At 46.4% G+C, this 141652-nt stretch overlaps 3 protein-coding genes and 1 long non-coding RNA gene across 33 annotated transcripts; 3 read left to right on the forward strand and 1 right to left on the reverse strand.

The window, feature by feature from the left end:
• Window positions 1-4871: 4871 nt before the first annotated feature.
• Window positions 4872-17498, reverse strand: MFSD2A (major facilitator superfamily domain containing 2A). 3 transcript variants are annotated; one of them, XM_025419789.3, is made up of 14 exons: window positions 17314-17498; window positions 15784-15912; window positions 14143-14267; window positions 9493-9616; window positions 9282-9360; window positions 8790-8947; window positions 8272-8362; window positions 8032-8153; window positions 7728-7811; window positions 7226-7309; window positions 7016-7128; window positions 6418-6561; window positions 6147-6323; window positions 4872-5339 (listed from the first exon to the last, which is right to left on the reverse strand). In XM_025419789.3, exons 1-14 carry the CDS (start codon window positions 17404-17406, stop codon window positions 5276-5278), a joined length of 1587 nt encoding a protein of 528 aa, XP_025275574.1. In that variant the 5' UTR covers window positions 17407-17498; the 3' UTR covers window positions 4872-5275. The 3 variants fall into 3 exon arrangements, with proteins under 3 accessions (XP_025275574.1, XP_025275573.1, XP_035554912.1); XM_025419788.3 differs by having other exon boundaries at window positions 15784-15915; window positions 17314-17497; XM_035699019.2 differs by lacking the exons at window positions 14143-14267; window positions 15784-15912; window positions 17314-17498 and adding an exon at window positions 10055-11684.
• On the forward strand, window positions 14191-52863 carry MYCL (MYCL proto-oncogene, bHLH transcription factor). 23 transcript variants are annotated; one of them, XM_049094338.1, is made up of 10 exons: window positions 17617-17824; window positions 18728-21728; window positions 24821-24978; window positions 25608-25857; window positions 26357-26514; window positions 27077-27178; window positions 44646-45083; window positions 45681-45794; window positions 46789-47293; window positions 50292-52863. In XM_049094338.1, the coding sequence occupies exons 7-10, from the start codon at window positions 45039-45041 to the stop codon at window positions 50885-50887; spliced, it is 1260 nt and encodes a 419-aa protein (XP_048950295.1). In that variant the 5' UTR covers window positions 17617-17824; window positions 18728-21728; window positions 24821-24978; window positions 25608-25857; window positions 26357-26514; window positions 27077-27178; window positions 44646-45038; the 3' UTR covers window positions 50888-52863. The 23 variants fall into 23 exon arrangements, with proteins under 23 accessions (XP_035554931.1, XP_025275587.1, XP_025275588.1 ...); XM_049094333.1 differs by lacking the exons at window positions 17617-17824; window positions 18728-21728 and adding an exon at window positions 15911-16076; XM_049094335.1 differs by lacking the exons at window positions 17617-17824; window positions 18728-21728 and adding an exon at window positions 15911-16076 and having other exon boundaries at window positions 27081-27178.
• TRIT1 (tRNA isopentenyltransferase 1) lies at window positions 51888-109708 on the forward strand. 6 transcript variants are annotated; one of them, XM_025419800.3, is made up of 13 exons: window positions 51888-51905; window positions 52439-52550; window positions 90118-90258; window positions 96466-96564; window positions 97272-97417; window positions 99790-99932; window positions 101589-101700; window positions 102079-102191; window positions 102437-102514; window positions 105279-105388; window positions 105710-105827; window positions 108867-109064; window positions 109416-109708. In XM_025419800.3, the coding sequence occupies exons 2-12, from the start codon at window positions 52503-52505 to the stop codon at window positions 109034-109036; spliced, it is 1278 nt and encodes a 425-aa protein (XP_025275585.1). In that variant the 5' UTR covers window positions 51888-51905; window positions 52439-52502; the 3' UTR covers window positions 109037-109064; window positions 109416-109708. The 6 variants fall into 6 exon arrangements, 5 of the variants coding, with proteins under 5 accessions (XP_025275585.1, XP_025275584.1, XP_025275586.1 ...); XM_025419801.3 differs by lacking the exons at window positions 51888-51905; window positions 52439-52550 and adding exons at window positions 62567-62700; window positions 81318-81448; XM_025419799.3 differs by lacking the exons at window positions 51888-51905; window positions 52439-52550 and adding an exon at window positions 62502-62700.
• Window positions 109709-129127: 19419 nt separating this feature from the next.
• LOC112642326 (uncharacterized) lies at window positions 129128-136492 on the forward strand. Its single transcript, XR_007402385.1, has 4 exons — window positions 129128-129328; window positions 130261-130368; window positions 132630-132766; window positions 135898-136492. It is a non-coding gene; the product is annotated as an uncharacterized LOC112642326 (long non-coding RNA).
• The last annotated feature ends 5160 nt before the right edge of the window (window positions 136493-141652 follow it).

Genomic DNA, 141652 nt, shown 5'->3' on the forward strand with positions numbered 1-141652 from the left:
ACAGGCAGAGGGAGAAGCAGGCTCCACACAGGGAGCCCGATGTGGGACTCAATCCTGGGTCTCCAGGATCACGCCCTGGGCCAAAGGCAGGAGCTAAACCGCTGAGCCACCCGGGCTGCCCCTTATTTCTTTTTCTTATCTAATTCCATCAGCTAATACCTCCAAATAAAGGTTATATAATGATATTGGAGAAAGTGTGTATTCTTGTTCTTGACTTAATGGAATTTCTAAGTGCTTTATTTATGTAAAAATGATACCAACAGGTAACAAATGAATTGTTCTGTCCCTCTAGCTTGCTCCTCCTCCCCTGCTCCCTGTGCTACTGAGTTGAGGTACCAGTTTTCTAAGTTAGAAATCTCGGCATCATTTTCATTTCCGTCTCCTCCTCTCCCTTCCTTTTTTCTCTCCTTCTCCCTCCTTCCTTCTCTCTATTATCCAGGCCAGCCAGCTGTCAAATCCATATTCTTTCCATTTGCACTGCCACTTACCCATCTGGTACTTTTCATTGCCTAGAAACATTAGAAGAGAGGTGCCTGGGTGGCTCAGTCAGTTGAGTGTTAGACTCTTGATTTCAGCTCAGATCGTGATCTCAGGGTCACTGGATCAGGCTCCGTGGTCGGCAGGAAGTCTGCTTCTCTTCTCCCTCTCCCTCTCCCTCTGTCCCTCCCCTGCGTGCACACATGCACACACATGCACACACATGCATGTGTTCTCTTTCTCTCAAGAGAAAGAAAGAAAGGAAGAAAGGAAAAAAGGAAAAAAGAAAGAAAGAGAAAGAAAAAGAAAATGAAGGGAGGGAGGGAGGGTAGGAAGGTAGTAAGGAAGGAGAAAGAAAGAAATGTTTTGAGAGCACCCACTATGTTGGTCACCCTGTTTCCACTTTCACTTTCTTCAGTATTTTCTCCACAAAGCAGATGATATGGTCTTTCTAAACTCTTGATCTATCATATGGCTTCCCTACTTAAAACTTGTCAATTGGCTTTTTGGCTTTTCTCAAAATAAAACTCAAACTTTTACTGTGGGCTACTACAGGGCCCTGGATGGTTTAGTTCCTGTAGACCTCTCCAAACTCACCTCATACCACCTGCCCGCTCATTCGCTACACTTTGTTCCTTTCAATATTCCAAATACATGAAGCTCTTTCCTATCCTGGAGTCTTTGCACTAGCTGATTCCTCTATCTACAGTATTTCCCCCCAAGCTCTTTGAATCTGCTAATTCTCCTCCTTTGTGATTCAAGTCAAAAGACATTTTTTTCAGAATATTATTTCCTGAGCACTCAATTTAAAATAGTTTCCACAGGGGTGCCTGGCTTAGTTGGTAGAGCATGTGACTCTGGATCTTGGGATTATAAATTCAAGCCCTATGTTGGGTACAGAGTTTATTTATTTATTTTAAAGATTTTATTTATTTATTCATGACAGACAGAGAGAGAGAGAGAGAGGCAGAGACACAGGCAGAGGGAGAAGCAGGCTCCACACAAGGAGTGGTTGAACGTCCCTGGGTGGCTCAGCGGTTGAGTGTGATCCCGGAGTCCTGGGATGGAGTCCCACATCGGGCTCCCTGCATGGAACCTGCTTCTCCCTCTGCTTGTGTCTCTGCCTCTCTCTCTGTGCCTCTCCTGAATAAATAAATACAATCTTTAAAAATAAATAAACGAAATAAAAATAAAATCTTTAGGGGCATCTGGGTAGCTCAGTCAGTTGAGTGTCTGCCTTCAACTCAGGTCATGATCCTGGAGTTCCAGGATGGAGCCCTTCTTCTCCCTCTGAGACTCCTCCCTTTCGTGCTCTCCCTCTCTCATTCTTCTCTCTCAAATAAATAAATAAATACAATCTTTAAAAAATGATAAATTAAAATCTTTTTAAAAAAATAGTCTCCACACCAATTCTCCACATTATCACCCTGCTTCTTTCATGGTGCTTATTACAATCCCAAACTATCTTATTTATTTGCCCATATATTTGTCGTTGGTCCTCACTGAGCATGTAAGTTCTATTTTATCCACCCCTCTATCCTCAGAGCCTAGCTAATACATGACATAGAGAAGGCCCAATACATGGGATCCCTGGGTGGCTCAGCGGTTTAGCACCTGCCTTTGGCCCAGGGCGCGATCCTGGAGACCTGGGATTGAATCCCACGTCGGGCTCCCGGTGCATGGAGCCTGCCTGCTTCTCCATCTGCCTGTGTCTCTGCCTCTGTCTCTCTCTCTCTGATGTGACTATCATAGATAAATAAAAATTAAAAAAAAAAAAGGCCCAATACAAATAAATATTTGTTTCCCAAGTGGATAGCCAACCTCCTAGAGTCAATGTCAATGACAGGTCGGGAGTTCCTTCTTTGCAACGTTGAAAGGTATTGCTCCCTTCTTCCAGCAGGTGGAGCCAAAGCCACACCTGTTCTTTAGCAGGAGTCCCGGTGGAGGGTGCGATTGGCGGCTGGGGACAGCAGGTCAGATTCAAGAGGGAGGCGGGGTTTTTGTAGTAATGCTGGATTCAAGCATAGAGGAGGTCAGGATGGCACTTCTCCCAAAGGAGGAATAGGTATGAGCTGCCCAGAAGGCACATGGAGTCACCAGCAACCCAAGGAGTTTCTGGGATCCCAGGTTGTATTCCTACCCATCCCACCCCCTACCATATCTTCCCCCCAGAAATAGGCAGGGGATCTTTGAGGAGAACAATTTTCTGTGAGTATGAAACTGAAGAGAGGGTGTTCCATTACAAATCCCCATTGTACAGTTGGGGGAAACTGAGGAGAGAGAAGCTTCATGGTGGGTCAGTGCCAGTTGGGAGTGGCTCACAAAGCCTTCTTGTTCTAGCTCATGTTTAAAAACTCTGCAGCATGAGCCCCACCCTATCCCAGCCCACTGTGCCTGGCCCTGGGCTCAGTATAGGAAACTACAGTGGAGGAAGCATGGCCTCTCAAGAGCTATCCCCAAAGAACACAGGGGCAGGAATGGCTTTAGAGAGGCATTCTGGAAACAAGGCACATTGGAGCAGTGTCTGCCAGATGGACCAGGGGCCAGAGGTATATTCCAGGGCTGGGCAGGTGACCTGTGGGAATAGGGAGATTGGCAGGGGTCTGAGACTTCCTCCTGAAGGTAATGGGGACTCATCGAAGGGTTTCTAAATAGGGCTACTTTGGTTATCTTGGAGAGTTTGCAGAGGAATGTCAGGAGATCAAATCAGAGATAGAGACCAGCAAGGATGCTGGTATGATCATCCGGTGAGAGACCTAGTAAGTGACTATAGGGATGGGAAAGAAGCAAGACTGAGTGGCTTAGGAAATTTAAAATTTTTATTTTTTAAAGACAGGATTGCATGGTTATTGGAGTAGAGGGAGGGGGAGGTAGGAGTGGGCCTCTGCAAACATTATCTGAGCTCCTGAGTATTCCAGCTACAAAGGCCAGCCCAGAGCCCAGGGCTCCTGCCCAGCCCAGGCAGCCTGACCCTGAGATGGCAGCTGTAAAGGCAACAGAACCTGGCTTGGTGGTGACAGACTACTGGTTCACATAATGGCCTAAAGTAGTGAGTAAGACCACCGGTCCTGTAGCCAGACAGCTCAGGTTCAAACATCAGCTCCTCCACTTACTGCCTGATGACCTTGGACAAGTTCCTTTTCTGTGCCTCAGTTTCTTTATCTGTGAAACAGGGATGATGATGTACTTACCTCATAGGGGAATTATGCCTAAACCGTGCCTGTTGGTGACACTTGATAAATTTATGAAAATACTTTGGTAGAACTTTAGAGCGAAAATGGAGCCCTATACCCAGAGTAAAAACCACGGCTGAATAGTCTATGCACTTCTCTTCTCTGCCCTCCATTTATCCAGCTGTAAAATAGGGAAGTTGGACCCATAGCCCCTGATCCTGCCAGCTTCGCTTTCCCAATATTTGGAGCTTGGCCTAAGTGTGTGAGACCCAGTAATGTGCCGGGGCAAGCTCCTACCAGCTTGTGAGAGCCAACTGTCAAATTTTCAGGAATTTGGCCCGAGTACAACCACTGGTAACTTGAAATTGGCTATAGTGGAAGCAATTACACCATGCAGATGGACAAGTGCTATACACAAAGGTCTTCCCCAGCAACCTCCTCCCCGCCAGCGCTGGGTTTTCACCAGCACACCAGTGGCAAGACTCCCTCCTCAGCCCACACCCACCCACCCAGCCAGGTACATTCTCAGCTTCCAACACCATCATTAACAGCTGTGGGCAAAGAATCACAGGTCTCTAGGACCTCACCCAGCCCCAGTCACATAGAGGATGTGCCAGCTCCACACGCTTGAGCATGCATGGGCCAGGAAACAGCACGCAGGCCTGGGCAGAGCGGCCGTCTGCCAGTCAGTGGGTCACTCAGATTCAGGGGAGCAGAAGGGTGGAGTGTCACAGACCTGGGGTGGGGATTCCAGTTCGGCAGCTCTTAGCCGTGCGACCTTAGCCAGGTCCCCCTCTACACTGGAGCTCGGTTTCCTCAACTTTAAAGTGGAATAGTCCTGGGGCGCCTGGGGTGGAGGGGAGGGGCTCAGTGGGTTGATCACCCAACTCATGATCTCAGCTCAGGTCTTGATCTCAGGGTCATGAGTTCAAGCCCTGTGCTAGGTGTGGAGCCTCCTTAAAAAAATAAGAAGAATTAAAAAAAAAAAAAAAAAAGTGGAGTAGTCCTGACAGACCAAGACGGTTTCAATGATTAAATTTGAACACTAGCAGAGGGAACTATAAAGCCTCCGCACTGTGCCTGATACAGATAGGTGTTTAGTAAATGTTAGCTGATGCTCTTATCACACCTCCAGACACACTCTTGCTCCCCAGGGCACCTGCCGCTTACTTTCCTGTCTTGGCACACAGGGTTCTCAGGGCAAAGACAGAAGCAAGCACCTCTGGTTTTCAGCTTTTATGAAAATTAATAACATTAATAGCTCACAGACACATACATACACACACATTGCTATGTACATGGTCATTAAGTTATTAATTAGTCTCTGTATAAAACGTTTCTACATTAGTGTTCTGGGCTAGGCCCCATCAGTCCTTGGCATATTCACAGTAGCAGCCCCTGGGCTTGGCCCCGTGGGCAGGCAGACATGAGGCAGGTGGCTGTATGAACAGCCCTCCCCATGGTAGGCACAGGAGGTATCCTGGGCCACTTACTCTCGAGTCTTTTGGCTCCCTTTCTGGCACCTGGAGACCAGCTAATCAGCAAACAGGCAAGCAGGCCCTGATTTCTCCTGTGGTCTGGTACCCAGGCCCTGTGGGTAGTGGCTTCGGGCAACACAGCAGGCCCTAGAGGATGCTGGCCAGCTCTGTAGAGTCTGTGTCAGAGCAGCCGGAGCTGCTGGCCTCTTCCCTGCAAGAACCAGAGGAGATGGGTTGGAAAAAGCATCCTTACCCCTCCCCTGTCCCCTGCTGCCTTGTTCCTCACAGGCCCCTGGCCCAACAGTCTTAGCCGGCTGTCAGGGGAGTCTAACCTATAGGATGTATTCAGTTTGCTCACTCCCTCTCTCACTCAGAAACTGCCAGTTGGTTTGTCTGCACCACAAGCCCCAAGACTATGCTTTGACCTGGGCTGGCTGATGGTCTGGCATGATTCACTTCACCATGCCTCCCGGTCTCCAGAAAGGCAGACTCAGGCCACACCTGAGGTCCTGCATGCCAAGAGAGCTGTGAAGAATACAAGCTCTGGAGTGACAATGCCAGGGCTCAAAGCCCAGTTCTCCTCCCTATCAGCTGGGCCAGTCACTCTTCTGGGCTAAGGCTCGATTTCTTTATCTGCAGAGTGGGAATCGTAGGACCCTCCTGACACCTCGGGTTGTGGAAGGACTGTAAGAGAACGTGAGTGCACATTCCCCAAAATGTAAATTCCATGAGGGCAGGGATTCTGTTGGTCTCACTGGAGCAGTGCCTGGCACATAGTAGGTTTCCAGTAAGTGTTTGTTGAATGAATAAATGTAAGACCACCCAGCACACTGCCTGGCATGCAGCTGAGTATCCGAGAGAGGTCAGCTGCCATTACCATGGATCAGCAGTGGGCAGGGGAGTGAGGAGGGGCCCTCGAGGGAAGGTGTGCAGGAGGTAAGCCAGGACTTGGCCCCAAGAGGCAGTAGTGGAGGGCTTAGGCTGGACGAAGCCCCCTCCTCTGTCTCCCCGCTCTCACCTCAGAGCCTGCAGGGCCTTCTTGTTCTGCCGCCGCTTCTCCTCGTCAATGGGGTACAGCTTGAAGAGCAGCAGGCCTAGCAGGATGAGGACTATGGGAGCTATGGTCACCAGCAACTTCAGGGTGAACTTGACACGTGCCGGCTGTGAGCAGCCACGGGTCTGGTACCCGGCGAAGCTGTGGGACCCAGTGGTCAGGGGAGTGGTGAGGGCAGGACACCCAGGGCTCGCCCCGCCCCGCGCTGCCCCAGGACCCCCCCCCCCCCACTCACTCAAGACTCAGGGTGGAGATGCCCAGTGAGACTCCGGAAGCAAACTTGGTGAAAAAGACATAGAAGGAGAAGAAGATGGGCTCAGTGCCGTGAGACTGGGGCTGCTTCAAGTGGAAGTCGTCAATGACATCAGGCAGCATGGACCTGCAGAGTGGTGGCAGCCATGAGGACCCCCCACCCCCACCCCGGGGCCCCCACTAGCCCGTGTGGCATCTCTGTGTCAGTTAGAAGAGGTAGCCCTCTGGGACTCTGTAGCCCCAGGGTGCACAGCTCTGTGAAGACACGGCAACTTCATGGTAATAAGAAGGCCGCTTCCTCCAAGGTAGAGCCCCACTCTAGGTTTGCAGCTTGGTGAACAGAGCACAGACCAGACTTAAGCCCCCCATGTCACACCTTGATTAATCAGGTCTTTTTGCACAGTTCACAACCTGTAGAACTGTATAGGAAAGACCTATCCTGCCCCCTACACGGACCCACAGAATGGTCTGCAGGAGAAGCCTGTGAATTCTGCTCCTTGCAGAATTCCCTGCAAGGAGCTTCAGAAGTAGGGAGGAGGCAGGGGGCTGGGGAACATAGCCAGGTGGGCCTGTATACTCACCAGGGTAGTAAGAAGGCCGCTGCTACACTGATGCCAGCTGCCACAGCTACCACATAGGTGACAATCAGGTTACTCTCCATGAAGGCCACCAAGATGAGAAATGGCACTGCTGACTAGTGGAAGGGGTGGGTACGGGAGATGAGTCAGCCTGGAGACGCCCACCAGCGACACGCAACCCAGCCGGGGCCGTACCCCTTCAGCCCCACTCACTGAGATCCCAACGTATACAGCCGTCTTCTTGCCAAATCGGGTTAGAAACCACTGCCAGATGGGAATGGTGAATGTGGCCGAGAGCTGTGGATACACAGTGGGGTGAGGGAACGGGATTAGTCATGAACCCCTGCTGCCCTTCCCAGGCACTCAAAGATACCCCTAGCCTTGCCTGAGAGCCGCCAGATGACACCATCTAGGCAGTGTCACCTTTGATGGCTCCCCAGGGGAGCTGAGAGCTAGTTCCAGTCGCTTCTCCTACTTTCTCTGAGCACGACCGAGCACAAAATCTCTAAGTTCCTGGCCTCCATGCCTTAGCTTTTGCTATGTTTCCTACTGGAATATCTTTCAGTCTTGCCTAAGCAATTGGAGGTCAGATCCAACCAGTGATTCTGAGACTCCTCCCTCCTCACCGTAGCCAGTCTGGGAAACATCCTCTGACTATCCAAAGAACCATCTGGAAGCCCAGGCTGCCTACCCACCCTCAGGGTCCCACACACACCATGATGGCCAGGAGCAGATTCTGGAATTCATTTCGGAAGCCCAAGGTGTAGGTGCAAAACAAGGCGAAGTTCCCCTCCACCAGCTGGGAGACGGGCAGGGTAGGGGGGAAGGAAATGCAAGGAAAGAGGTGATGTCAGTGCCCATGTTTCCCCATGCTCCTGGGACCTCTGCTCACCCCAACCCCGTTCCATCTGTCCCTCAGGCGTTGTCACATCCCGAGTCCATGTTTTAGCCCACCCCTCTTGTACCCGCCCTACTCTCAGGCTGAGCATGTCGGAGCCCCCCCCCCCCCCCCCACTCACCATAAAAGCCAGGGAGGTGAAGAGGAAGCCAGCAATAAGCTTGACGTATGGGCCATGGCTCATGACCAGCCGCAGGCCCCGAAAAAAGGACATCGGCTCAGCCTGCTGAGTCTCATAGGGTTCTAGAGGCCAGAGGGGACAGTGAGGAAGGAGCAGAGGCCCCTCTCAAAGCCTGAGGCCCAGGCAGAGGGAAAAGGCATGCGGTGCTAGGGCCTACACCGCTCCCCAGGGGCCCCTCACCTCTCTGCTCCCGCACACCCAGGGTTAGGATGACAGCACAGATGACATAGATGGAGGCAATGACCCCTGCTGCCAGCAGGTATGCGTTTTGCTACAAAGAGGATAAAGGTGACAGACAGTCAGCGTGATCTCATCCCAGCTCTCGGCAGTTCCACAGGCCAGTCCCTTCTGTGGAGCCTCACTGTCTCCACCCATGAAACGGGAGAATCATCCTGGGCCGGCTGCTGTTCCGACAGCAAAGTCCAGAGGAACAGAATGTTAAGAAGCCAGGCTGTGGAGTGTGAGAGGCCACCACTCAAATTCCCCCAAATCTGGGTTCTGTAAATAACTAGTTTTATGACCCTGGCCAAATTATTTAGACTTTCTATGCTACAGGTTCCTCATCTGGAAAGTGGGCGTATTAATAGTTTGTAGATCAACGGCCCAACATTAAATAAACATTTACAAGGTTGAGGATGATGACAAACCACCCCTCTGTGCGTCATCTCCCCAAATCCCCGCACAACCAAGGGCCTCACCGTTTCTTTGAGTGATGTGGTGCTCTGTGTGTGATTGGCACCTTCCATGGCCAGTGCAGAGTCACTGGGGTCCTGGAGGCAAGGCGTGTCTGCTTGGCCCACGATTTGCCCCTGGATCGCTGTGCCCAACACTGTGCCCAGCACCTCCACAGTCATCCCTGAACAGTAAAGAGGTCCTTTGGAGGGGCTTCGTGGCTTGTAGGCCTCCAGGGAGGAAGGTCAGGTGGACAGATACCCAGGTGTGGCCCCCGGTGATGGGAGCCACTCCAGGAGGGTAGGTACATGGTGGTGGTACATGGTGGGGCACCCAGCACCTTGGCCTAGACTTGGCCTGACCTCTGGCATCCCTGCGCCTCCCTGTTCTCACCAGAGTGATAAAGGGATCAAGTTATATTTGAGATGGCTTCAAACCCACTCCCAGCAAGGGAAGAAATGTGGCACGAAGGTCAGGGTCCCTGGCGGAGGGGCCAGCGGGACTGGAGGGAGACTTACGATATGCAGTAGCGGAATCCCGCTCACTCTGCTCTGTGCTGATGAACATCGTGAGAGCTGAGTAGGGAACGTGGAAACACTGGCATGGAAGAGAGGCCGTCAGCCAGTCAGATGATGGACAAGCCCATGTGGCTTCCTGCACCAACCCTACAGGCCCTGGGACCACCCTCATGCCTCCCCACTGGCACCCAGGGGAGGGGCCCACACTCACCGTGACCAGCGTTTCAAACAGGCAGTAGAAAAGCAGGTACCACAGGGCCTGGCCCCGTGGGAAATCAGGCACGAACCAGATGAGGAAGTAAGCAATGATGGCCAGGGGTGTGGAGAAGATGATCCTGGGGAAAGGGAGGGTCTGAGTGGGGGCTGGAGGCCAAACCCCAGGATCTGGGGTTAGCCTGGACTGCTCTGTATTCCCACAGGGTGCCTGCCGAGGAAGGAGATTCCTCCCCCCACCCTCCACTCCAATACACCCACCCCAGGGTCTCTGGGTGGAGGCTGATGGCCAAGCCTGGAGCCCAGACAGCAACAGGGCCCCTGGACCGAAATCCTGAGCATGGAGCATGAGGTCAGACACTGAGTCTTGCCTACGTCTGCCTCCATGGAGAGGGCTCCATGGGCGGGAGCTTCCTATGGGCTGGGGGACTGGAGGATGACAGCTAAACCTCAGGTGGCAGGGCAGGGAGGCAGGAAGCAGGAGCAACCCCAACACTGGTATTCTTATATGTGTGTGCGCGCGCACGCGTGCGCACACACACACACACACACACACATACCGTGGCACACACATGGGTAGCAGAGGCCAACTCCAGGTGAAGGACCAGGCCTAATGAAATCACATAAGGGAGGGGGAATGTCTGCCTTCCCACTGGTGCATCTCACACCATTGCAAATGTGGTTAGACATCAGGATGGACTGACTTCAGGTCATCAGCATAGAAAGGCAGCAGAGAGCAGTCGCTAAAAGAAAGGCCTTCGGAGCCATAGTTCAGGAATCCAATTCTGGCTCTACCAATAACTATAGATAACTTGGTCTTGAGCAAGTTATTTAACTTCTCTGAGGCTCATTTTCTCATCTGTAAATAGAGAATAGTAGGGGGACACCTGGGTGGCTCCGTGGTTGAGCGTCTGCCTTTGGCTCAGGGCTTGGTCCCAGTGTCCTGGGATCAAGTCCTGCATCAGGCTTCCCTCAGGGAGCCTGTTTCTCCTTCTGCCCTTGTCTCTGCCTCTCTCTGTGTGTCTCTCATGAATAAATAAATACAACTTAAAAAGGGGGGGGGGTAATAGTAGGGGTGCCTGGGTGGCTCAGTCGCCTAGGTATCTGTCTTCAGCTCAGGTCATGATCGGTCCTGGGATCAAGCCCTACATTGGGCTCCCTGCTCAATGGGGAGCCGGCTTCTCCCTCTGTGCTCTCCCTCTCCCTTTCTCTTTCTCCCAAATAAATAAATAAGATTCTTAAAACAGAGTGAGAGAATAGTAATAGCACCTAATTATATTCAATATGTACTCAAGAAATATTCAAGTGCTGGCTATGTGCTAAGCACTATTCTTAACGATATTCTTATGACTCAGGATGGATCAGTGAATGAAACAGAAGTTATCGCTCCAGTGGAACTCATATTCTAGTTGGCAAATGAAAAATAGACATAACTAAAAAGTTATCTATAAATGGTTCAGCCTTAAAAAGGAATGAAAGGCTGACACATTTTACAACACAGATGAACCTTGAGGCATTACGCTAAGTGAAATAAGCCAGTCATGGAGGGACCAGTATTACATGATCCCACCTACAGGATACCTACATCAGTTGAATTCAGAAACCGAGAGTAGAATGGTGGTTTCCAGGCACTGTGCGGAAGGAGGTGTGGGGAGGTATTTTTTCCGGGTACAGAGTTTCAGTTTGGGAAGATGAAGAAGGTGTGGAGATGGATGGTGGTGATGGCTGCACAACAATGAGAATATACTCAATGACTCTAAATAGTAAGTTAAAAATGATCGGGGCGCCTGGGTGGCTCAGTCGGTTAAGTGTCTGCCTTTGGCTCAGGTCACGATCTCTGTCCATACTGGGATGAAGCCCTGCGTTGGTCTCCCTCTCTCTCTACCTCTCACTTGCCTCACTCGTACTCTCTCTCACACACACACATAAATAAAAATAAAATCTTAAAAAAAAAATGGTTACAAAAAATGGCAGGGTGCCTGGGTGGCTCAGTTGGTTAAGTGGCCGATTCTTGATTTCGGTTCAGGTGATGATCTTAGGATCCTGGGATGGAGCCCCTGCAACAGGCTCTGTGCTCAGCCTCTCCCTCTGTCCCTCCCCCGCACTCTCTCTCAAATAAACAAATGCATCTTTTAAAAAAAAAATGGTTGAAATGGCAAAATTTATGTTATGTATATTTTACCACAATTTTTTTTAAAGTTCTTTAACACATTAGAAGGTGATTAAGGGCTACAAAGAAAAGAAAGCAGGCTCAAGGGGATTAGGAGTATGAGGCTACAATTGATAACAGGGTAGACGGGGGAGCTCTGAGGAGCCGACATCTGTGCCAAGACTTGACTGAGAGGAGACAGTTGGCCTTGCAGTTGTCTGAGGCCGAAGTGTGCCGTGCAAGAAGAGTCAGCACAGAGGTGCTCAGGCAGGTCTGAGGAGTAGCAGGGAGGCCACTGGGGCTGGAGTGGAGTGAGCATAGGAGATGGGATTAGGGCCCGGGGTTGGAGGACACAGGGTACCCGGTCATGGAAGGCCTTACCAGCCGCTGGAAGGACTCTGGTTCTATTTCCTAGAGTGGAAGTACTTTTGAGTTGATATTAAAGTGTAGAACAGTGCTTGGGACACAGTAAGTACTTGCTGTGATGATCGCGCCAGGAAAGCTCAGCAGGAGAGCACAGGTCCACAGCCAGGGAATCAGACCTCAGGCCCAGCCCTGCGCCATCCCCACTTGCCTGCCCACGGGAGCCTGGGGACACCCTGCCTCTCGCCAGGTGGCTTTGGGAACTCCAGGGAAAGTGTCTGTCAAAGTCTTCCTGGTCTGAAGCGTAGATTTAAATGCTCGCTGGGGGCAGAGGCTGCTCTGAGGCCTGGAAGGAAAGCGGGCCATGGGGGCTGATAAACCCTGAGAGGCCCAGCCTCTTCCTATGCTCAAAGAAGGTGCCGGGTCCCAGGCCTGAGGGACCTAGGCCCTTATTGTGGCATGCGCAGGCAGAGGCCCCACACCCTACACGGCAGCCCCTCCATCCACGGGAGACCCAGCGTGCACTCAGACACCGGGGTGGAGGTACCAGTCAGGAGGTACCAGTGGGACTTACCACCCAGACAGGTGAAGACATGCACACAGACATTGTTGCAAAGTCCAAAACTAGCCTGGAGGGCCCCCAGCAGCTGCACCAAGCTGGCTGCCACACCTGCCTAGCGTGAGGCCCTCAGACCCTACTTTCCACAGCGAGGGCCTCCTCCGCTCTCCCTCCCCGCCCTCCTCCTCCCTCTTGACTCCACGTGTCTCCTCAGAGAACAAGGGCTCCTTCCGTCAGCCTTCGTCACTCCTTCTCTCCTCTGGGCTGAGAAACTGAATGTGACTGGAAGTAACCCAGCGGCTGCCGCCACCGCAAGGGGCTGTCTAGGGTAGCCGCCTCCCATTGGCTGGGCCTCATGAGGAGATGTGGCAGCCTGGCCCCACCTCCCACCGGCTGCCAGGGCCTCAGGCCCTGGCCAGAGACTTGCCGCTGGCTCCTACCTGGGCAGCCTGGCCAGGTAAGGCAGGCTTCCCTGCCTTCCTGTCACCGCACCCCCCATGCCCCGCCTGCCACCTTCCCACTGCCCCCCCCTGCAGTGAAGCCTGGATCAAAGGCCCCACTTTGGGCCTTAGCCAGAAGCTGGCGGGATTGTGGTGGGAGGGGGGCCTCGTGGGAAAGGAAGTTGTGGGGGTAGAGGGGGGCTGTGGGAAGAGCTTTGAAGGCCGGAGACCAGGTATGGGCACCCCTGGGGCAGGAAGGCGCCCACTTGAGCCTGGATGGGCTGGAGATGAAAGGGGCATGTCCACCCCCTCCCCCCAGCAGGCAGGATGTCCTGGAGGGAACCAGAGCTCCAGCCTGTCAGCCTGCCCCTGTGTCTCCCTCGGCTGTCTCTTCTGTGGTGCGACCTCCCCCCACCTTGCCCTATAGCCTGAGGCTGCAGAGGGAGCGTAGGCTCCGCATCAAGGGAAAGGGTAGTTTACATCATCCGATGGGCCAGAGGTTATGGTCTGCTGTCCCATTCTGGGCATTGCCCTCCGCCCCTGCCCTACCGGGAGCCACTCTGAAACAGCGTCCGATTACATACTACTTACTACATGCCAAGCACTGTTCTAAGTCCTTTACGTGTCAAAAAAAAAATGTAATCCTCACCTTAAACCCATGTGATAGGCATAATTATTAGCTCCATTTCGCAGATGAAGAAACTTGAGGCTCAGAGATGTTAAGTGACTTGCCCAAGGTTGCACAGCTGCGGCTGGTGAGACTGAGGCAGGCTGGCTGCAGAGGGCAACCCCTCCACCACTATGCAGCACTGTCTCTGCCACCATGGGAAATGACTGAATGGGAGAAGTTAGAATGCCAGCTTCACCGAAGGGAACGGACCTCGGGGAGCAATGGGGCCTGGTGGAGGGGAGGCTGCTCGGGTGAGTGGTTTGGCCAGCCTGGGAATGAATTGGCAGGGCATCCCAGTGCCCGGGCCTGGGGCAACTGAGGCCTCAGCCAGGGTTTCAACACTGGTTTTTGCATCATTTCTTCTCCTCACCCCCCAGTCTGTGACAAGCCAGATGGAAGAATCGAGAATTAGTAGACGTGCTGGAAGCCCTGCCTTCTGCCACCTGGAAGGCGTCTCTTCTACTCACCAGGGCATGAGGCGGCCCAGGCGGGTCCAGGAAGATTTGCTAATGCAGAAGCCCACCAGGGGGTCTGTGAAGGCATCCCACGCTCGGCCCACAAATAGGATGATGGAGGCAAAGAAAGGTTCCACCTGGAATGGGGAACAGGTACAAGATGACCCCTTCATCCTTCTACTCATCTCAACCCTCAAAGGTAGGCAAAAGCAGGGGGGCCCCCTCCCCGTCTCAGCCAGGCCCTTGGGCCTCTGTGCTGCTCTCACCCAGGCCTTAAGCATCCTCACTTGCCTGTTAATAGCGATAATAACAGTTCTCTGATAGCAGTCAGTAGCACTGTGTGCCTCAGAAGTTTTCCCAGATCTGCTCCCATATGTCCTCCCTTCCACTGCCCTTGAAAACACTCCCACCCATTCGAATGAATCCAGAATCCTTTCCATGCTTCGCTCTCACAGCCCCAAGCTCCAGCCACCTGCTGTCAGAATGGGCATATGCTGGGTGACCACAGTGGGCCTCAATTTCCCCATCTGTACAATGGGAGTTAGGATCTCTAGCTTATAGGACTGGAGTTCAAATCCCTGTCTTACGGGTTAAGGTCTGTCTTGGCTGTGCAAAGAGGAATCTTTAGATGCTTTTAAAAAGTGGCCGGTCACTATCCACTCAAACTTTTAGGCCCAAAGAGACAGCTTCTCCAAAGGAGAACACTCTTCCTTATATCCATCACAGCTCTTACTGCTTTTGCCCCAGGAAGTCAGGAAGCTAGCGGCCTCCCCACACCGTAGCTTCCCCATCTGACTTTCCCTACCCTCCCACTCCTGACAACAGCTCTACACTTTGCAGCTTCCTCGTGTTTGTACCCCACTTAGGACCCCAGCCCGTGGGATCTGCTCAAAAACAAGCTGCTTGAATGAGGCTACTTGCCCTTGCTGCGGCTCAGCGGTCCCCACCTGGAAATGGATACAACTAAGGTGCTTTGCTTGCAGAGTCAGATGCTACACAGAAAAGCCAGCCAGTGCGGCGTGCGGCCCTAAGATCCACCGCTGGGGAGCTTCCCTCTCTCCCATCCAAGCAAGATGAATTCTCAGGATGCTATACTCCTGGCCAAAGCTTCTCAAAACACAGAGGAGCCCTGCTTCACCCTAAGTACCTCTCCCAGTCAAAGACCCTGTGTACTGTGCACCTTGCCTGAGCCCAGCCCTGGGGGGCCCCTCTGCCCCCTGCTATGCTTCTGCTTCTTAGGTGAAGGTGAGTTAAGCCTGGTGACATCTAGCAACCCCTGAGTTGGGCCATCTGACTGTTGTCCAAATGGAGACATGGTGTACCATGGTGTACCAGTCTCTTCTTAGAACAGTGTCACCAGCAGGCTCCATTCTCCCTCACGCCACCACCTACCCCTCCAGGCTCTGTTGCTCCTGCCAGGCAAGGAGAAGTTGCCTGACCTCACCACCTAAGATTCCTGGGGCAGACAGATTTCTCTGCTGGATACTTTCCAAAGCCTTCTTATTTCTCACCCACTGCTGACTCTGAGAGGCAGCAAAGTAAGGGTTCCAGTCCCATTTCACAGATGAGGAAAACTGAATGAACCTACCCCAAGTCCCTAGTCCTTCCCACCTCAGGATGGTGGAGGAGCCCTGGCAGGCTCAGCCAACTTACCTGAGCCACATCCAACAGGTAGATCTGCAGGAAGAACCCCAGGGCACAGCCCGTCACCTGGTAGGGGGCTCCTCCAACTGCATAGCAAAGCTTGTTACAAATGGACAACTGTTGTTTCTTCTTCGGTTCCTTCTGGGAAGAAGAGGAAAGGATGAAAAAAGACCCAAGATCCTGGCTTCCAACCTAGAATGTTCTAAAGGCGGGACCATCCCTCCAGCCAACTCTGCCAGGAGGAACAAGACTGCCTTGCCCTGTTCCCACCCAGAGATCTCACTTCCCACAAGAAAAGAAAGGTATTCTCTGTCTTAGGAAACTTCCATACTGAGGAAGTTGCCCCTAAGCCACCCCACTCCCAGATTCTGAGTTAATTTAGCAGCCCGCCATCCCTAAAAGACTCCCCCAGGGTCTCAGCCATGCTCCTGTCAAGTTGCAGGGGGGAGCATGCGCCAGCAGTGGACTCGTCCCCACCCAGCACCAACCGCCACAACCTGAAAATCCTCTTGCCAAGAGCCGCCTAAGCCCAGCCCTTGCTCCCGCCCTAGTTCAGAGGCCGAGACCCACCTGCCTACTGGGTGAGGACTCTAGAGAGCTGTAGGGGCCCAGCCCAGCTGGCTGCGGGCACAGCTGTTCCTTCATCTGTCCCTGAGCCACCGTGGCCCCTGTAGACAGCCAGAGCTTCAGGCAAACCCAGGAGCTGTCCTACCCTCCCTCTTGCTGTCTGTCCCCCATCTCCAGCTCCTAGGGAACCTTGGAGAGGGGAGGAGCGGCCTCTGGGTGCCGGTCCCTATCTGGGTGGGGCACTAGGAAGACTGAGGTTGCCCAGGGAAAGTGGAGATTACTCAGATGAGGTAGGAGCCTAACTGCTCACCCTGGCTCTTTGCAAGGATCAGTTAATAAAACCAAAAGGAAAAGGCAGTTCTCTCCTGCCTGAGACCCACACCCCCTGGAGCCGCCAGGCTTCGTGTGGTCCTTCATGAGTTCCAAGGGAGCTGGGGACGGGGTCTAAGGTCAGGAGGCACAAAGTACCCGCGCAAGCGCCAACACCCACACTCCCACCTCGGAATGCCTCGGAAGTGGCTCCGGTTCTTATGAATGAACTTGAGCGGCGCTCACGGCTCACCGCAGAGCCGAGCCGCGAGCGTGGGCCTGTGGGGGTGGGGAGCAGGGGCTGCGAGTTGGGGAACTAACGGGATTTCCCCGGGGCTCGGAGGTCTTTCTGGCTTCCAGGGCAGCAAACCTAAGCCACTCATCACGGAAGAACGCAAAAACGATTCAAAGAGCCAGACACCACGTGAAGCTTCTGGCTGGGCCGCCCGGCGGAGGGGCGGGGTAGGGGGTGCGCAAAAGGGGGCGCGGGGCCCCCAAACCTCCATCAGCATCAGCCCCCGTCCCCAGGACACCGCCCCCCACCCCGCCCGCCCCGGGCGTCCCGGAACCGAGCCTGTACCCCAGACGTCCCCGCCTCGGCTCGCCCTCACCCCCAGCCCTCCGCCCGGGGCCGGGGGGGCCGGGGGGGCCGGGGGGGCTCACCTTGACCTGCGCCGGCCGTTCGGCGGCTGGGAGGATGCCGGTGGGCAGCAGCCCCGCCGCGGAGCCGCTCTCGGCGCCCTCTCCCTTGGCCATGACCCGCGGGCCCCGCCGCCCGGGACCGGGACCGGGACCGGGACGCCGGGTCGCTCCTCCGCTCCGCCGGCCTCCGCGCCGCCCGGGCTCCCGTCGTGGCCGCCGCTCGGCCGCGCGCTGCTACCCCGGCGGGCGGGCGAGGCGCACGCTCCCCGGCGCGCCCCTCGCGCCTCTTAAAGGCTCGCCCGGGCCTCCCAGGCCAATCCCGCGCCGCCCCGCCCGCAGCCAATCTCTGAGCCCCGCGCCGCCCTCCGCCCGCCGAGCTCCCGGCAGCTCCGCCGCTACGGCCACGTTCTCAAAAGCCGCATCCGGCTGAGCTTGCTCCCCGCGGCCCCGGGAGGAGACCCGGACGCTCATCTGACGCGCGCGAGGAAACTGAGGCCTAAGGCTGGAGGGGAGCTGCCCGAGGTCCCCCGGAGTGAGTTCTCCCCGAGGCTGGCCTGCAGCCCAGGCCCTGACCGCCCCCTCCACCCCTCCACACGCCCCCTTGGGGAGCGGGAGCCCCCCTGGCCTCCAGGCCTGCAGGGAGGATGCAGGCCGGCACTCCCAGTGCCCCTGGCCCTCTGTCGTCCCCCGAGACCCCCGTCCCCCTTTCCAACACTGGCTCCTCTGGGCGATGGGGGGACCGACGAGGCAGGCTGCCCCTGCTGGCAGGGGTGCTCCCAGGTGTGGGGAGGAGACGGGGCCACAGCCACTGTACACCGTGGTAATCACAGTGGCCTGTTATGGGGGGGCTTTATGCTTTCCTCCATGCTTGACGTGATCTCATTCGGTCCTCCCGGCAACGACCTGAGTGTGGGACCATCATCCCCATTTTATAGCTGAGGAAATGCAAACTTAAGAGAAGTGAACCAGCTGTTATGCAGCAGAGCCAGGCCTGGCAGGTTTTGCCCGTTTCCAGAGCCTTCTTTCTCTTAACAGCCCTGCTCTGTCCCTCTCAGAAAAAAAAAAAAGACCAGAAGGCTAAATGGGGTTATATGTATCTCCCCAACTAAAAGCCCAGGGAGACCCAGAGCTGCGGGGGCCCTCTGGTTTGCAACAATCAAGGAAAGATTTGAAAAAGAGAGGACTGAGCAATCTAACCCTTGAAAGAAGGTGGGCATTAGTCTGGAACAGACGCCAGACCCAGATCCTTAAAATATGCTTTTCTACCACCCCGGGGGTCCCTCATGCCAGCATCATCCCGGGCTTCCCAGACACTCAAGAGGCCAGGTGGGGGCCCTTTTGTTCTAATTAGCGAAGGGGCTGCTGGGATTCTCAAAGGCCACTCAGCCCTGTTCCTGTGATTGCTCAGCTTCCGGCTCCTTTTTTCTTTCTTAAGATTTCCGATCTCAGGGAGGAGAGATGAGATCTGGCTACCCCAGGATGGCCACACCAAGCCTCCTCACGTGCCCTAGCTGCTCCCATTTTGGCACACAGCTCTTGGTCACTGCTGAGCAGAGAAGGCCAGGGTGCAGCAGCTGCATACTGGCCCCCATGGCTCCACGCAAGCGGTGTGTTGCCCTTCTGTCTCTTCCCTTCTCTGGGCTTGAGTCGGCTGTATTAGTCTGTGATCCCTCCAGCCCTAAATCCTTTACTCCCATATCACCACGCCAGTGATTTCCATCCCCCCCCCTCTCCCCTACCACCATGAACTCCAGGAAGACAGGACCACATCTATTTCACTGCTGTCCCCACAGACTAGCTGGGACCTGACTCCTAGTAGGAACCTAATAAATATGTGTTCAGTGATGCATGCTCTGTCTTCCTCCGGTACAAGCACAAGAGGAGCCCATTTGGAAAAGCCCCAGGCTCCTTCATTTACTAGTTGTGTGGCGGGTCCTGAGCAGCTCAGTTACCCTCCCCATATGTAAAGTGGAGATATTAATGGTGACTACCTAGTAGGGTTGCTTGGGGTATGAAACCAAAAAAATGCACAGGAAGTGCTTAGGACAAGTACCTGGGAGCCGAAGCTGGGCTGGTCCCCCTCCTGGCCTGATTCCAGCCTGTCAGTGTAGCAATGCAAGATTCCAGATATGGCCTGACCACGCCAGCACAATAGGCCTATTATTTCCCCCAGTCTGGACGTGACACACTGTTAATGCAGCCTAAGACTGCAGGGCTCCAGAGCCTTTCTCTCCCATGATTAGTTCCCATCAGGTTGTGATCAACTAAATCATTCAGACCCTTTCACCAGAGCTGGGGTCAAGTCAGGTCTCTCCCATCCTCGGCTTTGTGTGAATGTCTTGAAGCTCCCAGAAGGACAATGTCATCTTGCTCATTCCAGCCTGTAGAAATTATTTTGAATGCTGTTTCTGTTGCTCGCTGCTTTCTCTCCCTAAGTTTAGATGCAGGCTGCTCCTTGCAACTTCAACTCCACCATCCATACTGTCGATGGGAACAGAGCCCCACAACATTCCTCCAGAGACATTCACCAGCAATAGAAGCAGAGCACCCTTAATACAAAAGCTCCCAATTATTGAGCACCCACTGTATGCCAGGCAAGCACCATGCTAAGTGCTTTGTGTAACACCATCTCATTTACTCCTCACAACACCACTGGGCGGGGGGGTAGTTGAGGTAGTTTTTATCCCTCCCCATTTTATAGATGATGAACCTGAGGCCAAGAGAGGGGAAGGACTAGTTTTATAAACCCAGAGTGAGGCCCCTTCTGATGGTGAGGAGTGTGGTTATAGACTTGTCACTTAGAGATGTCCTCCAATCTTGACCACGTGTCTCCATTGGCCCTCTTGGCCACTCTCCTTTCCCCTCTGCCCCCACACCACCAGGCCTGGAGTCCAAGGGGCTGTGCTGAGGCTCTTGTCCATGATGAGCAGAGGGCTTTACTAGCCTCAGGAGCCTGGAGCAGAGGCCTGGGCCCATTGATCATAGCAACATTCTTTCCATCTAGGACAGCAGTGAGGACAAGCGCTTCTCCCTAAAGGGCAGACAGACAGCTCCCCATTCTGGTAGGACTACCCTCCCAGCTGTCCTTGACCACTTTTGAGTCTAGCCCGACCTCACAGGCTAGGGCAACTGAATTTCAGAGCATCCCCCTCCTTGTGGCTCTCCACCTGTCTGTGCCCTCATGGGCATCATGTCCAGCCCAATCGGCTTCTTGTATGCCCTAGCATAATCCCCTGAGAATGTTTGGGGGAGGCCAGCAGGTCCCCAGAGTTTCTTGGAAGGCAGAGCAGCAGAGTTAAGTGCAGAGATCCCAGGGACAGGTTACCTGGCTTCGTATCTCTACCATGACAGTTTACTCTTAGGCAAATTACCAAATCTCTAGACCTCACCTTCCCCAACTGTCAAATAGGAATAATAATCGTACCTATCTTATAGGGTTGGAATGAGGATTAAGTGGGGTGTTTAAAATAGTGCTTGGCACAGAGCGAGCACTTTTAAAAGGATGGTGATGGTGGTGGTGATTACCCTTATTAGTACCCTTGGCAAAACCTCACTAAGCAAGACCACTTCAGTCAGAGGGGAGAGATTTTGCCGTTTGTAGCTAGAGGCTAGGTTTCTGTCTGGTTATACAAGGTGGTGTTTCTACCACTACTGGATGCTATCAGGCCATGATTGCCAGGTGGAGCTGTTGAGGTTGTGGTGCCAAGGGAAGGAGTTGTCAAGTATGATAGCTTCTACTTCTACAATGGAAGATCTCTTCAGTGGCTACTCAGCAGACTCACCACCCTGACTTCTGGAAAAAAGAGATCAGCCCGGACTTTAAAATATACTTAGCTCAAGAGCCACTAGTAAGTTTACATTCTGGGGGGTGGTGCTCTGAGGCCAGGGAATAGCTAGAGGTAAGGACTGAGCGGGCCCTGGAGCAAGTGTTCCCTAAAACAGCAGCTGATGGGGATGTCCCAGGCCGCTCTCCATGTAGCCCCTATTGTTTGTCTTGTGGGGAGGAGGCAGGGCAGAGAGTAGGAAGGAGGGACTCTTGATAGTCCCAGGAGAGTCCTTTGGGTAGGAAGTGTCTGAGGGCCCTTGAAGGCACCAGGGAGGCTGCTAGTTCCTGCCTGGATGTTGTTTGGGCAATTGTAGGAGAAGAGAGGCCTCAAGACCGATCCATCTGACCACAAGAGGCTCCAGACTACTCCATGGGGAGGCCCCCTATCCTGCACTTTCAGACCAGGCTAGGTGATGGGTCTGACTTCTGAGCCTCAGGTGTCAGAAGGTGAGGGGCACTGGAGAGGGCCCAGAGATTCCCTGGGACCCCCAGTGCCTCTCCCAACCAACCAGCCAGCATCCCTGGATCTTCTCATCCTGGACTCCCGTCACTTGAAGATTCTTCCCAGAAGAGACATCCCTACTCTTCAAGAGGACTCTGGCAAGGAGAGGTATGAAGGAGTAGAAGAAGTTGAGTAGGCCAGAGAGCCTTTCTGAGCTGAGAGCTATACCATCTGAGGGCATGGCATAGTGCTGAGATGGCCCCAGTGGTTGGACCCACCTACCAGGTAACCTCAGGATTTGCAAATCAAGCAAAGTGCTCTCTGAGCAGAAGCTTAGAGTCTGGCCTCCAAAGATGGGGTAGGGGCTGAAGACAGAGCAATACCTTGCCCTTCCTGGCTGGTTAGGACTCTGCTCTGGCTCTCCTTATGCTCACACCACGTTCCTGCGTGGAGGCCCTGCTTTGGTTTGCTGGCTTTGACTCTCTCAGTAAGATTCTCAGAGTAAGTAACTTGCCGGACTAAGGCCAGCACGGCAGAAGCAGAGCCTGCCTTGGGAAGCCCTAGGTCCTGCCCCACCTCTAGGCCTTCTTTTACCATCTGCACAAAAAAGCAGATTGGACAACCTAACACCAAGTAATGGCTGTTTCTGCTTTCACTATGGCATATGGAGAACTGGCTTTTGGTGGCTACCTTCAGACTCATGGTAACCTGTCTGACTGACTTCGGCTCGAGTAGTGATCCCGGGGTCCTGGGATCGAGACCTCGGTCAGGTAGGACTCCCCACTCATTGGAGAGAGTCTGTTTATCACTCTCCCTCTGCTCCTTCCCTCAATCATGAATAATTAATAATAAATAAATGAATAAATAAATAAATAAATAAATATAAATACTTAAAGCATGAGGGCCTTAATTTTTTTAAAAGACTTTATTTATTTGAGAGAGAGAGAGAAAGCACAGGGAGAGGAGCAGAGGGAGAGGGAGAGAAAGAGAATCTCCAGAAGACTCCATGCTGAGCATGGAGCCCAACACAGGGCTCAATCCCACAACCCTGAGATCATGGTCCAAGCCAAAATCAAGAGTGGTCACTCAACCAGTTGAGCCACCCAGGCACCCCAGGGCCTTAAATTTTAAAAATTATTTAGGGGTGCCTGGCTGGGTTAGTTGGTAGAATGGCAACTCTTGGTCTCAGGGTCATGAGTTAAAGCCCCATGTGTAGTGTAGAGTTTACTTAAAATTTTTAAAAAGTTTTTTGTTTTTTTTTAAATGAAAGCTACTTGGAGGTAGTATTAGAGTAGGCTTGTCAGTGGTTCACTGAGCCTATTCTGGGCCCCCCACCCCCGGCAACACAGAGGTGGATGAGGCATGGATGATCTTGTCATTTGAGGGAGTCACATCTAGTCATGGGGACAAACATAAGCAGACTAAGTTACAAAATGGGCCAAGGGCCTTAATGGACATCTGTCAGAAGGCACAGACTTGAAAATACCAGATTGAGGGATGAAAGTCCGGGAAGGCTTCACAGAGGAGGTGATGATGGAGCCAAATCCTGAAGGATAAATAAGAGTTCCTGAGATAGGAAAGGGCATGCCAGGCAAAGGGAACACCACAGATGGAAGAGTGATGGAGGATGGTGGTTGTAGAAGAAATGAGCCGGGGCTGGGCATTTGCTGGATGGGAAATTGATAAGGCCTGAAACTGAAAAGATGGGAAGAGGCCTTGGATCCTCATCCTGAAGACAGTGGGGAACCATTACAAGGATTCTGAGCAGAGGAGTAAAACGACCAGGTCTGTACTTTATAAGGATGGCATTGCCACTTGCCAACTCCTGGACTGTCGCAACAATGCCCTAATGGGCCCTCTCTAATCCAATCTTCAATGACAGATAAAAACAAATCTGACCATTTCATCCCCCTGTTTAACATCAACTTTTTATACGTGTTCAATAAATATTTGATGAATGAAAGATGAAATGAATGAAAGGGGTATCTGTAATGGCCCTTCTTCTATGTTTCTGGGTCTGTGGGTCTAAGTTAAACACTTCCTGACTTCCTTTCTGGGACAGTAAGATCAGAGGAGGGAAGGGACTTGCTCAAAGTCACACAGCAAGTCAGCAGCAGTGGCTCTGCTTCCTATCCCATTGGGATTCTGAAGGGTTATCCTTGCCGAGAAAGCCCCGGGCCCTGTTTTGCCTGGTATCTGAGTCCCCAGGATGGACCTCCCAGCGCAGGGCCTCTTAGCCCACAGAACACTCCACCTGTCACCACGCAACAGCATCTCCTCGTCCTCTCCTGCCAGGAGTAGGGTTGGAATCCGGAATTCCTCCTTCTCACCTTGCAATCTTGATCTCTCCCTTTGGTGCTGCCACTAGGAAGAACATCAGGGTCTGCTAGGATCTGGGCTGGGTGTGGGGTTCTAAGCCCCCCGTTAGGCTGGGGTCTGTGTCCTGGAGCTAAGATGGGTCTGTGTTGGGTTCTAGGCTTTTGGGTAGCTGCTGCTGCTTCCTTTTTTTTTTTTTTTTTTTTAAGATTTTGTTTATTTATTCATGAGAGACACACAGAGAGAGAGAGAGAGAGAGAGAGAGAGAGAGAGGCAGAGACAAAGGCAGAGGGAGAAGCAGGCTCCATGCAGGGAGCCCAATGAGGGACTCGATCCTGGATCCTGGGATCACACCCTGACCCAAGGCAGACACTCAACCGCTGAGCCACCAGATGTCCTACTTCTTTAAAAAAAAAAATATTTTTTTAAATTTATTTGACAGAGTATAAGCAGGGGGAGCAGCCTAGGGAGAGGGAGAAGAAGGCCCCCACTGAGCAGGGAGCTCAATGCAGGGCTCGATCCCAGGATCCTGGGATCATGATCTGAGTCAAAGGCAGACACTCAACCGACTGAGCCACCCAGGTGCCCCTTTTGGGTAGCTTCTCACTGGACTCCGGGCTGCTCTGTGCTCCAGACTTTGGACCTAGCTTTACTCTGAATTCTAGTTTCTGGGCTTCCAGCCCTCTGGCTCTGGGTTCTAGGCTGTGAACTGGGTTCCTGGTCCAAGACTTGGTTCTAAGTTCTGAGCTCTGGTCTTTATAGCTCTGGCTAGATTTTGGGCCTGAACTGAGTGAGTTCTGATCTCTGTGGTCTGAGTTCTGGGTTCTGGGCTTTAGTGTGGGACTTTGGAACTGGGCTGGGCTTGTTTGGGCTCTGGGTTCTAGGCTTTGAGCTGGACTTTGGGGCTGGGCTGGACTGTAATCTTTTTTTTTTTTTTTTTTCAGATTTTATTTATTTATTCATGAGAGATACAGAGAGAAGCAGAGACACAGGAAGAGGGAGAAGCAGGCTCCCTGCGGGGAGCCCAATGCAGAACTCAATCCCAGGACTTCAGGATCACGCCCTGAGCCAAAGGCAGATGCTCAACCACTGACCCACCCAGGTGCCCCTAGACTGTATTCTAAACCCCAGGCAGGAAACTGATTTCTCCTCTGAACTCCAGGCGCTGGGGTTTATGTTGGGTGGGAGCAAGAGACCTTAGAAGGGAAAGTAGCAAGTTCTTAAGCCTCTCTCCTCACCCCACTCCTTTCTGGAGACTTTCAGCTTTGCTCCCTCCTTCTAATAGGGCCAAAGTGAAGGTGGTAGTGGCTTTCCCTGAGCTTTCTAAGGACTTCTCTCCCCATCAGTAAGAAATGAGAGGTGAAGGATGGGGATGGGAGCATGTGGAAGTGTCCTCACCTGGCCACAAACCATCCTGCTCACTCTCAAGGACGTTCCCAAGGAGCAGAGAGCAGTGACAACACACAGGCGCAGCTCATAGCCCAGCACCTTGTGGGAAAACCGGCCACAACGGGCTGGGACTGACTGAGGGGCTTCCACCCTCACCTTTCCCCACCTCACTCCCGAGACTTCACCCCACCCTCTGCCCTGGCCAGGAGTTGGGCTTGAAGCTCCCTCAGTCCCCAGAAGTCATTCCAAGGGTTCACCCTAAGCCTTTACTCAAAGCCCTGACCTGTACCCTGACTGCATTGTCCTTTATGATGGGCTGCTCTATACTTTATTCCCCTTCAGGGAAGGTCCTCTTCCTCCCATGACTGCTCCGGAGCCTCCCACCCTGCAGGACTCCTCCCTAGCCCCCTGCTGGATATGCTCACTCCAAGGGCTGCCATGAAGGCAAGGTCCACATACATGTGACAGACTTCACTGAAGGGGCAGGAATTCCTGTGGGGAAATACAACTAGAAGAGATCATTTTAAATTCTGCATGTCACATGACTGCCCAAGGGAAAAACAACCAAAACCTGTTAACAGGATGTCCCCTCGTGAGTACACTGAGTTCCTAACTTTATTCTCTTGTCTCAGATCTTCCTTCCCTTACACCCACTGAAAGAGACCACCTTTTCAATTCTCTCCTGGACAAAAATCTCCATTAGGCTCTGTTCAGGAAACCTCACCCCCTAAGCCACATGGGACAGGATCAACAGGATAAGAAACACTTAGCAGAACACTTCCCAAAGTCTGAGTTATTCAGTCTAAAAGAATATTACAGGGGCACCTGGGTGGCTCAGTTGGTTAAGCATCTGCCTTTGGCTCAGGTCATGATCCCAGGGCTAGGGAGGAGTCCTGCAGGGTGGGAGGCTCCGGAGCAGTCATGGGAGGAAGAGGACCTTCCCTGAAGGGGAATAAAGTATAGAGCTTGCCCGACTGGGAGCCTGCTTCTGCCTCTGCCCGCAAGCTCCCCCTGCTTGTGCTCTCTTTCTCTCTCTCGCTCTCTCTCTCTGTCAAATAAATAAAATCTTTAAAAAAAAAAAAATATTTCAGCAGAAACATGGAAGGGCTCAGGCAAATAGCCTTCACCAAACAGCCCAGGATGGGCTTGGAAATTTTGACCCTCAGTCTCCCGTCTCTTTAAAATCTTGCCACCGGTGAGAAGTGACGAGCTATGCCTCCTCCTCATTGTTCAGATTTGGCCTTTTGAGGTGAGTGGGAACGGCAGGAGAGTGGTTAAATGCAGATCAAACACATACACACTCCTACAAAACACAAGTGTTTCTTCTCAGCAGCAACTTAGTCTAAATCCATGTTGAGGAGGAGAAACACTTTCCTAAAAGCCCCATAATCTGGTCCCTGTGCATGGTGGAGGTAGCTCATATTGTGTTTTGGGGCAATGTCAGACCCTCTGGGTACCTCATCTTGCTTCGGGCTGTGACCCAGCATAACAAAGGGCCTGGCCAAGAGCATCAGCCTATCCTAGTCCCTCTTGGATATGTAATGTCCTTGTAAGACATTACATTTGTCCTCCCAAATCGTGGGAGGGGGAGCCCTAGAATTCTTCCCATGCCCGAGAAGAACAATCCAGAAATGTAGGGCATTTGGTTTCCCAGTATATACTCATGCTTTCCATCTGAGCTCCTGTCCCCTGCTCTGACCACTGCATTCTCAGGGCTCTGTTCGCCCACCCCGGGAAAGCCCCTATCTGAAACGCACAGGGGCATGCTCAGTTCTTGACACGTTTCATGTTTGTTCATTCTGTCTCCCCAGCCAGATTGGGAACCCCAGGATACAGGATGACCATTCTCTGAGCCCTGACTCGGTGTCGGGCAGTCCTCGAGGAGTTCAGAGTCTAGAGGGAGAGATCAACAGGTAAATAAATCATTACAGTAGAAGTCTGATAAAGAAAAAAATTATGCTAAAGGTAAACAGAGGAGTGATATGGGCACAGCTGCCACGTTGCACAACGCCAGGGGCCTGCCAGTCATAACTGGTCGCTCACTAGAGATAATGCAACGAGATGGCCCTGGTCATGTGCAAGCCCAGAGGAGGCATCTAACCCGGCGTTGGCGGTCTCAACAAGTCCCTTAAGGATATGAGCTATTAGCAGAGGCCCGAAGGGCAAGTTTACCAGGTAGATGAGGAGTGAAGGGCACTTGAGGCAGAGCAAACAGCATGTGTGAAGCCAAAGGGGGTGAGGGAACATGCGAAGTGTTAGGAAATAGCAGGAAATACATTTTGGCTGAAGCCCTGGGCACATGTGGAGGAATGCCTAAAGCTTGTTTGTTAAAGTGAGTTAATGAATGCAAGAAAGACTATAATAACAAAAATCATAATCACCCACATTTGTTAGCTACTCACTCTACGCCAAGCACTGTGCGGGGTGGTTTATGTGAATTCTCTAATTTTAACTTTACAACAGCCCCATGAGGGAAGTTCTTTATTATCCTGCTGTCTACAGATAAGGAAACTGAGGCCCAGGAAAAGTTAGTTGACTTGCTCAAGGGCAGAGAGAATGGCAGAGCCAGGGCGGAACCCTGTCCTGGACTCTGGAACCCTGAGCCCTTGATCACTGCTTTTCCTACAACACCGGCGCCCTTAACTTTGGGCAGAGGTGACCCAGGTCATCTGGTACCGACCCAGGTCAGCTCTTCTCAGCCTCGTCCCAGGGCTTCTCCTCCTTGGTATGACCTTAGATGTCAGAGCTCTGAGGACCTCTTCCCTTGACCTTCTGTTCTCCTTACCCCATCTTCTCCCACCCCATCAGTGACTCTGTACCAACAACTTCCCGGTCTGCAGCTTCACCCAGTCTGAATGCCTGCCTGTGTATTTCACACCGTCCTTAACACAACCGATATTTTCTAGTTTGTTCGGCACCGGGCTTGATAGATGATGTGGACCCTGCCCTCGTGAGCTCAGAGTCAGGCGAGCAGATAGAGCTAGGCGAGTGGAATGGAGTGTGTTGGCAGAGAGAGCTGATACCAGGAAAGTGGATCAGTTAGGTCTGGGTTTGGCTGTTGGTACAAAAGCCACAAATCACGACCACGTCACCTGGAAATACTCAGTCCAGAGCTGGTGTGGTAGCTCCGTGATCATCAGAGCAGAGCCCGGTGCTTTCCGTTCCACTGTCCTGTCATCCTGAACATGGTGCTTGCTTCTCATTGGCCGGCATAGCTGCTGAAGCTCTGGTCATCGCATTTGCGTTCCAGTCAGTTGGAAGAAGGAAGATGTGAAAAAGAGCACACTCTCCCTTTATAAATAGTTCCTGGAAATTGTACAAAATACTTCTGCCCAGAAGCTATTGACCAAGCACTTCGTCACAGAGTCACACCTAGCCATAAAGAATTCTGACAAATACCGTTTTTGCTCTGAGCCAGCCCATGGGCCCAGCTGAAAATCAGGGTTGTATGACTGAGGGCAAGCAGAATAATGGATATTAGGGGTCCACTAGTCGTTTCAACCTCAGAAAGTACCCAAAGGACCCAACACTTCACTTGAATTTTGGGGGATGAATCAGTTAGCCAGGCTGCAGAGCGTATTCTTGGAAATGCAAGCGGTTCAAGGTGTCTCCAGCATGGAGTGCACCTTGGGGAGTAATGGAAAAATACAGACAAGATCACATCATCTAAGTCATTTTTGGGGGGTGGGGGGAGTTGTGGCTCATTCTGAGGAAAGAGACACACCTGGAGGTGTGGTGGGGAGGAGCCAACCTGTGTTAAAATTAGTTTTCTCCAGAGATTAACAGCCTAGGTGTGGCTTGGCTTTAGAAGTCCTTTGACTTTCCTTCCCAGGCCTGGAGTTCCAAGAGATGCCAATTTGCAACTGTGGCACACCATGCCACAGATACTCACGGTCACTCACTTATACATCACACCCAGGTTGTGTGGTTCCTGTGTTTGGAGGGCAGAGGTTGTTTTAGCCTTAGGAACCTGTGCCTTGTAAGCTTCGATGGACAGAGATTTGGCAGGAAGACTCTGGAAGTTCTGGAGTGGGGCTGCAGTACTGAAGTAATCATTGAGGAGCCAGCAGTGGCCACAAGGCCATTGGCCTCACGAGCCTCCACTGCTGGTCAAAGGCAGGATATTGCCACATGAACTACCAGCTGTAGCATCCTCCCCAGACACATCACCAGGACTTCCAAAGGTTGTGTTTATTTCTCTGGCTTTTTTTTTTTTTTTTTTTTTTTTTTTTTTTTTTTTTTCAGACATCAGGGCAAGATAATCAGCTGGGAGAGGAGCGTCTGGCTCTCTAGAGAATAGACCCAACCCCCTTGACGCTGACCTTGTTGCCCTTCTCTGCTCTTGCAGCAAGTAGACAAGTGACCTTGGCCGGGCCACCTCAGAGAGTTCAGCAGGGAATCCTAAATGCACCAGCACCCCCCCACTCCCTAACAGAGCTCTCCAGTTCACACTCCCCCTATTCTATTCTATTTGACACACACGTCAAATAGACCCACCAACACACGTTGCTCACACCAGGTACCCAGATCTACATCTATTGCCCCGCATACAGGAATTCACACACAAAAGTCACATGTACACACGACACACATGCTACGTGTAGATACAGCCCTCCAACTACCCACATCACTTACAGACCTGCACATATCACACACAGACATATACATGTTACACATGATACGCTAACACACCTATTCTTACCATACAGCATGCCACAAATACATCCATCCCTACACATTCACTTACCTATTTACACATCATACCCAGACCCCCTTTGATGTTGGTTCCTGTGTTTGAGGTATAGGACCCCCCAGGTTCCTTCATCCATAGGAACCCTTGCCTTCTGAGCTTTGATGGACAGAGCTCAGGAGGCAATCAGAGAGGAGAAGGGAGTGCCCCTACCTCCCCAACCCAAATACATATATTCAGTCCACAGCAAAGAAGGAAGACTAGCCTTTCCCCCAGTACCCTATGGACCCATGTTTGCCCCTGACGTCAGGGACATGGAGTTCTGGGCAGGGGATCCAGTATGGTGCCCTGGCTCTGCCCCCACTGTCCAAGATGCCCTAGGGACAACAGCCCTAGCCAGAAGCCTGGAAGCAAGGCTGTGCCAGGCCCACGAATGTCATAGTGGCAGGATAGCCCTTATGCAATGGGCACTGTGGAATGTGCAGGGTGCCTGTGGGAGCTGATCCAGTGGACCTGGGGAACCAGTGGAGAGGAAAGGCCCTGGCGGTTATTGACATCTACTCGGTGCCAGGTGCCATGTCTAGACCTCCACAGCATTGTCTCCTATCATCTGCACATCATCTGTCATCCCAGTTTATAGATAAAGAGAATTGGGGCCCACGTTGGTGCTCAAAGCCTCACAGCCAGTAAGTGGTAAGGTCTTACACTGAACCTGGGACTCTGTCCCTACAGCGCCAGGGCCCCCAGCTTAGGTTGGGGTGCCACAGCGAGGCAGCTCCAGGGCAGGAGTGATCCCAGCAGCAGATAGGCCACGTGGGGCTCTATTCTGGTCTTTTTGCCATCTCTCTCCCTTCTCACTGGAGGTACAGATACCCCCTGCTTTTCAAAAGTTTGCATTAAACACGATTTTTGCTTTTACAAAAGACCTATATTAGTACCTTTTTTTGCTAACTGAAGAAATCTGAAGAGGATTTTCGCTTTTTTAAAAAAGATAGCGAATGGCAAAAAGAGCACCCAGTGCTTGTTTTGCGTCAAGCTGTCATAGAAGGAGTACGCACCCCTGACAGTGAGAGTGGCATTGCCAGACTCCTTCCCCGGGAACCACGCTCAGCATCCCAGCATCAAGCCACCAGAGATCTGAACTGTGTCTGTAGGCATCTGTGCTTTCTCTCGATTTATCTTGCACACCCATTAGCAAGACGTGTCATAACGTATCGAAAAGCATATCAGAAAAGCCTAACAGAGGCTACTTTCGGGGTCTGGGAATGCTGAAGATTTTTTTCCATATAAATTAATGGCACTTGCTTCTTTATGCCATTTCAGCTTATGAGAGGTTTCATAGGAATGCAGGGCAAACCTGTAACTGAGGTAGGAGACCTCAGCCCAGAAAAGTGGAGCTGGGGATTGGGAAGGTAGGAAACATGGGGCACCTGCCTGGCTCAGTTGGTAGAGCATGCAGCTCTTGATCTCAGGGTCATGAGTTTGAGCCCCACATTGGGGATAGAGTTTACTTAAAAAAATTTTTAAAAATAATAGTTTTTTTTTAAAAAAAGAAAGAAAAAATTTTAAAGGGGGTGGGGTAGGAAACAGATGAATGGGTTGTGAGTTTGGACCCAATGCCATAGACTAAGCCCATATTAGTCCTGGATATTGAGCCAAAGCTGGTGTTAGACATGAGCCGGAGCTACAGCTTGAAGCAGGTCAGAATGAGAATCAGATATGAGTCTGAGCCAGGAGGCTAGACCTGGAGCTGCTACTGTCACTGGAGTGGATCCAGGTCAGCCCTGAGCCAGAACAGAGGGACGGGAGATGGAGGCTAAGGTGCTCCCACCTCATGCTTACAGAATCTCCCCCACTGGCTCAGGTAATTGCTGGGCCCTGAGATGGGATGCACAGAAGCTCACATCGCTCAGGAAAGAGAGACAGGGACACAAAGAACTTTAATCCAAGGCACACTAGACTTTGCTAACAGACTCTCCATGCATCTAGGCCTTCAAGGGTGGCCAGGACTTCAAGCACCAGGATCCAGAGATAGATGAGGGAGATTGGGGTAGGCCAGGTTGGCACTGGGAACAGAGGCCCGGAGGCAAGTGAGCTAGCATCTTATTTCACTGGAACAGACCAGGGAACAGTAAGCATCAGGCTGGCAAGGTTGGTGACCAGAGCCCACAGGACTTGATGTCCTGCTTGGGAATTTGGACTTTATCTAGAGGGCAACAGGACATCATTGGCAAGTTTTAAGAAGGACGATGACAAAAGCCCTTGGGCTGCTGGTGTGGGTGAGGAGCTCAGGGTGGGAAGGGGAGCTGGAAGTCAGGGGGACCTAGGAGGAGGCTGATGTCATAGGGTGGGAGATTGTGAGGCTGATGCTGGGCAGTCACCCAGGACCGGAGGGAAGGGGACGGATGCCAGATCTATAGAGGGGGTATGATCGACAGGATTTGGTGATCACTTTTTGTTTGAGTGTGAGGGCAAGGGTAAAGCCTAAGAGGACACCCAGGGCAGAGCTCGAACACCAGGGAGGTTGAGAGGCCATTGCAGAGGTGGGGTCACCCCCGGAGAAACTACAGGGACAGAGCCCGTGCTCCAGCCTGTCCTCCCAACTTGGCCTCTCACGAGCAGCGTGTCCCTGGCATGTTATTTATGAGGGCTTCTGAGCCTCGGGTTTTTTCCTTCTGCAGAATGGGGAAATGTTTATTTCCTTCATGGAGTTTTTATGAAGACTAGACAAAACGTGTATGATGGTATCTGGCACATGTTAAGAGTCTGTTCATTGTTCCAAGTTCAGCCATGTGCCCCAGCCCAGACCTCAGGCTTCCAAGAAAGATTGCTGGCCTCTATCAGTGACCATCATAATACCTGCTGGTCACAAGGGGTGACCTAGCGTGACTTGCAAGTATCCTACCATGTGGCAGGCAGCTCCAGGTACCTCCTGTCTTCCAATGGCCCTGTAGCTGAGGAGAATGTTCTGGGTGCCCTGTTTGCTTATTCTCTGGCCAGTGAGGCCCAGGTGCCCTCCTCCTCTGAGCAAATCTTCCCAATAGTGCCCCAGAGGCCCATCAAGTGACCCTGGGGGAAGGAGGGAACTTATGAGGGATGCTTAGATGTCCTGAACCAGACTGGAGTCTGGCCCCCCCCCCCTTGCCCACTATGGGGGCCTATCACAGGCTCCAGTCAGAAACCCCCTCCCCACCTATTCCTCAGTCTACCTGTGCAAGGAGGTCTTGAGGAGGGGGCCAGTCCTGCAGGACAGAGGCCAAGGCCACCTGGGGAGGCATTTGCAGAGTCTTCCAGGCTCCTCTCCTTTTCCTTTAACATCCTTCTAGTCCCTTAAGCATCCTGAATCCCTTATGTTAACAGGTCCTCAGGGGCCATCCTGGGCCTCTCACTCTCTCCACATACAGGCCTCTTGTGTCACCAACTGTGCCTCCGAAGGCAACTCTTTCTCCTGAGCACCAGACCCCCTATATCCCACTCTCATCACTGACCCAGACTCTCAGACCCCACATGGCTAAACGGAGCTCATTCTTCTCCTCTGGACCCTCAGGTCAATGAATGGGTCTTCCTCCTACCCATTCGCCCAGGCTTTGTCTCCTTTTCCTCCTCTGCACCCCACATCCCATCATTTCTGCACCTCCTCTCCATCTATACCCTACTTCCTGCTGAGGTCTCCACATCTTGCACCCCATCACTTCTGGCCTCTAGCCCAGCTGGGGAAAGTCAGATCTTTTCCTTGCTTCAGGGGACTCCAAAGGCATAAACTGCCTCATTCCGATATGTTTGAGAATTTTTTTTTAAGATTGATTTATTTATTTACTCATGAGACACACACACACACACAGAGAGAGAGAGAGAGAGAGAGAGAGAGAGGCAGAGACATAGGCAGAGGGAGAAGCAGGCTCTCCACAAGGAGCCCGATGTGGGACTCAATCCCAGACCCCCAGATCACACCCTAAGCCAAAGGCAGACGCTCAACCGATGAGCCACCCAGGTGTCCCTGAGAACTCTTTTAGAAGAACATGTTCCGGGAGGCAGCATTTTAAAATCTGACAATCAATAATCACAGCTTAAATACAATATCTGCCTTTCAAAATAAACTTGTCTTGCAGACCTTTGCAACAGGGGGATTGCCCAAGAGGTTTTTTTTCCCCCTTCTGGTGCAATAATTAACACCACTTTGCAAAAGGAATACAAAAATACACTATAAAAAAAACGAGACTGCCTCTAGCATAATACAATAACAGCTTATGAAACACAAGTTTCAAAAAAAAAAAAAAGAAAAGAAAAGAAAGAAGGAAACACACAAGCTCTCCAGACCTTCAGTCTTTTTTAAAGAAGCCAAAAATCTGAGTTTCAGTAAAAATCTCACAAGTTTAAATGTTAGCAATCAGTTTTTAAAAAATTTTGAAACCAGCGTTCAGCCTCCAGCATGCAACTCTGGGCCCCTCCAAGTGTGTCCTCCACACTGCTCTTGAAATGATCTTCTGCAATAATAAAAATTATCTTTAAAAAAAAAATCCTACACTTGGGGGCACCTGGCTGGCTTCATAGGAAGATGATGCGACTCTTGAGCTCAGTTCAAACCCCACACTGGGCAGAGAGATTACTTAAAAGTAAAATCTTAAAAAAAAAAAAAAAAATTCCTACACTTAATACACCAAATGCATCACATGCAACTCACTTAATGCCACCGTCTGCATGCTGAGGCCCGTGCTGGGTCGAGTAATTTGCCCCAGTTACACAGCTAGGGAGGGAAGGAGCCAGGATTCCAGCCCAGTCCTCCGGCTGCTTGGGACCCTGGCCTGTTTTTGCGCCCCAGCTCCTGCCCCAGCTTAATAACCGAGGATGCATAGAGACATGAAGGCAGGCGCAGCTCTCGTGTGTGCCGGGTTACCCCCTGGCCCTGCGCCCACGCCGGGACCGCGCGCCGGGGGGCCGGGCGGGCCAGCGGGGAGCGGGGCTCGCACAATGCAGGTGCCGCCGCCCCCTCCCTTCCGCCGCTTTGAGGCTCCGGGACAGCCGGGCCGCCGCTTCCTGCGCACAGCCCGGGCCTTCGACGTCCGGCTGCCGGCCCTCCCGCCCCCGAAGTCCCAGCCCGGGAGCCGGGGGGATGGGGGCACGGAGGAGGCGCCCTTGCCCCCCTTGCCCCGCAGCCAGGGCTTGGCGTCCAGGCCGCAGGGCCGGTTTGCAGGCCCCCAGTCCACCCCCCGCGCCACCACGGGTTTGGTGCCTCCTGGTCCGGCCTTGGCCCGCCCTCCCTCCTTGACACGCTCGGAGCCAATTTAAATCCTGCCCCCCACGCCGTCCCTCTGCAAGTCCGGTGGGAACAATAGCTCCTGCGCCGCGGAGCACCTTCCAGGTGACTGAGTCAGGGGCGGAGGCCTTTGCATGGATAGTCTCATGCGATCTTCACGGGAGCCCAGCGGGATGATTGCTCTCATCCCTATTTCACAGGTGAGGAGCCTGCAGACCAGGTTGGTCAAAGGCCTCTGTCCTCAGGCCGCCTGGCGACGGGGTAGCGGAGCCCGGATCTATTGGACTCCAGCGGGTCTAGACTTGGTGCTGCTGCGGGGCTGCGCGAAACCGCTCCAAGGTTCCGGCCCAGGGACCTGCACCTGTCCTGGGGACACCAACCAGGGTGGGTGTTTCCCTGGCCCTCAGGCAGCTCCCCATCTGATGGGGAATGCTTTCTAGTGCTGGATGATCTAGAAACTCACTTCGTCGGGATCCCTGGGTGGCTCAGCCGTTGAGCCCCTGCCTTCAGGCCCAGGGCATGATCTTGGAGACCCAGGATCGAGGTGACATCGGGCTCCCTGCATGGAGCCTGCTTCTCCCTCTACCTGTGTCTCTGCCTCTCTCTCTATCATGAATAAATAAATAAAATCTTAAAAAAAAATAAAAAGAAGAAAGAAACTCACTTTGTTTCTCTGCAGACAGAAAGGCCAGCCTGAGCACTAAAGCATAAACAGGTTTTAGGTGGAGGGGGAACCCTGCACAAAGACTGGGCTGAGACTGGGTGAGGAGCTCCGGGCCCAGCAGCCACCACAACACAACTTTCTGCCACTGTACCCCTTCTCTGCCTGCTGAAATCAGGTGTTTCATTCATGGGGACACCTCTGAGTGTATCTGTGTTGGCAAGCCCACCGGAAAAGCCCATCTCCTCCCCACAAGGCCTGATGTGGGAGAGGCTGGGCAGTGATGTCCTGGCAAATATTTAGCAACTGGCACACGATGGGGGGTGGGTACCCCGATTTGTAGCATTTGCGAGTTTCCATGGAGCAAATATTCCACCATGGTCAATATCAAGCTACTGCAGTTGAAACTGGACAGTAACACACCATAACAGATCTGATAGATGATAGGAAAACCAGTAAGCAATGATGAGTTTGGAGTCTTTACTACTTTTGTTTTTAATATAAGTGTCAATTTATAGACTTTAATTCTTTTTTTTTTTTTTAAGATTTTATTTATTCCTGAGAGACACAGATTGAGACAGAGAGGCAGAGACACAGGGAGAGGGAGAAGCAGGCTCCACACAGGAAGCCCCACATGGGACTCGATCCCTGGACTCCAGGGTCACGCCCTGGGCTGAAGGTGGCGCCAAACCGCTGAGCCACCCAGGCTGCCCAGAATTTAATTTAATGACCGTGTTTAACAACCAGCTCACAGGATTCCCGTAAGTGCAACAATTGGATCTCAAGAGCGGATACTTGCTGACTCCAGTGCAACATTGAGCCAAGGTCACCCAGGTCCCCACGCCAGCAGCTCCAGGCCTTCCTCCAGCCTCAGGGCTCCTACACACAGGATTCCCCATCTCTAGCCTGGGTTTCCCTCTAGTGGACAGAAGAGTCATTCTAGGTGATTCTCTCCTACCTGTATCCAGAGTTCATGGCCCAAAGGGTGTGGATGAGGCTGATCGTCCCTCATGGGAAAAGTTTCCTAATGGGGGTCCATATGGTTTCAAAATTGTCCTCAAGCACTAGACACTTGGCATCCCTCTTCTCTGAGAGGTAGCACCAGGGAGGCCCTTTGGGCTTCAGCCATTATCACAGTCTCTAGAGTTTTTCCCAAGTCCCAGCTCATCCCCCAGGTGGCAGCTAGTACACTAGCGCTTCATTCAAGTTTGGAGAACACCCTCCATCAGGTCTATCTCTAAGGAGGCGAACTGCTTTTTCTGTTTGCATGAGGAAGTAAGCTTTCACATAACTCATAGCCGACAGGGAAACATATGTGTTGGGCACATGAGAAAATAGAGTCACTTAGATATAGAGCTGGGGCTCAGGACTCCCTCTCTTGCATTATGCTTGGTCTCTCTTCTTCCCGAAGTGATCTTTCCAAAGCATAGCTGTATCTGTCACTTTTCCACTCACAAATCTCCTATAATTTTCATTGCTCATATCTTCAGCCCAAGCTCAGGCACTCAAGCCCTTGGTTGAGAACTCATCTGTGTTGTTTACCTTAAATTGCCAAAGAAGGAAAGAGAAGAAAGCTGATCTTTTAAAAATTCTCCTCTGGGCCATGCACTTTGCTAAACACTGTAAATACAGGTTTCTCCTGCTATCTGAAAGTTGAGGGTAGCTATGAAATCCTTCATAAGCCCAACTAGCATAAAGTGAAAATAATCCCCATGTTCTGAAAGTTCACATTATACTCTTTGCTTTTATCAAAAATTTATATTAGTACAGTAGAGACTTAAAAAAAAACTAAATCCTCTTCTGATTTCTTTCTGTTAGCAAAAACAAATACAAATATACTTTCAAAAAGTGAGGGATACCTTGTAGTATCTTATTTCTCCAGTAATGCTGCTAGATAGGGCATCTTATGGATGAGAAAACTGAGTGTCAGTACCAGCTGACTTGGTGTGACACAGCTTGCAAACAGAGAAATTTTATATTCAGCCTACTTCTCTTTCTACTTGAAAGCTGCTCTTGTCATTTTAGGCCTGGCCCGCTCCCCAGGATGGCTTGCAGAGTGAGGTCCCAAATCTCCAGAACCATTTTCTCACCACACTCAAAATAAGGCCACATTCCTTAGGGTTCTAAGAAAAGGACTGCTTTTCATTGAAACTCAAGCAGAGGTAATAGAGCCACAGACAAGGGATAAGAAACCAGATTTTTATCTGATTAAATTCTTCCTGGTGCTGGTGCCAAGGTCTTTCCTCTCCTTCCTTCCCCTACCTTCTCCCCAACTCTCCCTTCTCAACCTCTCTCACCTTTATCTCCTTAACTTCACCTGGAATTCTAGACATCTCTAAGGTTCAGATCCAATTTCCTTTCTCCAGAAAACTCTCTCAGAGCATCTGGCTCAGGAATCTGCCTAATGAAAGTGAGAGTTGTTGCAGCTTGTAAGGAAGAGGAGATTTCTGGCTAAACATGAGGATTGATCACACGTGTTTATCTTGACTCAGTCCTGAAACTTCATTAAAATAGTAGTAAGTGGATTGGGGGGAAAAAGTATAAACTCACCAAGGAAGGGAATGACTGTATTTTAATGATCACAGGGTTTCCTTTGGGGATGATGAAAATGTTCTACAATTAGTGGTGATGGTTGCATATAAAAGAAAAGAAATAAAGAAATGGGAGAATCTGGACCCCTGCCTCACACCATAAACAAAATGAACTCAAATGGATCACAGACCTAAATGTAAGAGCTAAAACTATAAAACTCTTGGGAGAAAACAGGAGTAAATCTACATAACCTTGGATTTAGCAATGGATTCTTAGGTATGATGCCAAAAAGTACAGCAGCAAAAGAGAAAATAGATTAATTTCATCAAATTAAAAACTTGTGCTTTAAAGGACATTGTGAAGACAGTGAAAACACAATTCACAGAATGGGAGAAAATATTTGCAAATCATGTATCTGATAATGGTCTAGAATCCAAGACACTCTAAGGACCTCTTACACTCAATGACAAAAAAGATAACCTGATTTTAAAAATGGGCCAAGGGTGGGGGGCTCCTGGGTGGCTTAATTGATTAAGTATCTAGCTCTTGATTTCAGTTCAGGTCATGATCTCAGGGTCATGAGATGAAGCCCTTTGTTGGGCTCTGTGCTTGGGTGTGGAACCTGCTTGAAATTCTCTCTGTCCCCCATCCCTCATTCTCTCTCTCTCTTTAAAAGAAAAAAATGGGGGCAGCCCGGGTGGCTCAGCGGTTTAGTGCTGCCTTCAGCCCAGGGTGTGATCCTAGACACCTGGGGTCAAGTCCCACGTCGGGCTCCCTGCATGAAGCCTGCTTCTCCCTCTGCCTGTGTCTCTGCCTCTCTCTCTCTCTCTCTTTCTCTCTCTGTGTATCTCTCATGAATAAATAAATAAAATCTTAAAGAAAAAAGAAAAGAAAAAATAGGTAAAGGATTTGAATAGACATTCTGGAAAGAAGATATACTAATGGCCAATAAACACATGAAAAAGATGCTCAATATTATTAGTTGTTAGAGGAATGTAAATCAAAACCACAATGAAATACTACTTCACACCCATGAAGATGGCTATAATAATAATAACTGAAAATAACAAGTGTTGGTAAGAATGAGGAAAAATTGTCACCTTATGCTTTACCAGATAAGAAGGTAAAATGGTGCAGCCACCGTGGAAAACAGTTTGGCAGTTCCTCAAAAAGTTAAACATAAAGTTGCCATATGACCCAGCAATTCTGCTACTGGAATATGCCCAAGAGGGGCACCTGGGTGGCTCAGTTGGTTGTGTCCAACTCTTGATTTTGGCTCAGATCATGATCTCAGGGTCATGGGATGGAGCCCTGCATTGGGCTCTATGCTCAGGGGAGTCTGCTTGGGATTCTCACCCTCTGCCCCTCTAAATAAATAAATAAATAAATAAATAAATAAATAAATAAATCTTTAACAAAAAAATTTAAAAATATGTAATAGTCAAATTTTTTAGATTTTTAAAAAGATTTTATTTATTTATTTAAGTTTTTATTTATTTATTCATGAGAGGCAGAGAGAAAGAGAGAGAGGCAGAAACACAGGCAGAGGGAGAAGCAGGCTCCATGCAGGGAGCCCGACGTGGGACTAGATCCTGGGACTCTAGGATCACACCCTGATCTAAAAGCAGACGCTCAACCACTGAGCCACCCAGGCATGACATCAAGGTTTTTTGTTTTTTTTTTTTTTTTAAATCAATAGAAGGATTGGAAGTTTAGGAAATCTCCCAAAAGGTGAAATGAAACACACAGAGATAGAAATGAGAGACAAGATAAGAAAACGGTAGCAGGAGTTTCAGAAAGAGAAGGAAAAAGTGGAAGGGGGAAATTTTTCAAAAATATAATTAAAGAGGTGCCTGGGTGGCTCAGTCGGTTGAGCATCTGCCTTTGGCTCAGTTCTTAATCCTGGCGCCCTGGGATCAAGCCCTGCATAGGGCTTCCTGCTCCTCAGGGAGCCTGCTTCTTCCTCTCCCTCTGTCTGCTGCTCACCCTGCTTGTGGTCTCTATCTTTCTGTCAAATAAATAAATGAAATCTAAATATATATATAATTAAATATATATTATATGTAATAAAATATATAAATATATACTATAAATTATATATAATTATATATGTTATATATATAATTATAGAAAAAATATATGTAATTACAGAGCAAATGGGTTTTCAGATTAAAAAGCTTATGGCAAAAAATGCAAAAAGATCCTGCAATGCAATTCTGACACTAACTTTCAGAGTTAGGCCAAACTTCACAGGCACGGTTCTCCATAAGACTGCCCTCATTTGAGACAGCAGCTGCAAGCTCAGGGTTTCCCAGGCCACCAACACTCGTGAGCAACTGGCTACAAATTTATGGGTTCCCACTACCGTTTCAGGTTTGATAACTCACTAGAACAACTCATAGATCTTAGGAAAATGGTATACTAATGGTTATAGATTTATTGTAGCAACAGGATACAAATCAGGACTAGCAAAAAGAAGAGACAAGGTCTTGGAGGGTCCCAAACGTGAAACTTCCAATGTCTTCTTCCTGTGGAGTCAGAATGAGTCACCCTCCCAATGCATGTGTGTGTAATAACATATACAAAGCATTGTTAACCAGGAAAGTTCACCTGAACTTCAGTGTCTAGTTTTTATTGGGCTTCCATTAGGTAAATAAGACTGGTTGAATGTGATTGAACTTGGTCTCCAGCCCCCTTTCCCCTTCCCAGAGGTCAGACTGATATCACTTGACCCAAAGCCCCAACCCTTTAATTACATGGTTGGCCTTTCTTGCTTGTCAATTACTATCTTGGGTCTCTTAACTATCTGGCTATCCAACTTATCTAATTTAACATATCTTAAACTATCTGGAGGCCCACCATGAGTAATCCATTAGCAAAAACTATCAGGGCCCATTATGAATAATAAACAAAGTCCTATTGCTTGGCAAATTCCAAGGATTTAGAGGCTACTTTCCAGGGACTGGAGACAAGGGCCAATCAACCGGTTTATTATACGACAGACCCACACCAAGGCATATCAGTGAAAAAATTTAGACTGTCAGAGACGAAGAGTGTACCCTAAAAGCCTCCAGAGAGAGAAACAAGCCATCTGTAAAGGTTTACATTTCAAATGATATCAACCTTGGGTGCCTAGTGGCTCAGTCAGAAGAGCATGTATGTGATTCTTGATCTTGGGTTTGTGAGTTCAAGCCCCACATTGCGTGTAGAAATTACGTAAAAATAAATTTCGAATGATCTCAACCTCGATGGCAACACTGGTTGCTAAGAAACAGGAAAGCAGTACATTTAAATTTTTGAGGGAAAATTATTTCTAGTTTGGTATTCTATACCCAACCATACTATCAAAACCAAAGACGAAGGTATAGTGAAGACAATTTCAGAAATGCAAAGTCTCAAAAATTTTACTTCCCAAGGACCTTTTCTCAGGCAGCTGCAGTAGGGTGTGTTCCAACAACGTGAGGAAGTAAATCAAGAAAGAAAAAGCAGGGATCCCTGGGTGGCACAGCGGTTTAGCGCCTGCCTTTGGCCCAGGGCGCGATCCTGGAGACCCGGGATCGAATCCCACGTCGGGCTCCCGGTGCATGGAGCCTGCTTCTCCCTCTGCCTATGTCTCTGCATCTCTCTCTCTCTCTCTCTCTCTCTCTCTCTCTGTGACTATCATAAATAAATAAAAATTAAAAAAAAAAAAAAGAGAGAGAGAAAGCAATGAGTACCAGAAAACAGGGAAGCCAACACAGGAGAGAAGCAAAGGGGATTTCCAGGATAATGGTGAAGGGAAGTTGCTGAATAAAAATTGTGAAGTAGGCCTAGACTCAACCAGTAAATTCAGATTAGAACAGGAAGCTAAAGGGTTCTAAGAGGTAAGTTTCCAAGAAAAAAATGGAACTGATAGATTGATTACTGGATGGGTTTGACCACATGAAGTGATCTTTGTAGCTCAAGTAAAAAATGTGTAGGGTCGAATTCATAATATGTAAAGAGAAATCTGCACAAAAGAAAAAAATGAAACAATTTAACTCTGAAAAAAAATGTGCAAGAAAGGAAATGTAGTCATAGGTGCTCCATAGTCACATAGTCAAAATACTGTAAATATTTAATATTTAAAAATCTAACTGGAGAATAAGGGAAGGCCAAGTATGTGGAGGTGGGAGGGGAAATACAAGAGCTACATCTTCTATTGTAGAATGTCAATAGGAATTTAAAAATCAGGAAAAAATAGATCATATTGGTCAAAATATGGAAGTAAATATTAGGAATAAAAAACAGCTAAAAGAGTAGTTGCCTTTGGAGACTGCGAATCAGGGGTGGTGAGGGCAGGGCAGAAGACTGCCTTTTTTTTTTTTAACCTTATCACCCACCTATTTGATTTTTTTAAGACCGTGTACACGTACTAGTTTGATTTAAAATGTTTTAAGAAAAATAAAGTAAAAAATTGAATGTCCCTAGGGTAGCATTTGTTATCTTGGAGAATTCATATCACCAGCCTGGGTCCGGATATCACCTCAGAAAACAAAGCTGTTAGCCCTAAAAGCAGGAGCATCTCTATGGAACAGACACACATTAACCAGGCTCATGAGACCAATATTTCAAATCAGATGCCAATTCATTAATTTATAAGGGGAAGCAGGGCTTCGAAGCCAACTAGATAGATCTTCTTGTTCACTGGTGAGTGCATTCTCTCCCAGTGGGCGGATCTACATAGGGAATAGAGTGATTTTTAGCAGGTTGCTTGGTGATCCAAAGCACAAGTGAGGTGGGGCGGGGCGGGGGGGGGGGGTGAACTGGGTAAGATTTCAAAGAATGAGGCCTCCATCTCCCTTGTTCCTGGACCAGCATCTTTGTCCCCAGATAGACACTCTGGTGCTTGCCTTGACAACTCATTGCTCTCTGCTTCATTGGCTATCCACACTGCTCCTCACTGGCACCTTCTTTCTTCAGCTGCTTTAATACCTTTACTCAGGAGGTGCCTGGGTGGCTCAATCGATTAAGAGTCTGCCTTCAGCCCACGTCATGATCTTGGGGTTCTGGATGGAAACCCCCCGTATCAAGCCCCATATTGGGCTCTATGCTCAGCGGAGAGTCTGTTTCTCCCTCTCCCTCTGTCAATGCCCCCACTCCGGCTTGCTCGCTCTCTCTCTCTTTCAAATAAATAAAATATTTTTAAAAACACCTTTGAGGTGCCTGGGTGGCTCAGTCGGTTAAGTGTCTGCCTTTGGCTCAGGTCAATGATCCCAGGGTCCTGGGATCAAGCCCCATGTCGGGCTCCCTGCTCAGCGGGGAGTCTGCTTCTCCCTCTCCATCTGCCACTCCATCTGCTTGTGCTTGCTCTCCCTCTCCCTGTCAAATAAATAAATAAAATCTTTAAAAAACAGTACCTTTTATTCAGGTTACAGTCTAGACTGGGCCTGACAGTTACTCTCTCTCCATCAGGTAGGTTGGCACATCTCTACCTCACAGCATTAGAAGCTTATATCCAGTCAAACAGGCAACACCTTTATAAAGCACCCATGATGTGCTAGGCTCTAAGCCCTGGAGTTACAGTGGCCAATAAGACTGACATTTGTCCCTGCCCTCATTAAGCTTAAAGTCTAGTAAGGAAGACAGACATTAACCAAAGTGTACATCTTTCAGCCACCATGAAGCTGGAAAGGTAAGATCTCAGCTGGGCTGGGGACATCGGATCTCCTTGCCCTCCTTCCCTTTGACCTTTCCCCAAAGCCCCTCAATAAAATGGTTTGATTCCTCCCCCCACAAAAGAAGTGTGCAAAGTGAAGGAGCAACCCAACTCTCAGAGACAATTTCCTTTATCTTAGTTCTTGAGGTGGGGTCACCTCATGGGTGCCCCTAGATATCACCAACTACAGTGAATCATGGAGGGACGCTCAGTGGGTGAGCATCTGCCTTTGGCTCAGAGCATGATCCCGGGATCCAGGATCGAGTCCCATATCAGGCTCCTTGCATGGAGCCTGCTTCTCCCTCTGCCTGTGTCTGCTTCTCTCTCTCTCTCTCTCTCTCTCTCTCTCTTCTGTGTCTCTCATGAATAAATAGATAACATCTTAGAAAAAAATAAAAGTCTTAAAGTTAAAAAGAAAAATGAATCATGGGGAAGGGCTGTTGAGTAAGAACTTTCATCTAAAAAGAGAAAAAAGATCCATTTTCCAAGCATAGAATCCCAGCCCCTTGTGGTTTCTATATCCCAAATCCTTCCAATAATGTTATTTCATGCTTAAATTTATCTAGGTTTGGTTTCTGTCATGTATAACCAAGCATCCTGACTGGTACTGCAACCATCTCAGACATCTGTGGACCAGAGAGGAAGTTACCAAAAGGCAGTTCCAAGCCTTCTGCTTTAGGACTGCAACCAAACCTAGAACCTTTCTGACCTGCACCTTCATTCAGCACAAAGCAGAGCACACAGCCTGTCTCAGTAAACTCTGGTTGGCTGAATCACTCACTGAGTCCACAAATATCTGCCAGAAGCTGTTCTAGGCACTGAGGTTCCCAAGCTAGTGAGAACGACTTGCTGCCTTCAAAGATGTCCCACATGCATTTTAGACCCAATATATTCAAGACTGATGGTGTCATCCTCCCTGCCTTTTCTCCCAACTCACACTTTTGGATGCTCCAACCACAATGAACCGCTTGCACTTCTCATTTCCCTATGCCTGGATGCCAACAGTGAGTACTTGGGTGTTCTTAGACCACAGGAGTGGGAGGAAAAGAGAGCAGGCAATCTGGTTGCTGACTGTAGACAGCGACCAGACTTTGAATGCCATGTAGAACATTCTATATGTATTGGCTGCTATCCCAAATTACTTGGCCTAAACAGAATGACCATATAGTTTGGCTTTTCTTCTCCCACTGAAGACATAGAAGATGGATGACGCAAAGGGCTTCTATGTCTATTATCTTGGCCACACATGCAACTGCAAGCAATGGTCCCATTTTACAGATAAGCAAACAGAAGCTTTGGGCGACTTGGCCCTATAGCTAGCAAATAGCAAAACGAAGGCTGCAATGAAGTTTCTTGACTCCAAACCCCATTTTCTTTCCTCTAGTACTACAGTTCCTACAGAGCTATTTTGTGTGTGTGTGGTGTGAGGGGAGAGTAGCCCACACGTAGATTCCGGGGAAAAATTCTCCTTACCACCAGCACACCAGGGGCTAAGTTAGTTTTACTTGCCTCTCTTCTTGGCCTAGTACCTTCGCTATCTTGTTAAAGAAACGCTCGCAGCAACCCTATAAGGTAAGTATTACCATCCCTTTATTTTATAGATGAAACTGAAGTTCAGGAAGGTTAAATCTGACGCTCCGAAGTCCAGCATCTTCCTACCTCGCTTCTCCGAGGTCCGGGTTTGCACCAACCGCAGTGAATTAACGGGCCAACAGGTGATAAAGAGGATGGATACCCGGGACCAGCGCCAGTTCAGGGCGGCGGGCCGCCAGGTGGCGCGGTGAAGGTGCACCGGGCCCCCCACCTTCACGCCGACCGCCCTGCAGGAGCACCTGAAATAAGCCCGCCCACGGGCTCGAGGGGCGGGGCAGGGAGTAGCCCCATTCCCCAGCCCGGGGTGGGCAAAGGGTGAGGTTTTAGGTTGCGTGCTGGGACCGTCCCGGCCCAGCTAAGAGTCACGCCTTCGCTAGACGACCCTGAACTGTGTCAGCTCGCGGCCTGCCCCGCGCCACCCAGCGTGCACCCCCTCCGGGCTGGGGGTCCAGGGAACCGAGCAGCCGGCTGGACCGACCCTCGACCGCCCCCACCTGTCGGGCGCGGGTCTGGCGGGGGGCGTGGCGGGGGCGGGTCGGGGGCGTGGCCTGTCCCGTAGGCCCCGCCCCCGCTCCCGAGCCCGCGGCGCACGACCAGATATAAGGCGGCCGGAAACAATGCGCCTGCATCTCGCGCTCCCGCGCCGATCCCGGGAGCGTCCGGGCCGCGGTGCGCGGGCGAGGGCGGGGGCGCGCGCGGGGGGGCGCGCTCTAGGGTGCGGGCCGCGCGCTCGGGGGCGCGCATGTGCCTGTGTGCGGGCTGCCGGGCTGCCCCGAGCCGGCGGGGAGCCGGTCCGCTCCAGGTGGCGGGCGGCCCCGGGGCGGGCTGCGGGCTGCGTCCCGGGCTCCGAGCGCCCCCGCCCGGCCCGGCCGGGCCCTGGGAGCTGCGCTCCGGGCGGCGCTGGCAAAGTTTGCTTTGAACTCGCTCCCCGCAGCCCCGTCCGCGCGCCGCGAGCCGCTGCCCCGGGCACGCCGCCCCGGACGCGAGGGAAGGGCGCGGGCTGCCCGCCGGGAGGTCGGGGAGGGACGAGAGCGCGGCCGGCCGTGCCGGGGGACCCGGGGGCGCCTCCCGGGCCGGCCCGCACCCCCGTCAGCCGGTCCCCCTTCCCTCCCGCAGGGAGCGGACATGGACTTCGACTCGTACCAGCACTATTTCTACGACTATGACTGCGGGGAGGATTTCTACCGCTCCACGGCGCCCAGTGAGGACATCTGGAAGAAATTCGAGCTGGTGCCGTCGCCCCCCACGTCGCCGCCCTGGGGCTCGGGTCCAGGCGCCGGGGACGCAGCCCCTGGCGTTGGTCCCCCGGAGCCGTGGCCCGGAGGGGGCGCCGGGGAAGAGGCGGAGTCCCGGGGCCATTCGAAAGCTTGGGGCAGGAACTACGCCTCCATCATCCGTCGTGACTGCATGTGGAGCGGCTTCTCCGCCCGGGAGCGGCTGGAGAGAGCGGTGAGCGACCGGCTCGCCGCCGGCGCCCCCCGGGGGAACCCGCCCAAGGCGCCCGCCGCCCCGGACTGCGCTCCCAGCCTCGAAGCCGGCAACCCGGCTCCCGCTGCCCCCTGCCCGCTGGGCGAGCCCAAGACCCAGGCCTGCTCGGGGTCCGAGAGCCCAAGCGACTCGGGTAAGGACCGCCCCGGGCCATCCAAGAGGGGGGCACCCCAAGGGTGGCCAAAACTCTGCCGCTGTCTGAGGTCTGGCATTGGGTCTTCGCAAGCCCTTCGGCCACCTCCCCTTTTCTCTGGCTGAAGCTGCCGGTGTAGCCCCCAGCGGTGTCTGTCTGGCACGTGGGTGTGTTAGTAAACAGTTTGAAGAAGTGGCGTGGGAGCCAGCGTCCTTTGGATGATGATCGGAGCCCCAGGGGACAAGGGAGACGGGGTGAGGCTTAGCGCTTAGAGAGGACGATCCTAGGATTGGACTGTAGGGGATTTCTGGCCTTCGGAGGCTGGAAGGGGTCCCTTAAGGGTCATTCCAAGCTTGAAGTTTTTTGTTGCTGCCACTTTCCGGGGGGAAGCTCACACTCCCCCAGGGAGAGAGGAAGCTGAGGAGCCTTTTGTGCAAAACCAGAGCCTTCGCCCTCTGAAAAATCTAGTTTCCTGTCTGCTTTGCTTTAAAATTACAATAATGCCCCCCCACACACACACACTTGCACCTCCCACCCTTTACCACCAGTGCCCCACACAATCACCCACCAGACAGGCAGCAGAGCAACGAACGCTCCCCATTAACAGCTGGAAAAACTGAGGCTTAGAAACGGGAAATCACCAGAAGTGAGCCCCATCTTCTTTGGCCCAAGGGTCCATTTGCAACCAGGCATTTCCTCCATGTTTCCAGGGTCTTCATGGTAGCTTATCCGAAAAGGGCTACATCTTGCTTTGTTGCTTTGGCCCGAGTAGGAAGAGCAACCTCTAGTACCTTCCTAATTTGACCTGTGGTTCTGTGTAGCGGCTTCCTTGCATTCAACAAATGTTCACTGGTCCCTACTTGGTACCAAGCTCTGAGCCAGATGCTGGGGTCCCAGATCTGAAACTCCAGCCTCCTCCTCCACCCTTGGATGCAAATTTAAACCTAAGGGCCGACTTTGAGCATCCTGTGCCACCAAACTATGTCGTTCTTAGCCTAGCCTCTTAAATCTCTACCCATGAGAGAGACCGGAGAGGGTGCTTTAATAGCGTGCCACTGACTAGCATCAGGTAAATCAGGACCTAGAAAACTCACCGTAGCTTTTAAGAATCACTTTTACGTGACTGTTTGAGAGGGAACTGGGAGTGGGTATGGAAGTTGTCATACACTTGAGGGGAAAAATAAGGATAACAAGAAATTAAAAGTCAATTTTTTCGGTCCACTGTGTTAAGGTCATTTTTAACCTGCCTGCTTTCAACACCAAGAGCTTGTGTTTGTTTAATGGCTGCAACGGGAGTTTTGAGATCAAGAAACCAATAAAGATGTATCTCTACAAAAGCTTGGTGGAGTGGTAGAGTGCAAAGAGCATTGTTTGGGGGAGTTTGGAGATCTTTAGTTTGAGATCCAGAACATTACAAAGGTGATATGCGGACATGGCTGATCTGGATCTCAGTTTCCCCTTCTGCACACGAGAGGGTTGAACTTGATTATCCAGCTGAGGCCATTTCCTTGTCTGGGTAGAGTTAGACCATCTCTGAAAAGAATGGTATCTTCCGTTATTGCTTCCTTAGGCAGAACCTTACGGGCTATGAGGTTTTAACACTGAACTATTAAAAGGTTTGGGATGTGGGGAAGCCTCCTGAATCATTTTCTGACTTGCCCTTTAACCTGAACCTGTTCGCAAGCTCCTGGTTCACTCACAGGCCACATGGCCCAGAACAAAATGCAACAGATTGCAAACAATGAGGGGGGGGGCGGGGAGAGTGACTGACGGCGGGGCTCAGCCAATGGGGGCCAGGGGCCGGGTGAGACGGCATTCCAAACACAGCTCAGCCAGCCAATCCCGGGCCTCGTGGTCAGGAGGGCTGAATGGTCAGGTTTTATTAATGGAGAAATAATGCGATTGTCCACACAATGGAAGCCTTCCTGACAAAGGGGCTCAACCATCCTGATATGCAAAAGAGGCCCAGAACTGGGCGCTTCTGTGGTCAGGCCGCGATGCATTCGGGTGGCCTCCTTCTATGTGGGGGCTGCAATATGTGCGAATCAGGAAGGCTTTCCCCTAACCGCCCCTCTCCGGGGTTGAGTAGCCTGAGACACCTTTGAGCCAAGGGATGACGGGGGGCATTTCCAGGCGTCCCCAGGCCTCTGGTGTCTTGGCCCTCCCACCAGGACGTTCTGTTGCTGCTCAGTTCCCTGCCCCTCCCCCTCCCCCGGCACAGGTCGCTAGGAAATGGTCGCTTGTATCTTTGTGAAGTTCCAGCAGCTTTTGCAGACAGGCGATTGCAAAATCCAACCCCCTTCTGGTCCAGGGAAGGGGGTGGGGCAGGCGACCTATAAATGATGGATGACTAGAAACCCATTGAAACCAGGAGCAAAATGCTCCTGAGGGAGACCCGTCCCCCACCCCCGTGGGTGAGGAGGGATGGCTTGTTGCCCTCCCTTCTCGGAGTCCTCAGCTGAAAGGATAGCAGAATAGAGAGGTAGGGGAATAATAGGATTTATAACTTGTGAAAAGTAACAATTCCCCAAGTGCAGACTGTGCTGGGCCGGAACAAAGGGCAGCTCTGCCCACAGACCCCTCATTTACAATTCTGATGGGGCATGAAAGAGCCCGACGGGGGAAGATCTTTACAGCTAAACTTTGTCCCAGGCCGGTAGCTCTTTCTCTCCATCCCCTCCGTGGGGGAGGGGAGCTCCTGGGCGGACTGGGGGCTGTTGGCTTGGGTCTGCCTTTTGTTCTTATCTAAGCCTTGCTGTGCAAAAGGAAATTGGAGAATATTTTCCTTCTTGCTTCTTCCCCCTTCTTTCCTTCCCGCTGCCCTTACCCCGTTACAAATGAATCCGTTGTCTTGCTCCTCACTTGGATCCGTTTATAACTAAGTGAGCGAAATGTCATCTCCTTTCCCAAGCCCCAGCATAGGGTGTGTGTGTGTGCGTGTGCGGGTGTGTGTTTCTCATGGGGTGTGTTTCTTCTCTGGATCTCTCTTCTTGGACAGAGGGTGAAGAAATAGACGTCGTGACAGTGGAGAAGAGACAGTCCCTGGGTGTACGGAAGCCGGTCACCATCACGGTGCGGGCGGACCCTTTGGACCCCTGCATGAAGCACTTCCACATCTCCATCCACCAGCAACAGCACAACTACGCCGCCCGCTTTCCTCCAGAAAGCTGTTCCCAAGGGGGGGCTCCAGAGAGAGGTCCCCAAGAAGAGGCTCTGGAGAGAGACGCCCCAGAGGAAAAGGAAGAAGTGGATGAAGAGACTGTGAGTCGCCCCCCCGTAGAAAGCGAGGCTCCCCAGTCCTGCCACCCCAAACCTGGCAGTTCTGACACCGAGGATGTGACCAAGAGGAAGAACCACAACTTCCTGGAGCGCAAAAGGCGGAATGACCTCCGTTCTAGGTTCCTGGCCTTGAGGGACCAGGTCCCCACCCTGGCCAGCTGCTCCAAGGCCCCCAAGGTGGTGATCCTGAGCAAGGCCTTGGAGTACTTGCAAGCCCTGGTGGGGGCCGAGAAGAGGATGGCCACGGAAAAAAGGCAGCTCCGATGCCGGCAGCAGCAACTGCAGAAGAGAATTGCCTACCTCAGTGGCTACTAGGTGACCAAAAAGCCTGACTGCTCTGTCTTACAGAGACCTGAGTTTATTTTCTAACCTTCCTTCTCCCCCTTAGTAATTTGCACATTTGGATTATGGAGGGACAGTCGGAACTGTACATTCCAGAAGGTGGTGCGGCCTTAGGGGAGGCAGGGCATGCCCTCCAAGGCAGGGCTCGCGTTCTTGGGAACCCTGAAACCCAGCTCTCCCTCCTCCCTGACTCCCAGGAGCACTGGGTCTTCTCTGGCGCCTTTGGCTTCTCAGGCAGGCAGCTGACCGAGGAGACTTGGGGTCGGCCTAGCTCACTAGCTCGGAAGAAAAGCCTGACAGATGCTATGCAACAGGTGGTGGACGTTGTCGGGGGGCTCCAGCCTGCATGAAATCTCACACTCCGGATGAGCTTGAGGCTGGGAAAGGATGCTCCCGCTGGTGTCTCTGGGGTGACGCTAGGACAGCTGGGCCCGGACGTCCTCCCTGAGGCTCTTCTTTCCAGGAGACACACGAGCTATCTGGGGTGAAGACAAGCTCACAGACTTGATCAACATGGACCGTTACCTCACTGACAGACACTTTACAGTAGCTGAGGAGTTGGAAACCTTTAATATATATATAATGATGTTAGCCAACACCCCTCCTCCCACTCTCAATGCTGCGACCTTGAGAACATTTAAAAGAGCTTGACCTCTAAATTCTTTGTCTCCTGAAGCCCTCTGGGCCCTTTCCTCTGAGGGAGAAAGCATTCTGTCCTCACAAGGGACTTTTTTGTTTCCTTCTGCCTTTGTTATGCAATGGGCTCTCCAGCACCCCTTTCCCAAGGTCAGAAATATTTCCCCAAGACACTGGGAAATGGGTCCTACTAGACTGTGGCCTGGGGAAGGCTTGGAGTCCTGGCTGTGAACTTGTTATCTGCCCAGGTGTTTTCCAGTTTGGAATCTTTCCTCCAGGCAGATGTCAGGCACCTCAGAGGGAGAACTATACCACTTCCTCTTTCCCACTTCCCTCTCATCTCAGAACCTGACTGGTAAGTTTGAAGTTCTACTAGAACCATGCAGGCTGTCCTTCTAGGGCAACTCCAAGGAGCTTGCTTGCTGGCTTTGCAGCCACCCTCTGGCCCCTTGCCAGCCTGACATGAGTCAGATCTCTTTCCCAGAGTCTGGGCCTTACTGGAGTTCTTGCTAGGAGAGTTGCTGGGACTCATCCAGGGCTCCAGAAGGTGGACTGGTTTCCTGGTGGGTTTTAAAGGAGCTTCCAGAAGCTCTGCTTAGCTGACCATGGATTTTGCCCCAGGTGAACCTGGTACCTCCAAGTGGATTCCAGGTGCCGCCTCCAGTCTGGAAAGGCATCCAACCCAACAGGTGTCCTATGGGCCAAGCTCAGCAGCCCCTAAGCCTGGCCTGGAAGAAAGATCAGCCCCTCCAGAACTCTGCCCAGGGCAGCAGGTGCCTACTGGCTGTGGTTTTATAAGTGGAGGAGGGGAGGATGGTGGAGCACTCTTGGGGGGTCTGGAGAGCCAGCTGCTACTTCCAAACTTAGGCACAATGGTCTGTTTCTGAGGTTGCTTCCTCGCCTCGGAGAACCCCAGCGGAAGTTTGGAAAAAACCTCTCTACCTTCTGGAGTATGGTTTTCGGGAGCCAACTGACTTCTGGAACTGTCTTTGGAGAACAGGTGGGATGTAGGTTACTGATGTATCACCCGAATAGCTTGTGTTTTATAAGCTGCTGTTGGGTCTTAGATTGGGAGCAATGGTTTGTTTTATTTGTGGGTTTTTTTTTTTTTAATACTGTATTTTTGTATGCCTTTTGCAAAGTGGTGTTGTTTTTGTACAAGAAAAAAACTCTTGGGCAATTCTCATGTTGCAAGAGTCTGATTTATTTTGAAAGGCAAGTTTACCTGAAATTTTGAATTTGTTGTGATTATCAATTGCCTGATTTTAAAATGTTGCCTTCTGGGACTTCTAATAAAAGATTCCTCAAACATGTCAGAGTGGGGGCACCTTATGCCAAGTCCCCCTAAGCCAAGGAAAACTATTTCAGGGTAACCACCAGTGATCCGGAGGGTTGCATTTTTCTAACCATGTTGCCAACCAGGTCATTCCACTTTGGGTTCCTGAAATGCCATTTCAGACATGTCTAAACAATGTAGGTTGTGTACTTGGTGAACATGAAATTCTTTTGTGAATTGCACAGAGTGCTGAATTTGTACTTCAGAAGGTTTGAAATCCCAGTTCCACTACTTAACTTCTTCTGTGCCTTTTAGCTTTACCTCTCTGACCCCTAGTTTCCTTGTCATAAAATGGGGATAAACACTACTACACAGGAGGTTGGCAGGTATTAATGAAGTAGTAGACCTCTTTTTTTTTTTTTAGATATTTATTTATTTGAGAGAGAGAAAGAGAGAGTGTGAGCATAGCAGTGAGGAGGGGCAAGGGGAAAGGGAGAAGCAGACTCCCTACTGAGCAGGGACCTTGACATGGGGCTTCATCATAGGACCCCAGGATCATGCCCTGAGCCGAAGGCAGATGCTGAACCATCCAGGTTCCCCGAGACTGAGGTTCTAAGAGTGAAAACAAAACAGCCCAAAGTTACTCCACTAGTAAATGAGTTAGGATTGAAACCCCCTTTTGCCTATCTCCACAGCCACAGGTCTTCATCACGGCCTAGTAATGCCAGCCTTTGTTAGCATGGGGTGTGTGGAGGAGGTAAGCATGAAATTCCAGCACTTAACTGCCTGTTGCAATCGTCCCTCCTCGGGACCATGGTGCCGGCCACTTATTGGGATGAAGTGGAGCCAATGTTCCATGACCAGTCACTGGGCCACGTCTGTGGGCTGGGTGGGTCAGTCCTGGTTAGGCCAGAGAGGCCCCTCTGGGACTGGGACAGGCCAACAGTTGCTGTTGGGAAAGGCCATGAGCATCATGGCGGAGGGAGGCCACTTTGCCTCAGCCAATTCTTCCTTACAGCTCAGACTTGGTTGGTAACGCCTGCCTGTTCTCCCTCTGTCATCGGGGAGCCTGAGTAGAGTCCAAAAGCTACCCTAAAGCCCTCACGTTGGCAGAGGGAGCCTCATCACACTGTGTAAGTACACCACCTCTGCCACAGGGACCAGAGCGGATTTTTGCTCAAGGTCCCAGAACAAAATCAGAGTCCCAAACCCATTCTCCCGGCAGGTAAGCTTTCCACTCCATCCCCACTACCTCTCTCAGTCACCAAACCTAGTGTAGAGATGTGCATTGCTGGGAATCTGAAAACTCCCAATTCCCTCTTCTAGTGCTAGTCACTCTGTGCCCAGGATACTCCTCCTTCTTCTTTCTCACTCCCTCCTATCACCTTCCAGAGCAATAAAGTCATCCCCATCCCCAGCCATTTATCAAGAGATGAACACGTAGGACTTCTCTCCCTTTCCTAGTCTGGGATGAATCCCTAGGCCCTCGGTAAAATAGTAGGGACTCCTAGGTAGGGGTACTGGTGTTAATTGTTTTACGTATCTTAATTCTCATGATAACCTAGAGAACCGGGTGGCATCGGCCCCATTTCACAGATGAGCAAACTGAAGCTCAGAGACATTGAAATCATTTGTCTAAGCCCACACCTGCTAGTGCCAGCCGGCTGTCTCCAAGCTTCAGCTCCTCCTCGTCCAACTCTGCTGAGAAAGGAGTGGGAATAAAGCCATCTCCTGGGGGGAAGGGAGGGTGTTTCTGGAATGTGAAGTATTTTAAGCTCCTTCCTAGCTCATTTCTTACAGACTCCTACCTCTATCTTTGTCTGAAAATAGTCAGGGAGTTTATTCCTGGATTTCGGAGAACAATTCCTACAAATTAGATTTGACTCGGAAGAGTACACCTAAGGAACCACGAACCCGACTCCAGGACACACGTATGGACAATAAGGGTCAGCTGCAAAGCCACCCTTAGTGTAGGAAAGAAAGGTTAAACAATAAAAGACCAATGCGTGTGCTAATTCCCACCCCTGTGGGAAGCTATTTTGGGGGCACTGAGACAGGTTGAACTATTTTAGATGTGCTGAATTTGTCTAAAGTGCTCCCGGGATGAGGATATTCCAGAATACTCACTTTTGGAAGGAGGAGGAGAGGATGGGGATGACTTTATTGCTCTGGAAGGTGATAGGAGGGAGTGAGAAAGAAGTTCCTTTCTGAGGATAAGCTAGCAAGTTGGAAGATGATTGATGAGTGGGTGACTGGGGAGGAGAGGCGAGGTGTCTAAATGTGTCAGCGAAGCTCCAGCGGGGTGTGAGCATTTCTACTTTAAGCCTGGTGGGCAGCTCTTATTAATGTCTTTATTTGGAACTACTGCCAAAGGGATCAACTGTATTCACGTTTCCATTCTTTGGACCGGGAAATGTAAATATGTTCTTAAAGTCACTAATCAGATGAGTTATTATTAAATAATTAGCCCCAGTGCCAGGGGCCCGGTAGGTGCCCAGGAAGTGTTGGATTGCCTTTAAACTTGTGAGAGGTGGTATGGATAACTGGTCTCCCACACCCAGCAGATCTGAGTTCCAAATCTGGCTCCACATTTCCCAGCTGCACCTTTGCCACCACCTTGGGCAAATTATTACCTTCTCTGTAAAACAGCTCTAAATAATAGCTGGGGTGTTGTGGGGTTGTTATGAGCAATAGTAAGTGCTCAGTAAATGATTAGTGTAATTCAAACCATGTAGCAAGCCACACCTTGCTAATACAGATTAGTCATATTTGAAAAGTGATAGAAGTGGTTGGTGAAATAAGGAATCTTCTGAGCATGAGTACTTAGTCATCTGGGGAGCCCGAGCTAGGGCACAGGGGGAATGGTGGGCACGACCTGAGCTTCTGGCTGGCCCACAGCATCCCATGACCCACAGCAGGCAGGAGCCATGAGTCTGTGATGGTGTTGCATGGATGGGCCTTCCATGTGTCCTTACTGGGCAGTGTGGTAACGTCAAACTGAGCCAGAGTCAACTGATCCCATTTAGCCAGTTAAACCCTCAAATGCCTGGTTTTTTTTTTTGTTTGTTTGTTTTTGTTTTTTTTTTCAAATGCCTGTTTTGTTCAGGCAGTGACTCTTAAACATGAGTGTGCATTGAGAATCTACCCGCCCCAACCTGATACAGTAGGTCAGAGCCAGGAATCTACAAGCAAGCAGGGAGGGGAATCCTGAGGTCACACTTAGAAGAACTTTGGAATGAGAAGTTGGGGCCAGGTCCTTTGGAGATTAAAGAAGAATAGCCACAGAAGGTGGTTTGATGGCATAGTATAATGGTTAAGAACGGGGATTTTGGGGATCCTTGGGTGGCTCAGCAGTTGAGTGTCTACCTTTGGCCCAGGGTGTGATCCTGGAGTCCTGGGATCGAGTCCCAAGTCGGGCTCCCTGCATGGAGCCTGCTTCTCCCTCTGCCTGTGTCTCTGCCTCTCTCTGTGTGTCTCTCATTAATTAAAAAAAAAAAAAGAATGGGGACTTGGAGTTACTACCTGTGTGACGTTGGGCAAATCACTCAACCTCCCTGAGTCCTAGTAGTTTCCTTCCCTGAAATGGGTATAATATTAATACCTACCACATAGCACTGTTGTAAAGATTAAGCAGGTAATTATATGTAAAACACTTAGCATGGTGCCCGCCACAGCGTGAGAGCAGTGATATATGAAGCTAGGTTCCTCGTGGAAGTTTATAAGCGTGTGAACACAATCACGAGATAAGACACTATATGTCTCAGGCAAGGGCTACAAGCCTCAAAGGGGAAGAGAGCACTTTGTTTGGAGTCATTAAGAAAGTTCTTGTTGGGGATAGTGTGACTGTAACTGGAACTAGAAGTCCCTGCAGCATCTAGCTAAGTGGAGAAGAGGAAGGTATTCTAGGCTGAGGGAATAGTTTGGGTGCGGGATGGGGGAACTGGGAAGGTTTGTATGGAATCTGGGAATGGGGAAGAATCCAGTTTGATGTGCTGTCTTCTGGGTGTCTCATTTTTTGCAAAACAGGAGTTGAGCTGGATTTCTAAGAGGACCCTTGGGTTGGCAAACATCCTCAGAGATCCTTTGAAATAGGGAAGTCAGGGGAGGAAACTGGCTGTGGTTTGGGACACCGTGAGGTTTGAGGTGATGGGGTCATACAAAACAGAGCACCCAACAGGAAGTTGAGGATGTGATACTAAAGCTTTAGGAAGGGGTTTGCAGTGAAGGTACAGATTTGAGACTCATGAGGATATAAAGATGATGAAGGCCCAACCAGCCATGCCATGCCATGAGAAAGGGAAGGGACAGGGACACAGAGGACCCCCACTCTGACCTTATAGCCTTCAGGGCTTCGCTGTGGGTGTGCAGGCCCTCTTAGACAGCTGAGAAGACGGGAAGTGAGCTCCCTCTGAGAACATTCTGATGGACTCTGGAGAAAACCCTATAACTTTACTTTGGGCGTAACACAAACCATATAACATGATGAGCTCCACTCCCTTGAGAGGGGAGCTTCACTTGTTTTGAGCAATTCTGAGCTCCCAAATTTGAATCGACAAATCGCCAATGGAAACAGCAACCAATGAAAAAGTATTCTGATTACTCCCAGGCACTCTGCTGGGTCATATTTTGTCCCTCACCCAACTCATGTCTATCCAGAACCCATGAATGTGACCTTATTTGGAAATAGGATATTTGCAGATGTCATCAAGATGATGTCATACTGGATTAAGGTGGATTCTAATCCAGTGACTGGTGTCCCAGGGAGGGAAAAATTTGGACAGAGGCACACACAGAGAAGACGGCCATTTGAAGACAGAGACAGAACTGGAGTCATGCTGCCACAAACCAAGGGATGCCAGCAACCACTCGAAGCCAGAAGAGGCACTCGAAGCATCCTTCCATAGAGGGAAGCTTGGGACTGGGGCCCTGCCAAGCCCTGGATTTGGGGCTTCTGAGGTCCAGAACTGTGGGAGAATAAACTTCTGTTGTTTTAAGCCCCACAGTTTGTGGTAATGTGTTATGGCAGCCCTAGGAGATCGATGCAGGCTCCGAGTTTACCATGAGATAATCCCACAGGATATATTCTATTTGGAATATGTAATTAGTATGGGGGTCAGGCTGCAAAGGCACCTAGGGTTGCATAAAAAGCTAGTGTTTGTCTTCAATTCAACTTTCTTCTCTTGCCTGGGAAACATGCTTCAGACCTCCCGTGGCATGTTCCTCCTCCTGTCCTATCAAAACATCCTCTAGATTTCCATGTTGAACATTTGAGCTTTCTGGATGCTTCACTGTGGATGGCCCTTCCACTCTAATGGCTTCACCTTTAGCCTTCTCCCTATACTCCTTTTTTCTAAAAATATTTTAAACATTTTAAAAAAGATTTTATTTACTGGGGCACCTGGGTGGCTCAGTGGTTGAGCATCTGCTTTTGGCTCAGGTCATGATCCTGGGATCCTGGGATCGAGTCCCGGATCGGGCTCCCCACAGGGGCCCTGCTTCTCCCTCTGTCTGTCTCTGCCTCTCTCTGTGTGTCTCTCATGAATAAATAAAATCTAAAAAAAAAAAGATTTTATTTATTTATTTGACAGAGATTTATTTATTTGATAGAGAGAGCACAAGTTGGGGGAGCAGGAGAGGAAGAAGCAGACTCCCTGCAGGGAATCCTGCGGGACTCGATTCCAGGACCCCGGAATCACAACTTGAGCCAAAGGCAGACGTTCAACCACTGAGCCACCCAGGCGCCCCTAAAATTTTTAAATATAAATTATTTAAAATAGAGGACAGGAAATAATAGAATGAACACTGGGTTATCACCCAGATATCACCTTTGCCTCTCTGCACTTCCCTCTTTCTCTTTTTTTGACGTGCTCCCATGCCTATTTCACCCCCTGTATTGCTCTCAATTTTTTTTTAAGATTTTATTTATTTATTCATGTGAGACACAGAGAGGCAAAGACACAGGCAGAGGGAGAAGCAGGCTCCATGCAGAGAGCCTGATGCAGGACTCGAGCCCAGGATTCCAGGATCATGCCCTGGGCTGAAGGCAGATGCTTAACTGCTGAGCCCCCCAGGTGTCCCATGCTCTCAATTTTCTTTTCTTTTTCTTTTTCTTTTTTTGCTCTCAATTTTCTAAAGAAGGTGAGGCAGGTGCAGAGGTTGTCCAGCCTGACTATACATCCGTCCTACAGACAGACACCGTACAACACATGCACACACGGGGGATAATGATGAGGTGGCTGGCTGGGGACTTTAGTAGGGGAGACCAAGGATTATTACCCTCCAAGTAATTTGAATATCCCTAGTTCCTTATTCTTACATTTTAGATATGTTCTTCTGAAACTGAAGTTGTCTCAGCATTTTTGCCTTTTCAATTAGAATTTCTTTACCCCGAATAATCTATAAGCAGTGGAGTATGGGAAATGGGCTTCTTCATCTTCCACCTCTAGATATACAATTTAAGTAAAAGACTCCCTTTCTTCTTGAGTTATCTTTCAGAATAACTGAAAGCTGTTTGCTATTTGGCTTCACAAAAGGGGAAGTGGGGGGATCCCTGGGTGGCTCAGCGGTTTGGCGCCTGCCTTTGGCTCAGGGCATGATCCCGAAGACCCGGGATCAAGTCTCACATCGGGCTCCCTGCATGGAGCCTGCTTCTGCCTCTGCCTGTGTCTCTGCCTCTGTGTGTGTGTGTGTGTGTGTGTGTGTGTGTGTGTGTTTGTTTCACGAATGAATAAATAAATAAAATCTTAAAAAGCGGGCGGGAAGTGAGGTCAGGGCTAATATCTGGGCATGACTACAAATAGCTTTCTTTTCTTTTTTTTCTTATGATTTATTTATTTATTTGAGAGAGAGAGAGAGGGAGGGAAGGTGGGAGGGTCACGGAGAATCTCCAGCAGACTCCCTGCTGAACAAGGAACCTGATCTGGGGCTTGAACCCACAACCCTGAGATCATCACATAAGCTGAAATCAAGAGTGGGACACTCAACCAACTGAGCCACCCAGGTGCCTCCAAATATCTTTCTCAACAATTTTTTTCAACTTTTGTCTCCTTATTGCCCTGAAAAGCTTCCCATCTGAGAGTTTTATATTGTTTTAAAATAAATTCTTATTAATTCTTGATCATAGTCTTCCATTTCCCAATTTTCCCTTGAATTTAAACTCACCAATTAGGATTTCAAGTTACAAATTATCTTGAATGGAACTATTAGTATAATTTAGAGTTCAGAAGACCATTAGGAGACAAACAGGTACAAATGAAATAGCCTAAAGGTATTTAAAAAATATGGTCCCATTCTCTTTTGGCAGGATTGGTAGAATTAAAACAAATGGAAATGGTACGATGTTTTTCTCACTTCTCCGACTTGTTTTGGACCATGGGCTCCATTCTGATTTAGGAGTCTTTCCTGCTCAGCATTTCAGTGATAATTCTCCCCATGGTCTATAGGATCCCTGTTCTCTTTGTTTCTATAGCAACAGTCCCGTGTTGCTTGGCTAGAAGCAATTTTCTGCTGCTGTGGTGAAGCCCCATTTTTTCATTCCTTTCTCCCCAGTTGCCTTGGTAACCAGCTTCTCCCTCTTTGGGTCTCTCAGTGGTAAATTCCACTCCCCTCTTTTTTGCTCTCTCTAGTAACAGTCACCTGGTCATGACTTGGACAGTGCTTTCCTATCTGTGAGTGAGCATACTCTGTCATGGTCAGATTGTCATCATGAAATTAGCTCCCTTTTGCTTTATTTGCATCATTTCTCCTGCCTGCCATCTTTCTAGTGGTTGTCATGGTAACCGTACCCTCTGAAAGTCTCCAGGCAAAGGCTCTACAGTTAACAACCATCATGTGAGAGTGTCTGCCAATATATGGCCACACATCTTGATTTTAAAACCAGCCCCAGGCGGGTACCACAAATTGGCGAGAACAGGCTTTTGATCAAAGCAGACTGGATTGAGAAAAGGAGGTACAGGGTACTCTGGGTTCTGATGTACTCCAAACAATACATGTGGCTACAAGGTTCAGGCTGCAGAAGTGGCCATTATGCCAGCAGTGATCCAAGCGATTGAGAAATGTATTGGCAGTTATTCCAGGCAGGCCTACATATGCTCTAAACTTCCAGCGGTAATTCCTCTGGCCCAAGGGATCCTGGTGATATGACCTGAGAGCTGGGCACAGCCAAGTAATCTCAGGGAGAAATAAATTAACCCTTAAATTGGCTAACAAGGGGTTACTAGAATAGATGTTTGGGTACTTTTACACAGTACTGAAGATTTCTCTGCCCTTAGGCTGCTGTTCTTACCTCTTTAGGGAGGCAGATGGGGTGTTACCATTATAATAATACGTGTTCAACAAATGGTAGTCGTTCTGTGCTAGTGTATTGTAGCAGGTACTATTTTTTTTTTTTTTTAAGATTTTATTTATTCATGAGAGACACAGAGAAAGGCAGAGACATAGGCAGAGGGAGAAGCAGGCTCCATGCAGGGAACCTGATGTGGGATCCCGGGATCACGCCCTGAGCCAAAGGCAGATGCTCAACCACTGAGCCACCCAGGTGCCCTACAGGTACTTTTTTTGAATTTTATCCTTATGACGATCCTGAGAGGTATTAATGATAAAAGTGAGGCTAAGAGGTAAAGTTAATTATGTGAGGTCATGCAGCAGCTGATAAGTAGCAGATCTAGGATTTGAACCCAGGTCTCTGATTTCAAAGCCCTTTCTTAAAGGTTGTGGGGTTTCCTGAATTTCAGGCCTCTGATCTGTACTTTAATCTGAGGGTTACCACTCCTTTATCCTTTCTGCCTTCCTTATTTTCCCTCTTATTTTGAGGGTTGTTTACTTTTCTCTGTTCTCAACCCATCTCTTGCATCCTTTCACTAAAGAGATGGAAGATTTTGTCCTGCCTTCTGATTATGTCTGGGTTTGCGTTTTGGGATAAAAACATTAGAGCGGCTGCCCTTGCCTGAGAACTGGGCAGATCTGATCCTGGAAAACACCACGCCTCTAGCTCACTGGCTCCAGCGCTAGGTAGGGAAACCATTCTCCTCTCCGTTTAACAATTATTGGGTGTCTTTTCCCCATCAGACGCTCTGCTAGGCACTGGAGATTCAGCAATGGCTGGGTAGAACCTGTTCCTTGCCTTTATGGAACTACCAGCCTGGGGCGGAAGTCAGACAATGCACAAGAAATCAGTATATAATTTTATATTGTAATTAATGGCATGAAGAAAAGAACTGAGAGTGATTTGAGATAGAATTGCCGTTCCGCATTTAAGAGGACATAGCTTAAAAATCTTTTCGGGCAGCCCAGGTGGCTCAGCGGTGTAGCCCCTGCCTTCAGCCCAGGGCGTGATCCTGGAGACCTGGGATCGAGTCCCGCATCGGGCTCCCTGCATGGAGCCTGCTTCTCCCTCTGCCTGGGTCTCTACCTCTCTCTCTCTCTCTGTCTCTCATGAATAAATAAATAAAATCTTAAGAAAAAAATCAATCTTTTGAATACATTGATTATTAGTTGCTTCACAGAGAGAGAGAGAGAGAGAGAGAGGTGACAGCTGAGGCTCTGACACCAGCTAGTCGGGAATCTCTCAAGTTTGGAAACCTAGGTCTCGCTCCCCCCACCTCGCCTCTCCTCCCCTCCCCCACAGAGCCTTAGGGATGCGCCGGCGCACTATCGGTTGCCATGGGGACAGCTGCTCCGCGCAAGCGCAGATGTCTTCAAGATGGCGGCGGCGGCGGCTGCACGAGCGGTTTCTGTGGGCTCTGGGCTCCGGGGCTTGCCGCGGACGCTGCCTCTCGTAGTGATTCTCGGGGCCACCGGCACCGGCAAATCCACCCTGGCGTTGCAGCTAGGCCAGCGGCTCGGCGGCGAAATCGTCAGCGCCGACTCCATGCAGGTATGACGGTGCGGCGAGCGCCGGGCCTGAGGAACCCGGAGGCCATTTGCGGGCGCCTCAGGTCGAGCGGATGCCCTGTCGCCTGGTGGGAGTGGGTGAACCCCGAGGCTTGTGGGGCGGAGTGGTTAAGTGAAGGGAACCCGTCATGACTGGAGATGCCCACCATGTGCCAGACGTAGTGCCCGGCGATCGAGTCAGCCCTCCTCCCCCTCACGCCTCACGACGTTGCTGTTGGAAGGTAACTGTCTCCGTTGACGGCTTGAGGGAATTCGCCTAGGGAGAGGGACCGGCGTTCCCCGTGGCGCAGAGCGAGTACGCGAGGAGGTGGCGCTTGAACCTACAAGGCTGACGGGCGTCCAGGAAGTAACCTGTTGAATGAAAATCATTGCAGAGCTTTTGCTGTTTAGGGTACTCGGCGACGCGGGTGTCAGTCGGGGCCCATCTGTGAGTGACTCGTGCGGGAAATGGAACAGGGTGCATGGATGTTCAGGAGACCTGCGTTCTAGTTCCGAATCTGCCGCCGGCCACGTGAGCTTAAGCGCCTCTGTAAAGTGGGAAGGGGAATGCCACCTCCTTCACAGGGCTTGGGGCTCGATAGGTGAGAGCAGGAGTTTTCAAATGAAGAGCAGGGTCCTGAGGAAGGCCAGGGCCAGGCACTTGGTAAATGGTTTATTGAGATGTTTAACCTGTTGGCCGCTGGGAGTCAGGCCGCTTTGTCCTCTTCCTTGAGTTAGAGGGAAGCCGAGAAGGGAGTGTAGTACCCGCAGCACCTGGGTGCATTTGTGCTCGCGGTGAGAGTGGGTGACATTTTGGGTAACTCGTTGATGGAGGAACCCTATTTGTTAAAGATAGTTTTCAGTTAATGGGTTTTTACAGAGTATATAGGTGCTTGATATGAAATGCCTGACCCTGAGTCCGGCACCTACCTGATGGGTATTAAAGCGAGGAGGGGCATTCCTTCCCCTCACGCTATACACCCTGTAAACCTCCGCGGCATGGTTTCTACCTTTATTAGTTTTTTTTTTTTTTTTTAATTTTTAAAATTTTTAAAAGATTTTATTTATTCATGAGAGACAGAGAGTGAGAGATTGAGAGGCAGAGACAAAGACAGAGGGAGAAGCAGGCTCCATGCAGGAAGCCCGATGTGGGATTTGATCCCAGGACTCCAGGATCATGCCCAGGCCCAAAGGCGGGTGCTAAACCACTGAGCCACCCAGGGATCCCTCTTTTTTTTTTTTTTTTTTAAGATTTTACTTACTTATTAATGAGACACACAGAGAGAGAGAGAGAGAGAGAGGCAGAGACACAGGCAGAGGGAGAAGCAGGCTCCATGCAGGGAGCCCGACGTGGGACTCGATCCTGGGACTCCAGGATTATGCCCTGGGCCGAAGGCAGGCACTAAACCGCTGAGCCACCCAGGCTGCCCTACAAGTCAGATTTTATAGCAAGCCATACAATTTCTGAGATGGGAGAAATCAGTGAAGACTGGTGTAGTCAGTCATGGAAAGCTCTCTGAAAAGGGACTTGAAAGATGGGTGAGAAGTTTGGACGGATAAGAGAGAAGGAAAAGGCGTTATGTGAAAGGAACACAAATGAAGATTTAGAAGGTGAAGTGGGCATAGTGTGTATGTAGGGTAGTAAAAGAAGGGTGTTCATTAGGTATTGTAGATACTGTGGATGGAATCGGGGATGAGTAATGTGATGAAGACTGTAAGAAGCATTCCTTTGTGAACAGTATGCATAATGAATTGGATTTGGGAGTGGGTGTTAGGAATGCAGGGGAAGGGAAAGATGTAACTTTTTTTTTTAAGATTTTTATTTATTTATGAGAGAGAGAGAGAGAGAGGCAGAGGGAGAAGCAGGCTCCATGCAGGGAGCCTGATGTGGGACTCGATCCCGGGTCTCCAGGATCCCGCCTGGACTGAAGGCGGCGCTAAACCGCTGAGCTACCTGGGCTGTCCCCGTAACTTTTTTTTTTTAAAGACTTATTTATTTGAGAAAGAGAGCACACACTCTTGAGTGGGGGTGGGAGGGAGAGAGAGAATCTCAAGTAGACTGCTCACTGAGTGCGGAGCCCACTGTGGTGCTTGATCCCAGGACCCTGAGATCATGACCTGAGGTGAAATCAAGAGTCAGACACTTAAGTGACTGAGCCACCCAGGCGCCCCAAGATGTAATATTTTCGAAGGTATTATTATGTTAAAGTGAGTTGGTCACTGATTCCTGAAAGAATACACACAATGTGACTTGGGATTCAGGTTTACATGCCTGGGAGAGTATAGTGAGCCTGGACATCAGGAAGATTTTGTAGAGCACAGTGGGAGTGGCAGCAGGACATTCAAGGGGAAAGTCTACTGGGTGGGTGGAGAGTGCCACAGATGTGACCCTGCTTCAGGATTCTTGCACTTACTACCTTTGCCTGGTGGAACTTGTTTAACCATGTGGCTCACTTTCTTTATTCACATGTCACCTTACTGAGGCCTTCTCCGATCATCCTATTTAAAATAACACACCACTATTCCCTGTTCCCCATTTTCCTCATATACCAAATATCGTCCATGTCAGGAGAGTGTTCTCAGTAAATCATCTTAGTTTTACATTTATTTTTAAGTAAGTTAGTGGGTTCTGATCATGAGTGTTGTATACAGTGTTGTAATAGCTATTATTCATTTCTCAGAAGTGTTTCTTTACTTGTAGTTTGTGTACTATAAGGTTGAGGTTGCTAGAGGTTTTGTTGGCTGTAAAATAGGTCATGGCAGTGGGACACTGTGCCATACTGGTGATATGGTGGACCTTACTTAACATTTGATGAAAGATTTGTTGACTTGCCTTATTGAAATCTTGATCCAGGGTAGCCTGGGTGCCTCAGCGGTTTAGCGCCGCCTTCAGCCCAGGGCATGATCCCAGTCCTGGGATCGAGTCCCACATTGGGCTCCCTGCATGGAGCCTGCTTCTCTCTCTGCTTTAAAATCTAAAAAAAAAAAAAAAAGAAAGAAAGAAAGAAAGAAAGAAAGAAAGAAAGAAAGAAAGAAAGAAAGAAAGAAAGAAAGAAGGAAAGAAGGAAAGAAAGAAGGAAAGAAGGAAGGAAAGAAGGAAGGGAAGGAAGGAAAGGAAGGAAGGAAGGAAGGAAGGAAGGAAGGAAGGAAGGAAGGAAGGAAGGAAGGAAGGAAAGGAAAGGAAAGGAAAGGAAAGAAGGAAGGAAGGAAAGGAAGGAAGGAAAGGAAGGAAGAAAGATCTTGATCCATTCAGATTTTTCCTGTGGTTATGTAAGTAACTGGAATATGAGACTTAATTTTTTTTTTTAAGTTTTTATTTATTTATTCATGAGAGACAGAGAGAGAGAGGCAGACACACAGGCAGAGGGAGAAGCAGGGGAGCCTGACTTGGGACTCGATCCCAGGACTCCAGGATCACACCCTGGGCCCAAGGCAGAGGCTCAACCAGTGAGCTACCCAGGCACTCAGAGACTTAAATTTCTTTCATCTTAGGGATGCCTTGAGAATTAATGTAGGAAAACACTTTGAAGATCATTGAGCTTTCTGAACTGGCTATGGATTGTGTTTAGTTTTGATTATACCATGGCTATTTGACCTCTTGGTCTCCATTGGAAAACTTTGACCTTTGATTTTAGTTTTCAGTCCAAATAATGATATAAAGTACTTATGCCCCATTTATGTGGTTGTACACAGTTCTTCATTTCTACCTTTGCTTACATGCCTGTTAACCTGCTTTGCTTGTTTTTTATCCGAAGGAGCGAGATGGTGCTTTTCATTGACTTGAGGTTAACTCAAAATTTTTGGTAACCATGTGAACAAAATGACATTTAAAAAAAGAATTGAAGTATAGTGGATGACACGCGTTATATTAGTTTCACGTGTACAAAATGACATTCTTAATGTTGTATTACCAGCTCCTTGAAACCATTTCGAATAAATACAGAGGCAGAATGATAATAATAAATTTGTAGAGCAAATTTGTTTATAAAATAGTTACAGATGCTTTTTATTTTCACAACAACCTTGTAAGGTAGATATTGTCATTTCACAGGTAAGGAAACAGGCTTTGCAGTAAGGTCTTCCAGTAAGTAGCAAACCTGGAGTTGAATATATGTGTTTACTTTCCATGCTTGCTGCCTTATCCCCACAAAGCCTTGCCCTTTAGATGGGGCAGGAGCAGTAGTGTTCAGGCATTAGAGAGTATTTCTTAATTTAATATGTATGACTCTTCTTTCACAGGAGTGCTACATTTTGAGTAGGATATAAAATGTATTTTAGGATTCATATTGTGAATCATAGTGTGAATATTCATAGTGTGAATGTGGCTACATGATGCATTGCTTAGGAGAATAAAACTTGCTGCAGCTAAGAGAAATATTTAATGTCAGTAATTTAATGATACCTGGAGAGAATGTGTACTGAAACAAAGGGGAAACTTGGCCTTGTGGAGAGCCTACTTGGAGCAGTAAACTTTGTTGTACAGCCACACAAGGAGTGACCAAATGCAAAGTGTGATAATTAGTTCTTTCAAGGTTCCAGGTCGATCTTTTAAAAAAAGTATTTGCATTTTAATAATCCCTTTTGGGTGATGTCCAGAATTTTGTATTTCATAAGTGTATTAGTAACTCAAAAGGGATTCTAAAACACTGTTTTATTATTATTTTTTAAATAAATTTATTTTTTATTGGTGTTCAGTTTACCAACATACAGAATAACACCCAGTGCTCATCCCATCAAGTGCCCCCCTCAGTGCCTGTCACCCATTCACCCCCACCCCCTGCCCTCCTCCCCTTCCACCACCCCTAGTTCATAAAACACTGTTTTAAATCTTAAATTGTCTTGCACTTTGTACTTGTTTTGTTATATCTTTGTCTTACCTTGACTGTAGGGTGATTTCAAGGCAAGCCCTGTTGAGGCAGTTCCCATCCAGGGAAAGTGATTATTTTTGTAAACATTGAATAAGTAAGTGCTTTAAATATTGAGGTAGCTTCTTTGAGGGAAAATCACAGTGGAGTATTAAGGGTAGGATGTCTAGGGTGAATACATTGTCATGGAGCCTGATAGATAATGACTTGCTCTTGTAGCCATGTGGCATCCGAAGGTCCTGCCTGGCTTCTTGCTTCCCATTCTCAAGCACTTAATTTGTTGAGTGGGATATCAGAAACACTTTCTGAGGAATTACTTGTTTAGGGACTCTTGCTGGATTCTGCTTTGAATTTCTGCATGGCAGTTGTGACAAATGTGAGAAATTAAATACAAATATTTAATTTGAGTTTGGGGCACCTGGGTGGCTCAGTGGTTGAGCGTCTGCCTTCAGCTGAGGTCATGATCCCGGGGTCCTGGAATTGAGTCCCACATGGGCTCCCCAGAGGAAGCCTACTTCTCCCTCTGCCTATGTCTCTGCCTCTGTGTGTGTGTCTCATGAATAAATAAATACAATCTTTAAAAAAATAATAATTTTCTGAGTTTTTCCAAACCCCAATTTCACAAATTATAGAAACTATTGTTAGCAGTAAGAGTCTAAATTTAAGGAGGGACAGGTAATGCAATCCCTGTTTTCCAGGATGGAAAAACTGAGGCCCAGAAGATTAAAGAGCAAGCTAGAGATCGCAATGCAAGACACTGGTACACCTGGGAATTGGATCTGGGTCTTGTGACTCCTGTGTAGTGTCTGATATATTGCAGGAAGATGATACTGAAGGTCTTCTTTTCAGTCTGAGTCTTTTTCTTGGCATGTAAATTCAAGGTACAATGCATTGCCTTCAGTCATTGGATGAAACATTGTACTGAGAAACATGAAGGCACTTGCCAAAAGATGTACAATGACTGCCTGGAAATACAGACTGCCAACTATATGCCAAGAGAAAAATAAACAAAGTGTTCTATTTGGGTTTATAGAGAGGAAGTATCTCTAATGCCTTAGTTCTTCAAGTCCTGTGGAGAAGCAGTAGTCATACATAGGAGCACAGTTCCCTTTGTGTTTGTCTAAACCTACAAGAGGAGAAGCAAATGATTTTTGGCAGTCTGGCTATGAGCAGGCTATGTGTCATCTAATAGATGTGGAGTTCTGGGTTCTTTTTGTCTGCTTTGGGATATAATTTAGCAGCAGTATCTAATTAATTAATTAATATATAAACCAAAGGACTGTTTGTTTGTCTGATAGTGCTCAAGGGAGATCTGGGATGCTTGGGGGAGGGATATGAAAGGAGAGATGGGAGAGTGGATCACAGTGGCTTACTAGGACATGAAATAAAAGTCATAAAAACCTTGTTAACCAGGAGAGATGGGAGCTATCTGGAGGCTATTTGCCATGACTGACAGAGGAGATCTTAAAAAAAAAAAAAAAAAAAAAGACTGAGGCCGACAAGAGGCTAAGAAGGAAATCTCAAAATTTTTGACTCATCTAAAAAATCTATGGGTTTCGGGACGCCTGGGTGGCTCAGTGGTTGAGCATCTGCCTTTGGCTCAGCGTGTGATTCTGGAGTCCGGGGATTGAGTCCTACATCAGGCTTCCTCCATGGAGCCTGCTTCTCCCTCTGCCTGTGTCTCTGCCTTGCCTCTCTCTCTGTGTTTCTCATGAATAAATAAAATATTTAAAAAAACTATGAATTTCTAGATCTCTTAGTTCACCTCCATTGTCACTGAGTTTAGTTTTCCTTAGGCTATGGTAATAAGCCTGGGTGGGTTATTCATATATGTGTATATTCACTTTCTCGCAGCTGTGGAAAGAACTGTGGAATCAAACATCCTATGTTATGTGAGGAAAGAGAAGTCACTACTGGCCAAATGAGAAACCATAGGAGAGCACAGATGGGACTTGTAGGTTCACATGTGTGAGGAGAAGATGGTGCTCTGATGCTTCAGTGCCTGGGGCAGGGTGTTGAAACAGCTCTTCTTTATTTTTTATTTTATTATTTTTTTTAAATTTTTTATTTTATTTTATTTATTTATGATAGCCACACAGTGAGAGAGAGAGAGAGGCAGAGACACAGGCAGAGGGAGAAGCAGGCTCCATGCACCGGGAGCCCGACGTGGGATTCGATCCCGGGTCTCCAGGATCATGCCCTGGGCCAAAGGCAGGCACTAAACCGCTGCGCCACCCAGGGATCCCACAGCTCTTCTTTAAAAGGAATATATTTGGGGGAGCCCAGGTGGCTCAGTGGTTTAGCACTGCCTTCAGCCCAGGGCGTGATCCTGGAGTTCCGGGATCGAGTCCCACACCAGGCTCCCTGCATGGAGCCTGCTTCTCTCTCTGCCTCTCTCTCTCTCTCTCTGTGTCTCATGAATAAATAAATAAATAATCTTTAAAAAATAAAGGGAATATACGTTCAAGGGGTAAATGTTATTTGGGATATACAGGAATTGCCCTATGTGATTTGTATGTACTTGTATGTGGCTTAACCAAATTGGTTTTGTTTTCTTGTGTAGTTTGAATTTTTTAGATAAATTTGAATCAAACTGGAGTCCTGTTTGCCTCATTACTTACCTTTGGGGCACTGGTTCTGCCCCTTCCTCATTGTGGCATCCAGAGTTCAAGCTGTTAACCATTATACCATGAATAATCCTCGTCATCATAATAACAGCATAGAAAACAATAATAGTATATATGCCAGGTACTGTTCTAAAAGTTTGACACGTATTATCTCATTTAATCCCTTCACCACCGCCTTGTGAGGTAGGCACTATTATCTCAGCCCTACAGAAAATTACTTTCTTGAACCCTCACCTCTGTACTATTCTATGCTTTTTTCCTCCACCTCCTCTTACTTATTTGTCCATTCATTCTGCATCCCAGTTTTTCCTCTGTACCACTGTATACATTTTATTTGGCAGAGGAGGAAGACTATTCCTGCCTGACAAAAGAATAGCATGAACAAAGTAATGGAAAAATAAAAGTGTATGGTGTGTTTTCAAGGAGTGACCAGCAATTATCTGGTATAGAGGATACTTGAGGGACAGTAGTAGGAGGTGAAACTAAAAATAAAGGACCCTGTGAACAAACTGTAGAGGCCTTTGAAAGGAATGCGGGTGTGTGTGTGTGTGTGTTAACTATGGGAGTGTTAGTAAATGTGTTTCATTGGGTAACTCTGGTTAGAGAATGGGTTAGAGAGGGATAAACAGCTTAGGATTCAGTTACATTGGCCTGGGTGAGAGGGGCTGGAGTTGAACTGTGGCTGAGAAGAAGAGGAACCATTTTGACATTTTGGAGACAGAATCAATAGGATTTTGGTTATTGAAATGGAAGTTTTTTTATTTTTTTAACATTTTTATTTTTTTAATTTTTATTTATTTATTTATTTATTTTTATTTATGATAGTCACACACACACACAGAGAGAGAGAGAGAGAGAGGCAGAGACACAGGCAGAGGGAGAAGCAGGCTCCATGCACCGGGAGCCCGACGTGGGACTCGATCCCGGGTCTCCAGGATCGCGCCCTGGGCCAAAGGCAGGCGCTAAACCGCTGCGCCACCCAGGGATCCCGAAATGGAAGTTTTTATGAGAAAAAATGATAGAGAACAAAGCCTTTTGATGTTTAGAAAGAAAGACATGCTTCCTGAAAAAAATGCAAATTAACACAGAAAAGTACAAAGGAAATATCACCATAGTCTTAGCATCCAGAGATAAACATTTTAACATGTTGGTGTACATTCTTTCACACATTTGTCTGTGTATTTATGAACATCTGTTTACGTGTTTTTTTTCCTCCGATTTTATTTTGGTAAAATACACATAAAATTTACCACCTTAACCATTTTTTAAAGTGAACTCTACAGCTGATGTTAGGCTCAAATTCAGACCCTGAAATCAAGAGTTACATGCTGTACTGACTGAGCCAGCCAGGCACTTCTATCTTAACCATTTTTAAGTGTACAGTTCAGTGGTATTAAATACATTTGTAATGCCGTTGTAACCATCATCACCATCTACGTCCATAATTCTTTTTTTTTTATGTCCGTAATTCTTTTCGTCTTGTAAAATTGAAACTCTATACTCATTAAACAATACCTCCCCGTTCCTCCTTTTTCCCAGCCCTTGGTAACCACCATTCTACTTTCTATGTCTATGATTTTGACTGTTCTTAAGTACCGCACATAAGTAGAATCATACAATATCTGTCTCTTTTGTGACTGGCTTATTTTACTTAGCATAATGTCCTCAAGGTTCATCCACGTGTGTATGTTTTTACATAAATTGACTCATATTTCATATTATTATTATTTGTTTACATTTCATATTATTCTGTATCCGCTCCCCCCCCAACAATATGTTATGGATATCTTTATGTGTTAATGTATGTACATCAGTGGTCTCAATCTGGGGTCATTTTGCCCCCCCCCAGGGCACATTTGCAATTTCTGGAGACATTTTTGGTTGTAAAAACTGGGGAGGAGGTAATTGTAATAGTAATTGTTGAAGTATTATAGATTTATACAAGAGTTTCAAAGATAGTACAGAAAGTTCTTGTATATCCTTCACCTAGCTTCTAAAATTAGCATCTTAGGGATGCCTGGGTGGCTCAGCGGTTGAGTGTTTGCCTTTGTTTGCCTCAGGGCATGATCCCGGAGTCTCGGGATTGAGTCCCACATTGGGTTCATTGTGTGGAGTCTGCTTCTCCCTCTGCTTCTCTCTTTATCTCTCATGAATAAATAATAAATAAATAAATAAGATCTTTAAAAAAAATAAAATTAGGGATCCCTGGGTGGCACAGTGGTTTGGCGCCTGCCTTTGGCCCAGGGCGCGATCCTGGAGACCCGGGATCGAATCCCACGTCGGGCTCCCGGTGCATGGAGCCTGCTTCTCCCTCTGCCTGTGTCTCTCTCTCTCTGTGTGACTATCATAAATAAATAAAAATTAAAAAAAATAAAATAAAATTAGCAGCTTCTATCATCTTGGTACGTTTGTCAAAATTAATAAATTGACATAGGTATAGTATTGTTAACTGTAGATTTGTTTGGATTTCATCAGTTTTTCTACTAATATCTTCTGTTTCAGGATCCCATCTAGGGTCCCACATTGCCTTTAGTCATCTTGTATCCTTGGGCTTCTCCAATCTGTAAGTTTCTCAGGCTTTTCCAGTATATGACTTTGATACTTTTGAAGGGTACTGGTCAGATATTCTGTAGAATGTTACTTAATTTGAGTTTGTCTAATGGTTTCTCATTATTACACTGGCATTACAGATTTTAGGAAAGCACAGCACAGAGGTGAAGTACCCTTTTCATTACATTGTATCAGGGTATGATGTCAACATGACTTAATTCTGGTGATGTTAATTAATCTTGATCATTTGATTTGGGTTGTGTCTGCCAGATTTTGCCACTGTAAAGTCCTTTTCTATACTCTGTTTGTTAGAAATGAGTTGTTAGGGGCCCTGGGTGGCTCAGTCAGTTAAATGTCTGCCTTTGGCTCAGGTCAGGCAGGATCCCAGGATCCCAGAATTGAGCTTCACATCGGGCTCCCTGCTCTGAGGGGAGCCGGCTTCTCCCTCTGCCTGCAGCTCCCCCTGCTTGTGCTCTCTTTGTCTCTGTCAAATGAATAAACAAAATCTTTGAGAGGAAAAAAAAAAATGAGTTGCTAAGTCCAGCCAATTTTGAAGGGGAGGGGATTTAACCTTTATATCCTGGAGGGAGGGATATCAAAGAATGTGTGGACAAACATTAAAAGCATCTCCAATGATTAATAAGTATTTTAGGGGAGATACTTTGAGACAGTGTAGATATCCAGTGTCTTAAAGTTTCACTCACTAATTTTAGCATTTATCAGTGCATTATTCCTGCTGCAATTACTATGATAATTTCCTTTATTCCTTCTACATTTATGAATTATAATTATTCTGGAATAATTTGTCCTTTCTTCACTATTTACATCATTTACTTATATCCATATGGATATTCTTTGGGTTATAGTTCAATACTATGTTATTTATTTTATTGCTCAAATTATTTCAAACTTTGATTATTGGGTGCTCTTTCACATTAACTCTTGTGTCCTTTTGGCATGCTCCCATCTTTGTTTTTTAGCACTTTCTTTCTGGAACTACAAGACGCTCTCAGCTTGTATTTGTCCTGCCCCACCCCAGAATCAGCCATTTCTCCAAGGAGCCCTGGTTTTTGTTTTGTTTTGTTTTTAATTGGTGAATGTCTTTTTGTTTGTTTATTTTGCTTTATTTTGGGTTTTGGTGAATGGTATTTAGGAACCAAAATCTGGATGCTGGGTATGCTTGTTGCAACTGGGATATCATTGCTTCTTGTCCCTTCAGTGGAAAAAGCTAGGACATGAATATGCACACTTATTCCATGTATACATAGTATCTATGTTTATATCTGTATCTGCATATATGTGAAAATAAACATGGGCTTATATGGATATCTCTGACTCTATTCTGGCATTTCTGGCATCCATGGGCTTATAATATCTCTGACTCTATTCTGGCATTTCAGAAAATTATTCTCATTTTAGTGTTCCCTTCCTTGCCTATTTGTGACTTCTTTCTCAGAGAGTAAGAAGTTTGGCTCTCATTGTGTATATTTACTTATATGTGCAACCTGTATTGTAGTTTCATTAGTTACTTGTGTGAGAAACAGATTTACCAACTAGGTATAATTGTGTGCAGTCATTTTGTTCATATTAGCCTTAGAGTATCCAGTCATAACAATGTAACAATTACAGTTACTTAGGTAAGCTTTTTTCCCCTCCACTGACCTTTGGTGAGGTTATGCCATATACATTTGTAATACAGGTAGATTCATTTGTTGCAGTCTGCATTCTATCCTGGGTTCCCCAGACATTCTGGTTATTTTTTTAAGAATTGCATACAGTAAAGTGCATTCTTTGTTGAGTATGTTTTTATGGGTTTTGACAAATACAGAGTCAGGTGTCTACCAGTACAGTACCAAAGTGAACAGCTCCATCACTCTAAAAATTGCCTTGTGTGGCCTCTGTAGTCAGCTCTTTTCTACCTGCCTCAACTTTCAGCAACCACTGTTTTCCATCCCCATGGTTTTGCCTTTTCCAGAATGTAATGTACATGGAGTCATACAATATGCACCCGTTGGGAACTGACTTTTTCACTAGCAAAGTACATTTTAAATTCTCCCATGTTGTTGCATGAGTCCATTAATCTTTATTGCTGAGTGTCCTGCCATTGTTTGGATGTACTGTAGTATGCCCATTCACCAATGAGAGGACAATCGGGGTTTCCAGTGTTGTTTTTTTTTTTTTTTTTTTAATTTTTTTTGGGGGGGTTTCCAGTTTTTAGCACTTTTTGCTGCTGTAGACATTCATGTGCTGATGATTTAACTTTAAAAACTATAAAGTTTTTCCAAAATGGCTATTCAGTGAATGAGAATTTCTGTTCCTCTGCATTCTCTCCAGGATTTGGTACTCTTTTTTTTTTTTTTTTTTTTTTAAAGCAATTCTGATAGGTGTGTACTGGTATCTCATGGTGGTCAATTTACATTTCTCTAAAGGCTAATGATGTTGAGCATCTTTTCATATGCTTATTTGCCATCTGTGTATCTTTGAAGTGTCTGTTGGATCTTTTGGGGGTGTGTTTGTCTCATTCTTGACTTTTAAGAGTTCTTTATATATCCTCGATACAAATCCTTTACCAGTTACGTTATTATTATTATTTTTTTAAGATTTTATTTATTCATGAGAGACACATAGAGAGAGGCGGAGAAGCAGGCTCCATGCAGGGAGCCCAACATGGGACTCGATCCCAGGTCTCCAGGATCATGCCCTGGGCCAAAGGCAGGCGCTAAACTGCTGAGCCACCCGGGCTGCCCTCAGATATGTTATTTGCAAATATCTTCTTCTTTTTTTTAATTTTTTTTTATTTTTATTTATTTATGATGGTCACACAGAGAGAGAGAGAGAGAGAGAGGCAGAGACACAGGCAGAGGGAGAAACAGGCTCCATGCACCGGGAGCCCGACGTGGGATTCAATCCCGGGTCTCCAGGATCGCGCCCTGGGCCAAAGGCAGGCGCTAAACCTCTGCGCCACCCAGGGATCCCCTGCAAATATCTTCTGCTCTGTGTTTTTTTTTTTTTTTTTTTTTTCTTCATTTCCTTCACAGTGTCTTTCACGGAACAAAAGTTTTAAGTTTTCATAAAGTCCAATTTATCGGTTTTTTTCTTTTATGGATTGTGTCTTTGGTTTCCTATCCTAAATTTGCCAAACCCAAGGTCATGCAGATTTTTTCACCATTTTTTTAAAAGAAGTTTTATTTTTAAAAAGTTTTTTTTTCTGTTTTTTTTTTTTTTTTAAGATTTTTTATTTATTAGGATCAGAGAGAAAGAGAGAGAGAAACAGGCAGAGGGAGAAGCAAGCTCCATGCAGTGAGCCTGATGTGAGACTCGATCCCAGGTCTCCAGGATCATGCCGTGGACTGAAGGTGGCACTAAACCGCTGAGCCACGGGGGCTGCCCCAAAAAAGAAAAGTTTTATACTGCAGTTTACATTTATGTTGCATTTTACATTTAGGTCTGTGAGCTGGTTTGAATTAATTTTTGTATAAGGTATGAGATATAGATGTCCAGTTATGCCAACACTGTTTTAGAGAGGCTATCCTTTCTCCATTAAATTGCATTCGTACTTTTGTCAAAAGCTAGTTTATGTTTGTGCAGGTCTATTTCTGGGCTACATTTTGTTCCATTGATCTGTGTCTAGTCTTTTGCCAATATTGCATTGTCTTGATTACTGTGGCTTTATAATAAGTCTTAGAATTGGATAGTGTAAGCTCTCCAACTTTCTGCTTTGTTGTTTTTAATCCCTGTGTAGTCTATTTTATAGGCATATCGTAATTAGCTAGATTTCTACTGAAGGACATTTAGAGGGTTGTTTTTTGCTATAATAAATGATGCTGAGATGAACATCTTCACACATACATCTATTTGAACTGTGTGATTCTCTCTCCAGGATAAATGCCTAGGGGGACACCTGGGTTGCTCAGTGGTTGAGCCTCTGCCTTTGGCTCAGAGCGTGATCCTGGAGTCCCAGGATTGAGTCCCATGTTGTGCTCCCTGCATGGAGCCTGTTTCTCCCTTTGCCTGTGTCTCTGCCTCTCTTTGTGTGTGTCTCATGAATAAATAAAATCTTTAAAAAAAAAAAAAGAAAGAAAGAAAAGAAATCTCCCTGCCTTAAAAAAAAAAAAAAGTTAAATTCGTAGGATGGAAACACTGGATAAAAAAGATGCACATAGCACCTTTTTTTCTCCCTTCTTCCAATTTTCTAAGATTATTAGAGGTTATACTTATTTTATATTGTTTTTCCTACTGAGATGAAATTCACATAACATCAGCCACTTTATTTTTATAAAGATTCATTTATTTATTTGAGAGAGAGCGAGGGAGAGGGAGAAGCAGACTCCAAGCTGAGCAGGGAGCCTGATGAGGGGCTCAATTCCAGGATGCTAGGATCATGACCTGAGTTGAAGGCAGATGCTTAACTGAGTGAGCCCCCAGGTGCTCCAGCATCGGCCATTTTAAGGTGAAGGATTCAGGAGTATCTGGTTGGCTTGATCAGTAGTGCATGCGACTGCTGATTTCAAGGTTATTAGTTTGAGCCCCATGTTGGGTGTAGAGATTACTTAAAATCTTTAAAGTAGAACAATCCAGGAGCACCTGAATGGCTCAGTTGGTTAAGTGTCTGCCTTCAGCTCAGGTCATGATCCCGGGGTCGTGTGGAGCCCTGCATTGGGGCCCTGCTCAGGGGGTAGCCTGCTTCCCCTCCACCCACCCACCCTGCGGCACCCCCTGCTTATACTCTGTCTCGCTCTCAAATGAATAAATACAATCTTTAAAAAAAAAAAAAAAAGGCGAAGTGATTCAGTGGCATTTAGTATGTTCATGGTGGTACAACCACTACCTCTTTCTAGTTCCAAAATATTTCCACTACCCCAAAAGAAAACCCTATCCCCATTAAGCATTTATTCTGCATTTCTCTAAGCATTTACTCCTTCATTCCCCTCATTCCCCCCATTCTCCGCCCCCCCCCCCCCCCATCCCAAGCCCCTGGCAACCACTAGTTTGCTTTCTGTCTCTAGGGATTGTACCTATTCTGGATATTTCATATAAATGGAATCATATAATTTGTGACCTTTGTGTCTGGCTTCTCTCACATTTATTGTAGGCATGTATTGGTACTTTATTTCTTTTTATGGTTGAGTAATTTTCCATTGTATGTATAGATCACAATTTGTCCCATCTGTTGATGGGCATTAGAACCTTAGGCTGTTATAAATAGTGTTGCTCTGAACATGTACATCTACTTGTTTATCTGTTTTCATTTATTTTGGGCATATATAGGAGTAGAATTGTTGGGTCATATGATAATTCTGTGTCTAACTTTTTAGGGAATTGCCAAACTGTTTTTACACAATGGCTATACTATTTTACATTCTTTCTTTTTTAAAAGATTTTATTTATTTATTCATGAGAGACAGAGAGAGAGGGGCAGAGACACAAGCAGAGGGAGAAGCAGGCTCCCTGTGGGGAGCCTAATGTGGGACTCTATCCTAGGACCTCAGAATCCCGACCTTAGCCGAAGGCAGACATTCAACTACTGAGCCACCCAGGTGCCCCCTATTTTACATTCTTACCAGTGATATATAAGGGTACCAATTTCTTTACCTCTTCTCCAATGTTTATCATTTTCCTTTTTTTTTGTTTTTGTTTCCTTAATATAGCCATCCTAGTAGGTGTAAAAATGGTATGGTATGGTTTTAGAGTTTTGATTTACGTTTTCCTAGTGGCCATTTGTATATCTTTGGAGAAATACCTATTTAAGTCCTGTGCTCATTTTTATTTTTTTAAAGATTTTATTTGAGGAAGAGTGCAAGAGAGCACACAAACAGGGGGAGGGGCAAAAGAGACAAGTAGACTCCCCACTGAGCAGGGAGCCCCACAAGGGCTCTATCCCAGGACCAGAGCCAAAGTCAGATGCTTAACCAACTGAGCTACCCAAGGTGCCCCTGCACATTACATTTTGATATGTATTGCCAGACTGCTTTCAAGAAAGTTTGTACCAGTGGTAAGTCTGTTTTCCTTCACTCTTGCAATTCTATGTATTACCTATCTTTTTGTTGTTGTCAGTTTGGTAAATGAGAAGTGAATTTCATCTTAATTTCATTTCTTAGGTTGTCTTTTCAAGGGTGCATTAGCTATTTGTGTTTTTCTTTTTTGAATGTCCTGTGTTGTGTCTACTTCTATATAATCCTTTTCTTTTTTTTTTTTTTTTAAGATTTTATTTATTTATTCATGAGAGAGGCAGACACCTAGGCAGGGAGAGAAGCAGGCTCCATGCAGGGAGCCCGATGTGGGACTTGATCCTGGGACTCCAGGATCATGCCCTGGGCCAAAGGCAGGCACTAAACCGCTGAGCCACCCAGGTGTCCCCTATATACTCCTTTTAATTTTTCATTTTGTGTTTATTGATTTCTAAGAGGTTTTATGTATTGTAAGTTTTTTTTTTTTTTTTTTTTTTATGATAGTCACAGAGAGAGAGAGGCAGAGACACAGGCAGAGGGAGAAGCAGGCTCCATGCACCAGGAGCCCGAGGTGGGATTCTTTCCCGGGTCTCCAGGATCGCGCCCTGGGCCAACGGCAGGTGCTAAACCGCTGCGCCACCCAGGGATCCCTGTATTGTAAGTTTTAATCCTTGGTGCAGTCTCATGTGTTGGAAGTATTTTTTCAGTTGGTCATCTGTCTTTTGATTTATATGACTTTTTTTGTCATATAAATGTTATATTTTTTTTGAAGATTTTTATTTATTTATTCATGATAGGAACACAGAAAGAGGCAGAGTCACAGAATGAGGGAGAAACAGGCTCCCCACAGGGAGCGAGATGGACTAGATTCCCTCACCGGGATCACACTCTGAGTCAGAGGGATCACACTCTGAGACACTAAACCACCAAGCCATCCAGGTGTCCCAATATAAATGTTTTAAATTTGTATATTCTTATATACGTTTTAGGAGTATAAAAATTTAATATTCTTTTAGAGAATGCTATAGCGGTGTCTGGCTGTCTCAGTTGGTAAAGCCTGTGACTCTTGATCTTGGGTTGTGACTTTGAGCCTCACGTTGGGTGTAGAACTTGCTTTAAAAGATGAGAATGTAAAAAAAAAAATGATGAGAATGATATAATAGATTTATAATTTATTGAACTATTGGAACTTACAGATGTGTGTAAAAAATGTTGATGCTCTAGCGTAAATGAAGGTATACCCAAGGCCTCTTTGCCTTTGCTGTGTCTGTTGCTCTTCCCTTGCAGTCCCCTATACATAATGTAACTGCAGCTGAAGTATGGGATTCTGCATTGTCCAGGCTGGTAGCTACCCAGCTACCCAATCAGCAACTTTACTCTCCTTTTCTGGGGTTTACATCTTGCTAGTGCCTCACACAATACTTACAACATTGGTTCTCACTCTCAAGTGCACATTCCAGTCACCTGGAGAGCATGAAAAAAACAGATTTATAGTATTTGGTAAGTGTCTATTGATTAGAATTAGATGATTTGCCTAACTTTTCAGGTGCTGATATTCTTCATAATTTACAGTCTTATTCTGAGGTCTTCATTTAGCCTCTTGAGCCTGGTAGACAGTTTTATTTACTGGGAAAACTGGGTTTTAGTCCTAGCTTTGCCACTAACTCACTGTATCTATAACCTGGGACAAGGTACTGTCCTCTCTGGGCTTTAGTTTCCTCTTTGGGTATATTAGGGAGGGGAACTGATTAGATTAGATCAGGGATGGGCAGCTTTTTTCTATTAAGGTCCAGATAGGCTCTGTGGGTCATATGGTGTCTGTCTGTCACAGTGTCTAAAGCTCCTTTTAGTTCTGGCATTTTGTGGTTCTCTTCTTTCAAACCCTAGCAAGGGGTCTCACCTAGAAGAACCAAGGAAAGTCTTGTTTAACTACCACCAGTTAAATATAGGTAATACCAAGCCTTATATAGTGCTTACAGTTTGCCTGCTACTCTTCTAAATATTTCACCTATATTAACTCTAATCTTCAGAATAACCCAGTGAGGAGTGTAGGTGCTATTATCATCCCCATTTTATAGATTAGAAAACGAGACACAACGAAAAATTAAATACTTAATTAACTGCAAAATGAAGTTGGATAGTAAAGCCAGAATTTGAACCCAGGCATAGCTCCATTATACTTTATTGCCTCTCCCTAACTTAGACATAGACCTCCAAATAATATATACTCTATCATAAGGATCTTTTTTTTCTATTTTTTATTTATTTATGATAGTCACAGAGAGAGAGAGAGAGAGAGAGAGGCAGAGACATAGGCAGAGGGAGAAGCAGGCTCCATGCACCGGGAGCCCGATGTGGGATTCGATCCCGGGTCTCCAAGATCGCGCCCTGGGCCAAAGGCAGGCGCCAAACCGCTGCGCCACCCAGGGATCCCCTATCATAAGGATCTTAAGTAAAATGTTATTGAAACCCTCAAAAGTGGGCCAATATTGAGGCTATAAAAGTGGCCATGAGAGGAACTTTATTAATAATTTTATTTTCTTAAAAGAGCCCTTGTTTCTGTCCCAGCATTATAGTCACATGGCATTGTCTTTTTAGTTATTTTTAGTATTCTTATCATTTACTTTTCAGAACCATGAGGGGGTTCACTGAATGGAAGCAGTCTTCTCCTCGGTTTCTGGAATTTAATTTCACCTTAATAAGAGTTTATTACTTCAAGCAAGCAAACAGATCAGAGTCAAATGGGGATAAAAATTCTACTGGTAAGAGACAGCAGAAACAGCTTGTGCTATAAGCAGAGTATCCAGGCTTTAGTTGTATCTCTACTGCCAGTCAGTTATATGTCTAGGGAAGCTTTCTGAGCCTCCATATTCTCAAGTATAAAATTTCAGGTGATTGGACTAGGTGGATGATCTCTGAATTTCCTTAAATCCATGCTTCCCCAGAGTTTACAGGTGGACCTCTAAGCAGCCACTGCAGAGGCTCTCCATTGCAGAGTTTCTCAGGCTTTAACTTAAAAGTTATGTGCCATTTTTTAAAAAGATTTTATTCATTTATTAATAAGAGACACAGAGAGGGAGAGAGAAAGAGAGAGGCAGAGACACAGGCAGAGGCAGAAGCAAGCTCCATGAAGGGAGCCGGACATGGGCCTCGTTCCCGGGTCTCCAGGATCAGGCCCTGGGATGAAGGCAGTGCTAAACCGCTGAGCCACCCTGGCTGCCCCATTATGTGCCAGTTTTGCATTCTCTACCCTGATCTGTCTGTCTGTATTTATTTATTTATTTATTTTAATTTATTTTTATTTATTTATGATAGACATAGAGAAAGAGAGAGAGAGGCAGAGACACAGGCAGAGGAGAGGGAGAAGCAGGCTCCATGCTGGGAGTCCGACTCAGGACTCGATCCCGGGACTCCAGGATCGCGCCCTGGGCCAAAGGCAGGCGGGAAACCGCTGAGCCACCCAGGGATCCCCTGTCTGTATTTATTTAGATATAAAAATGTTTCAAATTCTTTTTACCATTTAGTTAGATTGATGCTCTCCAGGAATGCATACTTACTATGTATGCGCCTCTTAGTTTGAGAAGCATGGCTTTATATTAAGATTCTAGTCCCTTTCCCTTTTTTTTTTTTTTTTTTTTAAGATTTAATTTTTAAGTAATCTCTACACCCTACATGGGACTCGAACTTACAACCTTGGGATCAAGAGTCCCATGCTCCATTGACTAAGCCAGCCAGGTGTTCCCCCCACCCACCTTTTTTTCTTATATACAGATAGCCATTGGAAGAAGAAAAGTCATGATCTGCACTGCAAATTCCAAAGCACTCCTCTCACCAGACCGACTTTCTCCCACTTTCTGAGCATCTTAGTCTATCTGATTTAGTCAGTATGCCTGCAGTTGAACGTCTGCCAAACAAAGCTAAAAGGAGTAGTTGCCTGATACAATGTTCCTGTAGCTTGCTCATTCTTTCTTAATAAAGTGTAAAATTTTTAAAAAGTCATCTTTTTATTAAGAAAGAAAAGTTAGGCAAGAGGTTGACCTTTTCCCTACTCTGTCCTTTCTCTTCAGTTGAATAATCAAATCCAAACTCCTTTAATCAGAAAGGAAAATCAACTTTCTGGTGTGTGTCAACATCCTTTAAAATTTTTTTTTCCTTTTAGCTTCCATGCCAAAAGTCTTTTTTTCTGAAGTTTGGACTGTTAGAATTAAAGAGGATGTTGGGAATGAGGAACTTGAGGTTCCAGGAAAGAAAGCTCACTTCCCCAAAGTCACAGAGCTAATGTGTATAGAACAGAGATTAGCAACATGGTGGGAAGAGAACAATACGAAGTCAGAAGATGTGGATTCAAAGTTTGCCTCTGCTGCTAACTTGCTGTGTGACTTTGGTCAGGTTACCTAACATGTCTAAGTTTTCATTCCCTCATTGTTAAAGTGGAAGCCAACATAATTTCATAGGGTGTGAAATTTTTTAAGATTTTATTTATTCATGAGAGAGAGAGAGAGAGAGAGAGGCAGAGACAGAGGCAGAGGGAGAAGCAGCCTCCATGCAGGGAGCCTGCTGAGCTGCCTGGGTGTGGACATAAATTGGAGGACTTATACTGTGAGGATAGAAAGATCAGTGAGGAACCCGATGGAATGAGCAGTCTGGTTGGGAAGTCATAAAGCCTTCAATTGGTGTGATGATAGTGAGCATTTTAGGAACTAGTTTGGATAAAAGTGAGAGATTGGAAATGTGGGGAGAGAGATGGATACAGAGGTACTAGGATCACTTCGAGGGTTTTGGTTTGATTATCTCATGGTTCACTCAAGTATGACTGGGACAATAAGGAGTTCAGTTTTGGATATATCAGGTTACAGGTGTCTGGGGTGATGTTGCTGCTGCTGCTAAGGATGATAGCTAACATTTATTGACTGCTTCCAAAAGGCAGGCCCTATTCCATATGCTTTGCTCATATTAATTATTTAATTCTAACCATAACCTTTTGAGGTTAGCTTTAAGATTATCCTCACTTTATAAGTAAGAAATCTGAGGCACAGAGAGGTTAAATAACTTGTCCAAGGTTACATAGCCAGTAATAGTGGAGCCAGGACTTAAATCCAGGCAACCTGGCTCCAGAGTCCTTACTGTTAACAACTTCACTATATTATATGCCTCTCATTGATGATGAAAATGTCCACTAGGCAGTTAAATATACAGGTCTGGCATCAAGAGAGAACTAGATTGCAGATATGGATTTTAGGAGTTAGCACAAAAATGGTTATAGAAGCCATGAGTGTCAGACAGTTCATAGTATAGGAATGACAGGTAGATGCCCTAAAGACAGCCATTTCTCAATATTGTTACCATGAAAGATATTGCTAACAGATCAGGGGTTGGCTTCAGTAAGGAAACTGAGGAAGGGCCAGTGAGATTGGAAGAAAAGTGGGAGAGATTGCTGCCATTGAAACTCCAAAGGAGAATGGATTATGGAGAGAGACTAGTAGTATCAGATTGTTGCTTTTTCCATCATGTGTTTTGAAAGTTTAGTAGAAAAGTGTTGATTTGGCAGCCAGGGTTCATTAGTGATCTCAGAGAGTGGTATCCATGGAGCAGTACAGGGGCAGCCAGCAGAGAAGGTAGGGTGATTGTACTGATTCATAATCCATGATTGTGGTTTTCAAAGCATATGCAATCCATAGAGGCAAGAAAGTGATTGAAGGACTTCAGGATCTAATTTGGATTAGGAAGGAAATGAAGTCCAAAGAAAGAAGGAAAGAAAAACAAACAAGGGAGGGGGGGCAGCTTTTCCTCATGCTTGTAGACAGCACTGTTGGGGAATCAATCTGCACTCAGAGCTCCATGATCTGCCTAGTGCTCAGGATCTTGCTGATGAACATACTCAGTAGGACTACCCTACAGAATAACAGACTAAAGGGATGGAGACTTAAATGAGTAGGATCTTTAGCAGTACACTTAAAGATTTTGGGGAGTTTCTCCAAGGTAAAATTTCTTTGGATCAGGGTTTATCCTCAGGATTATTGACATTTTTGAGCTGGATAATTTTTTTGTTGTGTGTGTGTATGGGGAGAGGGGGGAGTTGTCCTTGCATTGTAGTATGTTTAGCAGCATCCCTGACCTACCCACTAGATAACAGCAGCACGTCCACTCCCGCAGTTGTGACAGCCAAAAATATTTCTAGACATTGCCAAATGTCCCCTAGGGGACAATTTACTTTCAGTTGATAACACACCTCTCGATTCTGCTGGTTTTCCTCTAGGTCTCTGCTGTAAATTTTACTCACCTTCATTAGCGCCTCTGGGCACTTTAGCTTTGTTGGTTTGGAGAGTTCGGGTTATTTTAGTTTTGTGGCCTTTTCCCAAGACATTTTCAATCTGGAAATAAACTCTGATTAGAAGTGAGACAGAAGCATATTTCCTTCTAGTACAGATAAATACCTAGAACATTCATTAAATGGTTAGTGCTTATGAGATTTATAGAAGATGGTTACAGTCAAACTTTAATGTCTCAGAAAGTTTTATACTGTTTATCTCTTTGTAGTATAGTTATTTGTATCTGTATCTCTTGCTAGCCTGGACTCCTTGAGGACAGGGACCCTTTTTAAATCTTTGCATGCCCTAACATCTTGCAGAATACCTGGCACATAGTAGACTCTCAATAAATGTTTGCTAAGATCAGTCAATTATGTTGATAATTGGCTAAGTAGGTTAAACTTGTAATTTTTCAGAGTATTTCAGTTATCAGACCTCACAAAGAGACCAGAACTCCCTTAATATTGACAAAATCTGAATTGTACAGAGAGAAGCATTTTATCCAGTCATTTCTATGTCCACAGATCATAGGTGTCCTCTAGGAGAATAGGAAATGGAACAGAGTGACCTGCTGCCTTTGGAAGGTAACAGATCCTTTAAGTTCTTCCTAGCACCCAGGGCTGTCTATTCTATAGGTAGAGTCTCACTGCAACTATAATTGAAGCTGGAAAATAGGTGAAATATAAGGCAATCAGCTACAAACCTAACTTACTCTGGTAGGATGATGTTTTCTGGGCAGGTAATAAAATAAGCACAGTTGTGGGATTTATAATATAAATATCTGTATGGGCCAAATGTGACATTTACAAAATTGATTGGTTTCTAAATTTGATTAGATATTTATCCTTAGTACAAATGTGTAAAATGTGTTGTGTTTTTGCTTTTTGGCTGGGTGGTATGATTTTAATTGGTAAATAATATATGTCTTAAAATGCATAATTCTTGGGGCTTCTTGCTGGTTCAGTTGGTGGAGGGTACAGCTCTCGATCTTGGAAATATAGGTTCAAGCCCCATGTTGGGTGTAGAGATTACTTAAAAATAAAATCTTTAAAAATGCATAATTCATAACTGTACAATTCAGTAAGTTATCAAAAAAGTGAAAATCCCTGTGTAACCAAAACTCAGTTCAAGAAATAGAACATTACCAGTCTTCTCAATAATTTTAAAAGTTATGGTATGATCTAGCAATTCCACTTCTAGGTACATATTTAAAAGAATTGAAAATTTCAAATTTTTGAAAATTTCACTTCATTGCTAATATTCACTGGTTTGTCATTCTACCAAAAAATCTGTCATCCAAGTTTTTTGTTATTGTAAAATATACATGACATAAAATTTACTGTTTTGCCATATGTTAAGCATATTCATATTGTTCTGCAAACTTCATCACCCTCCATCTTCAGAACTTTTTCAGCCCAAACTGAAATTCTGTACCCATTTTTTTATTATTATTTATTATTACTATTGTTATTATTTTTTAAAGATTTTATTCATTTATTTGACAGAGCACAGCAGGAGGGACAGCAGACAAAGGGAGAGGGCTCAGATTGTGACCTGATCAGGTGCCTGCATCCACATTTTTTAAAAGAAACTTTTTGTTAGGGAAATTTTCCAACATATAAAAAAGTAGAGTGAATACCAGTTGAACTGCTGTGTGTCTCACCTCCCTTCAGCAGTTAAGAACACTTGGCCAATCTTGTTTCAGTTATTAGTCTGCCCCTCCTACCCTGTTACTGGAACCCAGATCCCAGTCATGATATACTTTTTTTTTTCCTGTTGTTAAAAGCAGCAAATAAACTTAAAATTTTTTTTAAATTTATTTATTTATTTATGTGAGAGCGAGAGAGAGTATGTGCAAGCAGGGGAGGGGCAAAGGAAGAGGGAAGGATAGAATCCTCAAGCAGAGGGGCACTGGGGTGGCTCAGTTGGCTAAGTGTCTGCCTTTAGCTCAGGTCATCATCCCAGGGTCCTTGGATTGAGCCACATTGGGTTCCTTGCTCAGTGGTGAGCCTGCTTCTCCCTCTGCCCCTCCCCCTGCTCGTGCTTTCTCTCAAATAATAAGTAAAATCTTTTAAAAAATGTAAAAAATAAAATTTTAAAAAACCCTCAAGCAGAATCCCTACAGAGTCCAGAACCCAAAGCAGGGCTCGATCCCAGGACCCTGAGATCATGATGACCTGAGCCAAAATTCAGAGTCGGTCACTCAATTAGCTGAACCAGCCAGGTGCCCCAGTGATCATAATTCTCATGTCATTATTAACAAATATCTTTTCAGCATCATTCTTTCTCTCATGCAATGCACATATAGATGTACTTTACATATGCCCTTCATCTACCCTTGCCTTCTTGCTTGTTAAAAATTTATTCATGGGTAAAATGAAAAAATACACAGTAGCTGTGGTCACAAGTTACACAGTTATTTGTAAGCTCAACTGTAATTGTTGAAAGAAGTCATATTAGAATGGAAGACTGAAGCAACGTTGTTATAGATGTAACTTTGGATCAGCTCTAATTTCTTTTTTTAAAAAAGGTATACTTTCATTCATTTGTACCTCAATATGTTGTATACCTCAAAGTTAAGGACTCCTTTTTTTTAAAAAAACATAACCATAAAACTGATACCTAAAAATAATCCTTTTATCATCAGATATCCAGTTAGTATCACCTATGTCTTTATGCCCAGTTTCTTTTAATCTAGTGGTACAGGAAATGAAAAGTTGACAAATCACTCAAAGATGACAATTTACACTGGTAACCAAGATGTACTTTTGTGTGATTTACAGTTTTTAGTTTGTTAACTCTATAAGCAAGACATCTACTTTCCTTAAATCACTAATACTCGTTTCTTTCTGATATTTGTTGACATTTATATATACCATAAACAGTACAACAGACCACTTCCTTTAATAAATAAGGTGAGCCTCGTTCTGGGGTTGCCTTTAGTATTTGTTGATGTTTTTGTTTAAACAAAAAATAAAAATAAAAAATAAATAAAATAAACTTACCATTTTAAGGAGTTCTAGAACAGGGACGCCTGGGTGGCTCAGCAGTTGAATGCCTGCCTTTGGACCAGTTCGTGACCCTGGAGTCCCAGGATCGAGTCCCACATCAGGCTCCCTGCATGGAGCCTGCTTCTACCTCTGCCTGTGTCTCTGCCTCTCTCTCTGTGTGTCTCATGAATAAATAAATAAAATCTTTAAATAAATAAATAAATAAATAAATAAATAAATAAATAAAAGCTTAAAATTTTTTTTTAAAAAAGGAGTTCTAGAACATACACATAAAGGCAGGACTCAGGATGAAAATTTATCTATATATGTTTACATTTTGGCTTTTTTGGAGGTGGGGGTGATAATTGTGCATGTACAACTATGCCTTTCCTTAACATTAATCTCAGTGTTAAAAATGAGAATCCATTTACAGGGTTGTGGGGAAGAGGGAGAAGAACACAGAACACAGAGTTATTAACTCCTGTCCCTCCTATAGTTTTCTAAAGTTTGTGGGGAAGAGGGAGAAGAACACAGAACACAGAGTTATTAACTCCTGTCCCTCCTATAGTTTTCTTAATTCATGCAGAAGACTGCTGTGTATAGTATATGCTGTGGCACCTTCTGATGTCAGAAGGCCATCTTGTTCAAGATACACAGAAAAGCACACCCGATGATTTAAGATTCCATCAGTATTCAGGTGTAAGAATGGATGTCTGTTGTGAATTAAAGACAGAGCTGGTTCTTTCCTATGGCTCTTTATATTTCTTCTGTGCGGGGGGGGGGGGGGGGGTTACTAATTAACATTTTTTTTGTTCCTTGAAGATAGCGTATATCCTTGTTGGGTAAACAACCTCAGTAGTTAAGAGCACAGAAGCTTCAGAGTGCTAGTGACACTAAACTTACTTCCCATTTCTCTTGCATTGTGATAGTAGTAGTAGTGGTTGTAATATAGGTAGTAATATAATGACCCTGTATATCATATACAAAGTGTTAGGGAAAAACGAAGTGCTTTTACGTGTATTAACTCACTTAATCCACACAACAACCCCATGAGATAGATACTGTTATCCTCATTTTACTGATGAGGGATTGAGGCAGAGAGAGGTTAGTAACTGACTACTCCACAAGTACAAATAACTGGTAAGTGGCAGAGCTAGGAATTGATCTGAGGCAGCCTGGCGCCAGCGTCCTTCCTCCTAAACCATTATACTGTACTGTACTTAATCGACACCCATGTAAGTAAAGGGAAATGTGAGATAAAAAATGCTTTTAACATCTTTGTGGGCTCTATGGAACTTATTATTTGTTCATTCAATGCTCCCTGTAGAATCAGTGATTACAGAGAGAACATTTAATCTCAAAGCATTCATCCCTATTTTCAAACTAGTATTTTCAGATCTGTTCTCCATCTGAGACCTTGCATTTAGAAAAAGTACATTTGAACTTTTTAGTTGAATTGGCAGATCAAGAGCTTACAGACAGGATATTGCCTTTGAGTATTTAGACTGTATGTGCTGACCCCCTGAAGCAGTAATTTGGTTAGATCACAATGTTTCCATTAGAGTACAGCAGTATTAGGGGTTCTGACTTCAAAGTGTGTCTGTGTGTGTTTTATATGTATCTTTGTAAATAGGCCACTTCTCTACAAATGGAGCCAAGATTCTAAAAATCTTTCAGAGCCATTTAAATCCAAGAAATATCTAAGCATTTGAAGTAGAACTATGAGCAATGCAAATGTTACCTTTCTGGAGACTTGTGATAAGTAAAATAAATAAAACAACCTGCCCATTTTTAAATGCTTACAGAACCTAAAGAACGTCCAGTTAATCCTGCGGAATTAGTTCTTACTTGACCATTGATTTACATACACTTTTTATCTTTAAGTCTAAGCTAATAGCCACTGTTTGATAAGAAAGCCAGTGTTCTGTTTTCTTTTGCTTCCTTTATCTTGGGTGTTTGTAGGTCTGCTATTCTCTCAACACATGTGCTTAGAAACACATCTATTCTGGTGCTTTGGGTCAGTCCCGTGTTTGGCTAGAGGGAGGAACAGATCACCATTGCTACTTATGAAGTTTGCGTTTTATGGAGGCAGGTGACTTACTTTCTCATGCTAATTTTCTTTCCCCTCCCTAGGTTTATGAAGGCCTGGACATCATCACGAACAAGGTTACTGCCCAAGAGCAGAGAATGTGCCAGCACCACATGATCAGCTTTGTGGATCCTCTCGTGACAAATTACACAGTTGTGGACTTCAGGAACAAAGCAACAGCTCTAATATCCTTATGAAAGAGCAACTAGATTTGGTGGGTACAAGGCAGCCCAAGCCAAGAGAAGTTTTCTTTTCAGTGAGTTTCTTAAAACCAGGGGCACCCAAGACATAACAACCAATAGATAGCACCCCCATCAGAACTATATGGATCAAAAATAGAATGCTCTTGCTTCTCAGAGTCATCAGACTGCAGCATCAGCCATCCCTTAGGTGCTTATTAGAAATGCTGAATTTGGGCCTCACTCCAAAACTACTGAATCAGAATCTACATTTCACAAGAGTCCCAGGTGATTCATATACATATTACAATTTCAGAAGCAGTTTTAGTGAAGACAGCACTGATTTAGGAATTAGAAAATCTGTTCTCTAGTTCCAGAACCTTTGGACCAAGTGAATTTTATTGAGTAGAGCATTTACCCCACTCAGTTCCAGTTTCTCATCCTTTAAATGGGGATGCAAAATCAATTTATAGATATAATGGAGTTACTTACATTTAGAATTGAATAGGGATTGTTGGGTGAGGACTGCAAAACAATAAAAAAAAATTTTTTTTCCTATGATCAGTGATCTTTGATTGATTGATTAGGCTCTATACCCAGCATGGAGCCCAACATGAGACTTGAACTTACAACCCTGTATTGAAGACCTGAGCTAAGATCAAGAGTCGGATGCTTAACCAGCTGAGCCACCCAAGGTGCCCCTTGTTTATTTTAAAATTAATTCCAGTACAGTTAACATATAGTGTTAGTTTCAACACCAATAAATTTTGAAAAAAGAATACTATAAGGGAGACTGTCCTTATATTTTAATTGTCCAGACTTCCAGGTGGGGTGCCTGGCTGGCTCTGTTGGTAGAGCATGCAACTCTTAATTTCCAGGTTGTGAGTCCAAGCCCCACATTGGGTTAGAGATTACTTAAAAAAAAAAAAAAAAATTGGACTGCCAGATATTAAAATATAAGGAAAATTCATAATAGTTATAATAACATGGAACTTATACTAGATAAATATATGACACAGAATAGAAAACTCAGGTACAAATTCAAATGGATATATATATTTACCTAATGATCAAGGTGGCATTTGAGGAACGCCGGGGTGGCTCAGCGGTTGAGCATCTGCGTTTGGCTCAGGGCGTGATCCTGAAGTCCTGGGATCGAATCTCACATTGGGCTTCCTGCTTGGAGCCTGCTTCTTCCTCTGCCTGTGTCTCTGCCTCTCTCTCTCTATGTGTCTCTCATGAATAAATAAATAAAATATTTTTTAAAAAGATGGCATTTGAAACAGTAGAGAAATAATATAGTAGTTAATAATTATTCCTGGAATAGCTAATTTTTTGGGAAAAAATAAAATCACAATCTCATATATGACATTGCAGATGGATCTCAGAGTTAAATACGTGTATTTTTAATGAAACTTTGAAACAAATGGGATAATATAGAATTGAGTAGTTCTATGATTTAGAGTAGGGAAAAGTTTTTTTTTTTTTGGTAAAGGGTTTTTAAATGGATTTTTAAACTCAGTTTTTCTTTATTTTACTATGTTAAATTTTTTTTTTTTTTTTTTTTTTTTTTTTTTTTTTATTTATTTATGATAGTCACAGAGAGAGGCAGAGAGAGGCAGAAACACAGGCAGAGGGAGAAGCAGGCTCCATGCACTGGGAGCCCGACGTGGGATTCGATCCCGGGTCTCCAGGATCGTGCCCTGGGCCAAAGGCAGGCACTAAACCGCTGCGCCACCCAGGGATCCCTATTTTACTATGTTAAAATACAGAATTTACCACTTAACTATTTTATTTTATATTATTTTATTTTTTCAAGATTTTCTTTTTTTTTTTTAAGATTAATTTATTTAATTTATTTATTCATGATAGACAGAGAGAGAGAGAGAGAGAGGCAGAGACACAGGCAGAGGGAGAAGCAGGCTCTCCGCCGGGAGCCTGACGCGGGACTCAATCCTAGGACTCCAGGATCACGCCCTGGGCCAAAGGCAGGTGCTAAACCGCTGAATCACCCAGGGATCCCCTATTTTTCCAAGATTTTATTTATTTATTCATGAGAGACAGCGAGAGAGAGAGGCAGAGACACAGGCAGAGGGAGAAGCAGGTTCCATGCAGGAAGCCCGACGTGGGACTCGATCCTGGGTCTCCAGGATCAGGCCCTGGGCCGAAGGCAGCGCTAAACCGCTGAGCCACCCAGGCTGCCTACCACTTAACCATTTTAAAATGTACATTTCAGTTGTGTTGAATACATTCACATTATAGTGCAACCATCACCACCATCCTTCCATATAACCTTTTTTTTTTTTTTTAAGATTTATTTATTAGAGCACAAGTGGGAGGGGCAAAGGGAGAGATAGCAAGAATCTCAAGCAGACTCCCTGCCTGATGTGGGGCTCCATCCTAGGACCCTGAGATCATGACCTGAGTCAAAACCAAGTGTCAGGTGCTCAACCAACTATACCACCCAGGTACCACCTTCTCCTTTTTTAAAGGAAGGGATCCCTGGGTGGTGCAGCGGTTTGGCTCCTGCCTTTGGCCCAGGGCATGATCCTGGAGACCCGGGATCGAATCCCACGTCGGGCTCCCGGTGCATGGAGCCTGCTTTTCCCTCTGCTTGTGTCTTTGCCTCTCTATCTCTGTGTGTGACTATCATAAATAAATTAAAAAAAAAAAAAAGAGGATTCTTTAAAGGAAAGTAGCTAGCTTTGAGTATGTACGAATTAAGAATTTGTATTGGCAAGAATGTGTGTCCACCCTAGAGTAACCTTGCCACGAGTATAACTGGAGATAGATGGTAGATCTCATTCATAGCAGCATTGCTCTTAATGGCAAAAACAAACACCTAGATTCTTACTTACAGAAGAATGTGTAAAATTTGCTTTGTTCATAAAAGTGCTTTTTCAGCAGTGAAAGTGAATACATTGTAGCTGCGTGCAGCAATTAATGTGGGAGAATTTCAGAAACATTATAAAATATGAGAAATTCTAGAAGGATGCATATACACTCATACCATTTATTATAAAAGTTAAAAAGCAAGCAAAACTAACCAATGTATTTTTTAGGGGGTTATATATACATAAGGAATAACATAAAGAAAAGCAATGGAATGATAACAAGAAAACCAAACAATTCAGGATAGCGAATCTCAGGTTTCCCTGCAGAGAGGGGAAGTGTAGGGGGTTGGAGTGGGAATGAATACACAAGAAGCTTCAAAAGAGGGATCCCTGGGTGGCACAGCGGTTTGGTGCCTGCCTTTGGCCCAGGGCGTGATCCTGGAGACCTGGGATTGAATCCCACATCAGGCTCCTGGTGCATGGAGCCTGCTACTCCCTCTGCCTATGTCTCTGCCTCTCTCTCTCTCTCTCTGTGACTATCATAAATAAATAAAAAAAAAATTAAAAAAAAAGAAGCTTCAAAAGAATTAATAATATTCCTTTTCTTACCTTGAGTTCATGAGTGTTTATTATTAGGCTTCATAATGTATGGATGTTCTTTTGTGTATATTAAATATTTTATAATTTTTAAAAAATTAGCCTGCTATAAACAAAATTAAAAAACAGACTATAAGCCAGAGGAAAAATACTTGTAACCTAGGAAAAGTGAATAGTTCATATCCTTAATATATGAAGAACTCATATGAATCAATATGAAAAATTCTTTTTTTTTTTTTTAATTTTTTTTTTTATTTATTTATGATAGTCACAGAGAGAGAGAGAGAGAGAGGCAGAGACACAGACAGAGGGAGAAGCAGGCTCCATGCACTGGGAGCCTGATGTGGGATTCGATCCCGGGTCTCCAGGATCGCGCCCTGGGCCAAAGGCAGGCGCCAAACCGCTGCGCCACCCAGGGATCCCCAATATGAAAAATTCTTAAAGGGCTTGAGTAATAATAATTCACAAAGGAAGAAATAGAAATGATGGTAAATGGAGAAAAGGGTTTTATCCTTGCTGTTAAGGCCATGCAGATCAAAATAGTGAGATCATATTTTTTTTGCCTATCAAATAGGCAGATATTAAAATGTAGATAATTCTTGCCCTACCTGCTATACGAGACAGTTGTATCAGATGAAATAATATATATGAATGCCCTTGACAAATTAAAACATAACACTGAATGTATGTTGTTGCTTTAAGACAGTTTGGTTATTCAGAAAGAACTTAGAGAAAGTGGAGTTTTCAGAGGGCAGCAGGGAATGACTTAATCATCACTTACAGGATCGGATATTTTTGAGCTTAGGTAAGAATCTAAAATCAGAATGTCAAAACTGAAAGTACCTTAAGAAATATCCAATTAACCTTGTTTTGACAGGCTAGGTAAGGTATTAGATACTGAGGCCCAGAGAGAAGGATTTTGTCCAGTTGTTTCATGGCTTGGGCAAACAAGTTAAACCTTTTCCCACCAAATATCTCCTATCCCATTCTCCTTCTCTCTTTTCCACTCTCTCTCTTTGGCATCTCACCATTTACCCCTTCCCTTTTTACTTTCTTTGGTCCTTCTCCCTTTGTCACTCATAGTATATACTTGAATGTTTATTATAATTACTGTAATTGTGTATGCTCCTTATACTTAATAGGGGGAATATAGTATTTCCTCTCTCTCTCTCTCTTATTTTTTTATTTTTATTTTTTTTAAAGATTTTATTTATTTATTTATTCATGAGAGAGAGAGAGAGGCAGAGACACAGGCAGAGGGAGAAGCAGGCTCCATGCAGGGAGCCTGATGTGGGACTTGATCCCAGATCCTGGGATCATGCCCTGAGCCAAAGGCAGACGCTCAACCGCTGAGCCACCCAGGCGTCCCTCTCTCTCTTTTTTAAAGATTTTATTTATTTGAGAGAGACAGAGAGAGCACAAGTGTGGGGGAGAGAGAGAGAAGCAGGCTCCCCAGTGAGCAGGGAGCCTGACAAGGGGCCAATCCCAGGACCCAGGGATCACGACCTGAGCTGAAGGCAGATGCTCAACCAACTGAGCCACCCAGACACCCCAGTATTTCTTTTTTAAAAAAACAAATAGAAAGGGATACTTGGGTGGCTCAGCAGTTGAGTCCAGGTTGAGCCTTTGGTCCAGGGCATGATACTGGAGTTCCGGGATGGAGTCCCACATTGGGCTCCTTGCATGGAGCCTGCTTCTTCCTCTGCCTATGTCTCTGTCTTCTCTGTCTCTCATGAATAAATAAATAAAATTTTTAAAACAAAACAAAACAAAAGAAACAATGTTTCTTCTTTAAGATCCTTGATTTGTAACAGCTTTCTTCCCACCCCACCCAGCCTCTCTGGGGTTAGTGGGCTTCTGATAGAAAAGAGGTCATCTATCTCTGGGTGCACAGACAGGCTGGCAAGGGGAAGAAAGGTATAAATGAGTCAGTCTTTGTCTAGGTCGAAAGTCTCTTTTTATCAATTATCCTCAGAAGCAAAGCCCTCCATAAAGCAGATAATTATCTGTTCAACAGAGATTCTAAAGAGAAGAATTTAAAGTAGTGGGGATATAAAAACAATAGTGGCTCAAGTAAATTCAGTGCTTACTCAATTGAAAGCAAATATTTCGGGCATCATGGTAGGGGATTTATATGCCTCATCACATTTAATGCTCCTTAGACTTCAAGAGAATTTTACAGGTGAGAAAACTGAAGCTCAGGCTGAATAACTTGTCAGAGTTGGAGCTGGTAGTTGAGATCTATTTGTCTTCAGAACCTGTGCTTCCCAGTTTACTGGTGGAGTCTCAAGTGGGGCTGAAATGTGCAGTATTACTATGTAATGGTGGGGACTGACTGAGTCTAGGAACCGTGGTGTAGGGAAACCAGCTTGTATTTTATTGTAGAAGGCAGTCACAGAATGGATGTCACCTTGGTGGCTTCCTGAGCAGCTGACACTTGTTTCTCTGAGAGCCCTTGGGCTTGTGCTCATTAAACTGATTTGGAATACCAAGCAAGCTTTGAATTGTAGCAGCGAGGCCTAGAAACTTCTAGAACTGAAAGGAATTACCATCATGTGTTTGTATCTGGTTTATGCAAGTCCCTCCAGAACTAATGGGAAATGCTTCTGGGAACTCATGGGAGAGGGTGAAGACTGGTATCAGTTCATCTTGGTTTCCACCCTTTCTTCTCTGTTCTCCAGACGAATAAATGAGTGTGGTTTCTTGCTAATATCCTCCTTCCCAAGTGAGTCAGGATGCTCTTCTTGATATTAAATATTGTGATGTCTTTCTTAACATTCACATTGAAGATATATTTGCCCGAGACAAAATTCCTATTGTCGTGGGAGGAACCAATTACTACATTGAGTCTCTGCTCTGGAAAGTTCTTGTCAATACTAAGGTATGTTTAGTTCCTTTATAAGTCACTGAGGAAATGGGTCCTCTTTCTTGCCAGCTAATTTTAGTGGGAGGAAAGTTGACTCTTGTCTATTTCTTAAACTCAGCAAGTGTAATTTTCTTACTTAATATTCTGAAGCAAATGCCACCTCCATATGTGAAGTGTGCTCCTGCAGGGTGGCCTGAGGGCAGGGGCTGTGTGTGGGAAAAATGCTCCTCTGTGAATTAATTAGCATCTCCATGTAAGTTAACAGTACATCAGTCTGACTCAGCATTTCCTGGCTGTAACAATCTGTACATCAGTGAGATGCCCAACACTAACCTTTCGTATGGAGATGCTATTGCCTAGGGGGAGGCTTTGCAAACTGTATTGTGCAGGCAATCCTGATCCACTCTGGTCACTTACTGAGAAGACTGGGCTCCTAGATATGTTCATACAGATGTGTTAGCCCTGGTTCCTGTTTGTACTTCTGACAAGGAAGCAGGTACCTGAGTACTTCGCTCAGCAGTAAGTCCTTTGTGTGCTGTGGTCTCACAACACTACCACGGTGTATTGGAATTTTCTATGATCTGTCTCTCACTATATGGCAAGACCTTCTGATTTCTCTCTGTTCTGTATTTCTAACTCCCAGCAAAGCACCTGGCATATATACTGTTGCAATGCTTGTTGAACCGTTGAATTAAATTTACTTCTAAACCTTCTTTTAATAGCCCCAGGAGATGGGCACTGAGAAAGTGATTGACCGGAAGGTAGAGCTTGAAAAGGAGGATGGCCATGCACTCCACAAACGCCTAAGCCAAGTGGACCCAGAAATGGCTGCCAAGCTGCACCCGCATGACAAGCGCAAAGTAGCCAGGTAAGAAAGCCTGGGCCTACTGAGCCGAGTCCCTCTGGAGTTGGGGAGCCAGTTCTTCAGTGCACCTGGGTAATGAGAGGGGTTTGGTAATAGCAGGAAGTGGAGATTGGTGTGTTCCCAGCCCACAGGTCATGAGGCCCTGAGGTACTGCCTCAGTCCAACTCCCTCAATAAATAATTGCATCCAACTTTGTTGTTAATTTAAAATGTATAATACAATAGAGTTTTCCCTAGGGCCTAGGTAATTGTGCTTCATTTTCTATTTGATCTTTGCTTGTATAACAGTTTTCATATAAATTTTTTCTGGCATGCAGTTGGTTTACATTGTGATTTGAGTTTCATAATTGATGGTGTAATGCTGAGTTCTGCCCCAGCAGCTTTCCCAGTGGGAGGTAGATTTTATGAACCTGTCTCGTAGACCTGCTCATCTTCACATATGGAGGTTTTCTTGAAGAGGTGGTGAATGAACTCATAAGGTCATGTTTTCTTAGTGTTTTTTTTTTAAGATTTTATTTATTTATTCATGAGAGACACAGAGACACAGGCAGAGGGAGAAGCAGGCTTCCTGCGGGGAGCCTGATGCAGGACTCAATCCCGGGACTCGGGGATTATGCCTTGAGCCAAAGGCAGACACTCAACCACTGAGCCAATCCCTCTTAGGTTGCTTTGAAATCGCAGTCTTGTGTGTTAGGTTTATTTTTCTGCAGTGTTGGGAGTGATACCATATCTAGCAAAGTAGAGGGTCTAATGAAGGATGGTTGATTATGCAGATTAAATATTATAGAACCACCTGGTATTGATAGGGATTGTGAAATAGTCCACTTAAATGAATGTTTTAGATCAGTGTTTCTTAATCCTTTTTCATTATCCCCCACCACCCTACATGTACCCAGTGCCTTTTTAGAAATTTTTTCCTAATTGTACTTCCCTCCCTCCCTGTTCTCCATGAAGTTTAGTACTAAAGAATAATATTTCTTTGGGTATGATTGCCCTCAGAGGGTCATACCACTGTAATATCTAAGTTTTTTTGCCCCCTTGAGAGCAGTATCACCCCGGGTGATAATGCATGTTCTAGATAAATGAAGTTTATACCTTCAGTATCTAAACATTTATTTTAAAACATTTTAATAGAGATCTTTCAAAAGTTTTTAGAAAACAGAAACTTAATGATGAACATTCATTTTTATATTGTTTTATGATGTGATTCTAGAGCTTGGTCTTTATTATCTTCTCCTTTTATTAATGAGTTCTTTTTTATCACCTCTCCTCATTTTGCTATTTCTAAACTAGAGCCAAGAATTGTGTCCTAGTAAGAGTCAATAGGTTCTTTTTTTTTTTTTTTTTTTTTAAGATTCTGTTTATTCATGAGAGACACAGAGGCAGAGGGAGAAGCAGGCTCGATGCAAGGAACCCAATGTGGGACATGATCCTGGGATCCAGGATCTGGATCACGCCCTCAACCAAAGGCATATGATCAACCGCTGAGCCACCCAGGAACCCCAAGTCAATAGGTTCTAAGCAAGAGCTCTAGTCTCTTCTTTAGAGAGGACTGGAGGACTTTGTTCATCTTTCTTTTAGTTTGAGACTATATTCTAACCTCCAGATAAATGAGATTATCTATTACAATTTTTCCTCACAGGTCCTCTTTGAGTGAGCATTGGTACAGAAACAGGGGGTCTCTACTCTCGTGTTAGGGATTCAGGAAGTAGAATTGGGTCAGGGAGGGAAAGATCACTTTCAAGCTGATAAGTTGCCACCACTCAGAGTGGTGTAGTGTAGGTATGAGAGTTATATTACCTGCATAATCTAATAGAGGCAGACAGAGTGGATGGTGGCTGAAGAATAAGTATCTGAGTTCTTTCTTCAGTGGTCTTTGTGCTAGTAGAGTACCAAATCAGTCAGAAGTGCTCTTCATTAATTCTAGACCTATGTTAAAAAAAAAAAAAAAAAGGTTGATGAGCTGGATATACAACATACTTTTGTACTGTGGGAAAGACATTCCAGCAAGACTGGACTTGCTGGCTTGTAACAGTCTTCCAAATAAGCTCTTTTATTGCTTACCTGAAGGTGAGTGTGTCCCATTCTATTTGTGTAGAAGAAGCCTGTTGTTTCTGAACCTGAGTTCAGAAAAATTAATATATGTTTACAAGAATAGTATTAGTCTTACTTTATCTAAAATTTTCTTTGGAACTATTTTCTGGGTAGCTATAGGATTGGAGTGACTCCAGGCCTTCATGGCTTTGGGGGCTTATCAGTGAAAATGAGAAAGAGGTGTTTGTAATAAATAACCTTTCTCCTTGTCTCATTTGAGAATGAATATTTTCTAATGGTTTTTATGGGTATTCCCCCCCGCTGTCCCCTTAAATGGCTTAGGAGCTTGCAGGTGTTTGAAGAAACAGGAATCTCTCATAGTGAATTTCTTCATCGTCAACATGCGGAGGAAGGTGGTGGTCCTCTCGGAGGCCCTCTGAAGTTCCCTAATCTTTGCATCCTCTGGCTTCATGCTGACCAGACAGGTAAAAGCCCTTTGATGCCTTAGAGTCCATCTGAGATAGAGCTTGTTATAATATGTGATTATATGTATATATACACGCATAAGATGCCCAGAACCACAAGTGGCTCATAATAAGCACTAAACAAGTGTTAGCTATTAATTTTATAATTATTGTTCTTCATTAACTTAGTAAGGCACAGTGCCCTTCCCCTAGGTATCTGTCTGGAAAGGGAAGAAGGGTAGCCCTGGCACTAGGATAAAATACCAAGGGTGGGATAACATGAAATGGGTAGGGTGGGTAAGAGACTGCCATCCAGGGAAGGTCTGAAGAGAAAGAGAAGGAAGGCTTTGTGAAAGGAGGTCTGCCTCCCTGGATTGATGAGATGGAGGCTGTATCACTGATTATTCTAGAAGCAGCAGGCCTCAGAAATGGATATGATGGTTAATTAGCTAGCCTGATGATATTTTTTGGGTTTTTTTTTTGTAAAGTATGGTAATGCCCTGTGATAGTACTAACTTTTTCATCCAGCTAACATTTAGTAAGCATCTCTAATAAAGTGCTAGATATGCTGCATAGTCCTTGGATTTCAGAGATGAATATGAGACAGTGCCTGCTTTTTAGGAGCTCCCAGTCTAGTGGGGCAGCAAAGATAGATACTACTTTGTGATAAATTCTGGGCCAAAAAGTGCTGTAAGGCCACAGAGAAAGGATGATGAGCATTCTCTTGAGGGCAATCAGAGACCCACTTAAGACAAATTAGTTAACCTTCCTGTGCCCCAATTTTCTCTTCTATAAAATGGAATTAATGATAATAATAGTAATATATATATATATGGATTGAGGATTAGATTAATTAGAACATACAAAGTGCTCAGTTGTGCGTTACACGTGGTGAGTCCTTAATAAATACAAACTTTCTAGGAAGATAGGAAAAAAGGTTACTGTTACTGCAGGCTGAGAAGTAGCAATGGCAGATAATGTAGAATATGGTTGAAATGGTGAAAAATTACTGTTAAATTAATCTCAGGTACAAGTTTATAGAAAAAGTTAATTTTTTAAATGAAATTTCTGTAAATAAAAACATGTATTGCAATTTAGCATAAAATAATGGAATCTGATTCATAATAAAGCTGACCACTACCTTTGATCATAGTAAAGTTTTTGACCACCACATCTGAATGATTATGACCCCTGACTCTGCTTTTCTCCTTTGTTTGGCTCAGTAGTTCAAGAGATACCTAGGGTGGCTTTGTATTAATGTTTCTTATTCCTGTCCAAGGTGTCATCTGTCAGTTCTTAAATGTAAAAGAACACAAAGTTAAAGTAACAAATATGATGGGAATAAATAAAGGTAAAGCAGGGGTCTCAGCTGCCTCTAAAGTAAACAATGAATATATGTTCCATAATAAAATATTTGTCCTTCTTAGTTGCTATAATTGTAGTTGCTTTCTCTTTATGTAATAAGACATGTGCTTCATTTTGGCTGTTTTGTATTGAAGTTTGGTCTTAAGTATGACAAATATAATATGAATTATTCTATAATCCTTGGACTTTAAATGCCTTCTTCCATTTGAATAAATGCTCCTCTTTGTGGCAGCCTGTCCATTCACTCACTGTGTAAGTGTCTAGTGGGCACCTATGACAGACTAGATGGTTGATGGGCTAATGTGATTGAAGTTCTAGATGAGCGCTTGGATAAGAGGGTGGATGACATGCTAGCTGCTGGGCTCTTGGATGAACTAAGAGATTTTCACCGACGCTATAATCAGAAGAAAGTTGCAGAAAACAGGTGAGGATTTGGCCGTTTCTTCAACCTACTCTCCCTCCCTTGCATATGGCCCAAAGGCCATAAATAGAGTACTGGCTTTGGACCTACTTGTTTATTAGCCTTTGTCCTTGGCGTTGGCAAGGCTTGTTGCAAGGAGGTCTGGTGTACTTGTTACAGTTGCACTTTTCTAATATGTCAGACATTCCCAGGAGTTCATTTTCAAGGGAACTAACCAGGGAACTGTTGGGGTGGGGGGTGGAGGAAGAATTTAGAGAGACAGTAGTTGCTCTGGATCTCAGTTTCTCATCTATGAGATGAAATGGCTTAGCTAGATCCTCTCTAAAGCCCCTGCTAGCTCTCAGATGCAGTGGCTCATCGCTGATGCTCTCCTATTCCCAGCCAGGACTATCAACATGGTATCTTCCAATCCATTGGCTTCAAGGAATTTCACGAGTACCTGGTCACTGAGGGAAAATGCACACCAGAGACTAGTAACCAGCTCCTAAAGAAAGGTGTGAATTCCTCCATCTTACCTAGACTTGGACATCCTTGGGTGGCAGAGTACCTACTGGTATGATCTGAGAAAGAGCTGAGGCCAAAGAGTCCCAAGTGGCCTTCAGCTCAGAATTGAGATTTTTGTCTACCAAGTGTACTCCAGGGTGCTGCTATGGCTGATTTTCTCTTTTCCTGGGCTGGGAGGGCTTGCATTTTGCCTGGGTCAGAACTTAGAGGTTACTAGACCTACTATGTCTTTCAGGTATCGAGTCTTTGAAACAAGTGACTAAGAGATATGCCCGGAAGCAAAACCGATGGGTTAAAAATCGGTTTTTGAGCAGTAAGTCTCATGTTTTTCCTTACCCCTGGGTTTGTTTCCAGTAGAGTATAGATTGTCCTCAACTCACCGCGAAAAGGAACTTTAGTTTCTGGACCTGTCCTGAGCTTTGAGGACCTGATCTGGGAGAGGGTCTACTGCATAAATGACCATGCTTTTTTGTAATGTGTCAGAAAACAAATGAAATCTTTCCAATGAGAAGTTGAACACATGGGTGTTGGCTACAAACACATAAGAACATAACAGCAACATCGTCGTAGGGTCGGTGTTCAAGGTTGATTTTAGCTTCAAATTTTGTACCTTGAGTGCAGTCAGATTTCTGTAGGTAGGCTTTCCTAATTAAAGTGGTTCTGGGGTACCCGACTGGCTCAGTTAGAAGAGCATGTGACTCTTGATCTCAGTGTTGTGAGTTTGGGCCCCATGTTGGGTGTAGAGATTTCTAACAACAAAAGAAAGCTTAAAGAAAGAAAATCGTTCTTAGGATACATGAGCAGTATAAAAAGCCAAACCTTCACCAGTTCTCTCAGTGTTGCCTTCACATTTAGGTATGTGGTGCTTTAGAGTTGCTGCAGGTTTGCCTTCAATTGAACAGCACTTTTAAGCAACAGGGAAAGAAATTCTCCTTCACTTGACCCTGTTCTGTGTCCTTGACAGTAAATTTGGTGCCATACATATATTACTAAGCCTGTGAGATAGGTGCTATTCTTTCATTTTTGCAGATAAGGCAACGGAGGCTTCAAGACGTTAAAAATCTTGCCAAATATCTGCCAGCTGAATAAGCAGTATTGAAAGCAGGCCTGTCCCCCTACCCACTCCCCCCGCCCCCCGCAATGTATTCTATAGCATGCTTCTTGTTTCCTGTAGCTATAATTTCAGCTAGACAGCATTGGTATTGGGCCTTGGGTAAGAAATTTTCTGGTTATGAGCTAAAAGGAGATTAATTTAAAGGAGATTAAATGAAACACCAACTTTATCTTATAGGCACTCTTTAAATATGTTTCTGAATCTTCCTGTTTGCCTTTTGCTGTTAGACTTCTGCTTTCAGTTATAGATCAGGACAGCTGAGGCCTCCACTGTCTGCTCTTCAGGGTCTCTGAACAGAAACACCTCAATCCATGTTGTGACCACGGATTGTTGCATTTCTCTCTCCTGCTCTCACTCTCTGCCAGACCTCTCCAGGGTAGTTCTGGCACCAAGAGGCTCTTTATACTTCTTTCTACTCACCCTGGTTTCTCTGCATGTCCTGTCAAATAGGAGAATTCTCTACTTCAGCTAAAATCAAAATTGAATTGCATCAACTGAAATTCACTATAGATTTCTAATGCAGCTTCTCTTCTCTCCAGGGCTAACAATTAGTCTGCAACAAAAGCTGTTTTTTGTAATGATTTGAAACTTCCTCCTGTGGTAAAGCCACAATAACTCCCCCATCTCTGAGTCAGGAGGGATTGATGGCACAGTGCATCATCTGCCCATTCCTCATTCATGTGTATGCCGGCACAGTCCTGGTGCTAGAGTGAAAGGCACAGCTGCCTTGTAAACCAGGAGCCGTGTGTGATTGGCCAGGGCTAGTCTGCTGGGACATGGTTCTGGCAAGAAGCCAGGGGGACTTCCCCGCCCCAACTTGGCCTTGGACCCAAGCCAGAAATAGCAGCTGGGAGCCGAGAACTTGTTGAAAGGTGCTTAGACAGGGCACAGAAGCCCAACAAAGGACTCAGAGGGGAAAGGAAAATATAGAGTGGCCTGGAAACAGGTGCAGAGCTTAGCCAAGGCCAGGTGTGCTGTGGATGCTGCCTGCACCCTCCCGGTCTCACCTTTCCGTGTGGTGGCAGGTGCGGCCCAGTCCATTTTATGAAAAATCTTACTTGTGGTTGGCACAATCAAAAGGCCAGCACCTGCCAGCCGTTGGCATCCTAAGGACTTTGATGTTTTTGTCCATGGGGAGATGCTTTTTGCCTTTAGGCAACTGACTTGACCTAGCTGTGGAAGGCAATTTAGTGTGTCCATAGACAGGGGAGGCTACCAACAGAGACAAAACAGGGTTGGATCCAGGGGACAGAATGCCTGTAGCTGTATTCTAGGCTGTCTCTAGTCGTCTCTCCACTCAGAAGTATTTACCAAAAGATGTTTCTTGAATACTCCTCTAGATCTTGTTCCTAAAAGAAGGGGCTCAACTAGTTTAATTTCATGGCTTCTTTCTAAAAGTTCTCAGATTTAGTGGCTCATTGACTGATACTCTTCTGTTCCCAGTCCCTGATCATGGGTATGGTATCAACAAGTTTCATGAGGGCCGTGCTGCTGAAGGGATATATACAAACCTGAGACTAGTGTCTGCTCCTAAAGAAAGCTGCGAACTCTCTTGCCAGAAGAGCAGTATCACTGTTAAGATCATAGGCAACTTAGAATAGGCATTTACTTAGAGCTGTTAGTTTATTTACTCCTATGGTATGCTGTCTTCATATGGTTGCGCACGCAGTAGTCACTAGAGCTGTTACTCTGTTCTGTTTTTTTGACTGATCTGGAAGATCCTGTCTCTGGAGGTCTCTGGATTATACAGCTAGACTTGTTTGCTACAGATCAGTGAACCTTCTAGATCATTCTTGGATTGTATGTAGTTGTTTGGTTCATGTTTCTGGTTAGAATGAATGGCATGATCAGAATGTTTATTCTTTGGCCCCATATATTTCCGTTGAGGATTTTGGACTCCTGGGAGCAGAATGGATTGGGTCTTTGAGGCTGACCTCTCACAACTTCTCTTTGTCATCATTAGGACCTGGTCCCAGAGTCCCCCCAGTATATGGCTTAGAAGTGTCTGATGTCTCGAAGTGGGAAGAGTGTGTTCTTGAACCTGCTCTTGAAATCGTGCAAAGTTTCATCCAGGTGATTATTAATCACAGTGCTGTGTGTTGTCTGGCTTTCAGAGAGTTTTCCTTAGCTGGCACCTTTGTTGGCATGTCAGGGAACCAAGCTTTCTTTTCCATGGAATAGAGCAGAAGAGCTGGCTGCCCTTAGATCCCTGGAGGCTGTGTTTCTGCTTTCACATTTAGAAAGGTTGTTGCTAAAATCTGTCCGTAGTCCACCAGAACAGGGATGAGAAAAAGGAATCTTGGGAAAATCCCACTCCCCTTAATATCAGAGAATGAGATCCAAATCTCTTTTGAGTTGATTGCTTCTCTCCCCTCCCCCTCCTTGTTCTTTCAGGGCCACCAGCCTGCAGCTGCTCCAGTAAAGATGCCATGCAATGAAACAGAGAACAGGAGAAGTCATCACATGTGTGACCTCTGTGATCGAATCATCATTGGGGACCGTGAATGGGCAGGTAGGATCTGGGGAGGGGCACGGAGACATTTGTGAGGGTGACTCACAGTGACTTTGTGAAATTTAAGGTCTTCGGTAGGTTAAATGCTGGAGTCTGCTTACTTGTAAAGGGATGGCCAGATTCCTCCAAGAGCCCCTAAGTACTCACATTTCATGGCAACGTTCCCATTTTGAAGAGTTATCTTTATATTCTGAATCTCAAAGGAAGATCATCTGCCCTCCAATTTCAGCTAGAGTAGATATTTTATACTGACAGGTCTGTAGTTAAGTTTCCAGAGCCCCTTTGACTTTCCTGATCCTACCTTATAGGAGTTTCTTGGCCCCTCATGTTTAGAACTCAGTGCAGGTGAGGTGGGATTGTAAGGGAAACTAGCCAACTCACCCAAGAGACCAGAGAAGCAGAAACAGCTGAGAGGGGAGGAGGAAGTGCAATTACTCCTCCTGAGTACATTCTTTGAAAGTGGGGTCTCTGGTAATCTTTAATGTAATATATTGAAATGGTGGTGATTGCTAAAGTTGTGATAAAAAGCATTAAGAGAACCTGTGAGAGCAGGAGCATCTGGGTGGCTCAGTTGGTTAAGCATCCGACTCTTGGTTTCAGTTCAGGTTATGATCTCAGGGTCTTGGGATCCAGCAAGCAAAACCCCACACCACCTCCACCCCCTTGTATTGAGCTCAGCACTCAGAGGAAAGTCTGCTTGGGAATTCTCTCCCTCTGCCTGCTCTACCCCCCACATACGTACACACACTCCCTCTTTCAAGTAAATAAATAAATCTTTAAAAAGAGAGAGAGAAGCTGTGAAAGCAAGACTTATATAGAGAAAGTGGTCAGAGGGTGATGTCTTTAAAGGTACTCCTGACCAACCAGCATGGGCACTGACCTAAGGCTCTCTGTCTTTTAGAGCCTGGGTCTGCTCTGCCATAGTCACACTGCACTCCCCTGTCAGCTTTTTTCTTTCTTTCTTTCTTTCTTTCTTTCTTTCTTTCTTTCTTTCTTTCTTTCTTTCTTCCTTCCTTCCTTCCTTCCTTCCTTCCTTCCTTCTTTCTTTTCTTTTCTTTTCTTTTCTTTTCTTTTCTTTTCTTTTCTTTTCTTTTCTTTTCTTTTTCTTTTCTTTTCTTTTCTTTTCTTTCTTTTTCCCTTCCCTTCCCTTCCCTTCCCTTCCCTTCCCTTCCCTTCCCCTTCCCTTCCCTTCCCTTCCCTTCCCTTCCCTTCCCTTCCCTTCCCTTCCTTCTCTTTCTTTTCTTTTCTTTTCTTTTCTTTTCTTTTCTTTTCTTTTCTTTTCTTTCTTTCGATTTTATTTATTTATCCATGAGAGACACACAAAGAGAGAGAGGCGCAGGCAGAGGGAGAAGCAGGCTCCATGCAGGGAGCCCGATGTGGGGCTCGATCCTGGACCACTCTAGGACCACACCCTGGGCCGAAGGCAGGCGTCAAACCACTGAAGCATCCCCCAGGGATCCCCCCTGTCAGATTCTTGTAGTCCTCTGGTCAAAGCCCAGAAAGGGCCAGGGCCTACAAGTCTTGAGTTTACGCTGTATTTGGAGACTTCTTAAAAGGTTACTCCTTTTGAGCACAGTAGGGCTTGTAGGATACCCAGTAGCTGGAATCGTTCTGTTCAGAGTACTGCCTTTCATGAGATTCTCCTAGAAATAGAATTTTCTCCCCATACCAACCAATAGAATGATTAGTTCTATTAACTGGTAACACTGGCAAAATGAACTCCATTGTCAGAGGCTGGGAATGGCTGTGATTTGCCTTAACGGCAGAAGAAGCCTCGATTGTCACTGGTTTATAATGATGAAAGGGGAAGAGAAAGAGAGTGTCTGATTGTTTTTTCTAAAGGAAACTTAGTGGTTCGATTTGTCGAATGTCCTTCAGGGATAGCCTTAAAGAAACAACATTTGTGAGCCTTTGTGAGCTTAGCTTGTGTGAGCCCTTCTATAGTGCCATCTGTCAGGTCCCTGCTCCCATCTCCTGCTGCCGTGGAGAGCCAGGCCAGAAGCCCTTTTTTTTTTTTGCCTTAGGCTCTAGCTGGAGAATAAAGCTGACTTTTTCCCCCCAAGTAAACTTTTCTTCTAACCTCTTCCTTTTTTAAAAATTATTTTTGCTGTGAAACCCTTAAAATGATGTTTGTTTTTTTTAAATATATATCAAAGATCATTTAATCTAGTCATCTCTCTCTTTAGAGGCTTCCAAAGAAAATTTCCTTGAAAAAGAATAAGTAAAAAGAGGCTAATATGAGTTGGTCAGAGGGTGGGAACACTCTTTGGGGTGAGAGGTCAGAAATCGTTATTAGGCAACAGTGGCCTTTCAGCTTTACTGATTCTGTGGACCCTCAAAAAGGATCAACAGAGAAGAATGCTTCCTGTTATCTGCCTGGAGCATTGTGTGCTTGAAGAATGTGAACCTTGTGGGTTAGTCATTCAAATGGCTTATCTAGCCTAGGCATAGGGGATGTTGGATCAGGAGGGGCCACCTGTGTGAGCGGGGAAGAAGAGGAAAGGACAGCTCTGGGTTTGATGTGGGACAGAGCATCTGTCTGGCAATATAGACAAGGATTTGGGTTTGTAACTTTTTAGCTGACTGAGTTGAAAGGTAATCTCTCTGAAACAGCTCTGTTCTGTTACAAAAATGGAGTCTGGAGCTCTGATTCTGGAAAATTTGGTCTCTTTTGAGCTATAGATGAGCCAAAGTACTTACCTACTGTGTGTACTTGGACAGAATCTAAGTCCTCAGTGAACTTCAGTTTCCTTCTGTATAAAATGAGCTGAAGAAAAAAAAAATGAGCTGAATAATACTGTCCTGCAAGATTGCTGTGAGGATTAGTGATGTAAAGCACCCAGCAGGGTACACTTAATGCATGGTAGCTTGCTGGCCATGTAACTTATCCTTCTTTTAAAAATGCTAAGCAGCTATACCAGTGAATGTGTTGATCCTGTTATTATTTTTTTAAAAAAAGGATTATATAGTTAATTTTTATGCTTCTAGGATTGATTCTAGAAAGTTCTAATGAGTTGTTTTTGTTTTGTTTTGTCTTAGCACACATAAAATCCAAATCCCACTTGCACCGACTAAAGAAGAGAAGAAGATTGGACTCGGATGCTGTCACTACCATAGAAAGTCCGAGTATTTCTTCAGACCATGAGAAAGAGCTTAAAGAGAAAGGATCCCTAGGGCAGAATGAGAAAGAGCTGGAATCTAGTGTTTAAAGAGACATGTCCAGTAGCCTTTGCACAGGTAGAGACCCAGTTTAGGAGGGAGGGTTATGTCTTTGTCCCTGTCTGGACTTGGGAGTGCTCTGCAGAAAGCGCCCACCATTTTCTGCCTTCAGTGGTGTAGTTTTAATGTTCTCTGTCATGGAAACAGCAGGGCTTGTTAGCTCCTTGTTTGGCTGATGTGCCTGTTAATGATAATTTGGGGAAGGAATTTTTTTTCTTTTAACCTTAAAGTTCTATTTTTGAAAGAAGCACAGATTTTACTTTTTAATACTTGTGAAGATCTTTTTGGTAATGAATACCTGAATTCCCTATAGCCTTTAAAAAAGAAGTTTTATGTCCCTGACTCTGGCTAAAATTATCTCATTTCCAGATACTTTTATAGATGACTGAAGTATTATGGGCCACAAATCGGGAGTTCTGGATTTGGGTGAATGGCAGGAAAGGACCAGCCCCAGCGAGATTAAGTGAACTCAACCACCAGTTCTTGGAATTCCACTGAGAAGGAGAGAAGAACGTGGTCATGACATGGCACTTGAAAACTAAAGACTTTGACATTTTGTTGAGTTCTTCCTGTGTGATAATTACTCTCACTGCTGTCTTTACATTAAGTTAGGAGCCTATATTTTTATTGAAAGTTAAATTAAAAAAAAAGAAAGTTTCCAAGAGTCTCTTTATTTTTTTAATTTTTTATTTTATTTTTATTTTTTAAGATTTTTTTATTTACAACAGACAGAGAGGCAGAAACACAGACAGATGGAGCAGCAGGCTCTGTGCAGGGAGCCTGATGTGGGACTCGATCCCGGGTCTCCAGGATCAGGCCCTGGGCCAAAAGCGGCGCTAAATCACTAGGCCACCAGGGCTGCCCCTAAGAGTCTCTTTAGTCCTTAAAGCAATGTATATTCCATGTCTAGTTTATACACTGTAGGCTCTGTTGTCAACATACAGCCTTGGGGCACTTGGGTGGCTCATTCGTTTAAGCATCCTACTCTTGATCTCAGCTTAGGTCTTTTTTTTTTTTTTAAGATTTTATTTATTTATTAATGAGAGACAGTGAGAGAGAGAGGCAGATACACAGGCAGAGAGAGAAGCAGGCTCCATATAGACAGCCTGATGTGGGACTTGATCCCGGGACTCCAGGATCACACCCTGGGCCAAAGGCGGGCACTAAACCACTGAACCACCCAGGGATCCCCTCAGCTTAGGTCTTAATCTTAGGGTCGTGAGTTCAAGCTGTGCATTGGGCTCCATGCTGGGTGTGGAGCCTACTTAACACACACACACACACACACAAAACAAAAATATCATAGCTTTTTCTGAAACTCCACATTCTTCATATGATCATGCTGTCCGTTCATTATTTAGAAAATGTTTACTAAGCACTTCTTATATTCCTGGAAGACAGGTTATTGGAGATGTGTGATTTCCAGCAATATTGAGTATATGTAGGTATGCATTTAGCATAAAATTAAGTATTTTTATGTTTACAGTTCAGCATCAATTACATCCATAGTGCTTTGTGACCATCACCTCTATTTCCAACACTTTTTCATCACCCCAAACACGGTGTATCCATTAAGCCATAACCCCACTCAAGTAGTATTTTATTTGTTCAGAATCTACTAGGTAAGAGGCTAGAGGGAATACAGAGATAAAATGAGATGCTGTTCTTGTTTTCAGGGAGCTTTGTTCATACTCTACAAATAGCCAGTCTAGGGAAGAATATCTAAAGGTCATAAGAGGTGCGTAGCATGGTACTTTAGAGGGGAGGGCCGGGGAGGGAGAGGATCATAGAAGAAGGAGCATTTCTCCTGGACCTTTAAATATTTTATTTATTCATTCATGAGAGACTCAGAGAGAAAGGCAGGGACATAGGCAGAGGGAGAAGCAGGCTCCCTGCAGTAAGCCCCATGTGAGACTCGATCCCAGGACCCCGGGATCACGACCTGAGCTGAAGGCAGATGCTCAACCGCTGAGCCACCAGGAGCCCCCTCTCCTGGACCTTTAAAAGCAATTCTTGGTTAGCTCTCTGTAGGAGGAGAGGGTAAAGAACTATCAAACTTGGTTGTCCTTTTTTAAACAGTGTGAATTCCATAGCTTTACCTTTTTCTTTCTTCTAACATTTTTTTAAAGTTTAATTTAAAAAAAGTTTAATTTGGGATCCCTGGGTGGCGCAGCGGTTTGGCGCCTGCCTTTGGCCCAGGGCGCGATCCTGGAGACCCGGGATCGAATCCCACGTCGGGCTCCCGGTGCATGGAGCCTGCTTCTCCCTCTGCCTGTGTCTCTGCCTCATTCTCTCTCTCTCTCTGTGACTATCACAAATAAATAAAAATCTTTTAAAAAATAAAAAAATAAAAATAAAAAAAGTTTAATTTTTTCCACTAGTTTACATACTTCAAAAATCAAAATAATACAAAAAGACATTCACTGAGGGGCATCTAGGTGGCTCTCTCGCTCCCAAAAATCTTTCTTTCTTCCAATGATTTTATTTATTTGAGAGAAAGATCATGAGTGGGAGACGGGGGCAGAGGCAGAAGGTGAAGCACACTCCCCACCCAGCAAGGAGCCTGGCACGGGCTCCATCCCAGGACCCTAAGATCATGACCTGAGTGGAGGGCCAAAGCCCAATCAACTGAGCCACCCAGGCACCTCTAAATAAAATATTTTTAAAAAAGGGCAGCCCGGGTGGCTCAGCGGTTTAGCGCCGCCTTCAGCCTAGGGCCTGGAGACCCGAGATCGAGCCCCGCGTCAGGCTCCCTGCATGGAGCCTGCTTCTCCCTCTGCTTGTGTCTTTGCCTCTCTTTCTGTTTGTGTGTCTCTCATGAATGAATAAATCTTGGAAAAAAAAAAAAAAAAAGATGTTCATTGAGAAATCTCACTCCCATCCCTATCCCCTCCTCTCGAAATAATTATTTACTAGTTTTTTAGAACTCTCTAATTGTTTTTAATGCAAAAATGAACAAATTTTCCATTACCCAAAATATAGCATTTAGCACATACAGTCTTTAATATGTCCCCTTACCTTGTGACAGGTAAACCTGGTTAGCAATATCTGGATGTGCATGATTTCTCCTGTCACATCTGTCAGGTCTCTTGTTTTGGGCCTTAACCATCTACCCTAGACTTCCCCAGTTAACCTCAACAGGGTTCATTTATCTTATATACTGAACTTCATTCAGATGCCGGGGTTGAGGCCAAAACCAGTCTCTGACAAATTCAGCCAGCAGATACCTTAGAACTTAACACGTTCTTGGTGCATTGCTAGACTCAGTGGATACAGTGGTGATCCAGAAAGTTCACACTGATTAAATAATTACAGAATTTAAAAAAAAATTAATTACAGAATTATAGCTGTGATAATGGCTGCAAATAAAGGACATTGCTGTAAGAGCAAGTAACCCGAGGACCTGCCCCCCATGTTGGTGTGTGGGAGTGTGTGCATGAGTTGGGGGAGGGCATTTGTGGCATGGCACAGCATGACGCCAGGGCGGGAGTTAGGAGCCAAATCTGCAGATAAGGGACCACGTGACCTGGAAAACTCGGTTTCTCAATATGACTGCAGTGGCTTCTCCTCCCTCCTTCCCCACTCGTATGTCCTGGACCCCTTGAGTTTTATTGACCTTTACCCATTTTTAACGACTTTGGATTTCAAGAATAAATTTTTCTAAAGTCAAGTCTCTATCCACCCCAAGCTGTTCCTAGTATTAAACATAACACATTTCCCAATCAGGGTTTGTCTGTTTGTTTGTTTGTTTATTATTATTATTAACTACTTCAGGAGCTAACAGAGCAGAAAGTCACATCTTCCCACTGGAAGTGGGGATGAATACTTAACTGTGAGTCAAACAAGCGCTTTGTACTGTTCTTTCCCTTCCCACATACTCCTGGGAGGGAGATGCTGTTCCTCTTCCCGCTAACCGGCGGGGAAAGGGCTCCACACAGGACCACAGCTAGTGAGCAGCCGCCTGGAGTTGAGGCACTATGAAGCTGGCTGTAATTTTAGGAGGAGCCTTAGTCTGAAACGCTCTTCACTCCAGCCACTAAATATATTTTAAAGCAATAAAGTTTTGGTGGATAAGCAGGAAAAACTAGTTTTAATAATCCTACCTCAAAAAGCCTTTAATCCTTTCATCTGAAATACCTGGAGCAGCACCTTCTCTTTGAACCCACTGCTATCTCTATGGCAATTGGAAATCAGGAATTTCCTGAAAGAGACAAGCCAAGCGCCTAATATTCATGAAGTACCTACGAAGTATAAGGCCCTGTGGTTGTGCCCACTGCCCCTATTCTTAGAAACTGTAAGTTCAGCAAGATGGAATTCCTTCACCGTCAGCAGAGAGCCTAGGGAAGAGGAACACTCACCAGAAATCAGCTTGGTACCCCAGTCTGAGGCATTGCACTGAGGTAGATTTCCCCTTCTCTGCCTGCTGCCTGCTGCCTGCTGAATGACCTTGCTCTTGAGTGTAAGTTCTTCCCAGTAATTGTCATAATGTAGACCTGGAAGGATCCTCAGCACCTTTTTGTGCAGTTGGGGAAATTGAGACCCAAAACATGGCTGTTCCATAACCATAGAGCAAGTTGTGGCAAAGTCAGGACAAATCTCAGCTTCCCTCTGTTAACTACTACTAAATACCTCATTCCAAATCTCATTTGAGAACTGGGAAGGACCATGGAGACCAGCTCTGGGCTATTTGTTCAGCCTGGAGGGAGGATGAGGAGTGCCATTTTGTACCATCTGGCCTCAGCTAATCCCCAGACAAGCAGAGCCCTTTGGTCCAGGTGCTCAGAGTCTCCAGGCCACAGCAGTGCTATCTAAATGGCTCTGGTAATTAATTCCAACACTCAGCAAGCTATTTAGGTCCGTCTACCTCTGTCAGTAAAAAATTTTTGCCCCAGTTTTATTGAGATAAAGTTGACATATAAAGTAAAAATCCTGACTAGGCTTTACACTTCTTGTAGCTCAGGCAATGCTGTTTTCAAGACGGTAGGAAATACTTTGAAAATCAGAGAGCTGGATTCTTCGTCTTTAAAATATTTTGCTTGGGGCATCTGGGTGGCTCAGTCGGTTACATGTCTGCCTTAGGCTCGGGTCATGATCCCAGGGTCCTGGGATTGAGCCCTGAGTTGGGCTCCCTGCTCAGTGGGGAGTCTACTTGTCCCTCTCCCACTGCTATGCTCCCCCTACCCCCTGCCCATACCCTCGCTCTCTTTTTTTTTTTTTTCGCTCTCTTGCTCTCTCTCTCAAATAAATAAAACATTCTTAAAAGCCCACAAAATATATTGCTTGATTTTTAGAGCTAAGTAGGGAAACAGTTCATTTATAGTCTAGGTCCATGGTTTGTTCCTTTGTAACTGTCAGTAACTGTATTCTTAGCCTCAGTTCCTACAAAGTGTTTTTTCTGCTTAAGATACTACATTAAAAACGACAGAAAACACTAGAAGGCAAGCTTGTAACCTGTCTATATATCCCCAACATCTAGAAAGTCAAATACTTGTTGAAATAATTACACAAAAGCATAGAAGCTAAGTGGGTCTCTACATAAAGATGTTTTAAAATCATCAAATAAGGGGCAGCCCGGGTGGCTCAGTGGTTTAGCGCCGCCTTCAGCCCAGGGCCTGATCCTGGAGACCCGGGATCGAGTCCCACATCGGGCTCCCTGCGTGGAGCCTGATTCTCCCTCTGCCTGTGTCTCTCTGCCTCTCCTTCTCTCTGTGTCCCTCATGAATAAATAAATAAAATCTTTTTTAAAATATCATTAAATAACCAGGATGACGAAATCTTGAGATAGTAGCCACAGGAAGGAATTTCATTATTTGATCATCACCTGCTTGGGCAGTTAGGGCCATTTTCTAAAAAGATAGCTAACTGGTCATTTGTCAAGCTATTCTGAATATGTACAAAGGAAGCTGCATGGTTGTATCAGTTAGGATAAAAGGCTAAGCTGCTATAACAAAGAGGCTCAACAATAAAGTGGCTTAAGGGACAAAGAACTTTGTTTCTTTCTCACATAGCAACTTTGAGGGGGAGTTAACATTTCTGAAGCCAGTGGTCCAGGTCTGCGGGACAGCTGTGCTCCAAGCAGCCACTCAGAGACATGGGTTCCTAATATCATGTTGCTTTTCCACAATCCAGGGGACACTGTCATTTTATCACCTGCATGAACGAGGCTGGATCACCGCTGGTTCCAGCCAAGGGGAAGGGGAACCGGCACCCAGAAGGCAGCCCGCAGTGGCGTCCCTACTTCATGCTTCTCATTGGCAAGAACTTAGTCCTGTGGCCGTCCACACCTACCTGCAAAGGAGGCTGAGAAATGTAGGCAAGTCACAGACCAAGATAAAATGGGAGAACGGATTTTGGTGGGCACTTTGCCGCCTCCACTAAACACTTGTGTCATGGAAAGGAGCACTGGACTCCAGGCTGCTGTAACTAATTAGCTCTGATATCTCGCTGGGGGCAAATCTATATCCCCATCTGTGAAATCAGTGAGCTGTATGAGCTGACTGCTGAAATATTTCAAAAAGTAAAGCTGGACAAGATCTTGGCTGGAAAGATTTTTATTTTTTTTTAAGATTTTGTTTATTCATGAGGACACAGAGAGAAGCAGAGACACAGGCAGAGGGAGAAAGCAGGTTCCCTGTGGGGAGCCTGATGTGGGACTCGATCCCAGACCCTGGGATCATGGCCTGAGGCAAAGGCAGATGCTCAACCACTGAGCCACCCAGGCATCCCAGGCTGGCAAGGTTTTTAAAGATAGGTTAAAAAGAATATTAGAAGGCATAGAGACTGAAGGAGGCTTGGGGCCAGGGGCTAACCCCCTAAAGATGGTGGGGAGGGATGATGGGTATTTTGGTGGCCTTGTGGAATAACTGGGCTAGGGGCTGGGACCACTTACCTGCACACTTTTTTGTGTGGAAAAAAACAACATCTGCTCTTTGTACTTGCAGCTGAACACTTTCCTATCTAGCACACTTCCTTGGTGACCTTGAGAAAATTGCTCAAGCGTCCTGAGTTTCCTCATATATAAAATGGAGTTATTGCCTCCATTCTGGGGAACATTGTAAGGATTAAATGAGGTCCTTTGGAAAACAGCATAGTTGTTGCCATTTACTGGCAAGGCAGTGCCCCGTAAATGATAGGTATAAATTGGATTTATTTGCTTCATTGTGGAAAAACTGTTAATGCCACCGAAGTGTTGGTTTATGGTGTAGTGTCAGTTCCCAGAAGTTATCAGGTCAAGCTCTGACTTAAAACTGATTAGTTTGGTTGTCCACAGTGCTAATGGCTAAAAAGAATGCCTCCTGCATTATCTACCACCTATTAGATGTTATTGTTTTTTTTTTAATTTAAAAACATTGTTTTAAAGATTTTATTTATTTATTCATGAGAGACAGAGAGAGAGAGAGAGAGAGAGAGAGAGAGAGAGGCAGAGACACAGGCAGAGGGAGAAGCAGGCTCCATGCAGGGATCCCGATGTGGGACTGGATCCCGGGACTCTAGGATCACGCCCTGGGCCGAAGGCAGGTGCTCAACCACTGAGCCACCCAGGTGTCTCCCCCCCAAAAATTTTAAAGTAAACTTTACACCCAATGTGGGGCTCAAATTCATGACCCTGAGATCAAGAGTCTAATGCTCCATCAAATGAACCAGCCAGGACCCCTATTGTTTTTTAATGCATATGATTTCTTCATGGTTTAGTTCATTTCCTTAAACTGTGTTTGTTCTTCACCTGAAATGTTTTCTGCTACTTTTTACCCAGTGAAGCCCTATACATCCTTAAAGGCCCAAATTTTATGTCCTCTCCTTAAACAAAGGCTCACTGGCACCTCTTAGAGGCTTGGTGTCTCCTCCTGTGTGTTCCTGTAGCAGTTTTGTTGTTTTGTTTTTTTAAGTAATCTCTGGCCAACATGGGGCTTGAACTCGCAACCCCAAGATGAAGTCTCACATTGAGCCAGCTACGTGCCCCTCCACAGTGGTTTTATATGAAACATTAGGATATACTTATTATATAGCAGTATGTGCCAGAGTGGTCTTAAGTACTTTACATGTAATAACTGATTTAGTTCTCACAACAGCTCTGTGAGGTAATATCATCATTATCCCTATTTTTCAACTGAGGAAACTGAATAGAATGAAGTGATTTTCCTTAGGCAAGCTGGGGTTTGAAACTAAGCAGGTGCCTCCAAAGTCTGTGTGTGTGTTTAATGTTTTTGTTTTTTGTTTTTAAGATTATATTTATTTATTTGACAGAGAGAGAGAGAGAGAGAGAGAGAGAGAGAGAACAAGCAGGGAGGATTGGGAAAGGGAAAAACAAACTCTGCTGAACAGGGAGCTCTATACAGGGTTCTATCCCAGGACCCTGGGATCATGACCTGAGCCAAAGGCAGATGCTTAACTAACTGAGCCACCCAGGCACCCACAGGTTTTTTAAATGTACAAATTATTTACATCCCAACTACTTATAAGAAGGAATCAAGAAAAAGAAAAAGAAAAAAAGATTCCCGAAGATCTAACCCTTCTAAGATATTTATTTTAGTTAAGACTAATGGTTACCAATAAGCTAAACTCTGGGGCACTTGGGTGGCTCAGTTTGTTAAGCAACCAACTCTTGATTTCAGCTCAGGTCTTGATCTCAGGGTCATGAGATTGAGCCCCACCTTGGGGCATGCAGCATGGAGCCTACTTTAAAAAAATGAAATAAGCCAAACTAATGGATGCGAAAAGGTGAATTTATGATAGGATTACTTGGGTGTCTCACCAGTATCAAGGACAGAAAAGCCCCAGGTGTAACCAATACTACCTAATCTGATGCTGTGGTGACTCCTGTCTCTTCTCTCCTTGCAAGCAGACTTTTTCTACATGGTGGGAGATAAGGCTGCTTTATCTCTTAGAGCTCTTACATCGGAGAGGTTATGCTGATTCTTTCTCTAAGTTCAAAAGTGCTGGGACATATTACACCCATCAGGATGACTCCTATCAAAAATCAGGAAATAACACATTGGTGAGGATGTGGAGAAATTGAAACCCTTGTGCATTGTTGATGGGAATGCAAAATGGTATAGCTGCTATTGAAAACAGTATGGTGGCAGTTCCTCAAGAAATTTAAAAAATGGAATCACCTAATGATCCAAGAATTCCACTTCTGGGTATGTATCCAAAAGAACTGAAAGCAGGGTCTTGAAGAGATTTTCGTACACCCATGTTCATAGCAGCCTTATTCACAGTCACCAAAAAAAATGGAAATAACCCTCAAATGTCCCTGGACAGATGAATGGATAAAACAAATGTGGTATATACATACAATGGAATATTATTCAGCCTTAAAAAGGAAGGAAATTCTTTTTTTTAATGTTTTATTTAAATTCAATTGGCCAACATATAGTATAACACCCAGTGGGAAGGACATTCTGACACATGGTCCAACATGGATGAACCTTGAGGATATTAAGCTAAATAAAATAAGCCAGTCACCGAAGGACAAATAGCGTGTGATTCCACTTATATGAGGGATCTAAAGTAGTCAAATTAATAGAGATAGAAAGTAGAATGGATTGCCAAAGCCTGGAGATCAGAGGAAATGGGGAGTTGTTTAATGAGTATAGAGTTGCAAGTTTGCAAGAGGAAAAGGTTCTGGAGATTGGGTTGTGCAACAGTGTGAAATATCCAACTTCAATTTCAATATATACTTGAAAATGATTGAAGATCATAGATTTTAGGGGTGCCTAGGTGGCTCAGTCAGTTAAGCGCCCTACTCTTGGTTTTGGCTCAGGTCATGATCTCTGAGTCTTGGGGTCAAGCCCCACATAGGGTTCTATGCTCATTGGGGAATCTGCTTGAGATTCTGTCTCTCCCTCTGCCCCTCCCCCTGCTCTCTCTCCCTAATAAAGTGTTTTTAAAAAATTATAGATTTTATGTTATGTATATTTTACCACAATTTTAAAAAAGAGTCCCAGGAAAGGGATTCATTAGCTTAGATTGGATCTGGTGCTTATCCTGAGGCCCATTGATCAACCAGGCTAGGGACAGAGTTTTGAAAGAGTAGGGCAGTTCCCATGGAAACCAAATGGATGGAGCAGAGGTGAAGCAATTCCCAGAAGTAGGGTGTGTGAGTTGGAAGGGCAGGGCAAGTGGACAGACAAGCAGTGGGTATCCACTGCGGAGTTCCTGCCTTCTAGTCAGCAGGACAGTTGTTTTTGTAGAGCAAGGGTGATAAGTGCTAACTCCACTGGGGAGCACTTGCCATCATATTTATCATTGGACATGCCATAGTCACTCCTGACATATTTATAGCTTAGTACAGTTTTTTTTTTTTTAAGATTTTATTTATTATTCATGAGAGACACACAGAGAGAAGCAAAGACACAGGCAGAGGGAGAAGCAGGCTCCTTGCTGGGAACCCGATTCAGGACTCGATCTCAGGACCCCGGGATCATGACCTGAGCCAAAGGCAGACGTGCAGCCACTGAGCCACCCGGGTGCCTCAACTTAGTACAGTTTTAACAAAGTTACATATCTCCTTAGTCCTTGCCAAAAATCTCTCAAGAAGGTTCTACAAACGAGGCAACAGACTCACACTATTTAAGTGACTTAACGTAGAGTTGAGGTCAGTTCATTTGTGAGCAACTAAAGGCAATCTGAATTAATTTAGATATAAAGAAAGATTTATTGGCTCATGGAACCCAAGGACAAGTTGAACAGCTGAGTCCCTCTGAAGTAGGGTAAGCAGCGGGGTAAGCAGGTAAGATATAGTTGGGCATCGGGAGCATCTGCCATCAGGGACCCCACATGACCAGCACCGTCTCTGCCCCTTTCTCTTCTGTGCATACTGACTTCACTTTTTTCTCCATGCAAACAACTTTTCTTCAAATGGTCACTGGAAGCTTCACATCTCCCATCTTCTAGCTTTGTCCCCTTGCAACGAAGTACACCTGACTCGCAAGCTTAAAAATCCCAAGGAAGGACTCCTGGTAGCACTGGATCCTGTTGTTCCCACAGCATGAAGCAGGAGAACCAGTCACCTAGGAACACGGCAACCCCCTGTGGAACTACGTGACTAGTGGGGTGCCTCATGGGCTCAGTCGGTGGAGGACGGGACTCTTGATCTTGGGGTTGTAAGTTTGAGCCCCATGTTGGGTGTAGAGGTTATTAAAAATAAACTCTTTAAAAAAAGAACAATGTGATTAGAAAGAATGGGACAATGGGGAAAACACTTTTTAAGAGGGTGGCTGTGGGATTGATGCTGATAGACCAAACAATGGGTGTCCCCCACTGAGCCTCAGAGCAAGCAAGTGCATATTAGGGGACCCCAGGCCTGAATGGGCAATAGCCTCAGTGGCACTCGCTAACTACTCAGTACTTCCCCCACACAAGGAAGGGCCTATCTTTGCAGGTCCTGGGGCCAATGCATTCTCAGGTGTGAGGCTGCATCAGCCTCTGAGTCACCAGACTTGGGGTGATGGGCCACCTGATGTAAGATTTAAAGGAAACCATTTAGGCCGATGCCTCCCACCTGAGCTTCCTCGTTAGTACCAGGGGATTGAGGGAGAAAAGACCTTCATATAACTTATTTTTGTGGATTCAGAAACACCTCTGAGTCCTCCTAGAAGCACACTGATGAAGTAGAGTTGCATGAAAACCAGTATTTCTTAGCAGCTGGAAGGGCCAGCCCACCCTCTCCAACCTTTCACAGAATCTTCACATGCTTTTAGAATCTACCTTTTCTTTCTTTTCTTTTTTTTTTTTTAAGATTTTGTTTATTTATTCATGAGAGACACAAAGAGAGAGAGGAAGAGACAGAGGGAGAAGCATGCTCCCCATGGGGAGCCCAATGTGGGACTTGATCGCAGGACCCCGGGATCACGCCCTGAGCCTGAGCCACCCAGGCGTCCCTAGAAACTACCTTCTTGCTACTGACACTCATAACTTTCGATGGTTTTAAATGTCAGCATGTAAAGGATGCACAGAATTCAACAATCATCTGGTTCGGTTGTTTTCAAACTAGCTGTGGCTATGGATCCTTCCTCCCACCGCCCAAGTAAAACCTTACCCAAACTCCTAATACACAATCTAGATATAAGCAGAGTGGCTTGGAGTCTTGGCGGCTCACAGGGACCTCTGGACCCTCTGATTCTGGTCTCTCCCCCTGCAGAACACACTCTGAAAATCACTGATCTAGATTAGCCATCTTATTTTGCAGATGGAGAAATTAAGGCCCAGAAAGGTTAAGTGGGTCACCCACAAGAGCACCAACAGTTAGCAGAGCTGACTGGCATCCACAGGGGAGAGCTCTGTTCTTGTCTCATTGAGTCAAAGAATGAAGAATGAATCTCCTGGACGACAGAGAGTGAGCAAAGCAATAGAAGTTTATCAAGCAGAGATACAGAGAAAGCTCTCAAAAGTGAGAGGGGTCCCTATGGGTTTGCCACTGGGCATTTTATGGTCTTTTATAGGAAACTGACCAGGGAACTTGGTAAATTTCTTGTCAATATCAAAGTAGATTTATAAATATCATATCTCTATTTAGAACAAACCTGGTGGACTCCTAAGAAACAATATGTGTCTCTTTTTTTTTAAAGATTTTATTTATTTATTCATGAGAGAGAGAGAGAGAGAAAGAGAGAGAGGCAGAGACACAGGCAGAGGGAAAAGCAGGCTCCACGCAGGGAGCTGGATGTGGGACTCGATCCTGGGTCTCCAGGATCAGGCCCTGGGCTGAAGGCAGCGCTAAATCGCTGAGCCAGCTGGACTGCCCAAGATGTGTCTTTATAAATATCCTGAGCACAAACAAGGCCTTCCCTTCTCCCAGGTTAGTATCTCCTCCATAACGTTTCTTTATATCTGGGATTTCTGTGATTACTTAGTAGCCATTAAAGGGGGATACTCCCTAACATTTTGGAGCTAGTGAGCCAGGTTTATTTTTCTGATTTTACTGTCTTATCTCTGTTTTCTTGGGATGGGTAGGAGCCTGACTCTGGGACTTCCCCTTACCTCTTTCTGCCTACCCCGTCGGCCCCTAACTCGTTCCTACATCAGCATCCCAGTCTCCTTGCTTAGGAGTCGGACTCTTTCCACTGAATCATGCTGCTTCTAGCTATTTCATGACAGCTCTCCAATGGAAGTACTTGTATTTTTCTTCAGGTGCACAATACTTTCTTCAGGGGCAGGAACTGGTCTGACACGAAGGCAAGTAGAGGACTTTGGGACCCTAATCTAACAAATAGATAAGAGCTTTATAATTAGGAACTTTTGTTTGTTAGTTGGTTCAACAGACTTACTGAGTGCTTACTAATTACTGTTCCAGGTGCTAGAGATGTATCAGTGGATGAGATAATTCCTATCTTCAGAGAGTTCGAGTCTCCCGTGCTGTTTCCAAGGATGCGCTAAATACTATTCTAGAGAGGTTCAGGAAACACACACGATTGTACCTGACCTGGTTCAGGGGCATCTGGGAAGGCTTTCTGAGGAAATGGCATCTAAGAAAACACCAGGAAAGTCATGGGAGTGAGCCAGGTGGGGGAGAAGGGCCTGTAAACCTTTCACCCCAAGATAACAACATCATGTGTGTTCACTGGAGAGATGATGCTGGTGCAATTCAGAGAATGAATTGGTTGGAGACAGCCAAGAGGCAGGGGGATGGTAAAGTGGGTTGAATTCATAGGACTTGATGGCTGCTTAAGCATCAATAGTGAAGGATGGGAAGGGGCCAGGGAGGAGGCTTTCTCACCCAAGCAATTGATTGATGGTGGTTCCTTTGGCTGAGATGGAGTGTTCTGGTGGTGCTTGGTGGCTCAGTCGGTTAGGCATCTGCCTTAGGCTCAGGTCATGATCTGGGGGTCTTGGGATTGAGCTGCTTGGCAGAGAGACTGCTTCTCCCTCCCCCTCTGTTGCCCCACCCCCCTTGTGATCTCTCTCTCAAACAAAAATCTTAAAAAAAAAAAAAATGGAGTGCACTGGTGCACTGGAGGACGAGCAGGATTGGGCCCTGGGCAGAGTTCACTTTGGGACTTGAGATTGAAGTGTCTACGGAGAAGCCTAATGGAAAGTAGTAAGGAACTGGATATTCAGGTTGAGCCCAGTGAGAATTCTGGGCTGGAGATAGAGATCTCTAAGTCATCAGTGTGGATAGTATTTGAAGCTGTGGAACATGAAGCCACTGGGTGCGTAGTGAGAAGGGAAAGGTCTAGAACAGAGCTTGTGGGACACGGACAATTGGGAGAGGGGAGCTTGTATCAGGAAGGGAGGCATCGCAAGAGCAAGGAGAAACCAGGAGGCTGGGATCCCAGAGGCCGAGTAGAAAGAGCCGAGAGAGGGGAGCAGTCAGCAGGCAAGAATGTGTAGAGAAGCCGTGTCTGATAAGGAATAAGAAGTATTCAGCGGTTTTTAAGTGATGAGGACATCGTGGTAACCTTGGTAAGAGAAGACTCAGCCGATGGTTAGAACGTGGAAGCCACATCTCAGTGCTTTGAAGAGTGAGTGGGAGGAGAGTGGCCGTCGTGAGGGTGGTCTGCTGCTTAAGTAGTGAATGGAAGGAGAGAGGGTGGCTGCTGGAGGTTGAAGGGTTGAAGGAAATTGTTTTCCTTTATTGCTGAGAGACTTTTGCATGCTTAAATGCTACTTGAAAGGGATTAGCAGTTCCAAGTACTAGAAAAGGTTTCCTCCCTTTTTGAAAGATTGGGGACAGGGGTTGGGGTGGGGACACCTGGCTGGCTCATCCATAGAGTGTGCAATTCTTGATCTCAGGATCACGAGTTTGAACCCCACCCTGGGTGTAGAGATTACTTCAAAAAATAAAATCTCAAAATAAGTAAGTAAATAAATAAATAAGTAAAATAGATTTGGAGGAATGTCGGTACCGATACAACAGAGCTCCTTCTTGATGCTCTCTACAGCTGCAGGTAGGGTAACCTACTGGGCCGGTGTGTCTGGGACTTTCCTGGTGTTACCACTGAAGGCCCCGTGTCCTGGAAAAATGCCTCAATCTAGGCAAACCAGGATGCTTCATAAGGATAAATAAGAAATATTCTGGGGCACCTGGGTGGCTCAGCTGATTAAGCATCTGCCTTCTGCTCAGGTGGTGATCCTGGGGTCCTGGGAACAAGCCCCACGTCTGACTCCTTGCTCAGTGGAGAGCCTGTTTCTTCCTCTCCCACTGCCTCTCCCCCTACTGGTACTTGCTCATTCTCTCTCTCTCTCTCTCCAATAAATAATGTATTTTTAAAAAAGAAATATCCTGCAGTTGCAGAGAGAGTGATCTATCATTTCTCTGAAGATTTAGAAGAGCTACCTACCTTAGAAAAAGACCTGTTGCAAGGAACAGAAGGTCAGAAGGTAGGTAGGTAGTACCTGACTGGTATTTCAGTCAGAAAGTCCACCATGAACTTAGAAATAGTGATCCTACAAGTGGAATAATCTGAGATAAGGAAGGAGGAGATTAACACTGGCTCTTGAACTAAAAATCTCACAGAAGCAACACACACCAGGTTGAGCACAGTAGGTCTACTAAATCCCAGAAACAGACTTCAGATGATCTCCGAGAACACGGACAAAACTGATGAAGATAGGAAAATAAAAGATGAGATCCGGAGGGCAGAACAATTAAAGATGAATTTTAAGAATTCAAATGATTGGACTAATGATTAATAATGAATAAAATAAATGAGGACGTGCCGAGTGCTAATTTCTGTGACAAGCACTTTGTAAGCCTTTCACGCATGTGAACAAATTCACTCTTCAACACCATGGGGACTATCATCCTCCTCATTATGCATATGGGGACCCTGGTGCCCCGGTAGGTTCAACCGCTGGTGCAAGTTTACACGGGGAGGAAGTGAGGCCGTCCAGCTTCAGAGCCTTCACTCCGAAGTGCTGAGCTACAAGCCCACAAGGCAGATCACTGAAACCAAATAATTCAGGATTTTTTTTGCTGCTGGGAAAAATATCAAAGAGCAAGACAGAGCAGATCCCTGCTCAACTAGAGCTTATGTTCTGAAGAGAGAAGAAAATATGCTAGTAAACAATTAGGAGAATGTCAACAAGTATTAACTCCTATGAAGAAAAAACTGAAACACTAGGTAGAGAGTCACCAGTTACATGTGCATTGAGGTAGGTGTTACTACTTTAGGTGAGGTGACCAGGGAAGACCCTCTGAAGAGAGGACATCACTTGAGTCCAGTATGATGTGGAGTCAGCAATGGAGCAAGAGGGAGCAGCAAGTGCAAAGGTCCTGAGGTAGAACTGGATTTGGCATATTCTAAGACTAGCAAAAAGGCCAGTGTATCGTACCTATAGCACAGTGGATGAGTGGGACATGTGTAGAAGAGAGAGAGATGGCCAAGGGCTAGATCAGGGAAGGCCACGGTACAGATTTGGGATTTTATTTTAATTGCAACTGTAGGAATCAAAGAGGGTTTTTGCTATGGTGGTGGTGTTTCCGGTTTGGGGGTTTTGTATGTGGGGTTTTTGGCCTATTTTTAGCAGAGGAAGAATATAGCCTGATGCACATGATAAAAGATTAGTTTGGCTGCTCTGTGGAGGACGGGCTGTAAGGTGATAAGAATGTGGAATGAGGAAGCAGGAAAAAGTTTAACCGGATGTTCTGGCTGGAAGCAGGGCCTGGAGGTCAGAAGTTTTGGGTATGTTAATGGTTAATGCTAGCTGTCTCTCTGCCCTGGGGTATCCCCTCCCCAATTTATCTAATCACATTCACTAACTTAGAGATGAAGGATCCTCCTGTGGAAAAAAAGATCAGAAACCTCCAAACCCCCTTAACCAGCAGCAACAGCCCAGTGGAGGTCCCTAAGCTGGGCCAATCAGACTCCTGAGAATTTCAAACCGCAACTCGGTCTCTGCCGGGTACCCTTGGACACGGAAATGTAATGTTTGGGCACATACACAAAATCAATATTTGTTGTGTGAACGGGTACATGGCCAAAAAGATCTGCAGAGAAGGAGAGAAGATGCAGGTGTAGGAGGGAAGCCCAGCGAGGAGAGGGAAGTCCCTTCTGCCTCCCAGGTTCCAGTTCAGTTCCTGGTTTCTGATCCTCCTGAGGCCTAACATGCTTCCTTGGGCTCCTGAGGGATCACTGTTCCCTTAGCAAGATGAGAGTTTTATTTTTGCTTCCGTGGGTTTCTTTTATGTGCAACTCAATGACCCCCCCAGTCCGGGATGAGCATGTCATTAAAGTGCCTGTCCTCCACGGTGGCATTGGTCTCATTTGTGCCCAGTGCTTGCCCCAGGTCTCACAGCCTCACCCACTCAGTGCTTGGAAGCCTAGTTCTGCTTTTTCTAGTTTTATGGGCCCATCAGGTTACCTTAAGGTAACTGAATTTGCTTCTCTTTTATTCACTGGTAAGACCCAACGTTTTCCTGGGATAACTTCATAGTCATATTGTTTCCATAGTAAGGTCTTTCTGACTGGAAACAAGTGGTGTTTTTGTTTTTTAAGATTTTATTTATTTACTTGACAGAGAGAGCACAGGCAGGGGGAGAGGGAGAAGGAGACTCTGGGCTGAGCAAGGAGCCCACGCAGGGCTCCATCCCAGGACTCTGGGATCATGACCTGAGATGAAGGCACTCAACTGACTGAGCCCCCCCAGGTGCCCCGGAAACAAGTTTTACAGTTAATTTAGTTACTCAGTTATTCAGATACTAAATGTGTGTTTGTGTGCTTGGTTTGGGCATACATATTTTCCCTTTCCCTTTTATAGCCTATGGAGGTGAAAATACAAATTAATCCATTCTTCAAGCATCCGCTGAATTCCCACTATATAGGTATATAAATGTCAGGCTGTCCCCTGCCCTTCCTTTGCCTACCTGCTAGAACTTGGGTTCCCTGGCCCTCCTCTCTCAGGCCACCAGCCCTCCCTGAATGATCTCATCTGCTCTCAGGCCTTAGCTCACACCTGTTCTGCAAGATGAGCAGGCTTTTTTTTTTTTTCTTTTTTAACTGATATGTGATTTCTACCCCTTGCACTTTGTACTCAGTGTTTGCATGTTTAGTTTGACCCATGGGAAACTCCACTGAGATATATCTGTCACTGCCAGAAACATGTTGGTGCTGTCCACAGGTATACCTTGAGTTAAACTGGTTTGTACACTAAACGGCATCTCCGTTTTTTAAAATATATTTTTTAAAGATTTTATTTATTTGAAAGAGAGGAAGAGAGCACAAGCAGAGGGAGTGGCAGAGGGAGATGGAGAAGCAGGCTCCCTGCTGAGCAGGGAGCCCAATGTGGGGCTCGAACCCAAGACCCCAGATCATGACCTGAGCCTAAGGCAGACCCTTAGGTGACTAAGCCTCCCAGGCGCCCCTAAACTGCATCTTCAAATGGACAGTGGGACAGGAGGGCCCTTCAGGAGCCAACAGAGCTCCCCCAGAAGCACCCCCTCAGGCTGACCTGCTTGGACCTTGGCCCCGTGGCTGCCTTGAAAGGCCCTGCTGCCTGTGAAGCCACACTGGGCACTTCCTTGGAAGAGGCTGTTTGGCTTCTCCCATCTGGAGTCAGTCTGCCACCCAGTCCAAACCAGGATGTGAGGACAGGTGCGTCGGGGCTTAACAGCTGCATTTAGGAGTGACTTTCAACTCCACAGCACAGCGTATGAGCTGGAAAAGGAAACCCAGGTCTGTGGCTTGCAAGGGTCTCCCTAAAAGTGTCAGACCAGAGCCTGTGCACGCTGACTGCTCTCAGCTCTATCCGAGGCTCCAGACCTTCCTCTGGCCGTCTTGCCAGGGTGTCCCAAGGGCACTTAAAAAATACTTGCAAGACCGAACATGCCACCCTTCTTCCACTGTCCCCAAACTGCCCTTTCCTTGCTAAGTCTCAATTCTGATTGTAGTGCTCCCACCACCAACCCTGTTACCCAAGCCAAGAGCCTGGCTGTCATCCCCCACCCTTTCTGCAACCCTTCCCTTCTTTTGTGACTGTAGAGCAAGCCCACAGCGGCCCCGGAGCTCAACGCCGACAGGCAATGCAAACAGGCTCATGAAGCGACCCATCTCTAAATAGCCATAGGCCCTAACTGACCATTTACAACCAGGCACAGTTCCAGGGCGCCTGGGTGGCTCAGTGGTTGAGCGTCTGCCTTTGGCTCAGGGCGTGACCCCGGGGTCCTGGGATCGAGTCCCACATTGGGCTCCCCACAGGGAGCCTGCTTCTCCCTCTGCCTGTGTCTCTGCCTCTCACTCTGTGTGTCTCATGAATAAATAAAAACTGGGCACAGTTCCTAAGGTTACCAAAAAAGGGAAAATACTTCCTCACTCTGTCCTGTCTCCGAGGCCCCTCACCGCTGCCTTGTGGCAGACAGTCTTTCCTTTGCTGGCCTGCCCACTGCTTCTTTGCAGTGTATTGATAAACTTCTCCTTTGTTCTGTGTTGGGTAAATTCTATCACCACCTCCACTGCCAGTCTCCACTCAATCAGGACACCCCACATTTAGTGGCCCCCCACCATCTGATTGGGACATCCCACAGTAACTACCTGGTCACCAGGTTTTATCATCTGTATTTATTTCCTATTGTTGATATAATAAGTAACTACAAACTTAGTGGCTTAAAACAACACAAATTTATCATCTGACAGTTTGAAAGTTGTCAGCAGGGCTGATTCCTTCTGGAGCTCTTTTTTTTTTTAAGATTTTATTTATTTATTCATGATAGACATAGGGAGAGAGAGAGAGACAGAGAGAGAGAGAGAGAGGCAAAGACACAGGCAGAGGGAGAAGCAGGCTCCATGCAGGGAGCCCGACATGGGACTCAATCCCGAGACTCCAGGATCACGCCCTGGGCCAAAGGCAGGCGCTGAACTGCTGAGCCACCCAGGGATCCCCCTGGAGCTTTTTATTTATTTTTATTTATTTTTATTTTTTTCTATATTTTCTTATTGGAGCTCAATTTGCCAACATATAGTATAACACACAGTGCTCATCCTGTCAAGTGCCCGCCTCAGTGCCCGTCACCCAGTCTGGAGCTTCTAAAGGAAACTCCATTCCTTGTCTCAGCCTCTAGAGGCCACCCAGATTCTTTGGCTTAGAGCTGCCCACTTGCATCTCTGCCTTCTTGCCCCTCCTCTGATCTATCCTTCTCTCAGAAGGACCCTCGCAATCTACCTGGAGCCCACCCAGATAACCAAGATAATCCAAATAAGGTGACATTCATAGGTTCCAGGCATTAGGATGTGGATGTCTTACACACCATCCTACCCACCCAACATTCCGGGAACTCATCTGTTCCAACTGTCGCTCTTCGGATCACATGGTCTCTCATCCAGGCAGTTAAAACAGTCTCTGAGTTGGTGAGCCTTTGATGCATGACCCAAATTGGGCAGTGGGCCTCTGTTTCTGGTTCTGACCCCCTCCATAAACCATTATGCTTATTCTTCTTCTTCTTTTTTTTCCTAAGAGTTTTATTTACTTATTTTAGAGAGACAGGGTGTGTGAGCTGGGGGCAGGGAGGTGGGGGTAGAGGGAGCACAGGGAGAGGGACAATCAGGCTGTACACTGGGCAGAAGGCCCACTGTGGGGCTCAGTTTCACGACTCTGAGATCAAGACCTGAGCCGAAATCAAGAGTCAGATGCTCAACTGACTAAGCCACCCAGGCGCCGTTATGGTATTCCAGGCCTTCTGTGGTCTTTTCTTTGGTCACTCTTTTTTTTCTTTTTTAAGATTTTTTATTTATTTATTCACGAGAGACACACAGAGAGAGAGGCAGAGACACAGGCAGAGGGAGAAGCAGGCTCCATGCAGGGAGCCCGATGCAGGACTCAATCCCGGGACTCCCAGGATCACGCCCTGAGCCAAAGGCAGACACTAAACCGCCGAGCCCCCCAGGCGCCCCTCTTTGCTCACCCTTTTAGCCAAATCTACGAGCCATAACAGAGCTACTTGTAATTTCTCAAAACATGGGTTATAGAGCTTCTGAAGCCATACTACTCAGCCTTGAATGCCAGCTCTACCACTTGCCAAAAAGGAATTCTGAGGCCAATAACTTAACTGCTCTGTGCTTTAGTTTCATCTTTTTAAAACTTTGGCCCTCTGAGATTGTTGTGATGATTAAATTGATTACATTAATTAAATTACTTAAAGTATTCATGAGAGGGGCACCTGGTTGGCTCTCTTGGAAGAATTTGTGACTCTTGATCTTGGAGTTGAGTTCAACCCTCATGTTGGGTGTAGAGATTATTTTATTTTTATTTTTAAAGATTTTATTTTATTTATTCATGAGAGACATACAGAGAGAGGCAGAGACACAGTCAGAGGGAGAAGAAGGCTCCATACAGGGAGCCTGATGTGGGACTCGATCTCAGGACTCCAGGATTACACCCTGGGCTGAAGGTAGGTGCTAAACTCCTGAGCCACCCAGGCGTCCCAAGATTATTTTAAAATAAATAAATTTTTTTTGGGGGGGGAGATATCTATCTATCTATCTATCTGGCATGAGTCCGGGGAGGAGCAGAGGGGGGCAGAGAGAGAGAGAGAGAGAATCTGCAAGCAGACTCCCCTACTGAGCACACAGCCTGATGTGGGGCTTGATTCCATAACCCTGTGATCATGACCTGAGTCAAAATCAAGAGTTGGACATTCAACCAACTGAGTCACCCAGGTGCTCCTAAAATAAAATCTTTTTTAATTTCTTAGAACAGTGCTTGGCACACAGGTTTTCCCATATCATTCCATGTTCTCAGTCCTGTTGATGTGGTTCAGAATGCTCTCCTCATGACCTCGCTTCCCTGGAACTCTTTGCCATCCCTTCAAGGCAAGAGTGGAGAGACCGCAGTATCACCGCAGTATCACCTCACGGGCACAGGACTCCCTGCTGTCTCCTCCCACCACTGCTGGAACTCTGGAAGCTCTGTGACCTGAATCAGAGGCCCTATCATGTATATACAATCATTTCATGATGTGTGTAAGAGAGAACATCCTGAAATACTAACATTTGTGTTTTTCTTGTCCACACTTCCTTGTATGTGACCCTCCCACAGTCAGTCAGAGGCATTCACATCATCTTCAAGAATTAGTCCGTATAATAAGAATGCAAAGAGAAAGGAAAAGAGGTTTAGTTTTTCAACTTCTAGAGTACATTTCCATGTGGACACCCACACAAATAGTTTGTGAGCCAAGCAGTGAGCTTTACGGAGAGAAGAGACTTTGAGAACCCAAGGAAGTGGTCCTAAAGCAGGCAGAGTATAAAGTGTATGCCTTCATAGTGGACTAAAAGAGTGAAGTGCCTGGCCCATCCTGCTCATGGGAAGGCTGGCCAGGGGTCACCTCGGCAGGGAGTGAGGACAGGAGTTGAACCTGGAGATCAGACAGGAGCAGAGTCAGTGTCAACAGATTGCCCAGCAGCAGAGCTGGGTGGCGCTGTGGCGGCTGAGCCAACAAGGTCATGATATCCACTCTGCCATCATCTGTGCCGAGGCCACAGTCACTGTTCTGCTCCTCACTCTCCTCACTCCTGGTGAAGTCGTTTTCTTGTCAGCTGTTCTCTTGCCTGCTGTTGGCCTTGGATCACTCAGGAGAAATGGTGCCCACCCACTCCATGCCCCACATGAGCCATTTCCTGTGGACACCCGCTTTTCATGACAGCTCGGGAACTTTATAAGCTTCATAAAACAATAAGTGGGGTCTCTCTCTCACTCTCTCCCTGTTTTTAGTAAGCTCTATACCCAGTGTGGGGCCTGAACTCATGACCACAAGATCTAGAGTTGTATGCTCTACTGAGTGAGTCAGCTAGGTGCCCAGAAGGTAGGATCTTGACACTGAGTATCAATGGTGTGGGGAAAAAAGTCCCTAGCACCTGAACTTGGGAGGAGCTGGATAGGGAGGCTGACCTGTTTCATATGACTTTATGCCCCCGGACATAGACTGAGCCCTCAGGAGGGCAGAGAGGAATTGTTGGATTCCTCTCTGTGCTCTAACACATGGCTGGTGTTTGGTAGGTATTTATTACACTGAAAAAAATGAATGAAAATCCCAGTCTATTAAGGGAGAGAGATACATAAACAAATAATGATAATACCACCTACGTACTGTGATAAAGGGCTGCAGAAAGCTCTGAGTGAACAGAGGGAAAGGGCTCAGAGATGTAGGTGATTCTCTGAGGCAACAGCAGGACTGGTGCACAAGTCTGTGACCCTCACTCCAGAGCAGCACTGGAGTGGAGAGGGGCCCTTAGGAATATCTGCCTGGCCCATGCTGCTGTCTCTAGGCCCTAGACTGCTCCCAGGATTGGCTCCTTGGTGTTCCCCTTGGTCATGGTTGATGGACTTTTGGTACATGACCCAAATAGGGCAATGGGTTCTCCCTCCCATGATGTTGCTGTTGGGATTCAGAGATGCCAGTCCATGTCTGCTGGGCTCCTGACCTAGAGACTCAGAGCTGGCCACGTCTGGCCATATGTTCAGTGAAGTGGGTGATGGTGAGGCTCAGAGACGGAGAGAAGCTTCCTGGCTCCTCAATGACTTTTAAGATCCTGGTTCTTATCGCTGGTGAGGCCTGGTTGCGCCCTACCCTTTGGCTCCATGTGACACCTCTGAAGACTTGTGTCAAATCCTTCTCGTGCTTAAGCTTGCCTGAGTGGTTTCTGTTCTGTGCAGCCAAGAGTCTTGACTAACATCATCCTCATTGATGTCATCACCATGATCACAGCAAATACCGGTACAGCGCTACGTCCGGACTCTTCTGACAGCTTTACGTGTGACAACTTGTTAAATCCTCACCACACTCCTATGAGGTGGGTACAACGATCACCCGTAGTTTCCAGAAAAAGAAACTGAGGCACAGAGCGGGTCAGTCACTTGCCATGGTCATACAGCTAGTAAGTGGCGGGGCTGGGATTCAAACCCAGACAGAGCCTCTATCCAACAATGCAGTTTTATCATAGTTTGTTGAGCAAAAGTTTGTATTTTTCTGTTTCTAACCTATTGTCCTAGAAGAATGTAGTTCTAAATGGCAAACACATGAGAAGCCCTAGGTGAGTTCCCCTTTCCTGAAATGAGGCTGGGTGGGTGGGGAGGTGGCCCATGCCGTCTGCCCTCCAGGGCCTGCCTCTCCCTTGGGGCCCAGAAGCGCGGGAAGGAGTCCTGAGCCAGGTACGGGCCTTGGCGGCAAAGCTGCCCGTGGGGCGGGAGGCCAGAGCGCGCCCTGGCACCTGGCAGGTGGCCCAGCCTCACCGTTGAGAAAATACCTGGAACAAAGGCGTCCTCCTGCCACAACCGGCCGCCTCTCCAGGTGCCTGCAGGTCCTCAGCCGGGGCACCTGACCTCCAGGCCATCGGGTCCTTACACGGCCTCAGGGGGCTGCACAGAGGTGTCAGGGCCCAGCCTGGAGCACCTCCCGGCTGCCCCCTCACCCCGGGGTGAGGGGTGCACGTCCCAGAAACCCCCAGGCTGGCGTCCCCCTGGGGCTCGGCCAGGCTGCCTGAACCTCCCTTCCTGCCATGCTCCCCCATGGTGTCCAGGGCGGTTGCTTCACAGCCCCGGGCCTGGCCTCCCTCAGCCCAGAGGTTGGTGTCACCACAATGGTTTGTCAGGTGCAGAGTGCACAGGGTTGTGAGGGAATTGGGGCATTAGCAGCAGCAGGCACTGGGGGAGCATATCGGGACTGGAGGCCTGGAGGAATGAAAAGTGAAGACTGAGACCCCAAGGTAGTGATGTGGTTCTCCTTGGATGCTTCTACTTTTTTTTTTATAAGTAATCTCTATACCCACCCCCACCCTGTGGGGCTCGAACTCACAGCCCCGAGATCAAGAGTTGAGAGCTCCGCGGACTGAGCCAGCTGGGCCCCCCTAGTCCCTGGACACCTCTTGAGCGAAGTGCTAGCAGCTCATCAGAGGTGGGGGTTGGCCTCCCAAGTTGGTGCCCAGCCCATGACCTTCCTTGAGTTCCTTCTCCTTCCTTCTCCCCTTCTTGTGAGCAAGACGAGAGGGGCATGGATCTGGACAAGAGACCTACCTCACCTCAGCTCTTTTGTTCAAAGAGGGATGGGCCGTGGACCCCCAGGCCCAGCTCCCAGCCCCAGGCCACCCCAAGCCTCCCCCTCCAACCCTCGGCTGTAGTGACTGCTGTCGTCAGGGCCGCTGCCAGCCCACGTGGCGCTGTATGGTGATTCAGAAAAAGAGACTCCTGCAGGTGGACAGCACGCTCCTCCAGGGCCCCCAGCCGTGCTGAGTGGGGCTGGACCTCAGCCTGCACTTGCTCTGCATCTCTCTGAGCTGGTACAGACCCCACCTATGCTGTCATTTGCAGGGGCAGTGCTGGTAGGGTAATCCCCAAACTGTGACCCTGGACCCCTGATTCCCAGGCTAAATCCCCTTCCCCTGGCCTGGATCCTCCCTGGGCTGGGCAAAAGGGGGCCTTCACTGGCACACACCCACTTCAGGCAACAGGGCAGGGACTCAGGAGGGGTTCCCTAGAAGCAGCTCCCAATAACCAGTGGCAGGAGGCTTCTTCCCAAGCCCTCTCGCCTTGGAGTGGTCCCTAGATGAGGGTGTAATCCTGAGGCTATCTTGAGGGCAGAAGGCTGTCCAGTGCATGCTCTGCCCCCCCAGTGTGTGCTTCTGGGCGGAAGATACACAAGCCCTGGCCAGAGGTGGCACTGAGCCTGCGCCCTCAGGCCTGGCTTTCTGTTCCCCTGGCCCCATACTCAGTGCCCAGACCCAGGGAGCCTGAAGGCTCAGGGCCCAGCACATGGCACATGTGCCCACTACAGAACCAGGCTCAGAGAGCATCCTACACAAACAGTTAGATGAATGAGTCAAAGAATAGACCAAAGGAAGAGGCCCTCCTAGGCAAGTGTGGGTGCCAGGGCCTGGAGTCCCAGGACCCCAGCTCTGGACTCTCCGAGCCTCACTTCCTCTTCTGAGGAACAGGCATCAGAGACACCTGCTTCCCTGGGTTGCCCGGCAACTCGCTATTAATAATAAAATAGGAACAAGAGCAATAGAGCCTCCACTGCCTGAGAACTTCCTCTGCGGTCAGCCCTTTGCATGAATCCTCACAACAGTCCTGGGAGGGAGACCCCCCGCCCCCTGTTACAGGGACTTAGGAACCTCTTGGTGATGGGGAGCCTGGCTCAGGAAACGGCAGCTGTATCCTGGCCGCGGGCAGGGCCGTGTGGCTCCCCTGGAGCAACGGATGTCTGTGCAGCTCACAGCTGGGGTGGGAGCCCCCGCCACAGTCCAGAAGCTGGGTCCAGGGTGTCGCCCCCCAGGCGCTGGGGGTCACCTGAGTCCAGGGCTGGGGTCTGGGGCTCTGGTGCCACTCCTGCTCCTGATGGACTCTGCCCCCTGGGTGGCTCCCTCTCCTTCTCCCGGCCTCCATTTACCCCACAGTAAAGGGATGGAGAGGGGTTAGGTCCCTTGATCCCCCAGGTCTCTGACCACAAAGGCAGGCAGGCAGGCAGGCAGGCAGGCAGAGGGAAGTTCAGGAAAGCTTGGAAACTGTGTCTGAATTCCTGGCTTCTCTCTGCCCCCTGGTGGACACCAGCAGCCTAGCACCGGGGGGAGAAACCTGGCTTTGTCACCTTTTCCAGGGAGCCCTCCCCTGGGAGCCCGGGTGCCAATCTGCTAAGTGGGGATCATAAGAGCACCCACCTCATGAGGCTTGTTGTGATGACTAAGTGACAGCGAGTGTGGCGTACTTGCTACTGAGCCGCACGCCCAGAATGGGCCCAGGCCGTGGTAATCATCGTTGTCTCCCTCTTTCTCTTCCACTGCCGGCCAATCAGTCCCCAAGCCCCACCTCCGATTCTGCTCCTCTGGCTCCCCGCTGCCCCCTAACCCGGCCTCACGATCCCTCTCCTAGAGCCCCCCCACCCACTCCCCCAGCCCTGCGGCACCTCACCTGGGTGCACCCCCCTCCCCAGGCCAGACCTGTGCATGCCCATCTCAGGCTGCCGTCCAGGCCCCTCAGCCCAGCCCTCGGGGATCCTGGCCACCTGGACAGCCCAGTCACCCTGTGCCTTTCTACTCCCTGTGTTCTCACCACCCAGCTCCTTGGGTCCCTCCGCTCAGGCCCACTGGTCCTGCCTCCAGGTGAGTTCGTGAAAGCTCACGGCAGCTGTCTTTGCCCCCCTCTCCCACCTTTGCTGTAGGACCCCCCCGCCCCACCTGCGCCCTCTCTGGGTCTCAGCTTCCTTATCTGCCAAGCTGGACCGTTATGAGGATGAAAGAGAGAAAACAGGGCAGGATGCAGCCCGCAGGAGCCATGGTACTTACGGTTGGGAGGGAGGCTTCTGTCCCAGTACCAGGGCAGCCACATCTGTCACTTGGGAAGCAGGTACCTATGGGGGGTGATGAACCTCCAAGGTCCCACCACAGCTCCAAACCTCAGTGGGGGCACACTCCGAGCCCAGAGTGCAGAACGGCCCCTGGGCAGAGCGGAGCCTGGTTGGCCCCTCACTGGGCTGGGCCTGCTCCCCCATCCCGCTGCTGGACCAGGTGGAGAAGGAGCCCTCTGGCTGGGGGGGTGGGGGTGGTGGTGGCACCTGGACTGATCCTAGGGGAGGGAGGCGGACCCTCTCTGGCAGGGCTGGGTCGGGAGCATTGCACCAGGGTCCTGGAGCCTGTATGGAAAGCTGTCCTACAGGCCACTAAGGAAAATACATTTCTTTTTTCAAAGATTTTATTTATTTGAGAGAGAGAGGGAGAGTCAGAGAGAGAGACAGAGAAACAGAGAGAAGGAGCAGGGGGAGAGGCAGAGGAAGACGCAGACTCCCAGCAGACCAGAGAGCCCCAGGCAGGGCTCGATCCCGGGACTCCAGGAGCATGACCTCAGCTGAAGGCAGACACTTAACCCACTGAGCCAGCCAGGCCCACGAAAAATAAATTCCTTAGGCTCGTACTGAGCATTCGGTAAATCAACACGTTTTTATTCGATTCACTGTTAGGGCTAAGTAATGTACTCACAACCTCCAAGAAACCACACAGGGAACGGTAAGTATTTGATCTTATTAGTTTCTTATGTATCCTTGTCATGTGAACAAATATAACCGAATATAAACATGCATTCTTATTTATTCACACCCTTTTTACCCAAAGGAGAGCACAGAGAGTTGTGCATCGAACCTGTTTTACTTAACAATGTGTTTTGTAGCTTAATCAGTCCGTAGACGGCTTCCTTGTTCTTTTCTTTCTTCAGCAGCAGCCTGGTCTTGCGCCGTGAGGCTGTGCCACCGGTGATTTATCCAGCCCGTTCCTTCCTTCCTAAGGGGCACTTGGGTTTTGCTATCACAAACGACACCGTAATGAATGACTTTACCCTTTCACGGCTGGTGTGTAGGCAGTGGCATCAAAGGCATGGCTGACTCGGTTGCTAAAATATTGAAATACTTTCCTAGTGCTTGGTAAATAATACAATTGCAACTGTGACGATCGATGAACTTAACGATATGAATTCTGTAATAAACGCTGCCGTTCAAGCAGTGGCTGTGGGACGTCAGGACTTGTTCAGGGGACCACCCGCCCTACCTGCACCTGGCCGGTTAGGAACACGAGGGCCCGCTGGGCTTCAGCCTAGGCCAGAGCCCATGTGACTGTGCCGTACTGAGCCTTCTTTACAGAGCACTCTGTATCTTAGACGAGTCGCTCGTTTATCATTGTCCTCTAGGGATCTAGTTGCTACTGTTCGTAAATATTTGTTTCCACTGGGCTTTTTGTTGGTTCGTTTTCATTCTTGTCAAGAAGGAGAATGCTGTGCTTTGATGTTTGAAAATTTAAGATGTATCTCAAACTAGTAGAAAGAAACAGAGACGAGAAAATTTGATTGTTCTTAAGGTTTCTTTTAGCTACCTGAAACATCAATCTTCCTTTCCTGGGAGGAAGAAGGAAGAAAAGAATAACAATAATAATCAATCACAGTCTAGAATATTCTTTTACTACGGTGCGAAAATCTGAAGCCAGAAGATTTACTAGCATGCAGGACTCAGTACAGGGGTGCCTGGGTGGTTCGCTCAGTCAGTGAAGTGTCTGCCTTCAGCTCAGGTCATGATCCCAGGGTCCTGGGATCGAGCCCCGCATCAGGCTTCCTGCTTGGTGGGGACCCTGTTTCTCCCTCTTCCACTGTCCCTCCTCCTTGCTCCTGTTCTCTCTCTCTCTCCAATAAATAAAATCATTTTTTAAAAGAATAAGTACAAAATAAGTAATTTGTATTTTTAGAATAAAAACCAAATTTATAGGCTTGTACCTCAGGTTATGATGCACTACGTAATTTTATTTATTTATTTTTATTTTATTTAAGGTCAATTAATTAACATATATTATTGGTTTCAGAGGTAGAAGTCAATGATTCATCAGGCTTATATAACACCCAGTGCTCATCACATCTCCTTCTTTTTTTAAAAATAAATTTATTTTTTATTGGTGTTCAATTTACCAACATACAGAATAACACCCAGTGCTCATCCCGTCAAGTGCCCCCCTCAGTGCCCGTCACCCATTCACCCCCACCCTCACATCTCCTTCTTAATGCCTGTCACCCAGTTACCCCATCTCCCATACCACTCCCCTCCAGCCACCCTCAGTTTGTTTGCTATGATTAAGAATCTCTAGTGCTTTTACTTCCTCTCTGATTTTGTCTTTATTTTTTCCTCTCTTCTCCTATGATCCTCTGTTTTGTTTAATTTCCACATATGAGTGAGCTTATATGATAATGGTCTTTCTCTGATGGACTTATTTTGCTTAGCACAATATCCTCTAGTTCTAACCACATCATGCGTGTCATTGCAAATGGCAAGATTTCTTTTTTTTTTTTTGAAAGAAAAACTACTGAGTAGTAGTCCATTGTGTGTGTGTGATATATATATATATATATATATATATGATATATATATATATATCACATCTTCTTTATCCACTCATTTGTCCATGGACATCTGGGCTCTTTCCATAGTTTGGCTATTGTAGACATTGCTGCCATAAACACTGGGGTGCGGGTGCCCCTTCGGATCACTACATTTGTATCTTTGGGGTAAATACCCAGTAGGGCAATTGCTGGGTCTTAGGGTAGCTCTATTTTCAACTTTTTGAGGAACCTGCATACTGTTTTTCAGAGTGGCTGCACCAGCTTGCATTCCCATCAACAGTGCAACCTCTGCATCCTCACCAACATCTGTTGTTTCCTGACTTGTTAATTTTAGCCATTATGACTGGTGTGTGGTGGTATCTCTTTGTGGTTTTAGGTTGTATTTCCCTGATGATGGGTGATGTTGAGCATTTTTTCATATGTCTATTGGCCATTTGTGTGTCTTCTTTGGAGAAATGTTTATTCACATCTTCTACCCATTTCTTGATTGGATTATTTGTTCCTTGGGTATTGAGTTTGACAAATTCTTTATAGATTTTGAATACTAGTCCTTTATCTGATATGTCATTTGTAAATATATTCTCCCAGCCCGTAGATTGCCTTTTGGTTTTGTTGATGGTTTCTCTTGCTGTGAAAATCTTTTTATCTTTATGAGGTCCCAATAGTTCATTTTTGCCTTTGTTTCCCTTGCCTTTGGAGATGTGTCTAGCAAGAAGTTGCTGTGGCCATGGTCAAAGAAGTTGCTGCCTGTGTTTTCCTCTAGAATTTTGATGGATTCCTGTCTCATATTTAGGTCTTTCAACGACTTTATGTCTATTTTTGTATATGGTGTGAGGAAATGGTCCAGTTTCGTTCTTCTGCACGTGGCTGTCCACGTGTCCCCAACACCATTTGTTGAAGAGACTGTCTTTTTTTCAATTGGATATTCTTTATGGCTTTGTTGAAGATCAGTTAGCCATTGGGTTGAGGGTCCATTTCTGGATTCTCTATTCTGTTCCATTGATCTATGTGTTCGTTTTTCTGCCAGTACCATACTGTCTTGATGATGACAGCTTTGTAGTACAGCTTGAAGTCTGGAATTGTGATACCTCCAGTTTTGGTTTTCTTTTTCAACATTCCTTTGGCTATTTGGGGTCTTCTCTGGTTCCATATAAATTTTAGGATTATTTGTTCCAACTCTGTCAAGTAAGTTGATGGCATTTTGATAGGGATTGCTTTGAACATATAGATTGCTCCAGGTAGCATAGACATTTTAACAATATTTGTTCTTCCATCTATGAGCATGGAAATTTTTCCATTTCTGTATGTCTTCCTCAGTTTCTTTCATGAATGTTCTATAGTTTTCTGAGTACAGATCTTTTGCCTCTTTGATTACATTTATTCCTAAGTATCCTGTGGTTTTTGGTACAATTGTAAATGGGATTGATTCCTTAATTTTTCTTCTGTCTCATTGTTAGTGTATAGAAATGCAACTGATTTCTGTGCATTGATTTTATATCCTGCCACTTTGCTGAATTCCTTTATGAGTTCTAGCAATTTTGGGGTTGAGTCTTTTGGGTTTTCCATATAGAGTATTATGTCATCTGCAAAGAGTGAGAGTTTCACTTCTCAATTTGGATGCCTCTTATTTCTTTTTGTTGTCTGATTGCTTAGGCTAGGACTTCTATTACTATGTTGAACAACAGTGGTGAGAGTGGACATCCTTGTTGTGTTTCTGACTTTAAGGGAAAAGCTCTCAGTTTTTCCCCATTGAGGATGATATTTGCTGTGGGCTTTTCATATATGGGTTTCATCATATTGAGGTTCCTTCTATCCCAACACTGTGAAGAGTTTTAATCAAGAAAGAATGCTGTACTTTGTCAAACGCTTTTTCTGTATCTATTGAGAGGATCATATGGTTCTTGTCCTTTCCTTTATTAATTTAGTGTTTCACGTTGATTGATTTATGGATGTTGAACCACCCTTGCAGCCCAGGAATAAATCCTACTTGGTCATGGTGAATAATCCTTTTAATATACTGTTGGATCCTATTGCGTAGTATGATGGTGAGAGTTTTGGCATCCATGTTCATCAGGGATATTGGTCTGTAATTCTCCTTTTTGGTGGAGTATTTGTCTGGTTTGGGGACCAAGGTAATGCTGGTCTCATAGAAAGAATTTGCAAGTTTCCCTTCCATTTCTATTTTTTGGAACAGCTTCAGAAAAATAGGTGTTAATTCTTTAAATGTTTGGTATAACTCCACTGGGAAGCTATCCAGCTCTGGACTTTTGTTCGTTGGGAGGTTTTTGATTACTGTTTCAATTTCCTTGCAGGTTATGGATCTGTTCAGATTTTCTATTTCTTCCTGTTTTAGTTTTGGTAGTTTATATGTCTCTAGGATGGACTGAGTAATTTTAATCAATCATATTCCCAAGGACATCTAGAAAAGCAGAACACAATCACTTAAAAATCCTACAATCCGAGGGGGGGGGGGGCGAAAAAAAAATCCTACAATCCTACTTGCCAGCTGTGACGGGTCTTAAATGTGTCCATTTAGTCATCATCAGTCCTCTTTTCAAGAGGTAGAGCCCAATTTCCCTTCCTTTGCATGTGAATTGGACCTCATGACTCGTTTCTCATGAATAGAATAAAGTGGAAGTGACAATGAGCAACAGGATCATTTAAAGAGACTGTGGTTTCCTCCTTGCTCTCTGTCCTGGATTACTCACTCTAGGAGAAGCCAACTGCCTTGTCATGAGGACATCTAAGCATCCATAAAGAGAGGTCTACAAGATGAAGAAGCTGAGGCCTCCCACCAAAAAACAGCATTATCTTGCCAG

This window comes from Canis lupus, chromosome 15 (assembly GCF_003254725.2).
Source record: "Canis lupus dingo isolate Sandy chromosome 15, ASM325472v2, whole genome shotgun sequence".
NCBI classification, from domain to species: domain Eukaryota; kingdom Metazoa; phylum Chordata; class Mammalia; order Carnivora; family Canidae; genus Canis; species Canis lupus.

Excerpts from the sequence above, each read along its gene's own strand:
- MFSD2A (XM_025419788.3), bottom strand. The coding sequence starts at position 17,406 with ATGGCCAAGGGAGAGGGCGCCGAGAGCGGCTCCGCGGCGGGGCTGCTG. Across the intron at positions 7,812-8,031 it reads TCACCTCCCTGGCTTTTATG|CTGGTGGAGGGGAACTTCGC; the intron begins GTGAGTGGGGGG and ends CCCGTCTCCCAG. Across the intron at positions 5,340-6,146 it reads AAGGCCCTGCAGGCTCTGAG|GGAAGAGGCCAGCAGCTCCG; the intron begins GTGAGAGCGGGG and ends TGGTTCTTGCAG.
- MYCL (XM_035699031.2), top strand. The coding sequence starts at position 35,344 with ATGGATAGTCTCATGCGATCTTCACGGGAGCCCAGCGGGATGATTGCT. Across the intron at positions 35,410-45,680 it reads CTCTCATCCCTATTTCACAG|ATGAAACTGAAGTTCAGGAA; the intron begins GTGAGGAGCCTG and ends TTTATTTTATAG. Across the intron at positions 45,795-46,788 it reads GTGAATTAACGGGCCAACAG|GGAGCGGACATGGACTTCGA; the intron begins GTGATAAAGAGG and ends TCCCTCCCGCAG.
- TRIT1 (XM_025419799.3), top strand. The coding sequence starts at position 62,527 with ATGGCGGCGGCGGCGGCTGCACGAGCGGTTTCTGTGGGCTCTGGGCTC. Across the intron at positions 90,259-96,465 it reads GGAACAAAGCAACAGCTCTA|ATTGAAGATATATTTGCCCG; the intron begins ATATCCTTATGA and ends CTTAACATTCAC. Across the intron at positions 102,192-102,436 it reads TAACCAGCTCCTAAAGAAAG|GTATCGAGTCTTTGAAACAA; the intron begins GTGTGAATTCCT and ends TATGTCTTTCAG.